Source organism: Populus alba, chromosome 14, assembly GCF_005239225.2.
Source record: "Populus alba chromosome 14, ASM523922v2, whole genome shotgun sequence".
Classification (NCBI taxonomy): Eukaryota; Viridiplantae; Streptophyta; class Magnoliopsida; order Malpighiales; family Salicaceae; genus Populus; species Populus alba.
This window is the reverse complement of record NC_133297.1, coordinates 6,082,639-6,197,532: the sequence shown is the minus strand read 5'-3', so window position 1 is coordinate 6,197,532 and position 114,894 is coordinate 6,082,639. Positions and strand designations below refer to the sequence as shown.

At 33.5% G+C, this 114,894-nt stretch overlaps 17 protein-coding genes and 1 non-coding gene across 24 annotated transcripts; 6 read left to right on the top strand and 12 right to left on the bottom strand.

Annotated features, from left to right (window-relative positions):
• Positions 1 to 1,333: 1,333 nt before the first annotated feature.
• Positions 1,334 to 1,885, top strand: LOC118041905 (BON1-associated protein 2). Its single transcript, XM_035049412.1, has one exon. It carries the CDS (start codon positions 1,334 to 1,336, stop codon positions 1,883 to 1,885), a length of 552 nt encoding a protein of 183 aa, XP_034905303.1.
• Positions 1,886 to 8,495: 6,610 nt separating this feature from the next.
• LOC118041441 (transcription factor TCP9) lies at positions 8,496 to 10,584 on the bottom strand. The gene has a single exon (XM_035048781.2). The coding sequence runs from the start codon at positions 10,414 to 10,416 to the stop codon at positions 9,412 to 9,414; it is 1,005 nt and encodes a 334-aa protein (XP_034904672.1). The 5' UTR covers positions 10,417 to 10,584; the 3' UTR covers positions 8,496 to 9,411.
• A 7,709-nt stretch (positions 10,585 to 18,293) lies between these two features.
• Positions 18,294 to 23,823, bottom strand: LOC118041505 (peroxisome biogenesis protein 16). Of its 4 annotated transcripts, XM_035048877.2 has the most exons (9): positions 21,282 to 21,407; positions 21,126 to 21,247; positions 20,505 to 20,562; positions 19,909 to 20,125; positions 19,528 to 19,814; positions 19,182 to 19,432; positions 18,963 to 19,030; positions 18,792 to 18,853; positions 18,294 to 18,671 (listed from the first exon to the last, which is right to left on the bottom strand). In XM_035048877.2, the coding sequence occupies exons 2-9, from the start codon at positions 21,192 to 21,194 to the stop codon at positions 18,610 to 18,612; spliced, it is 1,074 nt and encodes a 357-aa protein (XP_034904768.1). In that variant the 5' UTR covers positions 21,195 to 21,247; positions 21,282 to 21,407; the 3' UTR covers positions 18,294 to 18,609. The 4 variants fall into 4 exon arrangements, with proteins under 4 accessions (XP_034904768.1, XP_073260726.1, XP_073260727.1 ...); XM_073404625.1 differs by lacking the exons at positions 21,126 to 21,247; positions 21,282 to 21,407 and adding an exon at positions 23,461 to 23,823; XM_073404626.1 differs by having other exon boundaries at positions 21,126 to 21,441.
• A 657-nt stretch (positions 23,824 to 24,480) lies between these two features.
• LOC118041897 (ubiquitin-related modifier 1 homolog 2) lies at positions 24,481 to 25,577 on the top strand. The gene is made up of 4 exons (XM_035049404.2): positions 24,481 to 24,610; positions 24,729 to 24,804; positions 24,925 to 25,007; positions 25,193 to 25,577. The coding sequence occupies exons 1-4, from the start codon at positions 24,588 to 24,590 to the stop codon at positions 25,308 to 25,310; spliced, it is 300 nt and encodes a 99-aa protein (XP_034905295.1). The 5' UTR covers positions 24,481 to 24,587; the 3' UTR covers positions 25,311 to 25,577.
• Positions 25,578 to 26,394: 817 nt separating this feature from the next.
• TRNAL-AAG (transfer RNA leucine (anticodon AAG)) lies at positions 26,395 to 26,475 on the bottom strand. Its single transcript has one exon. It is a non-coding gene; the product is annotated as a tRNA-Leu (tRNA).
• A 926-nt stretch (positions 26,476 to 27,401) lies between these two features.
• LOC118041499 (ATPase GET3A) lies at positions 27,402 to 32,593 on the bottom strand. The gene is made up of 7 exons (XM_035048863.1): positions 32,209 to 32,593; positions 31,780 to 31,904; positions 30,948 to 31,098; positions 29,688 to 29,798; positions 28,710 to 28,848; positions 28,499 to 28,614; positions 27,402 to 28,135 (listed from the first exon to the last, which is right to left on the bottom strand). Exons 1-7 carry the CDS (start codon positions 32,464 to 32,466, stop codon positions 27,959 to 27,961), a joined length of 1,077 nt encoding a protein of 358 aa, XP_034904754.1. The 5' UTR covers positions 32,467 to 32,593; the 3' UTR covers positions 27,402 to 27,958.
• Positions 32,594 to 36,130: 3,537 nt separating this feature from the next.
• On the bottom strand, positions 36,131 to 42,615 carry LOC118041696 (SPX domain-containing membrane protein At4g22990). The gene is made up of 11 exons (XM_035049171.2): positions 42,403 to 42,615; positions 40,545 to 40,619; positions 40,308 to 40,428; positions 39,805 to 40,116; positions 39,561 to 39,665; positions 38,673 to 39,127; positions 38,032 to 38,330; positions 37,739 to 37,923; positions 37,374 to 37,564; positions 36,787 to 36,920; positions 36,131 to 36,573 (listed from the first exon to the last, which is right to left on the bottom strand). Exons 2-11 carry the CDS (start codon positions 40,595 to 40,597, stop codon positions 36,335 to 36,337), a joined length of 2,094 nt encoding a protein of 697 aa, XP_034905062.1. The 5' UTR covers positions 40,598 to 40,619; positions 42,403 to 42,615; the 3' UTR covers positions 36,131 to 36,334.
• Positions 42,616 to 48,632: 6,017 nt separating this feature from the next.
• LOC118041906 (uncharacterized) lies at positions 48,633 to 48,998 on the bottom strand. Its single transcript, XM_035049413.1, has one exon. The coding sequence runs from the start codon at positions 48,996 to 48,998 to the stop codon at positions 48,633 to 48,635; it is 366 nt and encodes a 121-aa protein (XP_034905304.1).
• A 2,334-nt stretch (positions 48,999 to 51,332) lies between these two features.
• LOC118041922 (zinc finger CCCH domain-containing protein 48) lies at positions 51,333 to 55,681 on the bottom strand. Its single transcript, XM_035049426.2, has 8 exons — positions 55,524 to 55,681; positions 54,195 to 54,954; positions 53,677 to 53,862; positions 53,492 to 53,593; positions 53,012 to 53,161; positions 52,502 to 52,681; positions 51,810 to 51,907; positions 51,333 to 51,716 (listed from the first exon to the last, which is right to left on the bottom strand). Exons 2-8 carry the CDS (start codon positions 54,951 to 54,953, stop codon positions 51,578 to 51,580), a joined length of 1,614 nt encoding a protein of 537 aa, XP_034905317.1. The 5' UTR covers position 54,954; positions 55,524 to 55,681; the 3' UTR covers positions 51,333 to 51,577.
• A 4,348-nt stretch (positions 55,682 to 60,029) lies between these two features.
• Positions 60,030 to 66,303, top strand: LOC118041925 (protein-lysine N-methyltransferase EFM1). Its single transcript, XM_035049427.2, has 16 exons — positions 60,030 to 60,179; positions 60,283 to 60,373; positions 60,927 to 61,101; positions 61,188 to 61,293; positions 61,733 to 61,815; positions 62,121 to 62,147; positions 62,277 to 62,446; positions 62,578 to 62,664; positions 62,817 to 62,897; positions 63,095 to 63,159; positions 64,019 to 64,075; positions 64,314 to 64,385; positions 64,552 to 64,800; positions 65,492 to 65,607; positions 65,709 to 65,804; positions 66,004 to 66,303. Exons 1-16 carry the CDS (start codon positions 60,111 to 60,113, stop codon positions 66,152 to 66,154), a joined length of 1,695 nt encoding a protein of 564 aa, XP_034905318.1. The 5' UTR covers positions 60,030 to 60,110; the 3' UTR covers positions 66,155 to 66,303.
• Positions 66,304 to 66,431: 128 nt separating this feature from the next.
• LOC118041907 (uncharacterized) lies at positions 66,432 to 67,560 on the bottom strand. The gene is made up of 2 exons (XM_073404241.1): positions 67,241 to 67,560; positions 66,432 to 67,152 (listed from the first exon to the last, which is right to left on the bottom strand). Exons 1-2 carry the CDS (start codon positions 67,446 to 67,448, stop codon positions 66,887 to 66,889), a joined length of 474 nt encoding a protein of 157 aa, XP_073260342.1. The 5' UTR covers positions 67,449 to 67,560; the 3' UTR covers positions 66,432 to 66,886.
• On the bottom strand, positions 66,468 to 66,803 carry LOC140954534 (uncharacterized). Its single transcript, XM_073404438.1, has one exon. The coding sequence runs from the start codon at positions 66,801 to 66,803 to the stop codon at positions 66,468 to 66,470; it is 336 nt and encodes a 111-aa protein (XP_073260539.1).
• A 748-nt stretch (positions 67,561 to 68,308) lies between the features above and the next one.
• On the bottom strand, positions 68,309 to 70,897 carry LOC118041926 (UDP-galactose/UDP-glucose transporter 4). The gene is made up of 7 exons (XM_035049428.2): positions 70,561 to 70,897; positions 70,304 to 70,332; positions 69,986 to 70,187; positions 69,348 to 69,590; positions 69,160 to 69,261; positions 68,920 to 69,027; positions 68,309 to 68,786 (listed from the first exon to the last, which is right to left on the bottom strand). The coding sequence occupies exons 1-7, from the start codon at positions 70,690 to 70,692 to the stop codon at positions 68,517 to 68,519; spliced, it is 1,086 nt and encodes a 361-aa protein (XP_034905319.1). The 5' UTR covers positions 70,693 to 70,897; the 3' UTR covers positions 68,309 to 68,516.
• Positions 70,898 to 77,335: 6,438 nt separating this feature from the next.
• On the bottom strand, positions 77,336 to 80,410 carry LOC118041927 (uncharacterized). The gene is made up of 3 exons (XM_035049429.2): positions 79,497 to 80,410; positions 78,340 to 78,451; positions 77,336 to 78,136 (listed from the first exon to the last, which is right to left on the bottom strand). The coding sequence occupies exons 1-3, from the start codon at positions 80,226 to 80,228 to the stop codon at positions 77,565 to 77,567; spliced, it is 1,416 nt and encodes a 471-aa protein (XP_034905320.1). The 5' UTR covers positions 80,229 to 80,410; the 3' UTR covers positions 77,336 to 77,564.
• A 4,964-nt stretch (positions 80,411 to 85,374) lies between these two features.
• Positions 85,375 to 92,587, top strand: LOC118041928 (flap endonuclease GEN-like 1). 2 transcript variants are annotated; one of them, XR_012167914.1, is made up of 10 exons: positions 85,375 to 85,758; positions 85,892 to 86,065; positions 86,262 to 86,432; positions 86,642 to 86,823; positions 86,938 to 87,184; positions 87,269 to 87,404; positions 87,749 to 88,224; positions 91,394 to 91,474; positions 92,186 to 92,338; positions 92,450 to 92,587. XR_012167914.1 is itself a non-coding variant. In XM_035049431.2 (8 exons), exons 1-8 carry the CDS (start codon positions 85,561 to 85,563, stop codon positions 89,215 to 89,217), a joined length of 1,848 nt encoding a protein of 615 aa, XP_034905322.1. In that variant the 5' UTR covers positions 85,377 to 85,560; the 3' UTR covers positions 89,218 to 89,366. The 2 variants fall into 2 exon arrangements, 1 of the variants encoding a protein (XP_034905322.1); XM_035049431.2 differs by lacking the exons at positions 91,394 to 91,474; positions 92,186 to 92,338; positions 92,450 to 92,587 and adding an exon at positions 88,954 to 89,366 and having other exon boundaries at positions 85,377 to 85,758.
• A 4,151-nt stretch (positions 92,588 to 96,738) lies between these two features.
• On the top strand, positions 96,739 to 100,220 carry LOC118041930 (ribosomal RNA small subunit methyltransferase, chloroplastic). Of its 2 annotated transcripts, XM_035049434.2 has the most exons (10): positions 96,746 to 97,073; positions 97,177 to 97,326; positions 97,427 to 97,483; positions 97,578 to 97,676; positions 97,783 to 97,878; positions 98,432 to 98,516; positions 99,019 to 99,071; positions 99,241 to 99,324; positions 99,551 to 99,661; positions 99,769 to 100,220. In XM_035049434.2, exons 1-10 carry the CDS (start codon positions 96,858 to 96,860, stop codon positions 99,832 to 99,834), a joined length of 1,017 nt encoding a protein of 338 aa, XP_034905325.1. In that variant the 5' UTR covers positions 96,746 to 96,857; the 3' UTR covers positions 99,835 to 100,220. The 2 variants fall into 2 exon arrangements, with proteins under 2 accessions (XP_034905326.1, XP_034905325.1); XM_035049435.2 differs by lacking the exon at positions 97,783 to 97,878 and having other exon boundaries at positions 96,739 to 97,073.
• Positions 100,221 to 100,574: 354 nt separating this feature from the next.
• LOC118041908 (uncharacterized) lies at positions 100,575 to 101,021 on the bottom strand. The gene has a single exon (XM_035049415.1). It carries the CDS (start codon positions 101,019 to 101,021, stop codon positions 100,575 to 100,577), a length of 447 nt encoding a protein of 148 aa, XP_034905306.1.
• Positions 101,022 to 106,402: 5,381 nt separating this feature from the next.
• LOC118041931 (RING-H2 finger protein ATL7) lies at positions 106,403 to 111,791 on the top strand. Of its 2 annotated transcripts, none has more exons than XM_035049437.2 (3): positions 106,403 to 106,839; positions 110,400 to 110,497; positions 111,268 to 111,791. In XM_035049437.2, exons 1-3 carry the CDS (start codon positions 106,777 to 106,779, stop codon positions 111,617 to 111,619), a joined length of 513 nt encoding a protein of 170 aa, XP_034905328.1. In that variant the 5' UTR covers positions 106,403 to 106,776; the 3' UTR covers positions 111,620 to 111,791. The 2 variants fall into 2 exon arrangements, with proteins under 2 accessions (XP_034905328.1, XP_034905327.1); XM_035049436.2 differs by lacking the exon at positions 106,403 to 106,839 and adding an exon at positions 109,037 to 109,835.
• The last annotated feature ends 3,103 nt before the right edge of the window (positions 111,792 to 114,894 follow it).

Here is a 114,894-nt window from a genome sequence, read left to right as displayed (position 1 = left end):
ACAATGAATCGTACTAGTTAAATTTCCATGACAAGTTCCTTAAGCAAGAGGTTAGGTTAAATTCATGATGGAATGATGTTTCGAGAATTCATCGATTAATTAGTTGATTGAAATTATTATTATTATTAATTACTACCTTTTCTTATCGAATTACTACGACAATTTCCCCCCTTACTTATCCTAAGGTGTCATTAAATTCATCCAGAAGGGATAAATTAAAATTAATTGCTTTCCTTGTCTATAAGCTTTGATTGTAAATAAAACCAAAAACAGTATTGAATGGAAATGTCAAAGAAATTGCATAGAAATTCTAGATATTAAATTAAAGGCAGTTTAAAAGCAATGCCAACCTAATATTCCAAAACAATCACTTCCACTTAAATGGAGGATTGACCTAAGAACAATGACTCAATCACTCATTTCACTAAAATTTTCTTTTACTCATAAATGAGAATTCTTCCAAGTCTACATAAAACCCTGATCATCTCACTTTAGATTTTTTAAAAAGAGAAATTTCTTTAGAGTAAAATTGTTGAATCCTGTGACTTCTAGTTATCTTATTTAATAGAAGTTGGAAATATAATTTGTTCATGGACAATCTATATATAACATATATTAAATCTCAAATTTCTTGATAAGCTCTAGGGATTTATCCTTTTTAATTATTTTTATTTTGGAGTTCCTAGGTTTTCTTTCTATATCGTTGCGCTACGTACCGTGTAAGATTTCTGAGATTTTTGTAAGTTGATAACACACAAATTAGTATTATTATTTGATTAAAAGTTAAATAAAATGCATAAATATTATTCTTAAACAAATCTTCTAATGCTCAGATAATTCTTTTATAATAAGAATTGATCGATATAAAATATATCAAATTAGAAAAACTGAGTGTTTTTTTTTTTAAAATATGTCAATATTACAATGTATTTTTTCTTGATGTATCAAAATCTCAACGTATATAATTAACAAATGTATCATTTTAAATATTATTTTTAAGCAAATTTTCTTTATAATTACTAACACCTTTTCTCTCTTTGATTTGTTCTGCACATATATACACACGTTAATAAAAATATTTAAAAAAAAAAAAACGCAACGCGGTCATTTTTTCATTATTTGTCATGATTTCTTTTCTTTTCTTTTTTTTTTTTTAAAAAAAGAGTAGATAAGAAGAAAGAACATGAAGTTTCCTCTAAGCGACCTCAACTTTTTCTCGGAACTACCTTAACATGCTATAAAGCAGTACAGCCGCCGAAGCCCTCGAGCTCAAATTTCTAGTTTCGTAATTTAATATCTCAAAACACAACAGCACAGGCGCAAGAAATTCTCTATGTCGCCTTTCAATCTGACGGAGACCTCGTCCTTCCACGCCCTAGAAATCACTGTGCTATCATGTGAAGACTTGCGTATTAATGGCAGATCGGTGAAGAAGAACACTTGTGTTGTTGCTCGAACGGACCCTCTAAACTTTCGCGAAACAACAACCGACACCGAAGGCGGAAGCTATCCTTCATGGAACCAAAAACTTGCTCTAGATATGTCAATAAGAGAAACCTGTATAACCCTAGAAGTGCATTGCAGGACTCTTTCTGTTGATAGAATTATTGGTTCAGCAAGAATGCCTGTGAGTGATTTCATGGGAGGGTATTTCCCAGAGGGTTATTTGAGCTTTTTGAGTTACAGATTGAAGGATCCAAAAGGATACGAGAACGGGATTATTAATGTTTCGGTGAGACTAAGGGCGCCGGAATACTTGGCCAGGAAGAAGAAGGTCATCTTGCCCGAACACAAGTGCTCGACCTCACAACCCGCGTTGGCATTGCCGGCAATCGATGGAAAGAATTATGACGGGGTTGACTGGGATTCCTGTTCGAAATACTAAATTTACGTAATTGTGATGAAGTTTATTATCATTTAGTAATTGTTTTCTTATATAATTAAGTTGGTTGTTAGTTTCAATTAATTATTTTGCGTGCGTGTCTAAGAAATTTGTCTGATATTTTCATAAACAAGAATCTGTCTTGATCTACGGGTATCAGAACGCTGTTGTTATTACTCTCTTCTTTTCAATCAGCTCCCAAATCTTTCCTCTCTATCGACATGTTTTTCTTCCTTTTGTTGTAAACTATATAGGTGGCAAGCATTAACTCGTAGCAGTTATACCAAACTTTTTCAAACGCTAAAAAAACAATATTCAAACAATAATAATTTAAATAAAATAAAATAAAATCCAACTCAAAATATGAAACCGAAAAAACATATTTAAAAAATAAAAAAGAAATTATAAAGATCAAAGTTTGATAACCTAATGTCAAAAATAAAAAAAAAATAAAAAAATTAAAAAAAATATGACACCAAAGTAAAAAAACTCGAGTCAATTCGAGATAACTTGACATACCACAACTTATGATATGAGATCGAGATAAAAAAAAAAATTTCAAAATGACCTCGTATAAAAAAAATCCAAGTTAAAAAAAAAAGGTAAAAAAAAAATTCCGAGCCAGCTCGAATTAACTTTACTAACTCGCTTTTGAAACAACCACACAGAAAGAAAAATGAAAAAAATAACAAGATTCAAGAGCAAATAATTGAATATAAATAATGAAATTTAAAAAAATAACATAAAAAAAGGTCATAAATGACAAGGCCCTTTGGAAAATTTTAATTTTTTTTCTTTTTTTATATATTTTAATATAATTATATTATTATTAAATACATTGGGTTGGGTTTGGGCCGGAACCAGTCAAGTGGGGTTGGGTCGACTACATTCCAACAAACCTAACTTCTCTCTTTTTTATGTTTTTTTTTTTTTTGGAATGGACCCTGCACAACCATGTAAGTTGGGCCTAAATGAGTCTAGCACATACCTTTAACTATTAGCAAAAGCCAACAATTACATGGTTCGAATTAATTAACGTCCTACATGTAAAATTATAAGGGAAGACCGACATGGAGATGGTTGGTGGTCATGCTAGGAGGTCCGGCGTGATGTTGGTGGTGGCAGTTGTAGCGAAGACACGATAGAGGAAGTGGGAGAAAGCTGACGAGGAGAGAAAAAAATGAAAACAAGGGAATAATTGATTTTTTTTCAAACTTTGGCTTCTTATTTTCTCCTCATTGCTTGGGATTCATCCCCATTTTCAGGGGGTGGAAGAGACACATTTTGTCTCTTTTATGGATAAATCTTGGCCTTTGATATAAATCGGAAGAATCCCAACTGTTAGCTCAAAATGGCACTTATAAACTGTCAAATTTGATGGTTAAAGGTTGTCTCAATTAGTTTTTGTGGGCCGGCACCACGACTGTTGTGATGTCAATTCAATCAGCCAGAAAGGATCATATCAAAGTGTAGTAAAATGTCAGACCATTATTTTCATGCAAGTTTTGCCAACTGTGGTATAGAGATAAAGCATTAAATGAAGCTGAAAAGTAGCCCACCGCGAACTCTTTTCAGGCACAATGAAGAAGTTGAACAGTAATCAAAACGGCGTTATTTTGATAAAGTTTAATTTAATTCTTTGATTTGTGATTTCTCTCAATTACACCCCTGATAACTTCAAAATTTAAATTTTATCCAATTTTGCCCCTGCCGAACTTCGATATCAACCCCAAATTGTAACGTATTTTCATATTAGTCCTTGGTTTTAGATTTATTCAAATTGGCCATTAAACTTTTATTTTTTTTTCAATTTCACTATTAATTTCAATCAATTAAAACTTAATAGTTCAGTGCCTTTTGCAAATTAGTTTTTAGCTGCAAATTTCTTAAATTTAGCCTTTAATTGACCCTACAATTTTTATTTTCTTGCAACTTTACGCATGATTTAAACCAATTAACTTGATAAAAATTAAAATTGATCCTCTAAAATTTTAATCTTCTCAATTAAATTCAAATTGGACTTCCAAACGTAATTTTTCACCAATTAAGGCCCAAATAAAATTAATTTTACTCATTTAAAGTATAATCAAGTCATTACAATACCTATTTAAATCTTTTAATTGGACCCAAACTAATTTTTTAACATAATTAGATTCTCAATTTGGTCTATGATTAAATCAAATTAGTCTAATAAAAATCTAATTATATCCCTCAACTTAATTTTCATGTAGATTCATTCAAAAATTATTTGATTTGGCCTTGAATCCACATCATTTCTCCTGTTTTGATACAAAGTGGTATGGTTAGGCTCTTAATTTGTAAAAAATTTCAGCTTGATTTTTCTATATATTTGGAATCCTCACCGGCATGCTTTTTACAAAATATTATTTTTTGCTATTATTATTTATTTTTTATTAAAAAGGGTAAAATTTAGAAAGTAATCCAAAAAAAAGTTATAACAATTGACCTGACTTTTGAATTTTGATATAAGTTAGTTTTTAACTTTTGATTCATCAAAGGTTATAAATGTATTGGTTATGACCAACTTTTGACTTCAATCAAAACCTTACAAAATCATGTCAAACTTTTTATTTAATAAAATTGGTTTTTTTTTTTCATTCTTGATCTCTTCTCGTAATTTTCTTATACGAGATAAAATAACTTTTTATTATCTTATATTATCAAGATAATGATCTATTAATATATTGCTGCTTTTTATAAAACACAAATAGAAAAATTTGTCATGGAAATAAAAGAACTACTGAAATTGCGTGAAATCTTAACAAGGGTTTATGCACAAAGATCAGGAGAACCCTTATGTCATGGGTTGTACACAAAAACATGGAAAGTAATGTTTTTATGTGAGCAGTTAATGCCCAAGTTTATGGAATTGTTGATCTTACAGTAATTGCATAAAAGATAACAGGAATTTAACACAAATCGTGATTTGAGATTTCTAAGCTTTTTAAATAAAGTAGCGGCTGTCCCCGGATTCACTGATGAAAGGCTTTAGATGAGATGGGTTTGAACGGGCTTTTTCACTTTTGATCAAAGAATTTTAATTCGTGCGTGCTATGTAATCTTAAAAAACTTTTTCTAGCTATTTTTACTAGATATACATTTAATTCAAATATCTCAACTCATTTTCTAAAAATATTTAAGAATGATTACAAAAAAATGTTTTTTTAATAAACTAGCTAAAGAACCATTCTTTTAAAAAATATTTAAGTATAATTATATAAAAAAATAAATTTAAATCAATACCTAGAGCAAAAATCATTTTTGATAAACTAGTTAATGGGCCCTTATTGCGTTGTTAGTAGGATTCAAATTAATCTCGATCTCAGTATAAAAAAGCATCAATATTATTGGTATGTTTTTTAATATCAAGAAACTTGTTAATTAAAGAATGAGATCACAGTGTTTGTGTTGAATACAATTAATTGAATATATATATATATATATATATATATATATATATATATATATATATATATATATATATATCCACAAATTTAAATAAAAAATCATGAATGTTAATTAAATGCTAAAGTGAAAAGTTAATTTCTATAGTAAAAAAAAAAGATAAAAACAAATGCAAATATTTTGCCATTATTGTCCTTTTCTTTTATATATTATTTTTATTTATCTTGGAGATTTAAAATGGCTGTTAAATACAAATGATTTCTTTTATTATAAATGCATAATACATATAGAATCAATAAATCTCAAATTCAAGAAGAAAAAAACAAGGTAAATTATAATAAGAAAAAAAGGGTCAGAGTTTTGGATTATAAAATTTGAATTGAAAACTTTTTTTACATGGAAACGCTATAAAAATAATTAGAACCTCTCTAAGCCAATTTTTAACCCCAAAATACCATTTAATCACTCTAAAATATGAAAAAACCTAATAGAGAGAGAAAAAAACTTTTCTAATATCACTTTCATTGAGTTCTCCTCTCCGAGATGAACTCGCTGACATAAAGATTAAGCTTGTTATGTCCATAATATGCTTGAATGAACTTCTTCTCCTTTTTCCTGAACATCCAAGGACTTCAACGTGACAAAAATAAATTGGGGACCGGAACATAAAAACCGGCGAGGAAAAATAAAATTGATCTATTTTAGTTTTTTTCTTACAATAACTAATAACTTATTTTAATTTTAATTGCTAATGTTAATTAATAATGAGCTCTCGTTACATTATGACGTGGCACATCGACTATTCCAATGTCATCACACTGAAACTTTAACGTGGGCCCCGTCCTTTGATGGGCCAGGAAAAGTAAGGACTCGAGGAAAGGGCGGTAGGCCACCCATTAATTATCCCTTTTTTTTATCTTTCCGTGAGCCTGGTCCACTTCCAAGCTTAAGGCCCCCACTGATTTAGGAGATCCGGTGGTGGCGCTGTCGTGGTGGTGAATGGGACCCATCGACCATACCCACGACGTCGTGATATTTTTAATGGTGACAAGCATGCCGGCATAAAAAACACAAGCAACCTCAACTCCCACGCTTCACAGCAAACGTGAATGAACCGTACCTAATTCTCCGCCATGTTTTGAGACGAGAGCTTTCAAACGTGGCTTTGGCCTCCGAGGTTTATTTAATTACCTGTTAATTAATTTTAAAGAGTTGATTCCGGAGTTGATTTTATTTAATACAGTTGAGTTTATAAATCAATCTCGGATCAAAATTAAATCATCATCTTTCTAACTCTTTTTTTTTTTTAATTTTTAAAAAGGTGAATTGGAACGAGAGGAAAAGCCCGCGCAACACTTGATGGCAGCCTATCTTTCAGGCGAATCGCGTTCACATCACGCCTGAACTGCGACCTGAAGGTGTATACGTGGACCACCTCCTCCGGGGTGTTCGGCTTTCCGATAGATAGAGAATAGGCCATTGACCATCGTAGTGTAGCCCACAATTGGTTACAGTCTTCACGGTTGTCCGAAGAGAAGGCCCATATAAGACATTTTAGCCTACAACATCTTGTCCCTCGTTTGCTATCCACCTATCAATCGAGGGCCCCGCCTTTCATGCTGTTTGTATTTAGGTTTGTTTTTAAAAATATATTTATTATTAATAATATTAAATAAATGTTTTTTTGTTTTTTTATTAATCTTGATGTATTGAAATTAAAAATTAAAAACAAATTTAAATATTTTTTTTTTAAATCATGTATCGTCGTACTAAACGCATGTTTTATGTTAATTACTCTCTTTTTGTCACCATGCTCTTGGATTGATTACCTGACAAGTATTAGCCAACGGTCGATATTATTCGAATTTTAGTAGAGAAGAGGATGAGCATATCACCGGACATTAGTTGGTTTTGTTTTAATTTTACATGGTAGTTGTGGGTTGGAGAGATTTTATAGCTCTAGTGAGTGATTTAATTATTTATTTTTCGAGTTTATTTTAAAAAATAAGATAAAACTCGTGATCTAAAAATAATAAAATATTTTCATCTAGGATTTTATTTATTTATTTATTTCAAATAAATTAAAAAATAACTAATAAAAATATTCTAGTGTGTAGTTTCTTAGTGCTGCATTGCCAGACATATTAGCTTTCTTACGATGGAGATTTGAAGCTCCAAGGACAATAGGTACAAGTAAATTCCGAAAAAACAGGATTCATTTGATTTTTTTTTTGTATTAATATAAATATTCAGGTTAATTTACATATAATTTAATTAAAAATAAAATCCGACGACGATGAGACCCGAACAAATTGGAACTTTATACACATCAACGCTGAATGCTCGTCAGAAAGAGAGGCTGTCTGAGTCACTAGAATCATAAGAAATAATAACTATAATTATTATTTTCTTCACAAATCCTAAATTCGGTCCCTTGAAAAATAAAATAAAACAAAATAAAGGGAGCTGATCCAAAAGCACAGTTAAAAATTGCCCCATCCACGAATCATGCTTGATTGTTTTCCACAAAAGAATCATTATCCAGGAAAAACCACTTTCCAAAGGGACCCTGTTTTCTCATTATCATGGGTGGACTTGTGGTGGGATCTGGGCTCCACCATTCCCATCATATTCAATGGTGTAGAGCAAGAACTCCCTGTGAAAATTATTGCAATTAACAAAGCCAATTTGGCACGGAAAAACAATGTGTACATGGATACATTTGCATTTTCACTTAAACAGTATAATAGTTGCGAGTTTATTTTTAATTTTATCATTTATTTATTTTTAAATAAAATCTATGTGTTTATTGTTATATATCTAGGTAGAAAATATATATTCTTTTTAAATTATTTAATACAATATAGTTAATGATTTAAATAGCGAGTTTAACTTGTTAAACTATGAAAAAAATTAATTTAATATGTTATCATCTAAATATTTTTTAAAAATATCTTGAATTAATCTTTAGTTTTTATATATATATTAATTTGATTTTTACGGAATTAATTAGTATTTTTTTAACAAGTTATCAAAGCCTCCAAGTAATAATTTTAACAAGTTAATTAAGATTAACACGTAACCGTGTCGAATCGATGTTCTTTGTTTATTTTATTTTTTTTGTCGTTTAAGTTTATTTTTTGCGTAAAAAAAAATTCGTCTGGTCCGCAAAATTTAAATAATGAGATATTGAAGACCACCTTGACTAATAATCAATTAGTGAGATAAAACTAACATGGTACAGGGTCCATTTACAATTGCTTGCAACCAAACTTCAACATTATAAACAAAAGGAGCATCAGATACCGTCATCAGATTCATCACCAGTCCAACCAGAACGAGGGGCCCAGTTAAAAATTAAAATAAAACCAAGGGCCCACGTGTCAGTACTAAAGGGAAGGACCCCACAGTTACAGATAATCAAGGCCACTTGTTGTCGTTCCAGTCAATCCCCACTCTCGATCGGACCACCGAACCACCCCGTAGTAGGGACAAGCGGCCGCTTTGCAAACAATGCAAGAAAAGAAACGGTCCCGTTCGGACCCCATTGCCTCTTCGGGACCCGCGCCCACGTCACATGATGAACCGATCATGATGTTCTAACGAAAACAAGTGCCCGTCTTTTTAGCATTGCACGGTCCACGGTGCCCAAGTCTTTTTTCCCTTTCCCTTCTCCACACGGCTGCTGAATCATCTTTTTGGTATTTTTTCCGTCAGAGCATTGGAAGCTTTCTTCCAAAAAAATAAGAAATTTATGGTAAAAAAAAAAAAACTACGTTTAGATTTTAACCCTAATAACTTACAAATACCACAAAAAATGTGGACCCCCTCTAGTCTCCTCTTATTTGCAAGTGGTTACTGTTGACCCACCATTAATGTGGACCCTATTCTCCGCCTGCTCTGACACTACTTTACACGTGCACAACTTTAAAACACCCTCACGTGAGCACGTGCTCTCACCCCCATCCACGAATTAACCCCCCCTTTTATTTTTTGAAGCTTAAGAAACACGTAATCCCGAGCTCGAGTAAACTTGTTAATGGCGGACGCCACAGAATGGATTAGAACCCAAAAAATCCACCAATGAAATCCTTCAATTTTCGTCATTGCTTTGAAGACCGAGACATGAACTGTAACTCTTGTTTGTCATAAATCTCTAAAGAGAAGTCTCTGAGCATATGAGGAGTGCTATTAGTAGTTGTACTTGTAGTCCGAATAGTATGAGCTGAGCTTGAACTCGGTGCCGTCATTGAAATACCCTTACCAGGTTTTGAACCAGAGACGGGCAGAGCCACGGCTATATTAGATTGCATGGACGACACGAAAGATGAAATTGGCCTGGGAGAAATATTTATGAGAGGGCTAGCTGCAGCTGGGAACGTAAATATCTGGGGCTGGTTAGACGGTCCTGGCATGGACGGTACCATGAAAAAAGCCCCTGGAACGACACTGTTTGATGGTATGGCCCACATGGGCACCAAACCCTGTGGTACTGCCGCGACTGGTTGTTGCGCCTGCGGCTGTGGCGGCTGTCGCGGTCGAGTCGTTATGGGAGCGAGAGAAGCTGATACCGATACGCTGTCGTTGACATCAACGTACTCGCTATTAGCGGGTCGTTTGCGCTTCTTCTTAGCGTTCGGTTCGTCAGGTTCGGCGCTGGAGCTAGTTGTTGTCGGGATTTTGAGGGTTCCATTAACAGACATGGCAATAGCAGGTACAGTTCCAGTTCCCGTAGCTGCAATTATTGCAGGCTCGGCATGTTCAAGCAACCACCTGATCGTTTCACCGTCTGATTTATGGCCTAATTCTCTGGTTAGTTGAAAGATCCGGGCAGCACATGTTGCGGGCATTCGGATCCTTCTGCCACGACCCTCCACCTTGGTGTGTCGGTCTTTGGTTGATGCTCGTTTTGGTGGGGTTGCTGTGGTTAGTGGCATGGGGATTGCTGCGAACGGCACGACTGCTAATGGTGGTGTGGGTGATCTGTCCTCCGTGCATGGCTCTTCCTTTGGTGCTGCCGACATGTCGTTGCAATTCTTCTTGTTTGTGGGGCCTCCTCGAATGTTTCGTAATTCTCCGCTGTTGATTCTAAGATCAGCGGTTGTCATGCTCTCATCGTCTCTGCCACAAGGAGAGGCCCGTCGCCGATGGAAAAAAGAGAAACCCAAAAACGAAAGAGAGAATTGAAGGGTCGATACAGAGGAGGGTTTGTAACTGGTAATAACAGGGTCGGGGAGCTAAGAAATGGGTTATATATAGGCATAGAAAGGCAGGTTTTATTGCATATTGATTTGTGAAAGGCCTAACATTTGATAGGGGAGATCTACGGTTACCTGCCAATCACCAAAAAGAGTTGGACGCAGTAGATGATGATACATGGTAGGTCCCATTTATAAAAGGATCGTGATGTTATCGGTTTATAAATTGGTTTGCGGTATAAATGTGATTCTGAAAAAAAATATATTTTTTTATAGTTTTAGATTAATATTTTTTAATTATTTTGTGTTAACAATAAAAAAATAAAAAATAATTTAAACCGCTCTTTCAATTTCAAGCATACTATTAATGAATTGGTGGGGTCAAACGTGGTGAGAAACGTCTCCAAGGAGGACAAACACCAAATCATATGACCCTTGGAAGCTTGTGGTACTTTTTGTGCTTTGAATTTTCTTTAGGGTTGCCATCTTCCAATTGGCTTCAAGTTTCCATCTTTCCTTTTTAATCCAAGGTGAAGGATTCTGCCCGTCTATGCTCCCTCATGGTTCTTCTTCATTGCCCATTCTCAAGAAAAGTTACCAAAATAGTTGAGTGGTGGATTGCTAGATCGATGCTGCTCTGCTCCCGAGTCCCAACCCAGTTTGAATTGCACAGGATCCTCGAAGCCCTTCATTATTCACAATGAAGATGCGAGCAAGCTAGTTGCCCACGAAATCAATCCATTTGAATTTTTATCAACACAGCCTACGGATTGGGCCTTACGTGCTGTGTGGATTTCTTTCTTTAACAGGTTGTTCGTAACATTCTGAATTTAATTAGTTGAATGTTAATAATTAAATTTTAAATAGAATTTAATTTTTAAAGATAGTATAAAAATAAACAAGAGACCATGCGGAAGCAGCAATGGTTACTGTACGTTATTATTTTTCCGAGAGGTGAGATATTATTTATTTTTCACTTACATTGTTTATTACTAATCAGCACATACTGAATTATTGATGAGCCAAAAAAGTACTCGGTAATGGTGAGTTTATGAAAATTTTCAATTAAATTGAAAGTTTTAATTATAATACACTGATGTAAAAATTAAAAATAATAATATTTAATTATTCATCGGTAAAAAAATCCCTAAATTAAAAGACTGGATCCCTAAAATTATAACATACTAGCACATTTCTCTTATTCTCTCTTCCTTTGCAGCCTTTTCTCTTCTCCTCCTAAATCATCATCTTGCTTTCTCTTCTCTCTCTTCTTCTATCCTCGATCCATTATCTTCTCTTCTTTTCTTTTCCACGAGCAGGTATTTCTTCTCTTCTTTTATCCTTCACAACGAGATCCTTTACCCATAAGTACTAGCCCAATGAAAAAATGACATTTCAATGTATGTTTTTTTCCCTTCACATTGACATTTTAATAATTTTTTAAAACTTTACTTCAATTAGTGAATGCAATTTCAAGTTTATAAACACTGAGCCTATCAAAACCATAACATCGACGATGAAATCATAGATTGGAATTAATTTATTTAAATGGAATTAGGTTTTCAAGCATCCCAAATGAAAATTGAGCTCAATATTTTATAGTATGTTGTTTTTAACCATTTTTTCTTAAGTTGTTATTTTTTTGTTGTTGATTATAAGCGACTCAGTGCTAAGATGGTCAAATTTCATCGATTGGTAAGAAAGATGAGATCATAAATGAGTAATGCATGTACCCTATCTTATTCACCCAATAGTCCAAGCGAAGACCCGCCTCCTTCTCCAATATCTTTATTGAAGATTAATTGTATTCGAACTTATAAATATTTGAATTTATAATAAATATTTGAATTTTAAATTAGTTTATTTTTAAAAAATTTATTTTCTATTTCTGTTTAGTAGATTTTTTTAACAAAATATATTTTTAAATCATTACCGACAAGGTTATCGACAAACATAGTTCATCCATATATTTTAAAGAGTTTTAAAAGAATCATTGCAAATGCTAGTATCACTATTTACTCACTAAATAAATAACAGGCGGTATATTTGATGGTTACATATCAAATTTATTGACAAAACATACCAATGAAAAAAAAAAAAAAACAATCGATGGAATAACATATGATTTTTCTGTGAGTGAGATGTTATATTCAACGATAGAAGTATCGACAAAATAAAGCGGCTAAAGTTTTTATTTTACGCACTTTGTTTGTTAGTAAATTTATTTATAAAATTATTATTGACAAGCTCACTAATAAACTATAAAGAGTCTTTTTAATTGACTATTTTTGTCCAAGATCATGTTGGCAAGTTTCGTGCTAATAGAAAATAAGTATAATTAAGAAATTCCATTTATAAATCAAAAAATTCTGACAATGACATACCTATTCCTTTTCTATCTCTCTTCTCAAGGGGATAGATAACATGTAAAACAAAACGAATTCAATTCACCAATAACATTTCGTTGCTTAAATTTTACCACGTAAACGACCATGGGCGGAGCCAGGGGAGGCTGGAAGTCCCTTGCATTTGTTTTTTTCCCTACCCCTCTTAAATAATTTAATATTTTAGAGCTAAAACCAATAAAATTTAAGTTTTAGCATTTTTTTTAGATTTTCTTTTTTTTTTAAAAAAAAAAAAAAAAAACAACGTGGCTTTGAACATGTGCAGGAAATAAGAGCTTTAGACCAGAACTTTTCTGGGTATGCAGGGTTGGCACCATGGACCCCCTCAAGGAGGGGTCTAGGCTCTTTTAATTAGATGCTGCCCCGCTTTAACTCGGAATCTAGCCTTTGCAATCTTGTTTGGTCCCGTCTCGGAGCTAAGAGATTTATTTCTCCTTTAATGATAATAATTAAAAGTTTTTTTCAATAAATCTATATATATATATATATATTAAACGAGATTAATTTTTTTAAGATAAGGTATATTCAAAAACAAATTCTTTTAGATATTAATAATAATAAGGTTTGAACTTTAAAGTATTAAAATAAAGAGAAAACAAATCTCTTTAATCACATCTACCTCGAGGATTTATGATCGGGAGTTGTTACGAGTTACAACGCGCGAAATAAATCCTCATTGGACCAGTAATATGGTGCCACGTTAGCTGGTTTGGTTTCTAAGAGCTCAAGACCCAAAATTCAACACGTGCTGCATTCATTCTACACCTATTTTTCAAACCTACCGTTACGTGTGAGAGATTTTATTTTATTTTGAGAACAATGCTGTTTTTATACCAATAAAACATTGTTTTTTAAATCACTTTCCATAAAATGTCAATCATTAGATTTTTAGATTTACTTCATTCAATAAATGGGATTTAAGAGAAAATTATTTTTAAAAATTTCCGAAGAACATTGAAATTTTCAATAATTTTAAACACTAAACTAGTTCGTCTGTTGATGATATACGCTAATAATTATTCAGTAATTTTTGACACAGACCAATTTCTAATGTCAGATCATGCTAACAGAAAACTTTTTAGTGATGTTTGAGAATGCCATGTATTTTTATTTAGAAATATATTTAATTTTTATTTATTTTTTTAATATTAAAGTAAAAAAATTAACTCAAACTTAAAAAGTTTGAACTTTTTTAAAAAATATAATTAAACTATTCTTTAAAAATATATAATTAAACTGTAATATCACAAGTGGTTCTCTAACATGGATTTTAAAGTTGATGACTGTTCCTCGCATCACTGCCGCATAATAAATTAGTTAGATACCACGAGAGCACAATGAGAATGAGCTGGCATGGTTAATGGTCTCCTAGCAAAAATAGGCGTTGCAAAGTGGGCCATGCCTACCCGTGGCCCCAGATAGTACAGCTAGTAGTTGAGGAGGATTTGAGATCATTCATTTAGGTAACGCCGATGGTTTCAGGGCCTGAAGCTGTGCATACAGTGGTGACACGGGCCACCGGTAAACAGTGAGTTAGGAGGGACTGATCAGGTGAGCTCAGTTCCAACGAGCTTCACAAGACTAAAATTTTAAAAAAACATGTTCTTGTGGGGACTCAGCGGCAAAGTCAGGGTACCCATCTTGTAATGTACGGCCTTCACTATTTGAGCGGGCCCCAGTATCCATCAGTCATCTGACGTTTCAGATTTCATCTGATCACCTTTTGAGGGACCCTACCACAAATAAGAGAAGAGCCCTCTACCTTGAAGGTGTGGATTCTTCGACAAGTGGACCCAAGCCCACCATGCAATGGTGGTGGACCAGTTGGATGGTGGGTGGAACCCACCATTTTCACCGGTCTAGACCATAATGAAGGAGAGCTCGCCGGTCACCAGGGGGAGGGGACCCACATGGCCTCATCTATTTGTGACGAGGGACCCCACTACCTTGAGGAGGCCACAATGGGGTTGGGGTATGGTCAAAGACCCACTTGCCCTTACTGGTCTTTGTTCTCTGTTCAGTTCAGGGGACCCCTACAATGGATGGATCCCTTGTCTGTGGTACATGAACCCCACTATAAAACTTTAACACCAGCACAAACTTTTGCCTGGTGCCCTACCACTACCAGCCAATGCCAATGCAACACGTCAGTAGATTAAAGTAAACTATCTTCTGGGTCCTTCTTGTGGGGGGAAATGCGGTTTGGACCACTTCAAAATTAAACACCTTCCATGTCTTGGAAATACGGTTTCATGTTATTTATAGTACTATACAATATTTTTTATCAGCTTTTTTTTATTTTATTTTTCTCTGTTCATCGTCAATTTAAGTGAGCCTCGTATCAATTTTGGTTGGTCTCTTTGTTTTGGCTTTTATTTATTTATTTATTATAGAAAACTTCACTTTAATCTTAACAATGATAATATATGGAATAAATCCATTCATAACATGCCATCATCTTAAAAAATAGACATGTACAGCGGTTCATCTTACTGGATTCTCATATGCTGTTCATTTCTACAATGCTTTCTTTTTTCAGATTTATTTGCTTGCAATTCATCCTTTCGAATTATATTAGCATAGTTTTATTTTCTTCTTGCATTCCATTACACATGCCAAGTGTCTGATATTATTTTGATGTTAAATTAAATATTGGTGTTGAGAAATAAGATTTTAGGTTGTAGTTTAGAAAAATAAAAGAACGAGGACAAGATAAATTCCCTTTTCATATCTATTGTTCAAAGACCATGGAAAAATCAAATTTGTTCTTAGAAGTTTCTATTTACATGTTATTTTACCCCTTTTATTTTAGTCCATTTTATTTTCATCAATTTATTTCTTGTCACGTTTCAATCCTTGAATGGTGAGAGAGAAAAATAATTACTGAAAAATATTAAAAAAAATATTCAACCGGTAGTATATCAATCACAAAAATATCGATCTTGATGTAATAAGTTCGTTTTGAGACGGATAGTTTAATAAATATTGTTTTGCCCTTCAAATATATTTGGAAAATCAAATCAGAATCCATAAATTATATTTTAATATATATATTAATTAATGATTTTTGTACTAATTAAATTGTTTTGTAAGCTTGCAAATGGCTTTATAAATGTTTTCATGATGACCTGGGGTGTTTTTAAATTAAAATAAGTTTAAATTTAGTTTTATTGGATCTAAAAACTCAAAATTTAAATTATAAAATGATGTAGTGCCTTTGCAAATAGACAATGCATTATCTATTATATCAAAAAACAATTAATGAATGACATGTTGTTCATCTACTTTTTTTTTTAAAAAAAACTAGACGAGCAAGCTATTTTCAGTCCTATCATGAAAAACTAAACCTTTTATTTTTTTTTTAAGTCTGACATGTGTACTTATCCTTTCAGGTCTAAAGATGTTTATTAATAACCCTTATTTAAAAAAAAAAAATTAAAATAAAATTATTTTAAAAAAACTATTATGCATTTATCCCATAGTTTTCAAAATGATTAAAGTTTTTTTTTTTATAATAATATTAACAATTACTTTATAAATAATTATAAATCAACCTTAAACTAGAATTTCTAAAAAACAAATGCTTCATTAATAATCGATAATAATAGAATATATATTTTATACATGTTGGTAAAAATATCAATTCATAATTGTTTTTCATTTCTCATTAAAACTGATTTTCGTTATTATAATAAGTTTTTATTTTAAAAAAATGCCATGTTTTCTTCCAAAAAAAAAACATGAATAAGGAAATAGCGTTTATTTACTCTTCAATTCAAGGCACTGGAATTTCTACAATTTTTTTTTTAAATGTTACTGTAAGAAAAAAAAACTATAGAAAAAAATTATTTTTTGCTAAACAATCGCCTTTCTCATTAGATAAGGACGATCACCTATTGCGCTGAAGTCACTATCTACAAACGACAACATTTTTCTCCTCAGCTTTTTCATCGAATGAGGGCCCGTTGTGAAAGTTTGAAATGCAATAAGATGGGCTGGGGGTGTTCAAGGGGGGTCGAAGAGTCACAAAGGCTCACATCAATGAAAGGAAGATTGGGATCGGAAGTTGGCTTCGTTGCCGGGAAAACAGAGTTGTTTATCATCATTCCGGCCAGGGGACGACGGACTACTCCTGGATTATAAGAATACTTCAAAGTACAACCATTGATTATGATAATGATTTCAGAGAAGAACTCGAGCTAGGATGCATTGCAGGAAAATCAAATATGGATGTTGAGGCACAGGTCATGTCCCGAAACTCCATGGCCAGTGGCCTCCCTGTGAAGAAGTTTCTGATTTCTGGCCCTTCATCCCCAATGAAAAAACAGGACCTGGGAAACATTCTAATCACAAATCCTGTATCAAACCACCGTGCGTACGAGGAATTTCAAATCAGAAATCATATGCTCGCTGCAGTTTCCGAATCCGATGGTTTCAGTAATCTCCTGTGAAAGTCTGTCATAGACTACTAGACCCAGACCTGCAGCTACTCTCGTCGCTTTGTATAGCCATAATTCCTAATTTGTATTAACTCATAGCAGTTGACTTTTATATTGTTTATTAAATATTTGTTGAAGAACACAACTCAAGGAATCTATTTTATCTTTTGACCTCAACATTTAAACGACTCAAGGTCCCAAGAAGACGTTTTGGTAATTCCCTTCTCTCGTCAGCTCCCAGAAAAAGTCTTAAACGGAACACCAAACCCCTAGAAACGGGCATTTAATTCGTTTAGAGGATGAAGATTACAGTCCACACCCCTGGACACAGGCATTTATTCGTTTAAAGGGTTTCAGGGATGAAGATTACAATCTTGAATAAGAACACTGGAGTGCAGGCTGAAAGGGCCTTTTTCAACCGAGGTCAGATGAGAATAAAAGCATCACAGAAGCAGACGCATATTGTTAAGACAATGTAAATAAGAGAACTACAAACAAGAATTGAAAACCCGTCACCACCGTTCTAAATATAACTTCCGAAACAGAGAACTGACTTGTTAATATTGTTTTTTTAAAAAAACATAACGACTAAGATATAACTCAATCTTAAGCATGAAAACCCGTCACCACCGTTCTTTCCCCACCGATTGGGTTGGTGTAAGTTGGGGAGTGTTATTACTTTTAACTTCATAGAAATGGCTTTAACAATAAACTAGGAAACTTGAACTTCCATTGTAAGACAGTAGATGACATAGATATCACGATCCGACCCTCCTTTTGGGTTGCAGAAGGAGTTTTCACCCAGTTATGGAGAATTAGACACTTCTACATGAGCAAATCAACAGATACTAGGAAAAGCAAGAATACTCGAAAGTGTAGTGGAGTGCATGGCCATGCTAAAGCATCAAATACCACACAGAATCATAGCTACTCTCACATAATCTGGAAAATAATTTTTTTTTTTTTTTTCCCATAGTGTATTTCAAACTTCATAAGGTAAGCAAAGCATTCGTTTGAGGATATAACAAAATTACATATCTTAAAAATTCACTGCTGATATTTTTTTTTACAAAATTTTGTTGAATTTTTTACGATACAGATGAAAGCAATGCAAGTTTGAGGCAGTCATCTGACACTTGTAACTGCATCCAGAGTAAAAACTATTGAGAAAACAAAGTAGGACAAATTCCTATTACTTTGGAAATAACTTCACCTAAAAATCATAAAAAATTTGGAAATCCAACTTCTTGCGCTGTCCATTATGATCCAGACATGTAGGTGTACCGAGTCTGAGCACCAGCAACAAGCTCAACAATTTTCGCTGAATGTTCATAAGATAATTGTATGAAAAACATGAATTTTCCAGAAACAAACTCAATCATCAAGGTGCAAACATTATGCAACAAAGAAGTAAAACTGAAAAGAAATAAACACCACGCACCTGTTAGAAGCCCAATGATGGGAACGGGTTCTAGTAGTTTTTCAGTGCTTTGAAGTCTTTGCCTGAAATGATTAACAAAAATAGTGTTGAATCTTAAATTACTTTATCTTGTGGAGATTGCCGCTACGAAACAGCAAAGCTTAGCAAGAAACTTAGGAAAGAAATCATTACCTGGTGTACTTGCTAAAGAATGGATCTCTCATAAGGTAAAGCGCCCACAACAATTTTCTTCTTTTCAACTGATTCAAACATAACATCAAAATCCCTTTAGCATCAAATCCATCAATTAATGAGTATTACATTCACAAAAAGAAATGAAAAATTAAGAGCGGACAGGATCATCCTGAAGAAGATGGACTGGAAAACAGTAAAATTCTGCAAAACTCTAACCTCATCCTGTTCAGAAGCGGTAAGATGATAATCCCTTGATTTAGTAACCTGTGTTAAAAAGCCTGCTCCTATAGTGTCTACAGCCAGAGAAAGAAACCAAGGAATCCACGACCGAATTCCATACTTTCGGATGAGCAACACATATATAAGGGGTCTTGTAATGAACAGTACCTCTCCCATGAGAAATAATGCCCCCTGAACACCTTTCTCAGATAAAATCATGGAAAGCGATGGCCTCTCAATCATTTGAGCTGTCAAGGTACAATTTCAAATATTACTTGAGTTGACTTGTAGATTCTATATTATTCATCTAGCCCCAAAACAAAATTATTAAGAATGATTATACGTGGAGGCTCCATGATAGCTTGCTTATGTTGAACCCCGTGCAACCACACTGGATCAGAACCCATCCTGGCATTTTCTCCAAACCTGCTCAGTGCACACAATGCCCTTCCTTCTAGATTCCATGGGTTCTGTCCATTAGAGCCACGGTGGGCTCCGTGCTTTTGGAAACCCCCACCATTATGCTGCGAGCTTGGGAAACCCAAATGCTTTTCAATATTTGGTGTCTCTCCTCCATGCAGAAGCATCTTATATCCACTATTCCGGAACAAAGCCAGCCTAACTAGCACCCTGAGTTACAGGAATCCAGAAATATCAACATGCCGGTACAATTCTAAAAGCCCAGCTGAATGAGATAAGAGTCAAATAATATAAAGCTGCTTACTTCGTAGCTTCTGTAACAGCAATGAAATTCCATTTCTTATCATCACCATAATAATGTTGAGCTGCAACCTCAACCAATGTTTCCAAATCTTTTATAGCAGATATGCACAACGAATATGGGAAGGAATTAGGCTTCACGGGATCAGCAAGCATCTGGTTTTGAGCTGTATCGATGATATGCTCGTTTATAGCAGTGACAATGCCCAAGATTGCAGTTACTGCAGATAATTTCTAAATGTCTCAATATAGCAGCATTTTTAACTTTTCAATGTAAATGAATACAAAAGGAAAGAAAAAGATAAAGGAGTCGTCATTTGGTTTGTGAGATGAAAAAAGACAAGGCTAAACAGAACTCAAATTTGGAGATTTTAACTGTTTACTTGTGGAGCCTGAGAAAGCAATAAAACTCCAAACTGAACCTAATACAGCTGCGTGAGTGTGAGTTGCTACTTCTCATTGGTTCAGGATGGGAGCAACAGAAAACATAAATCTTGACGTATAAAATTGTTTATAATTCCCACCATGTTCCAAGGTTACTTAATAAGGAAAAGCCAAGCTAACAAGAAATAGCCAAAAGTTACCAAAGTTTCACAAAACCTGCTTCTGGTCCTATCTCTGAGGCGGAAAACCGTTCAGGAAGAAGCCATGTCAATCCCTGTGCAAAATTTTTGAATACCCATATCAGAAAACAGTTTTCAAAAACATGCAGCGCATCCACAACAAATTCACCAGAAATTATCACATTTCTATGCCACTGCCAAGTACCGGTAATATCCAAACTATTAAAACAATCAATGAGGCTGAACAGTATTCTATGAAACAAAGACTCTTAACTGGAACAAGCTAAGACAAAAACCAAATTCATTACATAGATGAAACAAAAACCACCTCTGATATCTTAACATACTTCCTGTCCCTGATCAATTTTCTCTCATCAACGATGGATAATATAAACAATCTACGCAGCAAAATATGCAAGAATTTTCATAAAGCAAGGTCCTTTAATCAATTTTCTCCATGAAAATTATGATAACACTACTCAAAAGTCGCAACAAAATGCAATAACCTCAAATTCATATCCAAACACATCTCAAGACCAGTTTTTTTTCCCCAGGATTTTCTCGATGTCTAACCTAAGAGGTCATACAAAGAACCAAGAAGAAAACCCCCAAGCCAAGACAATCAAATTATGTAAATGAATAGAGAGATTAGGCTTACATTAGCAAGAGACTCCAATGAGTGAACATAATCTTTATTCCTTCTGACCCATTTCTTATAAGCCTCCATGGCTTCGAAACCTCTAAGAAAAATAAAATAGCACACAGAGAGACTCAGCTCTCCAACTAGTTGAATCTAAAAGTTAACAGTGCTCACTTGAATCTAACTCTCTGTCTAGTGATATAGGATCAGGCCCAGATGAAGAAATACAGAGAACAAGAAAACTCTTTCGAATAATTTCGATCTCAGGAGATGCGGATGCCACCAATAATACTCGTAGGCGTAGCAAATGTTTTTTTTTTTTTTTTTTAATTTATAGAAATAATATTTTTTTAATTTATAATAGTTGTATGTCAAAACAATTTAAAATAAAAAAAAATATTTTTAAAACGCAAAAGTAAACACCGCCTTCGAAGAAGGGCCGGTTGTTGTTAGAGGGAGAGACAAAAACGATAGGAAATGACTAATGAGGGTTTTGTTAATGTGTGATAATTTGTTTTGTTCAAAGCAGTTCTTTTTATCCTATCCGTTCATCCGGATAAGAGTTTGATGTGTCTAACCGTGTGATGTCAGAGTACGTGTTTTCGGGGGTTGCAGGTTAATATCAGTAGATGGATAGTTGGCCGTTGGATCACAATTTGTGTGGTGGAGATCTTGTATCGAAGGTGAAAGTTTCGTGTCCTTGTATCAAGATTCAAGAGTAGAAGGAGAGAAAATGGGGACTGGATAATGGACTGGGTTCCGCTGCCATACGCTAGTGCTCCGTGTGTTTGAGATTGTGATGTTCTCAAAGTTTAAAGTATTTTTTTTAAAATATATTAAAATAATTTTAAAATATAAAAAATTATTAAAATAATTAAAATTTTATAAAATATAATTTATACTACATTTTAAATCAGAGCAGTAGAAACAGCTAAGAGGCACGCACGTCTCATATATGCGAACGATTATATCCCTATTATTTTATTTTTGCTTTTTAAAAGTATTTTTTAAAAAAATTAATTTTTTTTATTTTTTTTATTTACTTCAAATTAATATGTTTTTAATGTTTTCAAATTATTTTAATGTGCTGATGTCAAAAATAATTTTTTTAAAATAAAAAAATATCATTGATATATATTTTAGTACTAAAAGTTATTTGAAAAACAACTATAACTACACTTCCATACAAGTTTCTCAGGCTTTAATAAATTTAGGACATTTTTTATAGTGTAGTTATTGTTGTTTTTTTAAAGTGTTTTTTATATTGAAATATATTAAAATAATATATTTTTTTATTTTTTAAAAATTATTTTTCAAATCAGCCTATCAAAACGATTCAAAATATATAAAAAAATATTTTTTAACAAAAATAAATTAATTTTTTATAAAATACCGTTTGTACCATTTTCAAAATAAAGTTTTAATGGTTCATCATTGTTAATGAAAAATTGCGTTTTTAAAATAGACTTTTGAAGAGTTGTGTCCTTTTCAAAAAGATGTGGCTTTTGATTTTAAAAATTAACCATTAACCATTACAATTGTTAAAGAGACAATTCTAACGAAGTTGTCAATTTAAGTAGAATAACAATTCTTGACAACTTTGGTTTTTCAAGAACTCCCATGTCTAAATTTTGTGCTTTTTACATAAAATAACACCAAAAATTTAATTAGCTATTTATTATCGGTTATGCTATGGATAATAAAAAATTAAATATGCTTGAAAAATAATATTATAATTACACTACTAGTAAAAAAAGTAGACAACAAATTATTTCAAAACTAGAAATTTTTTTTTTTTCAATTACATCTTCAATTCTATTTTTTTAACAGTAAATATTTTAACTTTTATACGTGGATTTTTATGCTAGAAACCAAATCATGAGAGTAAGAAGAACAACAATTATATCGAATATCATGTAGAAATATATCTGGTCAGGTAGAAATCACAGAATAAAAATTGTTAGGATGAAGCATAAAATAAGAAATATCAAAGTGCCATGTGCATACAAAATAATTTACGAGACAGAGACATCAACTTCAAATCCTACAAGCAGTAAGTTTTCTTTCATTTCCTGCGGGTCAATGCTTGACCTGAGAAGTCCGACCACCAGATTTCACCGGTGTTGGCCGAGTTTAACAGTATCCTCTGAATATCCAGTTCTAACTAGATCGGCTGGCTAATGGAGTCACTCGATTTTCCGGCGTACACCAGAGCCAAGTTTTTCCCTATTATCCCTATAGCGACTTTTAGCCCTTTTCTTTAATTTGAAAAAAACTAAAAAAACATATTCCCATATATTCTGGAAATTAATGAAATGAAAGGTGTTTGTGTGTATAGTTAACTGGCACTTACTTTAGCAGTAAATCGAAAGAAGCAGGTTTTAGCAGGTGCAGGCGTGGCGGTGCATAGCTCTTGCCACCGTCTCCAATACAAGCTGCAGCACCCTCCTGCCACTTCTTGGCTCTCCATCTGGGCTTCTAGCTGGCTTGCTTGAACATCTTCACGAGAGTGAGAAATTCCCATTTCTTCTTTCTTGATCCCGTCCTCTCCCTTGGATTCTTGCAGCAGCAGCTGGTCATGCATTTTGATTCTCTTGTTCAGTGCACAGTTAAGCTTGTTGCTGCCGCGATCTTGACCAAAACCAGTTCTACCTTACCTGTCCTAATTACTACCTTTAAATTCGAGGTTGTCCCTGTCAATTGAGGTAGCTCACTGTCCATTTACTTTGTAATAATTCGCATTTAAGCTAAACAACCACGGGCTGCGTATTTATTCAACATTGCTAAGCGATCTTATTAGCTATTTATTACTAGGGAAAATATTGGTTGGCATTATGTTAGGCAGTAAAAATAGAATAATAAATCTCTCAGTTTTTCTTTTTTATTAGAATATAAAAATTTACTTAAAAATTGTCTAATAAATATATTTATTTTATATCTCTGATTATATTATTCTTATTACACTACTAGTCGAATGTAACTTCAAAGATTTCCCCCCCACTTTTAATCACTTCAGTTTAGTTTGTTCCTGCTATTCAATTTTTAAATATTTTTTTTTATCTTCTAAAATATATTTTTAATATCAACACAGATATATATAAAAAATTAATTTTAAAAACAAACAAATGGTGTTCATTAATTAAACAATTTAAAGACAAGGTCATATTTAACAAAAGTTAAACTTCTTAGAAAACATTGAAGAACATGTAGAACATTAGCTTAGATGAGTTTTTATTGACAGAAATTAAGTTTATCAATCTCTTTAACTTAAATAATAAGCGTGAAATTAACTCAGTTTTATCATGTTTGAAAAACCTAGGACTCAAGGTAGTTGGGCCGAGGCCCATTAACTAGGTGGATTGGGTTAAAACAGCAAGGAAATAGCCAGCACAGCAGCAGCCTGTTTAATTTAAGAAAGAAATCTCTACTACTACGACGACCACTCCCTAGGGTTCTTGCAGAAAGATTCGTTGAAGAACCATGCAACTCACTCTTGAATTCGGGTATCTTTAAATTCTAATTTATATCCCCGAATTCTTTAGGTTTCTCTGATTGAATTTATTATTCCATAGTAAATCATGGTATAGATTTGAGTGAGTAATTTTGATTCGTGTGATGCAGTGGTGGGCTTGAGCTTCTCTGTGATTCAGTGAAGATTCATAATGTGGATGTTAGCCCTAATAATGAAGTAGACAAGGTGAATTATTATTAATTTTAATTTTATTTTATTTTAGAGAGGAATGAAATTGCAGTTGACAAGACAAAAAAGGTGGTGCTTACTCTACATCATCGTTTTTGGGATTTATGCCTTTTACAGTTAACTATGAAAGATTTACTTGTGTGGGTTCGTGCTAATCTGATCAAGGAGAGGCCAGAAATGTTCATGAAAGACGATTCTGTGTAAGTTTGAAGCTTTGCCTTTTACCTTTTTTTGTTGCTTGGTGAGCTTGTGCCTAATTTACCACTAAATGAGGCAAATGAAGGTTGGTTTAATTACAAGCATCGGAACTTGGCTCCATTTGCTGAAGACTTATTTGTATCGATTAGTTTCATCAATTAAGTTGAGACTGTGATTTGCTATGCAGGAGACCTGGAGTTTTAGTTCTTGTCAATGATTGTGACTGGGAACTTAGCGGTCAGCTCGATACGCCTTTGGAAGAGAAGGATGTGGTGGTTTTTATCTCTACCTTGCACGGTGGTTAGTATGTGGTTGGTTATAGTATCTTTTCAGATCATAAGTGATTGAAGCCATATCTGTGAAACTCAAAACTAAAGAACTAATGTGAAAGAAATTTAAGGTTTGGAAAGAAAGGGGAATGGGGATTTTAACTTCGTCCTCAACTTCTTACTTCTTATGCCCCAGTGGCAAAATGTATGTTCTGTTGATGTTGCTGTACTATTTTCATGATAAGTGACAGATAATGTGATTTACATGAAAGGAATGGAGGTTTTGTAGATATTTTAGAGCCACACCATTCAAGAAGCACTTTGAAAGATAAACCAGTCACTTTTATGTCCTTACCGGAGCATTTGCCGGAATATGTCACAGAGAAACTGTGGTATAACTTGTATATAGGTTCCTCGAGGCAACTTCACAGGACGGGTTCGCATTGCTAGTCCAAAGGCAACATTTTCCTTGATACGTCACAATCCCTTTGTTTTCCAAACCGTCCTCTGTCATTAGGTTACAACTGTTTTTTACTCACAATTTACCAGAAAGAAATTCTGCACTATCTGGGCATTGATCTGCTTTGATTGCTTGCTAACCACAACCCGTTGTATTGAAGTTAAACGATCTGTGATAAAAACTCTGCTTTCGATGCCCACACAACATGTACTGATGGAACAAGAGAAAGGAGTCTGTAACCTCTCAACACATTTTAAGAGTTAGGAAGGGGATGAAGGCACGAGGCCCTATTTTAGCCATCACAATGTTTTCAACTGGAATCATAATTTCTCACCAATTAAAAAAGTATGTTTAGGTGCTTTATTGTTTTTTATACAAAACTATATAAAAAAAAACGCAAATTCTTTAATTGTATTGAGATAAGTAGCTTTCCTAGTATCCATTTCCTGGGGTATGATTTAAAAAAAAGCTTACCAGATTGGCAATACACCTGAGACCTACACACAACATGGCGTGTTATCTGTAATCAGCAGTCAAGCGAAGGATGAAACTATCACTAAATCCACGACTCCATTCTCAGTGAGCTTGGCAGGCAAGCTTTTCTGCTCTAAAAAAGCAAGAGATTATGATGAGGGAAAACAACGAAGGAAAAAGAAGAAATGTTGAGAGTGGGATTTGAACCCACGCCCTTTCGGACCAGAACCTTAATCTGGCGCCTTAGACCAACTCGGCCATCTCAACACCTTTTGATGGAGTAGCTTCAGTGAAAAATGTTAAACAATACGCAATCTACTGGTTGATCTATCCAACATAATGACCTGGTCCTTCGACCAGGTTGCAGAATACCAAGCAAAATCCCTTAAATAATTAAAATAAATTTCTGGTTCGTGAAAAGTTTGATTTTATGTGGAGGAAAACACATCCCCATGATCCTTGTCCAGGCATTTTCTTACACGAAAATACACAATCAAGGCATAAGCTTCAAATTATTGAATATATGATTTGGATGGGTTCAGATCTTTTCATTTTTTTTAATATAAAGGACTAAAATTTTAAACTAATTAACTTGATTTTTTTTCTTTAATTATTTTTAATTTTTAATTTTATATTTAATTAATTTCTATAATCTATTTGTTTTTTATAAAATTATTCTGGTTTTATTATTTTTACAAGTTTGATTATTTAAACTAGGTTAACTCAAGTTGTTTTTTTTTTTAATTGATTTTTTTTTTAATTTTATTCTTCAACATTAAATTAATTGAGAATTGAATTTTATAATTTATTTTAATTTATTTTTTATGATAATTATAAGTATCCTAATTTTATGATCCGAGTAACAAATTTAACACTTTAATTCAGGTTTACTTGAATTGATCCAATATGTTTTCATATTTATATTTTTAAAAATATTATGATTTTTTTTAATCAAATTATATTTTAAATCGGTTATCTTGGTTATTTTTAAATTTATTAAATTAATCATGTTATATTAGATCAACCCACACAATTTATTTTTTTTTTTTTCCTGAAAAACGGATAGCACCACCTGAATGTTGTTTTTTTACGATAAAAAAATTTGATGGACCTAACCATGTAGGGCAAACTAATCCCACCATATTTCCATGCATCTCCTAACAATAGGAAAAGAAAGAAAGAAAAAACCTAACGAGGATGAATAGGCTCACCTGAAATACAAACCACACCTAGAGCTAATTAATGACAGTTTGGTCATCGGAGTATACAGCAGCAAATTTGGCATCTCATCCCTGAAACATAAGATCGAAAGAAGCGGAGCCACCCACCTTGGCACCTTCAACTCTCCCCCTTGTATGACCAGCCTAACAGGAAAAGTATGAAACCAAATTTACATTTTTGTTGTTTTATTTCATCAAGCTTGAAACTTTGAATTACACATTATTTTGGTGCGTAAGAAATGGGACACCTAAGATTTCTACCAAACTAGTCTGCGTTTTCCTTTTCTTCATTATCGTCCATCATTTTATCCCCAAGTAGCTCAGCAGATGCGACTAGCCAGGTTTCTTGAATTACAGTCACTGTAGTAAGGTAAGGGTACAAAAAAAAATAAGTTGATAAATCATTGATGTGCCCAGAACATCATACAGAGCTTCAATAAAGCGTTGACTCTCCTTCCCATCAGCCCAAAATGACCTGACTGGACGCGATCTAATTGACAACTCTTACAAAATGGCTGACCATGCGGAGTCTAAACCTTTTGCTTTCCTTTGCGATGTCTGTCTAGTTCTGCTTCAGTATCTTCCAACTGCAGCTTTAGGGTGGATATCCTTCGTTCTACATCTTCCACGGTACCTCTGCTGGTGGAAGGTTGATATGGTGATATGAAGTTTCTTGAAAAAGCTTTTAGAGATTCAACTCCAGTGACCTATTAAGTCAGATCTAGCTAATCAAATGGATGATTAACTTATAAAATATATTAAAAAAGTTATCACAGAGGCAAGAAGCCGAATGAAAGACAAAAAATTCACTCCTCCATCTCCAGAATACAAAAACTAAAACTAAAACAAATTGGATTAAATGGAAAATAAACTACTTTTGGGAAAAATTCGCATATTTGCTCATCCTAAAATATATAAAAGGTAATAAAAAAATATAGGAACACATAAGCTAACTTGCTTGCTTTAAAAACATGAAAAAAAAAAAAAAGGAGTTGCCAAGCAAGCTCTGCAAATTATGGAAAAAAGAAGTTCAATGGCAAGTCCTAAAGGTTATGGCATAAGTAGTTTACCTCTCGTGGCAACAATGGAAGTTTTGTAATGTTGAAGTCATCATACAACATATAGAACTGATCAAGGTACTTCTTTTGCATCCGCATTCTTGCTTTGAGTAATTTGGATTCGACATCTAGAATAAAAACACCAACCAAAAATGGTTAACTAGTATTTATCTAAGAAAGAATATGAAAAGCATAATGAGGTGGTAAGGGACGTTGATAACACCTTCTTCATCATAAAGGACTTGATTAATGATAACATTATGTGTATCAATCTCAACTTTGGCAAGCTCCTGAACCAGTCTCTCAGTTTCATAAAGGGAGAGGAACTCGGGAATGCAAACACAAACAAAGGTTGTCAAGTCCTGGAAGCAAGAAACACAAGTGCATAAAGTCGGATGAAAAAAAAGACAAAAGTGATAAAGAAACTGGAATGTCCAACAGGAAAACACAAATGCCATCTATATAGTGAAAATTTTCAGTGAGAATACAGCCCATCAAGAATTTTTGCAAGTCATAGCTTCTAGACTTGCAAATCTACAGTATCTTATGTCATCAGCATTAAAAGCAAGAGAAAACCAAACACCAGAAACAGGGGTGGAACTAGAAAATTTTAAATGGGGTACGATCATAAAAACTACAAGGTTGGAGAGCAACTATTTTATTTTTTGAGGGGTTGAATGCATAACTATTATGAAAATTTTAAAAATTTAAGGATCAAAATTAAAATATTTTAAACTTTTGGGGTGCCATGCCCCCCCCCCCCCCCCCCCCAAAGCATGCTGTAGTTCAGTCCCTGACAAGAATTATTCAATTAGATGGCCATGTTAAAGATAGTTATACGCTCTAACTATATGCAAGGCAGCCATGATGTGATACAGCAGACACTTAGTCTTCCATCCAATTTAACAGCACTACACTGCCATATGCCAATAATTACAATAATTCCAGACAACAAGGAGAGAGAATGACAGTAATGACAAGAACATCCTAAACCCAATAATTTTTTATTACCATTACTTCAGACACCTTCATTAAATATATACCAGAGCCCTAAAGCAATAATGAGTTAGTGGAAGTCTTTCAATCCTCTAAATAAAATCAGGTATAAATATACAATCAAACAAAAAACTCTGCAACTGAAACATAGCATAATTAACAATTAAATGTACACAAACACAATCACACAGATGGAAGATCTTACTGGGTCTTTGAATTGCTTATTGACTTTCTCAATCACATCTTTCATGCTTTCAAGCCTTCCCAAGATTGCTTCCTCGCCAAATTCGTCATCAAGGCCAAATAGACGAGTCATCTGCCATAAACAATTCCAAAACTTAGCAATTGTACATCATTGTATTTTTAATAATTAAAAGTGACAAGAGAATTAGTGATACAAAGGTGTGAAACTTAATGTCACTCAACTGCATGGGAAAGGGAAATCCTGTAATCAGAAGCTAAAATTTATTCTCAGACATCAATGGTCAAAATGGAAAGAGCAACACACTACACTTCTTCCAAATGACAAGTAGCTATAGTAACAGAAGACCGCTGACAGAATCACAAATTCTAAAGCAAGAGGAACTGTAAATCCTATTGTATCTTTTCTTCTTCTATCCTATTATATCTTTTCTTCTTCTTCTTCTTCTTCTTCCTAAACCTAGTATTTCTGGATTCAGCTCTTTAATCAAAAGCTTCAACATTCAAATACCAGGAAGAGAATAAGGGAGAAGAGGAAAGATTATAACCTACCACTGCCATCTGAGGCCATTCCTATAGCTGGCCCACCGATCATGGATGGTTCAGTATATTTTTGGTCGCACCATTCATGCCTAATGTATGAACAGTAACCAGGGGAAAGAAAGGACAGCAACGAACAGGAAATGAACATGCAGTCATGCACAGGCCAAAGGCTCAAATATTGAACTGGCACATTGGAGATTGAATGTTCATTCCACCACCCAACTCAAACATTACATAAAAGCTGAAGGGCACAGAAGCAATTATACTTTCATGCTATGGTGGCAGACAGGAAAGGAGCACTGAAAATAATCAATGCCCCGTGGATACAAAAACTGTAAAATAAGTAACAACTATGAAACCCAAACAACAAAGGATCATCATAAATTGCATAGATCAAAATTTTCCAAAATAGAACACGACACGTTACAGGGCACCATATTTTTATCTCCTAGCCATTAAGCTAAGGGAAACAGATGTTGGAAGGAAAGGAAACACAACACTTCAATTCTTAGAACATGCTAAACTAGGAATGTAAAAAAGCAGTTAAACTCGGCATCTGAACAGTTTGAAATAACTTATTACATATGCATCACCTGGCAAGAAAAGAGACAAATAAACTTAGTAAATAGCTGTTTCCACTTTCATATAGTCAAAGACAAACAAAAATTGTGACCTGCCACTTGAATTAAAAAGCTAATACTTATAACAACGAAAGAAATACCTGACTAATTAGGCCGCCAAATTTACTTTTCAAAGACATCACCTTTTGAAGCCCCTTCTCCAAAGTTGAAGGAAGTTGTAATAGCCGGAGTGTATGACCAGTTGGAGCTGTATCGAATACAATACAGGAATAACCCATTGTTTGTACCAGCCTGCGAAACAAATAAGTTGAGCAGCAAGCATTCGATTCTTGATAATTGAAAACATTAAGTTGATACTACTTTGTTAAGCAAAGGCTGCGGAGAGAGTAATCACCCTGTGTCACCCAGCAAACCCTTTGGCAAGGACCGGAATAATATATCAGTGTAGGTAAGGCAGAAAAATGCTCCGCATACAACAATGCAATGTATTCACTTACATTTTAAACAAAACTATAAGAAACTGAATTTTGTAAAAGACCATCTCAAGAACTTGCTCAAGACTTTCTGATCAAAGATTCAAATGATGGAAACAAATAAATAACACCGACAAACTGAAAATGTGCAGCAGAACTTGAATAACATGCAGGAAGCCTAATTTTTTAGAATGAGTACTCAACTCAACTATAACTTGCAGACAAATAAATTCACTTAAAGTTAACTCCTGAACAGTGTTTGTAATTGAAACAAAAGAACATTCCTGAAACTAATAACACCATAAATCTCATCTTTTTTCAGTTTTGCAAACTCTGAAGAAACCCCAGAACAATCCTCAATAAATAAAAAGAAAACAAGCATAAAATTCCCACCCCGAAAGTCAATCAAACATTAAGCCACAAGATCATAAGGATTACTGATCCAGTAATGCACCTCAACATTGCAAAATAGTCAAGACGATGGAAAAATAGTTCTTACTTCAACATCTCGGCGAAACTCATGGCCTCATCAATCCCAGGAATTGCATTCGAAAGCTCGGAAAACAAAGAATCCACTCCTTCGTTTCCTCCAATATCGTCGTTTTCAACATTAGGATCCACCTCCTGCAAAAAGCAGCATTGCCCAAACAATGCCACGATTAGATAACACAACATGAACAGCCAATATAACAACTTCCCAATTCAATTAACAAAATAAAAAATAAAAACTCAAAATCCAACCTCTTCAAAGACAGCTTCTTTAAAAATAAAAGAATCAACAAAAGCTCAATTTCTGAGCTCTTCAGAAACCAAACATCAAAAATTAAAAAAGAACTAAATTCATCAACTATTCATCTTCAAATCCAAAAAGAAAATAAAAATCCTTTCAAACCCCCAATAACGAAACCAAAAAAGATCCAAACTTTACCATAGCATATAGATTGCTGAACCCATTAACCAAAGTAGGAGTCTTTGTAAATCGTTGTTGAAACACATCACTAAGATTATGAGCTGGATCAGTAGATATGATTAAAACAGAAGATCTGACTTGAGCCAAGAGAATTGAAAGGATCGAACTGCATGTCGTTTTGCCTACACCACCTTTGCCTCCAACAAAAACCCACTTGAGTGTGTCTTGTTCTAGTATGTTCCTTACAGTTCCTTCTGGTATGTCTGCTGTTGACATGTTTTTACCGAGTTTTCGTTCTTTTTGGATGGATGTCTGTCCTTCGTTTGTTTTTGCTTCAGTTTTGGGTCTTCTTTTTTCTCTTTCTAAACAGACAACAAATCCAAGTAGTAGTACCGTACCGTTTAAGGATTAAATTTTACGCATATATATATGTGTGCATCATGGGCCTAGCCATGGTGTTTTCTCGGGCTATTACAAATGAGTTTTCCGATTACGATACGATTCCAAAGCACAAATACTTGGTAACAGTTAAGTATGAACAATGAATTACTTTTTTCCTGCATCACCAAGTATTTTTTTTTTAATCTAGTAAAAATCAGGTTATTTATGTTGAAATTAAAAGATTTATGAAAATTTTATTTTTTATAGTCTTATCCTTATCCTTGTAGTTAATGAAGGAACACACAAACTACATTATAACTGGAAATGGATATTAAAATTAAATTTGATAGTAGTTAAAGAAAATTTAAAGAAAGTACTTAAATATTAAAAATCTCAAAATTCAAAATGTTTAGAGAATAAGGTTGATGTTATTAGATAATTAACTAATTTTTTAGTTTAAATAATTTGATTTATTTTTTTCAGCTAAGTATTTAATAACTTGAAATAAAAACACAAAGATTTAATAATTGATAACATATAATATACTAAATAGTATCTGATAAGTCAAATAACCAGTAATTATAATAATAATAGATGATAAATGATAAATCAGTTGAGCTTATGTTAATAAAATAAATTTACTTACAATATAATACCATAGTTTGTTGCTAAATAATTCAATTAGCTTATTAAGCCTGTTTAACATATAAACATGATGATTCATCTGAATTTGATTCAGGTTAGGTTTTATATTGAATTGAGTAAAAATTAATTTAGTTAAATTCAATCAATTTCATGAATTAATTCAAGATTCGATCAACTTAATCAAAATTTGAATAGGACCTAACTTTTTTTTTCCCTAAAACAACATCATTTTAACATATATTTTTTTTAAATCTTGAAACAATACCATTTTAATTGAGTCACTCAACTCATGACTTAGACCTTGAACTGGGTTATAGATTAAGTTTTATAACTAAAAGATATTATTAACAAACAACTAAAAGGAGTGTTGCTTATATGTGTGTGTTTTCATTTTCTAATTTTATATTTTAAAAATTGATTTATGAAAGATTGAGTTTTATGATTTATTGTGGTTTGCTTTTTATATGAATTTTTTTAGTCTAATAACTTGTATTGCGAGTTTAACATGTTAAATCAAGATAATTTTCTTTAAATGATATAAAATTTTGATCCTAGCTCATTTAAGGAGGTCATTACTAAGTAATTTTGATTTTGTTTTTGAATAAAATTATAGCATTTTTTTTAACATCAGCAAGCTCTCTTTTTTTGTGTGATCTATATGATTTTTTTAAAAAAATTATTCGATTAGTTTCCTATGCATGTTTATTTTTATTATTTTGTAATTAAATAAAAAAATAAATTTCAAATAATAAAGTTATTAGACAATAAATTCATGACTTCAGTTATATATTTAATGAGTTAACTTAATTTGATCCGGATCAATACAAAATATTATTATTTCAATATTAAAATTAAAAAAACTAAAAAAGCATTGCATCCATTTTGTTAGGATTAAACAAGGTTTTGAATATGTCGCTAAGTCATATTTGGAAATTATCTGATTAATTAATTTATATAACCTCAACTCAAAGAATATTTAATTTGAAACTTGTGTTAGATAATAACTTAGAAAATGGGTTCTTCAAGTTGATCTAGTGGGCAGAATCAGGTTTGATAACATTATCGAAAACATTCCTTGCAACAACACACGAGTAATAATGTATTATTCTTATATTATTAATATATTTGCATCATAATTATATAAAAAATAATAATTTAAACTTGCTTTTGAGGGACACATTTTTTATTTTGATTTAAAAGCATTCAAAATTTGTTTGATTTTTGTCAGAACTGTTTTTTATTTTTATTTTTATTTTTATTAAGTAAAGGACATACAGGATGAAAAAACTTAATAGAGGAATTATACTAGCATATTATTTTATTTCAATAAAATAAATTATTGCTGTTGTTAAAAAAAATAATGGGATATAAATAAATGAGAATAATTGAACAACTCCCTGCAGTGACAAGATATTTTATATTTTAATTTGTATTTATTTTTCAGTTTTTCAATTTTTTTTCTTATTATTGTTAAAAAGAATTTATATTTATCTGCGCATATAATTATTGATTTTTTAAAAAAACACGTCTCAAATTTTCACCTCACAATTAAAATATTTCTTGATCAGAAAAAAATAACAACACTTGCAATTACATATTCTATTTTTTCTCTAAAAATTATGTTAATTCAACCTGCGGCAAAGTGAAAATTATCTTAATTCTCTAGAACATCGTTTGGAGGAAATGGAGTGCTTTTGGATTTGTAGCAGCACTGTTTAAGCAACCGCCAATCTGTGCTTTTACCATGTAAATACATGCGTTTTCCTCTCTGGGATTTTCGCCAGCCATTGCTGCCCTTTTTAAAAGCTGGTTCAATCAACAACTTCATAAGAAACATCTGCGCATCTTCTTCTCTCTTTTCCAGATGACATTTGCATCGTTGCTTTGTTGCAGGATCACTGACCTTGAACCCTTTAATCCATTGCTTAAAGATGTCTGCAACAAGATTGAACAAAACACTTGCAGAGAAAAATTAACTATCCCCTCTGCATTTTCACCCTTTTTTTACAGCAAACTTCGTGGCTTTGTTTGCCCTAACATTGTTGATCTTTAGACACCCTGACTTTCGCTCTTTTGCTTGACAATTGCCTCTACTCTTTGTACAAAAAAACCAATTTTTTCTTCCTTCAAAAACTAGCATAAAACTAAGATATAAAACGCTATTGCCTTCCTAACTTCTATTGACTTATCATAAAAATGCCAGATCCTCCCATGGTTACTTCTCCGGCATGACGTACGAATGTCCTCGAGAAGATCTGTTAGCAGCTTCCTTAAGGGTTCGAAAATGTTGTCCGGTTCAAGATAGTGATCGTCCAGGATCTTAGCTTCACTCCGCCAACAGTAACTCAGAGTTTGAAATTTCAAGCAGAGATTTAGCATTCAAAACTCTGATACATATTTGTCCCTGAAATTTCCATAGTATGGAGAGGAGGGGCTGAGATTTTCAACCTTAACTCTTCTCTCAATCCCAAAAAGTTTTCACTGTTTTTTTTCCGATTCCTATTATTAGAATCAATTCACTGATCCCACATTCCCACTAAAATCGTATAACTCTTAAGAATCCCAACAAAGGACCTACCTCTGATACACCACTGATCACATCATCATCCAACCGAGTATTTCCCATTGATAAACTCTTGGACGAGTCCAAGGAAATCACGCCAAATGGCTTAACAACACATCTTGATGTTTTCAATTTTGTGAGAGCTTTTTATCGATGTGTATGTGCTGTGGCAATGTGTAGTAACCACCCTCATATGTACTGACATCAGAATAACACAAATAGTCCATGCTAAAGAACTAGCTAGTGTTGGCAACTCTAAAATCCATAATTAATGCATGAATGGTGGATATTCTGTCATATTTGGAAACATTAGTTATTGACAGTTTGTGATGGAAATGAAGGGCTTAAATCTTAAGAAATCAAGTTGTAAAAGTAAAATGTTGAAAAATCACAGTTCTGTGCAGCTTGGTTCATAATATAATATGGATACCTCCACCAAGCATTGAATGCTCAGAGGCTTAAGAAACTATATCAAACTGCATTTGGCATTTGATTGTCAAGATAGTTCATATTATTATGTTGTGTTACATGTGCACATGAGAGAGTGGAAGAGAATCAGTAGAGAGAGTTGTAGGTGAAGCAGGTGGCAATAATGGAGGATAGACAGATGAAGAGTGAAGGAACCAGGGTGACATTCATGAGCCTATTCTCTCCCAGGTACCCAGACAAAGTTATTGTTCCATCTGCGATTACTCGAGCCAAGGTCCCAGCTTCTGTTGAAAGCAACCCTCCATTATATGTCCCACGAGAAAGCCTCGATGACATGACCCGAGATAGAAGTGATAAATTCACACCTGGACATCACCAAACAGTGGGATCTTGAGTCATTTGAAGCGAACTAAAGAAAGTGTTATCCAAATATAAAGTGGACAGATCAAGCATATGAAATATTAACATTTCAGAAGGAAAAAAAAACAGTCAACCGAAAGGACAGTGGTAGCTATCCTTTCCTCCCAACAAGAAGTACAGACAACATTCGATGTCTTTTACATTCTAGTTACAATTACCTTCAAGGACTTCAGCGGATACGAATGTGATAAGTGCTGCGCTGACATATTGAGGCACTGTATAAGGGATCAGTACTTGGAAGCTTAGGAGTATACCTATCAACACCATAATTTCAGATGCCAGCAGAACTTGCCTGCAACCAGGTTATCAAAATTATGAATCATATGTTAGCGCAAATAGAATGAATTTTGCAGGAAATCTTGCATCCTGTATCACCGACAGGCATGGTGCATTATCCTGTGACAGGATGACTTGAAATTATTATATTCACGTGTTCTCGTCTGTACATCACATATGATATTTTGAGTTTTTAGTAGAAAAAGAGGCAGACCGGAGCCAAAGCCAGTTCACATCATTAAACAGTCAGCTCTTGGATCTTTAATTGAATCAGTTCTATTCTAATTCTATACAATGCGAACGGTATATAGAGGATTGTCAGCAAAGAGTGAAGTATATGAATCAGTGCAAAATGTCTTATCTAACTCGATTTCTTTTATATTTTTTTTATCTTTTTTTTCTTTATACTGATGGAGTAGACAACACAAGATCATAAAGAGTGGACTTTTTCCACCTTTGAAGGGTTTACCTCTCTTCAAACATGTTGCTGATGTAGTTTCCAACAATCACATTCACAGGAAGCACTGTAAGCCCCAGGAAAGCGAGAAAAAATGCTACACTCGTGGTTGACCAGATAAAGTAATGTCCGGTGACGACACTTGATTCAGCAACTAAAATCTCCATTGCATATTTCAGCATAAAATAGATAAATAATTGAACCTGGCAAGTGATGGCAGGATTCACACAAATCTGAGACTTTCGATAATAAAGAATAGAAAACAATAATGCTACCTTAACTGTTATGATTATATTTCCTCCATAAACGTTACTAAAGGTTAGAATCATCGTTATGATCTCTTATGTTAATAGTAAAAAAAGACAAAGAAAAAGAACCTTCACAGATGGTGTAAGTAATCGATATGCTGACACAATTGAAGTGACAGGTTTATGGTTTTCATCATAATCTTCTTCACCATCATCGAATTCTTCGTCAACATTGTTATCTTGAAGCTTAGCTTCTGAATTCAAAAGCAATGGTTGGGTAAAATCAATTTTTACAGCCTCTTGTACTGGGAGCCCTGCAGTATAAAATATCAAGGTCTTAGCTGCATTCCTGAAGTGAGCATAAGATTTTAGACATTGAAAATGTTGGTAAGCTCCTAGAAAATTCAATTTTGATGACAAACCAGTGTAAGATTCCCGTGGAGAAAGCATGTTATTCTCCCGAGGAGGCTCTCTAAAAGAAACCCACAGCCACAGTAGATAGACAAGCCATGAAAGAGCCATCACCCAGCCAGGTAATGTGTCTTGGTTAAATGTAAGTTTGTATATCTTAAAATTGGTTTGAAATAAGCAAGCAAGAGCTGGACCGCAGGCCATTCCTAGTGCACTTGCACTGACAAAGCCTGCTGAAGCTTTCAGTCGCAATTTGAGCGGCACGCAATCACTGATGTAACGTCTGTTAACAGCTCTCGCCGAACCTAACCTGAAATGATGACCCCATCGCCTCATTGGTTAGATTAATAGATCGACAGAAATGAATCGTTTTGAATGTAACAAGCAGTGTGTGACTTTCCTTTACACCAACACTAAAAAACTGCTAAAAAGAGGAACTTGCAGTAATATTTCACATTCTGGTGTAGAAACTGTGTGATATAGAAGGCACTAAAGAATTAAAAATGTTGTTAGAAAGAAAATTTAATTTAAATAAAAACTTTTACATTACAATACCTGAACTGTTTGAATATGTTTATTGCTAAGTGCAACAGAGAAACTTGACCAATGTTCACTTGACTGCCTAAACAATGCAAGGTTCGAAATTACTCACCCACAGAAAAGTCGACCGATGAGAAGGACCGGTATGGAATTCAGGTCATAAGCCAGTGCGTACAAGGTGTTTCCCACAAGAAGAACGATGCTACTAAACACAAGTGGCCTCAGATATGACCTATTGGACCATGCACTGAAGTATACTGAAGAGAACACCTGCGCAACAGCCATCGACCCAATAATGACACCGCAAACAGTTGCTGCTGCTCCAAGGTGTAGGGAGTAGTTATCTGCTGTTGGGACGATGATATATGTGTTGACCATATATAGAAATGTATTCACCAAGTTCAAGAGAAGTGACATGAAATGATATCTCTGCTCAGCAAGATGGTCTTCAGATGGAGTTGGAGACTCGTCTTGAAAAATAAACGCATGCTTTCCCAAAAACTCTAGAAAATTTGTTGAGTTTGATAACCTGTTTACCGCTGCTTTAATAGAATCAATGACAGGATCCTGCAAAATTATCATAAATTCCAATTCAATATGTGCATATTACATTCTGAATCAATAACAAGACAGACTCTATAACATGCTTAATTGACATCTGAAATGCTGCAGTGATACAGGGAAACTCAGAAAGTCATGGCCAGCAACCAGGAGAAGATGAAAAATGTATTCGATGTCAAATCTGTTACCTTCTGATTAGGTGTTGATCATCTTCAAAGTCAAATAAATTACATTATACCTTAAGCAAGATGTGCTAAATTGTTTGGAGCTGAGCTAATTTCTCTTGATTGATATAAATCCTTTTGCCTCTCCACACCAAAAATTATCAGATGCCATTCAATAAAGTATGGTCATAAAGTCCCAGGAAAATAAAACATGGTGTTAAGAACGATTAAAAGAGAGCAATACTATTGCATTTAGTATGGATATGAGAGAAAACCGGGTGGGATAATGCAGGCTGATCATATATCGATATGTAGTTTCCCTCTTGATCTTGAAGATCTGCAAGATTGCGTGATATAGCTCCAACAACAGCCCCAACACCCTGCACATTCAACTATTCCATATCAAGCACCAAAAAAACACAAAGATGTACCTAACGTCGCAAGCAAAACAAATTTCCAGAGGAATTAATCGACTCAAGACTTGTTGATGGACTTTTTGATTTCATCTGGGCATCTCACCACATGCTTGAAGACCTGCCGCAGCTGAGAATAAGGATGGTTTGCTCGGGTTTTCACATAGTAATCAGTGAACCTATAGCCAAAGCGCTTATCAAATTTCTTCAGAATCTTTCGCAAACCAATAGCATTGATCTCAACAAAAAACAGAAGCCTTAAGAGATCCTGTCCTACTGCCCTGTAAGCTTCTCGTAGTTCAGATATTTTAGATCCATCTGACTGCTCCACAAGAGCGTCATGCTGTTCTCCAAGAATTGACAATCTGCTTGCTAGCAGTCCTTTTTGTTCCAGCATAAACATCACAATCTTCTCAATCTGAAATTGTCAGAAAGTAGGCAGAAACAAATGAAATTTAGCCTCAAACATTCTTAAGGGAATGATTGATAGCACTTGCAAATGAAAATCTGTCATCCTCAGCAATCATCCATGGATAAACTAATTCTAACTGAAATTCCTATGCGAGAAACGCTAGATACAATGTTAACACATAAAATCAGAGGAAAAACCTGATTATCAAGCATTATTGAGAAGTCCTTGAGAACATTTTGTTGATTGTCTGCTCCAACTTGAATTTGCTGTGAATATCTGTTGACTTTCTTCTTCAACAACTTATAATTGATATAGTATCTGAAGAATAGTTTTCAGATTGTAAGCTCAGTTATACTATTATAGTGACCTTAATAAGCAGCATGATAAATTTCAGAGCAAGTCAAAATTTTCTTCTTCAAATCATAAATGCATACCGTTGCCATTCTTCAATTTGGTTCTGTCTCAACTTCTTCCCAAATGCAACCATCTTTCAAGACAAAGTCAATGCACTGCAAATTAAACCACCAGCAACCCATAAAAAATAAGACAATAGAGCAATGTTCAATAATAATAATAATAATAATAAAACACTTAAACATAGGCATATATCATGATTATTTATTAATTTAACATGCCTTTATATATATAACATGCTCTTATATATATATATATATATATATATATATATATCAATTTAAACCCATTACTTACATATTATATATCTCTTAACTTGTTTGGGGAAATTAAAATAAATGGAGAGTTGAAACGAAGGGAAAGGAAATATGGAATTGAATTGGAAGAGTGGAGACATAATTAAATCAATAGAGAAAAAGGAGAGACTGCCTGCGTGTCAAGGAATGAAAGTGGCGCGAAATTTGTAATATCGTTGGGAGGAGCGGTTAGACAGACAAGGCACGTGATTTCCTTCCTTCAAATTATGGAAGGAAGTGATTCTTTTTTACACCTACTACTTCTTTTTTATTTTACACGCTTTCATTGGAGAGTTAAAGAATTTTTATCCTCAAAATACTAGCTAGTATTCTTTTTATAAAAAAATACTTTCAAGCAAAAGAAATGGAAGGAATTGCTAAGGAATACGCACGTTTTTTCGAGAGCTAGCATGCTCACAATGCAAAACCTAGTAATTTCCTTTTATATATATATATATATATATATATATATGGTGTTCGGATTAAATTTACGTGCAGCTCGACTAATTTCACGGAATTTAAAATTAACGACTATATAAGCTTCCAGTGGTCATTATATTAGCAACTACATAGCTAGAACTTGAGATCACATGAGAAGCAAATCCTTTAATTTTAAATTTTTATTATTGGACCATCTACTTTTATATTTTTATTTACTTATGTACATGTGTGTGGTTAAGAGAGGGAAACGGAAAAAAAAAGTAATTGTATTATTGAATGATATAAAAAATACTAATTAATTATGTGCATTAAGTATAACCCAAGTACAAATTATGTCTCTAACTGTACTGATCACTTGTCTATAGTCTGAGCATATATTTTCGATGCAAATTAGCAATAAAATTAGATTCCGCTTGATGAGGCTGGAAAAACTTCGATTTAGTTTTTTCATATATCAGATCACCACTAATTGAATTATATTTAATGTCATGCGAATTAATTAGTATTTTTCATATCCTTCATTAATGCAATTATTTTTTTCTCTTCTCCCTATACACACACAAACACATAGTAATATATTAAATATAATTTAATGAGTATTTATTTTTGCATTACAACTTGCTTTTTAATTATTTTATTTTGCTTAAAAAGACATCAAATTGATATTTTTAATTATTTTTAGATGGTTTTAACATACTAAAGTAAATAAATATACACACACACATTTTCAATTAAAAAACATTTTGAAAAGTTAATGCAACGAATGTAAACGTGACTGTTCCTATTCCTAGCAATCTCATTATCACAATATTATGAATTATAAACACGATCACATCATCAGGAGATGGTACTATTTTTGCGTTGTTGACTCGTATTGTAGTGCTACTTTTGTGTAAAAAGCACTAGATTTAATTAATTCAAATCGTTTTCATAAACGCATATGTGTGTGTATACATACGATTAAATAGAAAATTCACATTAAAGATCCAAAACTCCACAGTCTAGTACCCCTAAATAAGTGAAAATCTCTGGGTAAGTGGGGAATTCTATAGAAGCATGATTTCAAGGCATGTGAGACAATGAAAACGTAGAAAAGGTGCATGGACATGCATCAAAGCACTTAAAAGCAGCAAGAACTTACAGCCTGAGCAGTTGGAGGTGATGAAGAGTACTGCGGGATGTTCTCCGGCACCTGAAAACTGGATACCAAACCCTGTAGCCTTCCACCCGATTTGAAGCTCTTTCCGAAGGAGCAGGAGAGTGCACGAAGGAAAGAGTGAGTATGGCAATCGTGCCCTTACATGGGGTAATATATTGGCAGGCACGAACAAAAAAACAAAGAGAATAGGGCAAGCATTACCATGGCCACACAAGCTACAGGTGGCATATTATCATTTTGGCTTTTAGGGCAATGAACGGTCATAAAAGGCTTAAGAAAATAATTAATGCTCGAGCTATAATCATAATTAGTTACCTAATGACCATATGCAATAAAAGTTGACAAAAAATCACACTGCTTTTTGGAAAGTGTTGCTGCCTGTTTGGATAGTGTCAGCTAGCTATCACAGGTGCTCCTTTTACATTATGATCATCGCATATTCCTTGGTAAAGAAATAAACAGTGCCCTAAATTTGTCGCAAGGAATTGTCCCACAGACAGTTTAACCTGCCAAACGAGCGACACTTAATTTGCTAACAGACAAAAGGTTGGCCTGGCTTTGTATGATTGTGAGAGGTTGTAGTTTGTGCAACATAGACACTAATCTTCAGCTTGCATGTCTAATGGCACTCAAGATTCTGCACTAATTTGCTATGGACAGGAAGCATTAATGGCTCGTTTTGGTGTCTTCTCTTCCGGACATTCGCAAGTTTATTGTCCTGTTCATATGGTCCACAAAATACTGTTGAATATTCTACTTTAATTTGCCATGCATGGCCAGATGAATATACAACACTTATCTCTCTTGTTTGGGTTCATGGCACAGCTTACAGTACTCTTTTCAAAGAAGAAAAACATCCTCGAGAAGTGGGATGTTATCAAATATCTCAAAAATCCCAAGGTGGGGGAGGGAATGCCATATATGTGGTTGCTAGCTGCGATGAGGGTGGAAAATATTCTCTAAGAAATATTAATTAATAGTGTTTAATATGGGTTTATAAAATTGAATCCCAGAGATTTGATAGAATTGGTAACACTTGTAAGAAAATAATGTGTTGTGTAAGTTAGTAAAAGCATTTTATACAGGTGAAAAATGAATATTTTTTTTATTTAAATATTTTTTAAACCTTGTTTAAGTTTGATATTAAACTTGAACTTTTATTAGACTTATATTTAATTTTATGTTGTTTAGAGAGATGAAATTCAGAGAGATAAACTCTGGCTTTCCTTATATATATATTTTTTAAATTGTTTATATAGATTTTGTTAAGATAAATATTTTAAAAAATATTTAAATTATAATATATTTTATATAAATATCTTATAATAAAATATTTAATATAAATATCCTATTGGACTCAAGAATTGATATTATCATATAGTCTTTTGATGTATCATAACAATCTATAAAGATGTGCCCATAGTTAATTGAAGAGTGCTCATATAATACTCCTTGAAAAGAAAAACATCGTCGAGAAGTGGGGTGTCATCAAATAAAGTATAGACTACAGGGTAAGTGATAAAAAAGCAAGCTTCACAACCTAGATTAAAGATTGTAGGTTCTCTTTTCTTCTTCTTCTTTTTTTTTTTTTTTTAATTCAATCACATAAAAAATAATTTATTATTTACTTGATTAAATAGTTTTTGCTTTTTATATTGGGTGTTATAAATAATTGTATTTTAAATTTTAGTTTTATCAAAGCTAATGTAACTTGCTTTTTTATTTCTTTTATACGTAAAAATTTTTCTTATAATTATTTTAATCAAATACATAAATATTTTTTTTTAAATAACAACTAATTTTTTTTTAATTATTTTCTAAAACTATAATAGCAAAAATTAACATAATATTAAATACACAATTAAAAAACCCATTTATGTAAGGAATTAGTCTTAATATATGCTGGTACAAATATATTTTTATCAAATTTTTTCCCATAATCTTGATATACTGGTCCTAAAATATCTTTATCATTTTTTTTAAAGAAAAAATATAATAATTTTAAAACCTGTTAAGATAATTGAAGATTAAACTCCACAATCATTTTAATATTAGAGTGTATATTATATTAAAATAATATTTTTTATTTTTAATATAATACATTAAAATTATCATAAAATATAAAAAAATTAATTTAATAACTTTTAATACCAAACACACTTTTTAAAGTATATTTTAAGAGAGGCAATGTAAAGTAGTTAATAAAAGATAAAGTTAGTTTGTGGTCGTGGCGTGAAATATTTGGGTTGCAGATAGTAAAGGCCGATTGTCCCGTTTTGATGATGAGGCAAAAAGTCCATGTTCTCATTGGCACAGACTTTAAGTGCTCATAATTCGGTGAAGGGTCATGCATGCTGTCAACCTCAAGTACGGCATCATTCTAGAACGACCCTTTTTTTTCTATTTTTTTTTCTTTCTCATATTGAGATTAACTTGTATCTTAATTAATTATATAAATTTTAAAATTAATAATTATATAAATTTTTAGTAACTTTAAAGGGACTCAAACTTATAATAATTGAAAAGCAAATTTAAAACCTAACTAGTTAAGCTACCCTTCAAGGTTAGAATGACCTCTCTCTTATTTGAATATATAATAATAATCACTAGACGTATGACTCACGGGTCTATCAATTTTTTTTTAACATATAATATAAATATTTGTGCAATGGTCATTTTTATAAAGTAATAAAAAAAAATTCAATGCTCAAGTTATTAGCTTGACTAGATCCAATAAAATCAAGTAATGTAATATTGAGTAAAAAACACAATTTAAAATCCAAATAAATTAAAAGTTGAAGGATAATATTGAGTAAGACAACGATTTAAAAACCTTCGCAAAGAAAAAAATAACAATAATCAAAAGAATGCAGATGGAATCTAATAGGGAAAAAAACAATGAAGGGTGAAATTAGAAAAAAAAATCAAATCAAAAAATTATTTTAGATTCTATAAATAACAATTAAAAGACTTGAGAGCAAATCTGACAAAGCAAAAACTTGAAAAGGAATAAATTAAAATGAAACTTGAATTTCATAAATTATTTAAAATAAAGTAAACAATAACCAAAAGAACATGAGCTAAATAAAAGAGAGAGAGAGAACTTTAATAGCTTATCTGAAAAATTATAGGGCAAACACAAATATCAAGAAAGTGAGAGGAGAGAAATGAAAAGAAAAAAAAATGGTTGTTGGTGACAAATCAATGAACTTATCTATGCATGAGCCACTTTCTCATGGAGAAAACATTGAGACACATCGGAAACAACCCTAGAATGATAATTTTGGACTATAAATAAGCCATACTTGTAATGATAAAACGGCGGAGTTGCTAACCTTAGAAAATATAAAATTCTTGTTTTATTATTTCTTGACCTTTAAAATAGTTAAGTTTTAACATGATAAATTTATAGCGATTCTTGAATCGCAACCTACACAATGGGCTATCAAAGGCATTTTTATTAGACATCATCTTTATCATAAAGTCGAATCAACCTTGGCCCATGCCCATCTCTTTAACAAAAAAAAAAATCAGGCTTTTTTTTGTTTTTTTAGCCCTAGGTAAATAGTTTTTTCGTTGAAATATCTCTCTTAATCTTTCCCTGAACATTTTTCATAGGTTTGTTGCAGCAGTTCTCACAATTAGCTTAGATTCCTAGAATTTGTCATCCACAAATGAAGCATGTGGATGATTATTTTTGTTGAAGATGTGGTTTCAAATCAGTAATTTTGGAATGCCGCACAATGAAAACGACAAGCAATCAAATTCTCGACGAATTGTTGGTTCGATTTTTGGATGGAAGAGAAGAATGAAAGAGAAGGGTTTGGTTTTAAAAGATTATAAATAAAAGGAAGGAATGCAACTTCACTAATGGTTTCCTTGAGGTTTTTTTTCTCTTGAATATGTACGAGAATAAGAGTATAGTTAGCAACTTAGCATTAAATTACAAAACTACAAGGACATGGAAATTTAATATTAATAAATCCACAATCTAATTGTTAAGATTTAGGGTCCAGAGAGAATAAAATTACTTCTTTCTGTAATTTATGTATCATTTGTTTCTTGTCTTGAGGTCCACGGGTGTTTTGATTTTTATGTTTTGTTTATATAATTAAATGACTACATCTACATTGCTCTTAAAAAAAAAAAAACATGTTCACGTGTGTTTTTGTATTTTTATTATGGATTTTTTTGTTATAATCAATGTAAATAAGAGGAAATTTAGTCTTTTAACACACACACGTGTGTGAATATTAAAAAACAAAAAGTGATTATTATATGCAACACGCGTCACGAAGTGAGAAGTCTCAGTACTCTTCGGATAACATGTGTGGTGTCTCCTGATGGCCAAGCGTTGCTTCTCATGATAGTGTTGGAAGTGTCGCACCGTTCTCTTTTAGGTGGTCAAGTGTGTGTGCATGGCGGAGTAATGATTGGACTCTCATAGAATTTTTTTTTGTCCTTTCTTTTCTCTCTCGTCTCAGATTATATTTTTTTTTTAATTTTTTTTATAAAATTATCTTATTCTTATTCAATTTTTGTTTTGTTATTGAATAAGATCATTGAGACCTTTTAAGAATATTTAGAGGGTATATTTTTATAATATTGAATAAGTATTTATTTATTTTATTAGCCATTAATTGGCTTTTTTATTGTTGTTTATTTTTTAAATTATATTATTTAATTAACTGAGATTATTAAACTAATTTTAATTAATGACTTGAATCCCATATTTTTCCTGCTTTTTTAATGTTATTTAAAAAAAAAATTAACCCTATATATCTAGTTATTTCTATAACCACTCACCTTCATTTTATTTTAATTTGTACAAGCTACATCACATAAAGTTAATTGTCTTCACCCTCTGACCCTGTATTTTTTTCAGGACTTGCATCATTAGAAACAAAGACGACCACTAACCCGAGTCAAAGAAATTAAGATAACCCATTGGAGATGGAAAGTTTTACTGCCACCCTTTTTCTTTTTTCTTTTAATTTCCAGTCAGTTTCATGTGTCTGGAGGAACGTGACAGTGCACCCACCACCTCTCGAGTCCAAGCAGCATTCATGGATATCCTTAGTGACCAAAAACAAAGAAATAATTCTTGGAATTTGCTCATCATGCCATTTAATTCTTGGTGCAATGTCCTAATTGTGTCACTTTGCTTGTGATGCCAGCTTCCAATTTGACTATGAGGAACCAATTAGGGTGTTCATCTTCACGTGTGGGATTTCTATAAGAGGACGCAAAGTGCCTCAGCACACCTTAAATTAATGTTCCACATAATATATTATTATTAAAACCCTTTAAATTTCTGATATTTTATTATTAATTTTCTTGGTAGTGATGATTATGGAAGTCAGAACATACAGTACTTTCGTTTCTGGGCACTTCTAATCTTTAACGTTATCCATATATATTGTCTCTTGTCTATACCCAATTACCTACCATGGGCAATTATTCGAAAGAATACATTGAAATTGCCAGACAATGCACCAAATGGCCTCATTTTAGCCTCTTTTTTTATATAAAAAAATTAGGTTCAACACTATAGATACGATCCTAAATGATATTTAAGCTCTAGCTAGCCACTTGTTGTTATCTTACGTCTTCCATTTACATGATCTCTATTTTCTCATATTATTTTGTCAGGAACATCAACTTTAACGGATCAAATTGGAAAGCAAAACCCTGGCGGGTTCAGGTTTGCAGGCCAAAAAACAAAAGCAGCTGCATGTCTCTGCAACACTCTTTGTTTCTAATTACTTGTTATTGGACATGGCCATGGAGTTTCCTTCAACGCCGAACCACTTTTGTAGAGAGAATGTTCGTTGATCCGATTGATGACTAATACCTCCTCTTATTTTTGAGAATCGTGATTAACTCCTCGCCATTGCAACTAACAATAACAACCCTATGTTGAGCTTGGCAATTCAATTAAATGATAAAAACTCTCAAATCCCTTCTTGGTTCAATAAACTTAATTGTGGCTCTTCTTGATTGACGTGTACGTAAAACCTACAAACATTTACACATGAATCCTCAACAAAAACAAAATCGAAATCAAAATTAAGTAGTGGCTATTTTTCACGTGACAATATATAGATGTATATATCTGGTTCCGATAACTGAGAAGATTAACAGAAGGTAAGATTAAGAAAGAAGCTAAGAAGACTGAATAGTAATTAGTGTAAAACGATGATCAACAAGAACTAGAGCAATAATTTCCTAGACCTTGAAGGAGTAATCTTGATAACAAGACCAGGGAAAACATCATCGGGATCGTGAATATGAGGATTCTCCTCCACGATAAAAGGGTCGCCACACTTATCACTGATGGTGTGAAGGGTTTCTCCTTCCTTTACAACATAAATTTCATCGCACGGTCGGTCCAATACTTGATTGCCTTTAACAGCAACAGTATCATGGTGATGATCATCATCGTATGTGGGAGATGCTTCTCTCAAAGAAGTAAACAGTATTAGGGCAAGAAGGACTAGGGCACAATACCACGTAGCTGCATCAGCTACGGACGTCGTTGATGTAAACACAGGCTTGTTTGAGACCTTGAAAGCCATGAGAGGATTGAAGAGAGAGAGGTATGGAGAGAGAAGATATGGGGATCCTCGGGATTTTATAGAAAGATGGGAGGTTCGAGATATCGATGACGGGCCACGATTGAGGTGTGAGGAAGAGGGGTCAGTCAGTTTTGGCGGTTTTTTATGGAGGAGGTGGGTGTTGCAGGGGATTTGACAAAATGGTCACGATTGTGTTGCGTGATTCACCTTCTTGATGAGCCAAAGATTCGCCCCAAAAAGACTTCTTTATAGAAAACGACTTTTATGCTTGCATGATGTTTGATTTGGTTGGGTTTTCTAAAAAAACAAAACCCTAACCATCCCCTGACGAAGTGGATTATTGAGGGGTTAAATTATAATTATTATTTATTATAGTATAATTTTGGGGTTGGATTTACTTGCAAAACCAGACATTCCCAGACTCTACAGTCATTATTCTCTCCGGGAGCTGTGACTTGTGAATTTGCAAATTAACCGCTCCATGCAAGACAGGAACTTTTCAGCTTAAAACTCCACCGGAAATATCGTATCAGTTTGGCCTAATTAAGCTAGCATATCCCGTCAGCCTTCAAAAATGTTTTTTACCTCTTTCTTGTTTGGATAAATAAGGACATTAACGGAGGAGAAATACATTCTTTATTTGGATAAAAAAAATCAGTGGAAGTTAATAATTTTATACACTTGTAGTTAGAAAGCCAAGGGATTAAGTGATAAATAAAGTTGAAAAGAATTAAAAAGATAAAGTGGGGTTTTTTAAAAATTCAAAAAATAAATGAATTATTAGGTTAATATAATAATAATATATATAAAAAAAAACTATAAAGCAATTTTCCCTCGATATGAGGATGAGAATTTGAAGTTAAAAACCAACCTGCATTTCCTCTTTACTTCCTAAACAAGATAAAGATATCATTAATTAATCTCCATTCCATTCCCTCCATTCACTTCTTTCCCAATCAAAACTGTTTAAAAATGGAGGATAACTTCGGACAAAGAGCAAGAATTATAATCAAATCCAATCTATTGGCCCACCCTACATCGTCATGGGTCATATATTAAAATAAATTTATATCAAATATAATATTTTGACATTGTTATTAAATTTATATGATAATAAAATTTATAATTTAGATTACGAATTTAACTAAGTTCAAAAAATTTATTTTTATTATTTTATACTTAATTATATAATAATAAAATTATAAAATTATAAAATTAAGCATCAATCAAATATCAAAATGTTTATTTAAGACTGCAATAATCTCAAAAAAAAAATAAACTAAAATAAATTATGAATTTTAATTCAAAATCAATCAAATATTAAGTGATGAAATTAAAAAAAAAAAAAAACTTATTTTATTATTCATATAAATGCAAGCAGTTGATTTCACCTCAAATTTTTCTTTTAATGATTTTAGTATAGTGTTAGGTTATTATCCATGCAATAACATTGGCTTGGACAATATAAAAAGGGAATATAAAAATAGAAAATTTTTTGACATGTCATTAAATTTAATATAACAATTTAAATTTAAAAAGTTTAGACCTGATTTTTTACTTTCGAATTTAAAATTAAATGGTATGAATTATCTCGACTAGACTCAGTTTACTACAACCAATTGATTTTACCTAGAATCTCTTAATGTTTTTAGTACAGTATTAGGTTATTTTTCATGTTATCATTGTGGCTTAGACAAAATAATTTGGAATGTAAAAATTATATTCACATCTTAGAAAATTTTCTAGCATTGTTGCTAAACTTGATATAACAATTCAAACTTAAAAAATCATCACCAAATTTTTTGCTTAGTCCAAGTTTTAAATTAAATTATATTGAAATTACCCTAATATAACATAAAGTTAAAAAAAAAAAAAAAAAAAAAAAAAAAAAAAAAACTAGATTCATCCTAGACAATCCGTAACCTAGATTATGAGCATATAAAATTAATTTTTTAATTTTATTATATAATAAAAAATATAAAAATTGATTTACAATAAACTTAATACTACAAAAAATAATATTGATTAATAAAATTCAATAAAAATCTTATATGAAAATTGAAATAGAAAGAAATCAAGGGGCCAAGAAAAGCTCAGGAACCGCGTGCTTGGACAAATATTTTTATAAGAAATGGACCTTAAGAGGGGGCCAAAAAAAAAACCGACAAGCTATCTCTAGCATAAAATACCGATCCCCCAAAACTCGAATCCACAGCCTTTGGCTAATTAGAAACACATGTTAAACAATTGAACTACAAGGAAAAATGTTTTAATGCGATTAAAAGATATGCTAACCTGGTTTAAAGTTCAACAATATAGAAAGAGAGAAAGAAATGTGGCAATAAGAGAATTTCCATTGCTAGAGAGATAATTTCAAGATAATTAACCACACTTTGTTTTGAGTTCTACAATTACTTCCAGAACCCCACAATATGAATACAGTGATGGATTCTTATGTAGCTTTGGAAAGCTACAGAGAAGCTTTTCTATCAATCAATCACTTCAACCTCTATACAAAATCAGAGTTTGGGGCGACCAAATTTTACAGGTCAGGCAGCTATTGAAAAGATATACGCTCCTTATGAAGCCACTCTTTGTTCAGCCCATTTCCACACGTTCAGCAAACCAGTTCCATCGCCGGTGAAAAATAGGCCATCCGGACCTGCTTGAATTGTTCTGACTACTTGTTTTGAAAATATCCTGCCCCTCTCCCTAAACCTAGAATCAAGAAAGGACAGATACAGATATCATATAGGGTGCCAAAGATATAGAATATTCATAGACTGGAAGCGGCAAATGAAGCACACTTACGATGGTAGCTCATATAGGCGGACAGACTTGTCATTGCAAGAGCATAACAGAACTGGTTTGGTTGCTGCATCATTTACCCCGCAAAGGACAAGAGCACCCTGTAATAAGGCCATAAAAATCCCAAGCTAGTTCAGTAAAATTATAACATGAAAAAAACAATTAGAAACAAGCACCACCAACAAAGATGTGGACATGTTACGAGCTAGCACAGCAAGCAAGCATAGGTTATCAATCATACAAATGTGTTTGTTTAAGCCGCATTAACCTTACCTTCAGAGCCAGATTAATCATAGTGTCTTTGGATCATGTTTTGCAGGGTAGGTAATTTAGGGGGATGCCGGTATTGAGTCACAATCCAATCACACCTCAAATAAAGTTCACTTAGTTTGAATCGATTTGCATGACCGTATGAGTTAAAATTGATTTGTAGAAAGGACCTTTGAGATTATCTATTCAATCAACTTAGTTCATTACACGTATTCAAAATAAGATGTTACACGAACAAGGTGGACCATCTCACACAAGCATGCATGAAAACAGTGACATTAGAAACATGTTCAAATATGTCACAAGTGCTTCCAATTGAATTTTGGGACGCAGCCACCAGAGAATTTTGGTTTTTTTTTTTTTGTAAATAGAAAAACCAAGAGAGTGACAGCAGACTAAAAGAATTGCAGGAAAGATTAACTTACATGATACTCCTCATGTGTATAGATCACTTCGAAACGGCTCTCATCAGTAGCAAACCAGACTTTTACTGTTTGATCCAATGAACATGACAAGAGATGCTGATTCCAGCAAATAAGGGACATCACAGCATCAGCATGCCCATTCAGTGTATAAATACACTGTAAAGTATCAAGGTCCCACACCTAAAACAACCAAACAAACAAACATATAGTCTTCGTGCACATTAAGAGAAAAAATGAACAGAAATTAAAATGTGTGTAATTTCTAAGGAACCAGAGAATTATTAGCATCGAGATTACTCTAAATAATGGACCCTCAAACATTAACCCACTTCGGGTGAGATTGCTTGCAAAAAAGCAGAATAATTCACCGCATCATTTTAATTTTCAAATGATCCAATTACCATTTTTGTGTGTAAAGGATAGTCAATGAATAGCAATAAAAGCTATCTTCTGCACTAAATCAGTACTGGGTGTAAAATAAAAGGATAGAAAAATCATAATGATGCCTACCCTTATCGTACTGTCCGCAGAACCAGAGTATAGCCACTTGGCTCCAACAGCCAAACAAGTCACGGCACCTGTATGGCCCTCCAAAGATGTAGCCAATTGAAAAGGATTTTTGCTCTCTGTACTACCTTTCCAAGCCAAAATAACACCGTTCTGAAAAACAAGAAATTAAATAGAATTTATTTTACATACAAGATTCTACACTGGAAGCTGTACAGAAAAAAAAAAAAAAACAAAACTAACAGCCCATGTGTGTAACTAATTATGAAAGCACAGACCAAACAACTTGGACTATAATAGTGTTATCCCCTTACATTGAAGAACATAAAACAAGAACAACCAAACAGATAGCTGGTTGCTCTAGAATCAGCTTAAATGAATCAATGCCCTGGCAATCAAACATTAATTTGAGAAACAGCAGGCTGAGAGTGACAAAACATTGATCACTTTAACAAAATCCTAGATGGTGATCGCGCTAATTACCTGTGCCCCAGCAAAGAGCATATCACGAGCAGCTGTCATTGTATAAATTTGCCCAACCAGCTCATAAAGACTAAAGTCAGCTTCTGTCTGAATGTTCCATGCCTGCAAGAACATATACAGAGGCCTCTTCAGCTCAGAACCATAACCAACTAGCATGAATTACTCAAATTAAGGTATAAGCTAACCTTAACAACATTTGGCATGCCAACAAAAACCCATGAGCCTACACTGATCAAAGACCCAATAACATCACCGAGATTCATCACCCTGACAGATTGACCAGTACAGCAATCCCAAACACGTACTGTTCCATCAGTGCTGCCTGAATAAAGTTTATCAGATCCTGAAGGAAGCGCAATACCCGAGACAGCCTGACATGCAAAATAAAGTCGTATATAAACATCAGCCAACAAAAATATATAGCCTCTACCAGTTTAATGATGAGATTCAAAAGGACTGAAACAAAATAAATTCCCGAACGTAAGCTACAATATAACTTCCTTTTCACATTTAACAGCAATAAACACATTGTTTAGTCAAAATCTCAGGTAAATGGATTTGTGATAGTAACATAACTCTGCTTCAATGGAAACATTTTTGCATTAATGCATCAAGTACAATTTTTTCACACTCAAGTACTGGTGAGTATAAAACATAAAACAGAAAAACATCCCGAGAGTAAACAAGTTATCACAACAATTACCTCACTGTGCCCGCTGAGCTTTGCCAGCATCGAAAACCCTACCCCATGAAACCACGAGTGCAAGTACTGGCACCCGTTGCCTTCAACACAACTGTCTGACATCCACTGCTCACAAGCCTTTTGTTGGTCCTTCTGAGGAATTTCAACTTTGGGCACAGAACCTTCAGTAGTCGAAATCACTGTATCCTTTGGGCTATCCTCAATGAACTTCTGTACTCTTATCCTCTTTAGACCTTCTGCCTCAGTGACAGAAACATTGCAATTCAGAGCAATTTTATCTTCAGAATCACCGCTACCGGCAGATAAAACCAACGCATTTTTATGGTCGGGGCACTTGCTCAGTAGATCCTCAGCACCAGGACAGGAGATCTCCTGATTGTTTACACCTTCCAATCCATGGCTTCCAGTTTTCAAAATGGACCGATTCTTAGAAATATATAGGGGGGACTTCCTTGGCAAGTCCTCGTAATTAAAACTGAGTCTGCTCTTATTGCTTTTATCTTCTAGCGAACCACCTCTAGTATTTTCACCCAACGCATACTTTAGGCTCTTCTTCAGTTGGTCCTTTGAAGCTTGAGACTGCTTAAAATTTCTATGGTAAACATTCCGGGCTGGGAAATTTGCGTGCAGAAACCTACATGGATTTCTGTTACACTTCCCTTCTTTCCAAAAATGACAAACAGCATTATTTTTTGCAGATCCTCCACCTCGTCCTCGAACTCGTGTGTGATTACGAACAGTCAAGGTCTCAATCTCCATGCTATAGAATATAAACAGAACACAAATAAACAATACCGATCGAATCAGAATCTACACATGAATTAAAAAGCCAGTCTTTCACTATTGTCAGACCACGACCAAGACCACGATCACTGAAAAACCTAACCAGAACCGAAGAAAGCACAACAAAATCATCCCAAAATCCAACTTTTGAATCTGATTCCGGGGTTATTCCGTCCAGAATTGGCTGATTTCTCCACAAAACTAAAGCTAATGCAAAGTCCATGAAGATAATAAAAAAACCCTAAATCTTGAACTGCAATTACTTGATTCACCCTTGGTCATGCCGATCACAGAATAAATAATATCACCGATCTCGAGAATCCCTGATTGAAATAAAATCTCTAACCCTTAAAACACAATTACTATATCTGATTGCAGATCCAGAAGCGAGAGATAATAAAAACGAAAGGAAATCCAAAAATGAAACCCTAAAAATCGAGCAAGGACATTGATAATTGAAACAGGTCGTCGTCTTCGTCGACATCGTGGCGGTAAACGAGGCGATTGACCGAGCGATGGTAGCGACAGAGAGATACGAGGACGAACCTGATATAGTGAGAGAGAGCTTCTTTCTGACGTTCTTCTTCTTCTCTTAATTGGATAGGGTGATAGATCGAGCGATTCAAGGTTTTACAAGGATCGGCGGCAAGAAAGAACTAGGTTTTCTCCTTTTCTTTTAGTTTTTAGCACTTGTAAGAGTAAAGCCAGTGGCCAGGTGACTGGTTTTAAATAGGAAGAATTGGGGGTTGTTAATGTGTCTAGACTTGCACCTCCACTTTCGAGCCCAACGGATCACACTAATACTGGGCTTATGATTGGGTTAACAGGTCTCGGCACAAAACAGGGTGAAAGGTCCATCAGAATCACCGATCCGAAGCTTGATGAGCCCAACAATTTCAGGTCATTTAAAAACAAATATGGACTACAATTCATTATTTTTATTAAACTAAATTAATTTAATAATATAATAATAAAAAACAATATAAAAAAATAATATAATTCTTGTTATTTTCACAATAAATAAAAACTTATATAGAAAAAAATATTTAATCTCTAAATAAATCAAATGTTAAAAAATAAAACTGCAAAAATATAAACAAAAAAAAGATGATTTTTTGGACAACACTATGGTTAGATATTTTTTTATCCTTAAATAAATATTAAAATAAATGGAGATGATGACATGTTAGATGATAAATTTTTAAAAATAAATATAAAGTAATTCATTTAATTTAATTACAATTTGTTTTTTTTTTAAAAAAAGCTAAATCCAGCAAAAAATGAAATACAAAAAGGACCTTAAATATTTATAAAATTAGTGAAAAATCCTATATATATATATATATATATATATATATAGAGAGAGAGAGAGAGAGAGCCCAATATCCTATTAAATCAAATGTTTGAAAAACATGAGTTTAAAAAATGAGAGGGAAAAAAAAACAACATTTGAACTCAGGAAAATCTCTTAAATTTAGGTTACTCCCTCAAACTCGCAACCCATTAAATCTTGAATCCCAAGTCAATAAAAAAACTTGATCTAATATTGAAGTATGAAATAAATTAAAAGAGCCTGTTAAGGTTAAAAAATATCAATCAAGAGAATGAAAATAAAATTTGATGTATAAATATAATGAAGGGGGATGAAGATATAAAACCAAAAAAAAATCAATTCCAAAAACCATTCAAAATAAAATAAATTGCAATCAAAGAAATGAGAACCAAGTTTAAAATGAAAAAATAATAATAATGTAGGATAAAATTGAAAAACAAATTCAATTCATTAAATTAATTCAAATTAAAATAATAAAGACCAAATTCCATATGAAAAAAAAATAGATGGTTTGTTATGAAATGTTGCAAGGGGATGCATGGAAAACAATGATGAAAGAGAAAAAAAAGTCAATTGTCGCCAAACAACTAAGAATTAAGTAACACACATCACATGGAGAGATAGTCCCCTGCCATTGCAAATAAAAAAACATAAAGGAAGCCGGGTTTTACCCATTGTGAGCCACCATATGTGTCATCAAAAGTTAGCGAAGTGACTCACTCACTGACACATTCCAAGAATGTGCTAGCAATTTTTTATTTTTTTTATCATTTATTTATTAATCAAACTACTAAATCACCCATGAGACCAAACGATAATCACATAAAAAAAAAGAGTGAAAAATACCAACATGTTCCTAGAAGACAAGCATATGAATTTTTCATTCCAAGAAAGGTCGAGTAGTTACAATGTGCATGTCAAAAAGAAATTCTACAAAAGACCCTAGATCGATTTTTTTTTTAACCAAATAATTTAACTATTTAAAATATTATAAAATGTCAAAAAAAAACCTAAACCGAAGTTAAATTCTTTTTGTTTTTTGCTTTTAAGGATAACCAAGTAATTGAATTATGCAACAAAATTACTTATGTGAATTTTTTAATGGCAATCACATCAATTAACCATTGTAATCCTCGATAAATTAAGGCGAATATATATTGGTTTCTCCATGCTTCTTAGATTCTATTAATTACTCTCTCCTCTCAAATATGAGAACCACATAGATTTTTTATTTTTTAGATCTAGAAAGACCACATGGTCTCCAAGAAGCTCAATTGACCCAATTGGTATAATCTTCATGAAATATATTTAACCAACTATATTACTGGTTCCTGTTATGTTGCGGGTTAGATTAATTTTTAAAAAACATAAAACAATATTCAAATATTACTAATGTATTTTCCAATAAAAAAAATTAATCATGAGCTTGAAATATGATATATATTAGACGACATCCGATATCTTTTTAAAATATTGATATAGTGACATATTAGATGATACTGTTTTTTTAAATATTAAGAAATGACATATTGAATCAACCTATCAATTCTATGACACAGGTTATGACATTGTGATATATTTATAGAAAGAAATTTTTTTAAAAAGATGAATGTCAATTTTTAATAAATTTAAAATTGAAAGATGAAATTAAAAAATAAGTAAATTAAAAAGGACAAAAAAAACTATCCAAGTTAATTTGAGTTAATATGTCAAACCCACAACTTGAGCCATGAGATCTGGATAATCTCATAGAAAACAAATAAAAAAAATACAAAGCTCAATTCCCAAACAACCTAATATTTAAGGATGAAATTGAAAAAAAAAAGAAAAGAATAAGTTGTTGAAATGTGAAGTTGAAAAGTAATTAGTTAAAAAAATACCCAAAAAATGAATCGAGTCAACCTGTCAAACCCATAACCTAAATATCAAAATAACCCCATGTAAAGCAAATAAAAAAAAATTATGAAACTCGATTAAAAAAATATTCAATTAAAAAATAACTTAAAAAACAAACATAGTTAGTCTACTAAACTTATGATCCGAGATATGAGTTCAAGCTAACCTATAGAAAGCAAAAAAAAAAAAAAAAAATATTAATCTTAATTTTCAATTAACTCAGAGTTGAAGGATGAAATAAAAAAAAATCAATTAGAAAAAAATAGCCCAAAAAAATAACTTAAGTCAACTTCGACTAACCTATCAAACTCACAACTGGATCATATGTGTAAGACCCATGTTCTAGCCCAACGGACCCAAAGCCCAAAGTTCAACCTAAACCAAACCTAATTTTAAAGTGTCTAGCATATTAAGTAAAAAATAAAAGGAAAGCCTCGTGAACAAGTAAAGCATATCAATCAAAACTAAAAAAACAAAAACACTTAACAAAATTCATTTATTAACAAAAACTAAAAACTAAAAATAAGAAAATAACATTTAATATATATTTTTATATATTTATAAGTATAAAAACTATAACAAATACACACACACATGCGTGCATATATTAAACATAATAACATATGGTAATGAAATAAATGTCAGAGATTAGATGGTACCTGAAGATGATCAATGTAAGAGAATTAATCGCCACACATGTTAATGTTTTTCTCACCAGTTAGGTATACAGATACAATATGCATAAATGCTAATAATAAGAAGATATCGAAAACCAATCGTCCATATAACAAGGGATCTTGCAAGACCTTTTGAAGGTTTATAGTTAAAGGACTGGTTGAAATTTTAGTAAAACATATAAAAACTCCCAACTTATTAATGAAAAAACAATCATCAAATGACACATCTTGATCGACTTAATCTAAGAAAAATCTCATGCTCACTAAAAGATTCATTTGGACCATATAGATATGATGGATCAATATTTTTGTATTTTTACCCGAAATCTTTTTTATAAAAAAGTAACTAAGGATATTATAATGATCTAGTATCTCTGGGTTTAGTCAAGAGCTAAACTTAGATATATACAGAATTAAAAAGCTGTCAGATCTACAATCTTTGTAATCAGCCAAGCACTAAATCTAAACATATATGAGTTTGATGATTTACAATACCCATTAATTTCAGGCCAATTATTTAGCCCATGATCTTTTTTAATTATAAAGAATCTCAAGCATCATAATAACTTTGATAAATCTAAAATATTTCATCTTGATAAATTATAGATATGTTTTTTATATTCTAACCTCTTCTCTCCTCTTGTGGGATGAGATCCAATTTAGATTTTATTATCCAATATACCTTTGAATAAATTCCAACCTCATCAATTTCAAAACAATAATTTTACCGAGTCTTGTTTATTGTTTGTCAAGTTAAAAATTCTACTCGAAAAAAGAAGAAGCAAAATTACCTATACAAAAAGGTAGTATAGCATGATTTGAAAGATAAATATACATCGGAATTGGAGAAAATTTCTGTAATTGACCAACGAAACAATACCTAGTCCTATTTAACCTCTTACTATCAGAACATACAGCTCATACCTTAAACCCAACACGATTTGAGTTTTGAGTGAAAATTGCCTTGCCAAAGATTATATTTGATTCACAACATAACTAGCATCTTTGTTGACAAAAATTATCCTCATCCATGCACAATGCGAACAACAGGTCGCTCACTAGTCATGAACACTGACCTCCCAAGGGCAAAACGACACGTGTAGTCATAACGACACTCGTCTATTCAGCACGGCGTGCTCGTTTGCTTATATTCCATTCCATCGTTTTAAACCGCATAAACCTCGAGTTTTCTACTTCAACCAAAACCCCCCCTAAGCGAATCAAACAATGGCCAGTGAAGAAGAAGCAGCAGCAGCAGCAGCAGCAAAACTTGAAAGACTCCTTCAATGGCTCCAGGCACTTCAATACTCAAGCAACCCTCTTTCTTACTTTTTTGTTTCCGGTTTATATATATAACATGGCATTTCTCCTCGTGTTTGCCTTCTTTGTTTGAATTCAGGTTAACAAGGTTGAACTAAGAGGATGCAACATCAAATACTGTGGTCAAAATAAAGGGTTTGGTGTCTTTTCATCTAATGATGTCTCTGATGGTAATCAAAACCTTTTCATCAATATCTACATTCATATCTGTGCGTTATACGGACTGGTTGTTGATTGAAAAAGGTGGCTTTTTTTGTGAATAAACTCATTCCTTTTTCCTAGTAAAGTATCAGAAAATTAAGTAACTTTGGTTTTTTGTACTGGAGTGGAACGCTGAACAGTTCAGTATGCAGAAGTGAAAGAATTGGTTCTTTTTTATTTATTTTTTGTTGGGGGGGCTGGGGGTTAATAGCAATAGGTTTATACAAGAATGTAAATTGATAGAGTGAGGCTGGCATTGCTATTGGATATCATGATATCTTGAAATGTTACCGTATTCAGCAAAGTGGCAGTTAGCTGATATTTGCACTTGGCTGGAATTTTGGGCGTTATTGTCAGGCATATTAAGGAAATGAATTTTTGGTTGCTATGTGGAAAGAATACTAGTAAAATAAAGAATAAAGATTCGGTTCTTCTTTTTTATATTTATATAATTTTTTATTGTCATTGTGAAAATGTTCGAATTGAATGATTTTACTCGGAAACTTTCTTGGAAAAATTCAGGGGTTCTACTTGTTGTTCCACTAGATCTAGCAATAACTCCTATGAGAGTGTTACAAGATCCCCTTGTTGGACCTGAGTGTAGATCTATGTTTGAAGAAGGAGAAGTTGATGACAGGTTTTTGATGATTCTATTTCTAATGTTAGAGCGCCTTCGAAATAATTCATCTTGGAAACCGTATGCATCGATTACACTTGCTTATTTTTGGGGTAGATTTTTTTTTTCCAGGGTGGTTTGGGTTTATTCAGTTTACATTGTATTAGGTACCTTGACATGCTTCCCACGACCTTTGGAAATCCACTCTGGTTTACTGATGATGAGCTTTTGGAGTTGAAGGGGACAACACTATATCGGGCAACTGAATTACAGGTCACACATGTTTTTGCATGTCCTGTGTTACACTGATTGGATAGCTGGGTTATGTATGACACTGTATATAATGGTGTCAGTTCAAGAAGATAGGTTCTGTCAGGCTGTCACAACTTATAATTTCACCTACAATATCAAAGCATTTACTGCCACTTTGATGCTACTGATCTCCTCAACTTATTTCAAGATGATTATTATAATGATTCCTAAAGCATGCTGGTGCTTCCAATTATGTGGTGATTATTGGTTTATCTGAACACTTGATCTTACCTTTACTGTTAAACTAAATTACAAAACATTGTTTCTAATTCTAGGTGGTTTGATATTGGACTTTTGTGTAATTCATGGGATTGATATTTCATGTATATTTTGGTTTGAATGATTGTGCCTTGACCTTGACTCCATAGAACTTGATGAAAGACATACCTATATGTTGCAGAGAAAAAGGTTGTTGTCTTTGTATGAAGACAAAGTGAAGGGCTTGGTGCAGAAACTTCTAATTCTAGATGGGGATTTAGAAAGGTAAGCTCAGCTTCCAAATTGGCTTATTATTTTTTGTTTGTTGTTATTGGTACCGAAGTTTGAACCTTGGTTGAGTGATGGAAAATATAACACCCAACCACCAGAGCTAGGAGCTCTGGTTCCAAATTGGCAATTACTCAACTCTTCAGCAACATATAAAGGTATTTTCCTGGTTGAGCATAAGTGCATAACTGGGCTATCATCGGCATTTAGACACACAAATGTTAAACTTATACTCAACGTGAGTTAAGAATGACATCATTTTCTACAAAAAAATTGATATTTGTTATTGCTTCTTTTGCCAGTGAGGTGTGTTTTGAAGATTTCCTTTGGTAAGTATCTTCCAAATTACTTCATTTTGTTGGATATTTTGTATTATGCCTTGGCATTTCCTTGACATAAACCCACTCTTGTTCCTACCACTTTTGCTGGCTAATTTTGCACTCTTTCCATCATGCTAGGGCAAATTCAGTATTTTGGACACGTGCTTTGAACATTCCCCTTCCACGTTCTTATGTATTTCCACAAGTTCAAGAGGATCAGGACAGTCAGTCTTCACTTAGCATTGATTCCGGGGTTTCCCATAGTGATATTTCTGCTGGAGACTTGACTGACAGGAAGGATGAAGAAAGTATGGTTATTTTTTTCAGTTTTTAGTTCTCCATGATATCATTATCTCTCCTGATTAGCTACTTGAATCAAGGAATTGCTGGTGCATGTTCTTGTTCCTATCAAACTAAGCTAAGGCACTTCTTATATCAGGATCCAAGGTTCCTGGAGTTGATGGCCAATTCAATGAGACTGTCTGGGTGGAGGGCCTTGTTCCTGGCATTGATTTTTGCAACCATGGTATGCCAGTTGTTTAATAATTCCAATTATCTTTAACTCATTATTTTATTTGAGTTTACTTGAATAGAAATTAAATTTTGTTCCTTATTATCTGTCATAGTGAAGTGACATTCTATGTGTTATTTGTCATTTGGCTGAACATGACTGTTTAGATCTGAAGGCGGTGGCAACATGGGAGGTTGATGGAACAGGAATGACTACTGGAGTTCCTCACTCCATGTACCTTCTTTCTGGTAGTATTCTTAACGGTTCCAATAGGATTATTTGTATATCAGTGCCTAAGTCTTTTGTAAATTTAAAATCAAACATGAGTAGCTGATGGTCTGAACTTCATGAATTTAACTATGTCTGACTATAGAGATTTCTTGTTTTTCTCATGACATTTTTGCCTTGTTTTTTCATGACATTTTTGCCCATCTCACTCGGAAAGCTGAAAAAACTTCCTTCCAAATGGAGAAAGAAATTACCATCAGCTATGGCAACAAGGGAAATGAGGTACTTCCTTTTGGCACTCAGAGGACGTGCCAGCATCCCTTGTTCAAAACCCTTTTCCATTACAATACATTATAGGTATTTGTTAGTTGTGTTTTTCTCTTCCAACTCTTGACACCTCTTTATTATGTCAAGATGATTAGTTTGTTGAGATATTGCATTTAGCTATACTATATAGTGCCTGGGAGCATAATCTGGATTCATCTTTCTAAACTGGACGGGAAATGGTAATTATTGTGTCAAAACCTTTTTTAACTCAATGGGGACACTTCTTTTTAGCAAACATGTCTTTAGCAATTTAACTTCGCATTGTACATGACCTTGGCACAATCATTTAGCGTGGGAATGCTTTTGTAAACTCATCCGGGGAAACCTTCTTTTAACTGTTGATCTACTGCTTCACTCTAGTTTTGCTATTGCATCCTTTTAAGCACCATGCTTTATGTTGAGCTGCCTGGTATTATTTCTGTTTTCTTGCTTATCATTCATATGAGTTTTGTTTGATTACGAGCCATGCAAATCCTTTTTTAACATTATGGATGGGTATTGAATGAATTATGCTGACGATTTGAATCATATATAGTGTTTAAATTTTTCATCTCAGAAAAGTATTGTCTCCATGAATCCTTGTATTGGAAGTTAGTGTGCCTACATTTCTGCTTCTCTATGGTCCATAAATCAAAATATTCTTATTTGGAGCATTTTATCTTCCAGCTACCTGTCATTTGTCTAGATTTTCTTCTGCTCACAATACATGTTGCTCTTCTTAACTGGGGCGCATTTTTTGGAATGATGTTACACTACCATCTTTGAACCTTCAATTACCCATTTAAGTGACAGCAATTACTTTGCCTTGATGCAGGAGTTACTGTACCTTTATGGATTTGTCATTGATAATAATCCGGATGAATATCTTATGGTAATGCCACTTTTGTGAATTTTTGTTGCTTGTGCACTTTTTATTTGTGGCCAGCTGTCAATATGACTATATTTAAGCGCAGCTCAAGCAAAAGAATTAACTTGTGATATTTTTGGGTGTTCAAGTGGATTTTGCAACTCCGATGTTGTTCTGTTAGGACAATAATTTTTGCTAGATGTTGGCTGCATATTGTAATGAATGGATCAAGTCTGAGAACTTGCATGTGTAACGTATGCAGGTCCATTATCCTGTAGAGGCCATTCAGAATGCTCCCTTTTCTGACTCCAAAATGCAGCTTCTTGAAGCACAGGTCAGCATTTCTCGACCTTCTTTTTCTATCAATAGTGTTTCTGTGCTTTTATTCAAGTGAATTTGGAACTTTGGAAGTTATTTAACACATCCAGAGAGTTACATCTCCTGCTGTATCCCCTTACAAAATAAATTTGTGTTGCTGATAAAACGGGTTTCCATTGCAGAAAGCTGAAATGCGGTGTCTTTTACCTAAACGCTTGCTGGCTCATGGGTTTTTCCCAGCAGGCACAACAAGTAATGATGACAATGGTAAGGGAAAATCAGAGAAAATTTGCAGCTTCAGTTGGAGTGGTCAGCGCAGGATACCGTCCTACGCAAATAAGCTGGTCTTTCCTGAGGAATTTTTAACTACATTGAGGACCATAGCCATGCAGGAAGATGAGCTGTTTAAGGCTTCTTCATTTCTTGAAGAGGTGCGGGTTCTCTTCTCTTCAGAGACATCTTTTCTATTATTTGATGCTTTGTTTTTCAGCTCCTATGAGCAATTAATTTAAAATAGTTTTCAAATGATGCTGCTATTCCATCAACCATTGTAGTATAGTGAATGGGTTCTTTGAATCTCTGGTCTGAAGAAAGTATACTGTATTCAAGATTACTTGATTCAGGATTGTTTTTGGTTTCTTCTAATTAGCTGCATTCAATTTCAGATATACAGAAGAATCAGTAAATTGATGCATTCAATTTCAGATATACAGAAGAATCAGTAAATTGATGCTATCTTTTTCATTAAATATTAAAGATGTCATCCAACTAAGAAATGCTCTCTTTTTCACTAAACATTAAAGATGTCATCTAACTAAGAAATTATGGATCTATTAAAAAGGAGTAATTGAAGACGGGTTTTTAAATTTGCATGCTCTACCAGTTGGGCCTAAAAATGATCATCATTCGACCATCAAATGCTGCTGCTATTCCAGCAACCCTGCTGTCATAAATGAATATCTGTCGAAGAAAGTCTAATGTATTCAAGGTTACCTGGGACTATATGCTTGCTTGTTATTAGAGCTTTTATCATTTATGACAGGAGACAGAACATGTTTCTGTTAATTGGATTAAAAAATATGTCACGTTTTCATTGCTGAACCTTTTGCTTTTGCTTTAAAGCTTGTAGGGTCTGAAGGGGTGAGGCAACCAACGGATACAGAAGTTAGAACAGCAGTATGGGAGGCTTGTGGAGATTCTGGAGCCCTACAATTGCTTTTTGATCTTCTTCAAACTAAGTAACCACTGAAATCCATATAATTACATTCATAAAATATAATCTTGATGACTCGAGACTCAGATCTGTCATAACTCGTTAAATTTAATTTCTGTGTACAAGGGTGATGAATCTTGAAGAAAATTCTGGAACTGAAGACTGTGATACCGAGCTGCTTGAAAAGGCCCACGATGTGAAAAACATTGAACAGTGTGAAAGGTATGAGATTGATTAGGTTTACTAGGTGAACTGCTGCATTTGCTGATTTGTTTATTGCTTATGTATTCACTAAACTTTCCAAGTAGTTTCCCCTCCATGGCTCCATCACCTTGCTTGATATCTTGCATTTTTTAACTCCCAGTCATCATTTTCCATCGAGGAAATCATGCACATTTATGTTTCTTTTGCATTTCTGCAGCAAGGATACGGATGAATCAGGCCATTACAAATTCATGAGCAGAAACAGGTGGTCAAGTATAGTATATAGAAAAGGGCAAAAGCAACTCGCCAGATTATTCCTGAAGGAAGCAGAGCATGTCTTGCACTTGTCTTTGAGCGAAGGAGAGTGAGAGATGATTTTCTTTTACCAAAATTCGTGTTTTCACTTCTATATTTGGCCTAAGTTGGACAACAGTTTTGTTAACCATTCACATTGTCATCTCTCAATCATGTTTGATCATTATTTTTTCAAGAATAATAAAGCTGTTCATAGACCAAATCTACTTTATCTACTAGAAAGTCTACTGAAGCAAAATTCGTAATGGAAGTTTCATCTGAGAACCGTTCTTACAAACCATCAAAATCAGAACTTCCAAGTCTAGTTAGCTTCATTGCCCTTTTAACTTGGCAAAATGCTTGTCAGAACTAAAAACTCAAGCATTTTCAGTCAACTAGCCCAGCTACATTCCTTAGCGTCCACCCGATAGCATAAGCCGCAGCAGCAGCGAAGGCACCATTGCCAACGGTGATGAATACAGACAGCACATAATTTTGTCCAGCTATCTTTGCCTTCGCTATTCCAAGAACTGCCAAGGCTAAGATAGCCATGAAACAGGCACCAAAAAACTTCACCGTTTCATTGTTAGTAAAAGGGATTAGGACAACGAAAGAGAGGAGTGGTAAACAGCCAAACACAAGGAAGGCCACCAAGGTAATAAGACCATTCTTCCATGGCTTCTCCTCTTCATCTGGTGGTGTCATCCCTTTTTCCGCAGTCATTTTCTCATCTACTAGGATGTCTTTGTACTTCGCAAATATCTCCACCACCTAGTACCAAAATGGTAAACATAAGTACTCTCACTTCAACTTAATTTGTTTGTAGCCAAAACTGTACAAGGGAAAGACAAGGGTTGTACTGTGGCTGCATCATGAATGTCCATCCCAAGTTGTTGATACTTTCGGACCAGCTCCTGCCTCTGAGCCCTCCCATGGTTAGTGACATCCCATTCTGTCACTGCCCTCTCTTTGGCAGCCACATCCTTCTCAGTGCTGCTAGACACATAATCTCCTAACCCCATTGATATCCCATCTGCCACCAGGTTTGCAAATCCAAGCACCAACACATCCACTACAGGGAAACAGAATCATGATTAATAACTAATCAAATTTTAGATAAAAACAAGCATCATACATGCATACAAGATAATGTTAATTACCAGAGGAGCTATGAGTGGCAGAGATGGAAGAAATGAGAGAAAAGCAAGTGATAATGGCATCAAGTCCTGCATAGACAACACTCTTCACGTACTCTCCTTTCCATGGTTCTTTTGGTCTTCCTTCTTCTACTTGCCCACTTCTATTTCCTCCATCTTCTGCCCTTAGCAACCTTGCAGTAGCGTTTGTGCCTCCAGCATCGCCAGCCATTCTTTCAGTACTGCTGCTGCTACACAATATCAAGATTTTACTGTTTATGATGTGATGCTTTTTCACTGCTATATTAATGTGTTAGTGTCCAGATTTGATTGATGATTCTGTAAGAGTGAAGTTGAGAATGTAATAGAGATTAATGTATTAAAATAATATATATATTTTTTATTTTTTAAAATTTATTTTTAATATCAACATTTTAAAAATATTTTAAAAACATTAAAAATAAATTTTAAATAAAAAATTAAATATTAGCAAACTAGGTTTTGACTGCATTGCCATCGCCCCCGAAAAAGGCAAGAGTGTTCGTGTCACCTTGCATGTTTGTGCTTTGACACGTGGTGAAAAGGGAACATGTTATCCGTCAAAGCTCGAGATATTCAATGGCTTTTATTTATTAAGAACCAAAAGGACCTTTGAGTCTCTACGAAGGTGCAGATGTTGTCTGTAGCGTGCATCTCGTCATTGCACAAACAATTTGGTTTCTAAGGATTTTTTTTAATTAGCACAATAAAATAAAAATATTAATGAAATAATATATTTGAAAAAAAAAAACATGAAATAGCATAGTTTATATATGTTTTAAATAGAAAATAAGATATTTATAGTTTTTGTAATGATTTATCTGTGCCTTTTTAGTTTTTGTAATGATTAATAATAAAGGCATGAATTGAAATTTGGTGATTTTTTATTTTTATTTTTCTAAAGCTGTACAATATCAAAATATAAATGGAGAGAGAGAATTAAACTAATTCATCTTATTTTAATAAAAACTCCCCGATATTGCATAAAAACATTATATTATAATTATAAAGCATACTAAAATAACTCCAGAACACAGTAAATATTAAAATTGCTTTTACTCTGTAAAATGCTCTTAACTATGATTCGACATTTTTTTTCCTTACAATCTGTCCAGAAAAGAGAATGTTCAACTTATAAAAATGAAAATACAAATACTTTATGAAATGTTCAATGCTAACATTTTAATTTAACCGTCAGAATCTTACATAAACACTTAATTGGAAGGAAAAAAAACACAGCTTAAATAAAAGCTTTTTAATTCTACACCAATGGCCTTTTCTCTTCATCCTCTACAGCTTCAATTTCTAATTGAAATACTCTCTTCTCTTCATCATTTGCAGAAGGTTTCTCGATCTTAGCCTTTTTAGCAAACGAGGAGGAGCTCCTCTTGTAAGGATTTTTATCAGGCAAGAGTTTCAACGTGATCCCCATGGCTATAAGCAAAAGTCCAGTCCCGTGTTGCTCAGTCAATGGCTTTGTGAATATCAAGTATGATAGCAGCAGTGTTACTGCCTTTCTCGCGGTTGTCACCTGTGATAAAATTCAATCTTTTAGTCATAAAGAACTCAATAAAAACGGCAATGGCGCTGCATGTAAAACGGGAAACGTTTTTTCAAATCACGGTGATCTTTAAGACCAGAAAACGCTCGTGAGAGGAGTGTACCATTGCCGTGGTTGCGGCACCAAAAAGGGCAATGAGAGAAAGGACTGAGACTTGGCCGATGAACGTGGCCATGGCTTCAAAAACTAACACAACGTACACATATGGATGCTGCTTGATCAACAAAAACGACAATATTCTTACATTAGGGACCATGTGCACGTTTTTGTCGGGATAAAGAATGGTGAAGTGTACGTTAAGGTGGGGAAAGCAAGAGAACTGCTTGGTATGTCAATTATATACCTGCGAGCATGAACTCCATGCTTTGAATAGTTCTCCTGTCAAAACCATGGGAGGGATCAAGAAAGGCAAACCTACCACACTTGAGCAAAACAACATCTCCATCTGTGCATAGAAAGAAAGAAAAAACATGAATTCCTTGCCTTTTTCTTCACATTGAAACACAAGTAGGAAATCCTCATGCTCATCACCTGTGTTGTTTCAGGACTCAAGGTAAAGATGGCTTCTTGTAAGTTACCAAGAAAAGCATCCATGATCAGGGCACCAGATATCATCAAAACACCTATGATGCTGAAATTAGGTGAAGTTTTTGCATCTGCTAAAGTGAAAATGATCAGACCCGCAACTAAAAGTAGCGCAGATGCATATTCATGAGCTGGGTATTTGCGTCTCAGACCCGGTATAAATGCACCCATTACCATCACTGGAAGAACCTGCGGAACCAGAATATATAGACCACGAATATATCAGCCAACTTAATCGTTTTCTTGGCTTAATTTACTAATTCTAGTTGAAAACTCAAGTGGTTGATTATAGTAAAGACTCCTTGCAGTGATAATATGGGTCTCATGCATTTTGATTCGAAAACAAAAAAAAGCACCGATTTTCAGACTCCATTGACAACTAACCATTTATTTTAGTGGCCTACCTCATTTCTTTATCACAGACAGACAGGATCAAATTCTAAATACTCGTACAAAATGTTCATCTTCATTTAATTTGCTTTTGCAATTAAAGATCAGAGAGCTATTATTCTGCTGTTTTTGGCATTAACCAGTCTAATTAAGGATCACAGAAGTATTATTTTGTTGGCATGATTCAGTCCTACCTTGGTGGATTTAAACATGATCTGTGCAGGGTAATTAAGAAAAGCCAGAGACCCTTTGGTGAGTCCATGGGAACCCATGAGAACTGCAGAGAGCTTGACATACGTCTTCCATGGATTCACCATTTGCTTGGGAGTAAAGCCTTGGAGATAAATCAGGAAAACATACACAAAGCTTTGAACAAATGTAAAGTACCAGCCATAGCTGCAAGAATGGAAGATCATCCGTCATTTACAATCACAAAACTAACAAATAGTTCACAGATAAACATATCAAAAACATTGCCAAAGGAACACAGTACAAGAAAGGTAAAAGCCCACCTGAACTGAAGCCTGTTGTACACATATTCCTGAAATCGAGAAAAAAGAGTGAAAAAGAGCAATCTTTTAGTCCAATGAAATAGTTTTAACGAACCATAAGATTCAAACTTTAACCTCACTTTGGCTGCTCAGAAACAAAAGAAAGCAAAAAAAAAAAAAAAAAAAAAAGCTGGAATTCCAAGTTTGGTTTTCTTTTCTTTCCATCGACCTTCCCAGAAACCAAACAGAGTATAAATGCAATGAAACAGAGAAAGTACCTCACATATGCCGTTAACAAGATAGCCAAAGAAAAACCCAGAAGAGCAAATGAGGAATTGTTTCCATCTTGGTCTATCAGTCAAAGAAATTCCAAACAAAGACCGTTCTTGCTCTTCATTCTTCATTGCCATCTTTCTCTCTGTTACTTCTCGCTCGTTTTGAACTCAAGAAAAGCTATAACCAAACTAAGCAAAGACTTGAAAATGGAGCCTGTTCATCAACTTGACTGTACAAACATTTGCATGTCACCTTACCAGAACTACAAGGAAATGTAATGTGGTGTAAATGATCAAGGCTTAGCTTTTGCTATATATATATATATATATGGGGGGAGGAGATTTCCTTAAATTTCTCTTTACATTTTCCAGGAAAAGTTTTTACAGGGAGGAATTAGGGTGGTTATTATCTTATTGATATGTTTATCTTTGGATTAAAGGATTAATTGGATGTTATCATGGGTCCCATAACGATGCTTTAATTTTTGTTCGGTACCGTTCTGATTGATGGCGATTTTCTTGCAAGGATCACATGTTAATTATTGGTAGGTTCCATTGCCTAGGGAGAGAGCTTCCACAGTGGATATAAGAAGGGAATTGGATATGTGGTTGTGGTTTTAAAGTATTTTGATTTAAAAATATATTAAAATATTTTTTTTTTTAAATTAGTACATTCAAAGATATAAAAATATCAAAAAAATATTAATTTAAAGTAAATTAAAAAATAAAAAATAATATTTTTTTTAAAAAAACATTGTGAAAAAATAGCATTCACTCGTTTTTATACTTTATTTAAAATATTTTTTATGTTTATTATTTTTAATATTTATATGAACAATAGAAGCTTATGGATAGTAATTGACCAGACTGGGAAAAATAAAACATCGGTTCAATAGTAAAAACACAAGATGGTTCCGGTTTTTTGTTGGTTTAGGATCCAATCACACTCTCGTCAGCTTTAAAGACAAAAGTATAATCTGGCATTTTTGTGGTCTTTGAGGGCGACACCATGTCGTTTTCCTTTCTATCAAGGTCGGCATTGTAGCGATGTAGTTCAAAAATGTCCAAAACTCGAAGGTTTAAAATTCCAATTTATGAATTAACAAAACAAAATTATTATAACTAAACTCGTAAAATATTATTTATTATAATGATGTTTTTTGATTTTTTTTTAATTTTAGTTTTTAATTAGACTTTGTAATTTTTATTTATTTATTTTTTATAGGGTTATTTTAATTTTATAATATTGTCGTAGGTTTAAAAAGTTAACTTGAGCTGATGCAATTAATTTTTTTAGGTTTTCTTTTTAACTGAATATTTTTTAAAATAATTTCACCCTTCAACAACTTTTTTTTTTAATTTTTTTTCTTTAGTCTCAACATTCAATATTAGGTTATTTATAATTAAGTTTTGTAATTTTTTTATTATTTTTTTTATGGAATTACCATGATTTTATGGATTTTTTTCCTCGACTTCAACCTTAAATATTGGATCAGTTGGAAAACTATTTCAAATATAAATTTATTTTATATCTTCATTTATATCTCTTTATCCAAATATATTTTCTCTTCATTATTTTTATTTTTCAATGTCTCAATTTAATAATTAAGTTTTGATATAGTATCAATCAAATGCTATCTTATTATTGTAATTTATAAATGTTCTACTTTTTTATATTTACCCATATAAAATTTGAACTTTGAAGACGTAAAAGAATACACCACAGTGCTCAATAATGTTAAATTTTGGATTTACAATTTATAAGAACAAATTTTGACTTTCTATTCCCATCATAGACCGGATCATCCAGGAGAGAGAAATGTTCAAAAATACATTTTTAATAAGACAGATAATTCTTATTGTTTTTTTGACAGGATCAGATATTATTCTCTCTTTTATTCTCATGTTATCTATCTTGAATTATAAGTATTAGCTAGTTCTTGCTTGCTTATCATAATATTTTTTGGTTAAAATCACTAGTTTAACGAACTTATTCAATAAATATGGTTGTGATTATTTTTTAAAGTGTTTTTTTTTAAAAATATATTAAAATAATATTTTTTTATTTTTTCAAATTTATTTTTAATATCAGTGTATTAAAATAATCTAAAAACACTAAAAAATATTAATTTGAAGTGTAGAAAAATAAAAAATAATAATTTTAAAAAAAACTTTAAAAACATAAAAACAAAAAAAAAAAGACAGGAACAGTTAAAATACTTGATTGGTTCGCCGGAATGATCAACATACTGATTTAGGATAAAAGTTATTTTTTAAAATGTATTATATTATTTTATTTTTGATAAACATAATTTAAAAACATTCAAAAATTCAAAAAAAAAAAAAATACTGTTGAACTGCATCGTCACGAAACCGGTATACCAGGACTGCAAAAGCATCATGATCATAGCCTGAGGCTCTAATATATATGAGAGGGGCAACCTCTCTCAGCCAACCCTACCTCTCTCTTAAAAGTCAAATCTCGACCTTGAAACTATATATTATTTTAATTCAAGATCGTCAATAAATTATTTTAAGTATCTAATTATAGGAAATGATTAAGTGTCTTTATATACTTTATTTTATTATACTAGTGATTATTAATAAAATTAAAATTGAAAAGGGAGAATTTTGGCGTGTGAACCTTGAACAATATTCTGAAAATTTATGAGTTGTTTATTTAAGTGTTATCATATCTAGTTGCGGTTATTTTTTTAAATAATTTTTATTTATAAATATATTAAAATAAAATATTTTTTTATTTTTTAAAAAATTATTTTTGATATTAACACATCAAAACAATCTAAAAACATTTAAAAATATTAAATTAAAATAAAAAAATTAAAAATTCTTTCAAAAAAAAAACAGAAACGTAACTGAATTCACGAGCTGCATGCATATGATTAGTGCAGCTCGAAATACTCTAAGCGAGAGAGTCAGTCAGTAAACCATTGCTCTAACGTCTAAAAAAATTAAGCTGCAAAGCATGGAAGCGTTACACTGCTTGGAAAGTTGTAGTAAAGCGAAAGGTTCCTCTCCTTCAAAATGGAGTTAATTAAGGACCATTTATTAATTAGGTTACAAAATACATGCCATGCCATTAATTAACGCCAAGTCTTGCAGGTGACCAGATGGCGTTGGCTCAAGCCATGGGCCAAACGGCAGGGTCCCCATGGAGCTTTGACTGGTCCTACTTGGCTAATACGTTATCTGTATGGGTCAACATTCCATGGTTTCTTCAATGGTGGAAGCCGAATTAAAACGACTAGCTAGTTGCATTACGATACCCTAATGCTGTCCGTCCGATCTTGAGCTCATTGTTTTCTCTAACAAAAGACAAGATAAAGGGATGCTTTAAATTAATTCGTAGGGTTATCAAATTGAGAAGAAGCCATTGCTCTGGTTAAATTGACTGCCTCTTTTTTTTTTTTTTTTTTAATGATCTCTGTATTCTCATACATAAACTTTTTTAGAAGATACATTTTAACTCTTAAGACACACAAAAGGCAGGAAAATTAAAGCCCAGTGAGAGTCAATCATGCATAATATAAAAGAACCATGTGGGAAGGTTGCAAAACACACCAAACTCGCTATCTTCGGAGAGAAACAAAGGTGGGATCAAAGCAATTTGAAGCTATTTTAATTTTGTGGGATATATAGCTGTAAGCGAAAGAGGAGTTTCTGACCGCTAAGGATGCATCCAAATTACATGCAATTGTGTCGAGCACGGTGGGGAAAACCTCACATGTGCACCAAGGGAACTTTGAGTTTGATGTAAAGAAAAGCACGTGCCTGGCTAAATTGCAGGGCAAGCTTCTCCCATGGAGTATTTGACTTGATAATATTGCAGAGGACTGGGCTGGATCAATGGCGTTGCAACCTTGACTTGCATGGCTTGGGATGTGTGGGATGATGAACACATTAGGCAGAAATATCTGTTAATTTTTATTTTGGCAAAAACGACTTTTAATGCTTAAAGTCAGATTCTCATTAACAGGATTAAAAGAGACACTAATTAACACGCATCGCCCTTTCACTTGTATTGTTGTGCTGTGATCTTGGCTTCGCGTTTACACGATGAAACAAATGGTTACAAAATAATTGACTTGTATATTATATTCAAATTAATGTCAAGACCATGTGTTCAACTGTTTTTGTGTTTTTTTTGTTTTTAATTAATTTGAATTTAGATTCTTTAAAATTAATTAGTTTACTAAATTCTTAAATAATTTAAGAATATATTTAGATGTTATTTTATTATATACCATTAAATTTTGGTAGTTACACATTGATTATGTAAGCACGACTTTTACCGACAGTCTTACGAACGATTGATGTTTATAAAAAAACTTTTCGTCAATTATTTATGTTATGTTGGTAAGTTTGTCAGTAATATATTTAGTAATGGATTTATGAATAGTAAAAACGTGTCAAATAAAAAATATTTATCTACTTTATTTTGTCGATATATTCTTAGATCGATGAATATGACATATCACCAGGAAAAAAAACTATTTGTAATTTCATTAGTGATTTTTTAATATTACCAATGGAATTAAACCATGATGATTGGATAATGTTAGTGGGATTTCCAGTAATTCTTTTTTAACTTTCTAGAATATATTGGCAGACTTAAATTGTTGATAGGACCATCAATAATTTTATTAAAATATTTGAGTGCTCAGAACCGATTGCGAGCATTTAACAGTTGACACACTTCGGATCATTCGTAAGTCCTTGATCGTAGTGTTTGAGTTACTGTAAACCCGATTTCTATCGAGTTCCAGATGAGTTGAAAAATCATTTCCATATTGCTCCCCCAACTAGGTGTTATATGTTTCTTGAAAAATAATCAGTAAATTCACAAAAATAATAACTTAAGAAAAGAAATTGTTGAAATCCAACATACCATGAACTTTTGAATTTGATTATCCATGAGTTGTTGCATCTTTTTTCATCAGTCATCATTTCACATGTGTGTTTCCAAAGAATATCTAGTGATCTTGGTTCACCTTCAAGAACCATAGTCTGCAAGAGAAAACTGTTATTAGGTAAACATATTCATATAAAATAACAATTTCTTAAAACAAATGAAAGTGGTAAAAAAAAACCCTTACCATTTGCTTCCCATTCGAAATGAATGGAATGAATCTATCAATGTGTGTGATAATAGAACCATGAATATCCCGATTCTGGTTCTCCACATCGAATTGTGAACGTCGCACAAAACACTTGGACGTCACGTGCTGAATATATTTTTCCTATACAGCCTTTGAGACGTAAGGAGGTTTGAAATCCTTTTAAGTTGTCGCGTCTTTCCTGTGAAGTTCTTTTTCTTTAGCATATTTTTTTTTTTTTTTTTTAGTCCTGTATCAAAAATCACACAACCTATATGGTAGAAATGAATTATAGGTTAATAAATGAAAAATAAATTTTTAAAATTTAATTAAAAAATATTTATTTTGATTTTAATATTACATAGTTGCGCTATGATTTTTCCAAACTCTCATGACAACAATGTTGTTAGCTTTTTCTTAGTACAAATTTTTCTTGTACGTCAAATTTATATTAATAAACTAACTAAATTAACATAATAATAAAAAAAATTGTTTAAGCATATACTAACCTTGAACTTTCTGAACCATGCATCAATCATAGGTTTTCTTTCAAATTTTTTGAAAACTCGACTCCAGTTGGATCTATAACTCGAGTTATAGGTTTAAAAATTAAATTAGATTAACCTAGTATGATCAAAGATGTTATCATCATAAAAAATATTACTTCATATACATTAAATTTTGAGTTTATAATCAACATTTCACTTATAAATAAAAATTACATTTGCAACCTATGCATATTTTTTAAAAGTATAAAAAAAGTATTTAATACAACCCACTAGAAGCGTGAAACAATTACCCTAGTTCTTCTCACTATTCATGATTGTATTACTAGACTAACAACCCATTTGTTTTTACAGTTGAAAAACACTTTTTAAAAAAATTGATTTTGTTTTTCAAATTAATTTTTTATATATATTTTTAGATTATTTTGATATACTGATATAAAAATAAATTTTTTTAAAAAATAAAATATATATTTTATTTATTTTTAAATAAAAAAATATTTTAAAAATTAATCACAACTACAATATCAAATGCATTATAAGAATATTTTCAGTAATTGATAAACCATGTTAGCAAATAAATGGGTTCGGCTTGTTTTGGGCTCGAGCAACAACCACAGTATTGTTATCGGTATCGTATCATTTACTCTCTTTTATTTATTTATTTTGTATCTGTGAATGTTTGAATTGGGTTATGCTCACCACGACTCCCTTACTATTGAGATGGCCCATTAATGAAGAACCCTCCATTAACATCGACAGCCGACACTAGCTAAGAGGAAGAGTGGAATTTCAAAGCTCATACTAATACTCGTGGTTGGCATGCAATTCACTATTTTTCAAGTTTCTAAGACGCTTGGCATCCAAGTCCTCCTCCTAAAGGTCTCGGTTATGAGCCTTTTCCTTGTACAAAAAATCAAGCCGCGGTGGTTTCCGACCCCAGGTGGTGGTGAGGGTCTCTACACACTGTTATAAGACCCAGCTTGTCCAATGAATTAATTCCATAACCCGCTGATTTAAGCCGGCTTGGTCTGAATTAGTGAAAAAGCCTAATATTTTTTTATAGGAAAATGATATTGATTCAAACTTTTTATCAAAAAGAAAAGCTTTGATCGACTCAGAAAAAACTCAATACGATCTGCCTCGTAACTAATCTACAAGATAACAAAAGAAATTTGTGTATTTACAAAAGTATTAAACGTACATTGTTCTAACCTCTCGATCTTTGCTAAGAAAAACAAGTGCTAACACCACTGTCCCCCCCCCCCCCCCATTTCCTCCTACAAAGTTTCTATCATAGACTATGGCTAGAAAAACAACAAGACAATGGGCATGAGTTATGCCATTTATGGGATTATTTCAGTGCTGTTACTTGTAATAATCATTAGTAAGAGATGAGATCAAGCAATAGGTCATCAACCAAAAGATCAAGCACCCCATTCTCAGTTCCCAAAGCAAGCTCTTGTTGCTCTTCCTCAAACTTGCTCCACCTGCCTTCCCTGTCCATGTCTCTTACATAAACCTCCCTTTTATGCTCTAATTCCCATTGAACCCAGAAGCTGTCTTCCCCATTTATCCAAGCTTTTGCTTTTTTAAGCAATTCCACATCAATCCTCTGTTTGCTATTCTCATACGTTCTTGTGGCCAATTCATCTCTAAAGAAGTCGAATAGTAGGTCCATGTTGTCACTGCAACATTCTAGGCCAGTTTCTTTTACATGGTTCAATAGCTTCCATGCCCTTTCTTCGACTTCATGAATTTCTTCTTCTTCTTCTTCTTCTCCTTCAGAGTTCATGTTTGTCTCTCTAATTCCTTCAAGATCATCGTCGTCTTCCTCGTTGTCATCATCGTCTCCAGAGCTGATGTTTTCGTCTATTGACATCCAGTTGCCTAGGTTGTCCAATCTGGTTAGACTCTCAAACCTTCGGATATTTTCCATAATCTTTTCTCTAGTCCCTGCAATTAGAATTCATGAACGTGCATGTTAGAAACATTCTACCATCGTAGGAAAAAAACCATCAACACCAATTGATGAAGTCACACTTAATTTTTTCTTAATTTAATGAATCAGCACAGCCTCATTTAATTTGTGCTTCTTGCAGTGCTAAATAAAATGTGTATTATATATCCAGTAGGTACTATTCAAGACGGGAACATACTCTCCACAGTGGCAAGGCTTTGCTCAAAAGACGAGCTTGAAACTTCATCTTCTTCAAACTCGAACTCAGTTGCTGAAACAGCAGGACTGTGCAGTCGTTCCTCCTCATCCTCCTGTTGATTTGCATCAGTCCAAATCAGATCAATTTATCCAGTAAAACAAGGATAGAATATATCATAGACACATCACGGAGACACTGGAAACACATTTCCAAACATATAAATCTTAAGCACGTACAGTGAACATTTATCTAACTTAAACAATCACGCAACATTGTTTTTCCATACAGCCCAGGTGATTAGATAAGAGATTAATCAGTACATAATCTCATATCTTGCCAAGTCCATGTCCTGACAAGAAGCCATTAAACGTCCAGTCAACAGAATAGATTAAAGCAATCAGGCCGTGTTACATAGGACCAACGCATCTAGACCACAACTTTTAAAAGCATAATATTAAAAATATTTGTGGGTGCCCGACAATAGTGAAAGGCATTGGATGCATTAAGCATATCTTAGGATCCATTGCCCACATGTATATCATACATGTGAACCTACTGGTAAAATGTTCCAAGCAATTTTCCATATTGATAATGTTGATGAAATATTTTGATGCACCAGGATGTAAATCCTGCTCTATTTTTTCCCACCTATCCTAAGCCGATCTCTTAGACTTTATTTGAAAACACGGTGCAAATTGTATTTTTTAAAATTTTAATTATTTTTATTAAAATTTAATATAATTTATATATTTTATATCGTTTTAATGTAGTGATCTTAAAAATAATTTTTAAAATATAAAAAAAATTATTAATAAATATTTTAATATAAAAAATTATTTAAAAAATAATCACTATCCTACTTTAAAAAAAAAAATAAAGCCATTGTGCCCTTAAGGCCTTAACTATGTGATCTCATTGGACAAGGGGACAATGAGCATCTTCTCTTTTGTCCTGTGTGATCCTAACCCTAGATTACATCCACCTAGCTAAAAGCCAAACCAATGCCGTACAAGACAAACCAAGTCAACCACAAGTCACTAAAAGACAGATTGTCACCGCTGATAAAATAAAAGGTAGGACATCCAAGGATCCCTTAACAGCAGACACTCAATTTTTTTTTAAGATTCAACACGCTATATAATTATATATAATCTTACCTCGGGACCCACTTTTGTATTTGTTATTGTCTCCAAAGAATCCTCGCCGACGCATGGTGAATTTTTTTTGCCCACTTCTATCTCCTTTTCACCAGACTCATCAAAATTACCGTTCCAATGTGGTAAATAGTCGGAGGTAAAATCACTATCACACCAGCTTGACCCACTACGTGGAGTGGTCGAAGTGGACCCGGTTGTGGTCGTGATACAGTGATAGGGTGATGATGGCAAGTCAGATGGCAGAGATTTCTCTTCGACCATGTCGCGAAATGATCTCCACCGTATAATGTCTTTTACAGTGACTGTTATTTTGACTTCATTTTCCTTGTTTTGACTCTTCTTTTTTGACAGTTTCCGAGAGAGACTCCTCGGTAAAATTGAGGGGGGCTTAACGGCGGTGAAATGGATGTTCTTGACGGCGTTAATCACGGCTTGGAATGCTGAGATTGTTGTTGAGGCTGCTGCTTTCGAACGACTTCTAAGTAGCTTATAACTCGCAATCTTATTGCCAGAATTAGCAATGCGTTTTGGGTTACGAAGATCGATTTCGATAAGGGTTTTCATAGTGGAATCGCATGGTTTTCTTGAAAACGATCTGAACCCACTTGAGCAACATGAATTTGAATCATCATCTATGAGAAAATCTTTAAGCAGTTTAGGCCTGTGCTCTGTTGAAACATGGTTTCTTTGCTTGAAGTTTGTGCTTGAACATGAATTATAGAGAGAACCCATGTTTTGAAAAGCACAAGAGAACCAAAAGCAATGAGAAAGATAGACTACGGGGCTAGCTAGGTGGTGAGAACGAGTAGGGGGAGTTTAGCTAGAAATTAGAGTGAAGTGGAAATTGAGTAGTGGAGGGAGAGTGCTTATAGAGGGGAAAAAACAAGAAAGAGAGAGGTAACTTCGAGTTGGGGATCTCCAGGTAAGAAGCTCGTGCAAGTGAGTAAGCTCGTGTAATACTTTGATAAAAGAATGGATGAAAGTGACAAAAAAATGTAGAAGCGTGGATGCTTCTATTTTATGGGTTTTTTTTTTTTAAAAAAAAAAGAGAGGTATTAATTAAGGTATTTTTGGTGTGTTGTACTTGAGGTATGTCGTTTCCCGGGGGGTGATTTGACTGGATCAGACAAATCACTTTCGCAGTCAAGACATTGTTTGTAAATATAATAAAAATTATTTTTATTTAAAAGAATATTAAAAGAATATTTTTTTAATTTTTAAAAATTTATTTAATTTAAAATTTAAAATATCAAAATGTTTTAAAAGCACGGTCCAAACACCATAATTGTCAATATCGTATGTTTCATGTTCTCTTCTCTTGTGGCTTAGATCACACTAGATATATTGCTAGCGTTATATCGTAGGTCGAGCAAATTTATTTTACGTAAAAGAAGTGTTCCGCTAAAAAGAATTAAGTCTTGAGTTATTGATTCAAGTAGTAATTTAAAAAATAAAAAAAAAATGAATTATTTCAAAGTCTATTTAAATTATCAAACAACTTAATACTCATTTAATAAAAGGAAAACCCTAAAAGGTAAAAAAAAAAAAAACTTATAAAAAATAAACAAGACATCAGCTTAAAAATGGAGGGACTAAAAAAACTCAAACGAACCTCCTAAACTTGTTCCAGTAATAAAAACTTGCAACTTGTTAAATTCAATATCTGAGTTCGATTAAGAAACTTAACTATTAACCAATTTATTTTTAAAATATGAAATCATTAAAAAAATATATTGATAAAAAACCCTGCAAAAGCCACGACAAAAAAAACAACAACCAAGAGAATAAGGATGGAATTTGAGAGAAAAACACCTAATAGGAATGAAATTTGAGAAAAAAATTAATTAATTTCAAACAAAATAAATATAAATTAAAATAATGAGTATCTATTTTAAAAGATTAAAAAAATCAAAGAGAATGAAATTAAAAAATATCATAGAGGGCTAATCCAATAGAATCAAACTTAAAAATTAAAAATAAAAAACAAAAAAAAAGATTAAAAGGCTCAAAAAGAAAAACAAAACAAGAAAATTCGGACGAGCCTCCTTAACCTAATATAATCTCTATAACTTGCAATTTGTAAAATTATACACCTGAGTTCAATCAAGAAACTTAACTTTTAACAAATTTATTTTTGAAGGATAAAAACGCAGAAAAAAAAACTTGCAAGAGAAAAGAAACAACAACAAAAAGAATATGGATAAAATTTGACAGAAAAAACGAATGATGAAATTTGAAAAACTAAATTAAAAATGATACCAAGTAAAAAAAATTGTAATTAAAATAACGAGGACCAAAATTGAAACAGATGAAATTAAAAAACATATGTGATTTGATAGATTATTTACATATTAAAAAATAATATAATTGAAATAGAAAGAAAGAGCCCGTTTGACTCTGCGGCTGCGGCTGCGACTGCGTTTTATTGAAAACACAGTCAGCAGTCGTTTGGTAACAAAAAAACTTGATTTACTGTACATGGGACCCACACAAATTTTGCGTCAAAAACACAGTAAATAAAAAGCAAAAAAATTCATGCTTTTCATGCACTGTGCAGCTGATTGCACTGTTCATTGAACAGTGCAATTAGCGCGAACAGTGTACATGGTACACTGTTCACATTAAAAAATAATGCAGTGCAAGTGAATTGAACTGTTCACGTCACTTGCACTGTTCATCCAGTTGTTTTTTTTTTTTTTTTTTTTTGCAGTGTGTTAATTTTATTAAATTTTTTTTTTAAAAAAAAAAACTAGTTTAGAGTGAATTAAATTCATTCGCTCTGTGATGTGAACAATATTTTTTTTCTCGAAAAAGTAGTATAGAGTGAATTAAATTCACTCGCACTATAATATCAATTTTATATCTGATAATATTTTATCTAATTTTATTACACACTCAAAAAATTATGAAAATTGTAGTTCTTAACGGATGAATTTTGTACGTAATGAAATTATATATAGTTTAATGGAATAATAAAAAATATTTTATATAAAGTATTATTTATTCCATGATGTAATAAGAGTAATTAAATTTATAATATTTAAATTTAAAACCATCAATATTAATATATATTTCTTAAAATTATTTTATAACCTCAATTTTAAAAACATTCTTAACCAAACACATTAAACTACTTTTTATTCAACCCAATTTTAACTACAGTTTTAACCAAACACCTATTTTTTCAAACAAACCTCAATTAAAAGTACTATTTTATAAAACGACTTTTTTCAAACCACAACTACAACAGCTACCGCAATACCAAACACACTCAAAGTGTAGAGTGCTAACCCAATACAATCAAACCTCAAAACAAAACAAAGGATTAAAAAAAACATTAGTTTATAAAAAAGAAAGAAAAAAACCCAACAAGCCAAACGAACCTCTCATACCTGGAAAATTCAAGAGACATGTAAAGATCAAGATATTTAATCTCACAAAATATAATATTTACCCGGTTATGTTAGCTAAATTTTATTAATTAAAATAATTTTTTATTCCATCAAATGACAATAGAAATAGACACACATTAAATTAATTAAATAAAAAATATAATATAAGGCTACAAATATTATAAATATTATTTAAAAATAAAATATACCCATAAAAAAAAAGATAGATTGCTACAGTGAAATCCAATCGCAAAAAAAATGAAAAGAAAAGAATAAAAGGATGGGTTATTCCTGGCACTATCATCACCTCTAATCAACAATTTTTACATGCTTTAAGCATTTCAAATATTTTACCTTCCATGCACTGCTGGTCTTACCACGTGACTGAACTCGGAAAAGTGGCCAGATGAACTGGTGGTGGGTCTGTAGCAGCTGACATGGAAATTGGCACAGACGTACAAGGTTACTGCAGGAACTAGCAACAGTACCATGGCCTAGTTTGTAATGTTTTTCAGTACAAAACAGCCTTAAGACACGGGAAATCTCAAGATGGCAAGATTCTTTCAGATATGTGAATTGTCGATTTGCAGATATTGCCAGGCAAGAAGGATCCAGTGTAGTTAAATTGATTAATCGCAAGTGATGGAGTCTCTGTACTGAGTGTCGGCTCAGCCCCTGTTCATCCAGACATCCTCGTCAACCACCCATTTTCCTCCACATATCCTAGCCGGAGAAGGAGAGCCCAGCACGCATGCTTATTCCTGTGCTTACACTCTTGCTTGTCTCTGTCTTGTAAATTCTTTTAAGGGAAATGTGTGTACGGAAACTAGAAAGGCATGTATATAGCCAGCCGTCCGATGAACTAAATACATTTCCAATAAGATTTGAAGCATACCATCCATCTTCAATGCATTAGCTATAGATCCATCTATAGTTTCGAGTTGTTACCTTCACCAAGAACCCTTTTGATTTCTCTGCAAAGATGTAGTAAGAAAAGGAAGAAAGGGAAAGAAAGAGAACTGGACATGGAAGAACGCCGGTGAGGGATGATCCCTATCTCGAAATTGGGCCTAAACATCCGACACCCTTTACTTGGGCTGATTCTTTTTCAATTTAAGGTAACATTGGGCCTTAAAACCCAAGGGCGAGCCTGTTTCGCTCACATCTTAAACAAGTCCATGGATACAACAGGACACGTCCTCAATCCTGGGTTTGGTTATTGTGGAGATAAAAAAAACAGACTCGGTACAAATAAAAAAAATGTGTTTAGTTTAAAAAATAAAAATATAAAAATAAATTTGTGTTTGAAAGAATTTTGAAGTGAATTTATGTATTTTTAAAATAGAAGATATAAAGATAATATGTCTTTAAGGATAATATTTTTTTATTTTTAAAATATCATTATATAAAACTTAATTTTAAAATTGTTAAATTAAAATATGTAAAGATAAAAATAGTTATTGTCATCATTTTAAAATCTAACTTAAAGATCGATTCATGGCAGAGCCTGAGTCACTAGTTGAACCTCGGGTCATAGATCAGGTTAACTCGAGTCTACGTAAAAATAAAAATATTTATCATCAAAGTTTTAAAACTCTATTGGGGGATTGATCCCAATAAGCCTCAGGTCACAAATTAGATTGGCTTTTGAATGTTAATTCAAGTCAACATAATGACAAAAATAATTATTATTATAATTTTGAAACCTAACTCAGGGTTAACTCAGGGTAAGACCCGAGTCAAGTATTAGAAGATAAACCTGAGTTAACATAAAATAAAAGTGATTATTATTATAGTTTTAACACTTGACTTGGTGGTCAACTCGGGTCAAGGCCTGAATCGTGGATCAAGAGGATCACCTCAAGTTGACTTAAATCAATGTAAAGATACAAACTGTTATTATCATGATTTTTAAACCCGATTCAAGGCCCAATCGAGACAAAGCTAGGAAGGGCCAATAGGTAGACTCAAGTCAATGTATTGATAAAAATGATTTTTATTATAATTTTAAAACTCGAATATGGAGTCAACTTAAGGACTAGTTTTAAAACCCAACTCAAAGATTAACCAAGGCAAGGCTAGGAAAAGTCAACATAAGCAGACCCGAGTTAATGCATCGATAAAAACAATTTTTATTATAATTTTAAAATTTGAGTTTGGATTCAATTTGAGGACTGATTTTAAAACCCAACTTAAGAGTCGATCGAAACAAAGCTGAGAAAGGTTAAGATGAGCAAACCTAAGTCAATATACCAATACAAATAATTTTTATTGTAATTTTAAAAATCTAATTTTGGAGTTGACTTGAGGATGGTTCAAATAATTTCATTATTTTTTTTTTAAATTTAGAGCAGTGTAAACCCCATATTACCTGTTAAATCAATCATAATTTTACAATAAGAATTCTTATAATATTATTAATTTTTATGAAAATAATTTTTTTGGTTTCACAGGAATGTTTTAAGATATAACAATAACCAAACGCCCCGACCGAACATTGATACATAACGGCACAAACAAAAAAGTTGCTGAAACTACACCCTTTCTGTTTTCTCCTCTTCCTCCTCCAAAACATGCAACCTTAAGAAATGTGCACACATTGTCTATTCAACGAAACCAAACTCCCAATTTTAGTATTTTTTTGCAACTACTTACACTATTAGTTAATAATTATGGGTGTGGGAGGCAAATTCTGGGATTTACTGAAACCCTACGCACGACATGAAGGACCCGATTTCTTGAGAGAAAAGCGGGTCGCAGTGGATCTTTCTTATTGGATTGTCCAACATGAAACAGCTATCAAGGCAACCCATGTTCGAAAACCTCATCTTCGTCTCACTTTCTTCCGTACTATCAATCTCTTCTCCAAGGTTTGTGCTATTTTTAGAAACCCTTTTGAGTTTTTGAATGGAAGTTGGGAAAAAGCTGGAGACTTTAAAAGATATTTGTTTTTATTTGGCTGTAATGGGAGAAATTTTTTTTCTTTCTTTTTTATTTTTGCAGTTTGGAGCGCTTCCCGTATTTGTTGTTGATGGGACTCCGTCGCCATTGAAGTCTAAAGCAAGGATAGCGAGGTTTTTTCGGTTTTCGGGGGTCGATATTTCGGGTTTGCCAGTGGCTGAAGGTGTTTCGGCGGAGAGGAACAAGACTTTTCTCAAATGCGTTCAAGAGTGTGTGGTTAGTTGTTGTTAATTTATAAATGCATGCTGCTTTTATATTCATTAGTGAACTTGCATTTTTTGTGGTATTGTTTGGATATATTTGATTTTACTGCCCATTTTTTGTGGTATTGTTTGGATATATTTGGATTTGATTTTACGGCCACTTGGAGAATGTTAATTATTAATTGATTCCCTGAAATGTTTTTTTATAGGAACTGCTTGAACTGTTTGGGATGCCTGTTTTAAAGGCCAATGGTGAAGCTGAAGCACTGTGTGCTCAGTTAAATGCTGAAGGCCTTGTGGATGCTTGTATTACAGCTGATAGTGATGCTTTCCTTTTTGGGGCTAAGTGTGTGATAAAATGCGTTAAGCCTAATACCAAAGTAAGTTTTAGGTGTCCTGTACTTGGTTTTCTTATTATCCGTGAGTTTTAGGTAAATTTGGAAGTAGCTCAAATAATAATTTCTCAATTTCCTGCAATGCAGGGGTAGTTTTATAGATCCCTTTACTGTTCCGAATGCCATGGGAAATTGAAATTGCTTTCTTAAATGGCTCTTTACCAATTCTGAAACGTGACTGACATTGTGCGCAGGAACCATTTGAATGCTACCATATATCAGATGTTGAAGCTGGTCTCGGGTTGAAGAGGAGACACTTGATAGCCATTTCCCTTTTGGTTGGCAATGATCATGATCTTAATGGTGTGCAAGGGATTGGGCTTGAGAAGGCTCTTCGTTTTGTCCAAAGTTTCGGTGAAGATGAGATATTGAATCAGTTTGCTTCTATACCTGTCTCCAATTCAGTTGTTGTTGTTGTTGTTATTTACTCGAAAATAATGCTTACTGATAATGTGGTATTGAGCTGGGATCCAACTTGTGCTCTATGCAGGTTACATGAAATCAGCAAAGGGAACTCTCCTTCACTTCAAATTGTTTCAAAAGTTGTAGATGAAATAATGCTTTTTCCAGATGAAAGCCCGGCAAGGTCGAAAACTTCTCATTGCTCCTTCTGTGGGCATCCAGGCAGCAAAAGAGCACATTTCAAGTCATCTTGTGAATATTGTGGGACTAGTACCAGTCAGGGTTGCACAAGAAAGGCAGAGGGTTTTAAGTGTAATTGCTCCTCCTGTAATAAGGTGTATATTTACTGTTCTGTTGAGTTTTTTCTTTAGTTGTATTATGGATTGATCATACCATCATTAAAAGCGTTTGACTGGCAGGATCGAAAAGAAAAGGAGCAGCAAAAGCATGAAAATTGGCACATAAAAGTTTGCAACAAGATATCCATGGAGCCAAACTTTCCAAATGATGATATTATTCGAATGTATTTGTGCAACAAACATGGAAACTTTACTGGTATTGCAGCATGATGAGGATTGCATGTAATATAAATAAAGTTATATCAAGTTTTGTTAACTGAGATGATCTAGTCTAAACTATCTTGTGAGGTTTCTTTGTTCCATTTTGAGTTACTTTTTCAAAATTATATATATTCCGCCTTGGAACATTGCAGAAAGCTTTTTTTCCCCTTGGACTAGGGCTGGTGTTAGATGTAGGGGTAGGGTGGATATGCTCGTAGCTTCTTCGTACTTTTTGAAGCTTTGACTGTGAGCCAGTCTTCTGTCTTTAATTTTTTTGAAATGCACATCATTTTACTGTTTTCTGGTCCCCTATTAAGCTCGGAATTATTTCTTGTATAGCTGGCGATGGCTTGTGTTTATCATGGAGATGCCCAGACACTGAAATACTAGTTGATTTCTTGGATTTTCATCAGCATTGGGAACCATCTTATGTTCGACAGAGAATGCTTCCCATGTTGTCCACCATATATTTGAGAGAAATGGCTGCCAAGCCTGAGAAAACTATGTTGTATGGGCAGTATGTATTTGATTCAATTCAGCGTGTGAAAATAAGATATGGAAACCAATCTTATGTGATCAGGTGGAGAAAAGTGACAAGTACAGTAGGCAGTATTATCCGTACCAACTCTGTTGAAGAGTCTGACAAGCCTCAAGAAGAGATCGTTGAAATTGATGAATTCATTGATCATTTGGATGAGGATACTGCCCCCCAGATTCATATTGATGATGAGTGTTGCTTCCTGTTGACAGATGAAAATATGGAGCTTATTCGTGGTGCTTTTCCAGAAGAAGTTGAAAGATTTTGGCATGAGAAGGTATGATCTCCATTCCATTCTTCACGTTATCATTTTGTCAAATTGCTGTTATATATATATATATATATATATATATATATATAAAACTCATGGATATCCTATTTTCTTGTTTTCCTTTAAGCAAATTTGAATTAATAATATAGAAGCATCAAGCATGTGTCAAAATGTGCATAAATTAGATTCTTATATAGGAATCTCTAAGTACACGGAGTTGATGGCCTAAGGAGAGAAGCAAGAAGGGATTGGAGAATTGGTTTTATGTGCTCTTTGATCCTGGTTTCTGTTTTGTATGAGCTTAATAGCTTTTAAGAAATGGGACCATAGCCCATGCTTCATTAGGCCAAGATGCAGAATAGTGCAAATGGGAATGTCAAATGAACGAGTGACAAGATAAGAACTAGTTTATTTGGAGGTGATTGTATATATGAGAGGTTATGGGATACAAAAAGTAGAAAAAATTGAAGATGGGTTTTCTGTATGGATAAAGGATAGCAAAACAAGGATGTTAGTTTCAGTTGAAAAGTTAATGTGCTTAATGGTGGCCTGAGTTAATCAGGGGTGCTCAGTCCTTTTCTTCATGTTCTTTATGGTAAAACTTGAGGACTTTAGGTCGTTGAAGTTGTTTAGTTTGTTATCATGCTGCCTGTTTTACATGTATATAAGGATATTGGAAATGAGAGAGTCTATGGGCCTGCCAGATTATTTACTTTTGTGGTTGAAAATTGGCAGGAACTGAAAGCATCGAAAAGAAGAAAGGGTTCAGGCTTTAAAAATGAAGGGTCCAGTGAAAAGTCAGAATCACCAAAGTCAAAACGTGTCCAACTTAGATTAACAGAATTTTACCGCTCTGCTAAGGTAGCTGCAATTCATGCAAAACAAGAAGATCTAGCCAATAATTCTGAAAATCAAGAGGATGGGCCATCAAAAGGGAAGAACAAGGTTTCAAGTTCAAACCTTCCAAAGTCTGTGAGACGCCGCCTTCTGTTTGAGTAGGACATTTACAGACTTTAGATATGAAGATGTAAATAAACTTTTAGCTTCAGGACCATTATTGTGGATAAGTGGAGTTTTTTTTTTACGTGAAAGAAAAGTCTACTTTTTGGTGAATTGTAGAGAAGCCAGCCTTTTCTCTTTGTTGAAAATGCAGCCTTTTATTTTTGCAATCTGTTTATACAGGGTTGCTTTGGTTCACCTTCGCTGCTAAACAATTTTTAACAGTTTCACATTTTAACTACAGAGTAACCAATTCCAGGCTCTAAATATAATGTTTTACAGAAACAAATTGTTAAAATATGGGAAACATGAGTGTCAATTGGGTAATCAACCAATACTATATAATAGTGGCTGCTTCTCTCGGACCGAATCCATTCTTAGATCAGTATTTTCTTGAACACCACCTGCACTATCAAACACCTAATTTCCATGTTATCACGCATCAATTACTATAAATATCATATCGTACTCCTTATCTAGTGTTTGGTTGTTTCATTCACCCATACTCTCGTTGCCAAATACCTTCTGTATGCCCTTTAAGAAATTTCTTTTGTGGTGTTACTTGAAATATAGACAAACAAGAACCAGGATATCATGGAAGTGAATAGGACTCGCAACTGATTTCCAATGTATCTGAATTCTTCCAAAATTAGCATTTAAACTTGATTTGCTAATATTTTTTACGAAGCACGAGCTTGTTCAATCATAGTAGGAAATGAAATGAATGAAAAAATTGTTAATATAGGTTTTAATTAACACCTAATTCTTTTATCTCGACATTATATATACCGGCCTCAACTTGAATGTTAGAATCATCTTTAGGCGTGGTTTATATTTATTTTGCACTCAAGATGTTATAAAGCATTAGTTTTTAATTATCTTTTAGATAATTATTTAAAAATTTAATTTATGTTTACGGACATTTCAAACCGAGTATTCAATTGTTCAAACTTGTTCATAAAAAAATTTGCAAATTTTGGTTTGTTTGTATGATGAGTGTTTTATTAGATCGAACTCAAATCGAACTTGATAACTTTGGTCTGTTAGCATACAAGATATTGAATAAGCTTTTAAACACCCCTTTTTTATTCTGTCCCCTATATTGCGAAGCAAAGCATTGGTTATTATCCCAAAACCATTGAGTTGAACTCGTCTACGGGTGAGTACTGTCATTACATGCATAAAGGTCCCTTGTTTGGTACGAATTGGTGTTAGATTTCACAAGTGTATTTAGGTAACAACAGTAGTTAATTGGTCTCAGATTTCACAAGTGTATTTAGGTAACAATAGCAGTAAATTGGTCTCAGATTTCACAAGTGTATTTAGGTAACAATAGTAGTTTATTCAGTTAAGGTATATCTGTGCTTTATAAAATTTTATGCACAAGGGTTTTCTTATGTATTCAAATATGGAACATTGTGCACTAAGGAAACTCAACAAGTGACCTGGAGTTTTGGAGTTCTGTATATATGGAAGTCTTAGGGGGGTAATGGAAAGCTAATTAAACTGTGTTGACTAACATTGATTTTCAATTTCAGATAGTGTTGCCATTTTAGAATGCTATGCATATCTTCTCAAGTGATTGTCAAAATTTTTCCTTGACCTTTTTATTTGCTACTGATGAGCTTAAATTCCAGATACGCTTTAATTGTTTTCTTGAGTGAATTAATGAGGAGCTTTCTGATTTGGATTTGACAACGGAGCATTGTCGGGGGGATGCTTTTGGATAAGTATCTGAACTTGTGTGACACAAGTGATTTTGTCCGTCCATAATGTGGACTCCACATACCGTGAACGGACAGGATAATCTCACTAAAAACACAAAAAAACAAGCTCAATAAGATTCTGTCTTTGTGTAGCTACCATATGTGCTTGATCATTGGCTATGTATAGGCACCTCAAAATAAAAGCACAAGTATCTCTATCTGAGTATCTCTGTGTGTGCCTGTGAAATTACCTATCTCTCTCTCTCTTAAACTTGATTATTGGTTATATATAGGCACCTCAATAGAAGCACCCATCCTATATTTACAGCCCAAGCATCTCTTTCTGAGTCTCTCTGTGTGTGTCTGTCTAATCATCTCTTTCTCTCTCTGAAGTTTTGTTCCAAACATGACTAGTGAGCGGGTTCTCTCAGTTGAAGTTACAGAAAATAATGCTGGCTCATTTCCTATAGGTGTTCGAATCTTGGTTGTGGAAAGTGATCCCACATGCCTCAGAATTGTGTCAAAAATGCTTCAGGCATTTGGATATGAAGGTATGTACTGGAGATTAGTCAGTTCCTTTTATATCCATTTCTGTTAGAATCTTAAACTAATATCATTTTATTAGCACAAATAATCATTTTATCAGCACCCTTAAGCACTAGATATGATATTGATTTACCATGTCGTTATACTTGCCTTTAGCATTTAGGAATGCGGTGGGGGGATGGGATGCATCTCCTGGGCAGTGAAGGTTTTGGTTAACGCCGTGTTCTCAGCTGGGCCCTATGTTCAATATTAAGTATGCTCCGTAGTGAGTTGTACAAGATGAGAGAGAAAAAAAAGGGTTTGTTGTGTGGGGGGTGGGAGTGTCGGGGGTTGTTGTGGGTAATCCCTTTCTCAGATTCCGGGTAGAGTTTGTAACCCGTTATAATGACACGTTTCCTAACAACTTGATAGTTTTTGGATCCGTATTCCTGCTTCAGAAAAGACTATTAAGGGCAAAATCTGGAGTTTTTGGATCTGTATTCCTGCTTTGGAAAAGACTATTAAGAGCAAAAATCTGGTATTTTCTGTTTAAACTAACACGCTCCATTTGGTCTAAAAAAGTTAAACGAACCTTTACCTACTCCAGCCACATGGCTTATAGGTATTGAAGAGCGCTTAGCTTGTCTTCTTGCGATGGAATGGTCAAATTCTAGTATCAGATACTTTTTTTTTGATAAATCATATACTGAAATCTTGTTATACTGCTGTGCTTGTAGTCACAACTGCTACACGAGCCACTGATGCATTGCGCATTTTAAGGGAGAAAGAAGATGAAATTAACCTGATTTTGACAGAAACTCACTTGCCTGATATGGATCAATACGAGATCCTTGAGACTCTGGGAGAATTGTCTTCTTTACCCATTGTTGGTAAGTAGCCTCTTTGATTCAACCTCAGCAATCATTCTTATTCCTTCAGATGCTTGTTATTTAGTTAAAAAACTTTTAAGATTTGATTTTGGTTGTTTAATCCTATTGCAGTTTTTTCAGCTGATAACAATGAGAGCACCATGTTAGGCTGCCTGTATAAAGGGGCTGCACTTTATCTTATGAAGCCAATCATCAAGAACGATGTAAAAAACCTTTGGCAGTTAACATATAGAATGAAAATAAAGACAGTTGTATCTGGCAAAGGATCAAACAGCTTTCGTGGGGGGTCATTGGAGGAGAATGCTTCAAGTTTGACTGTAGGGAACCCATCAAGTACCATGGGGATGACTGATCAAAAGGGAAAAAGAAAGGAGCTAGAAGAGGCGGACAATGATGATGAAGATAATAACAATTTGACTGTTCCAAAGAAGCAAAAGCTTGTTTGGACTAATGAGCTGCATAACAGATTCTTGCAAGCTATCAGGATATTAGGCATTGATGGTAAAAGATTCTTGACAAGTTGCATAATAACTTTTTGATGTTGCTATCTTTTCTGTTTACGATATGGTCCATTATCCCTTAGATCTCATTATCAATGCAGGTGCCCATCCAAAGAAAATACTTCAGCACATGAATGTCCCAGGGCTAAAGAAAGAAAATGTTTCAAGCCATTTACAGGTTTGTTCTCTATAAAACTGTGAATGTGTCCATCTTATTGGTTGAGTACAAGGCATGTCTATGTTGTGAGTAATATTTGAAGCTTAATATTTCAAACATGAGTAATAATTGGCCCGAGGAAGCATATTTTTCATCTATTTTTCTGTGGGATATCTGCAAAACACAATAGTAATGTTGATTTTCTAGAATAATTGAACAATGTTATGTTGCCGTATACCTAGTCGTCCTTGTGCATTGCGGGATTAAGAAATGGCATCATTTGCTTCTTGCAACCACTAAAAAAAAAAAAAAAAAAAAAAAAACATCCCAAGGTGACTTTAAATTTTATGTTTTCAGAAATATCGTCTTTACTTGAAGCGGGAACAAGATGCAATGCAGAAGACCATGATTAGAGATTGGCATCCTTCATCAACTGTTAATCTACAAGGAGGGTTCTCCCAATACACAAACTCCCAATTCTTCATGACAGCATCTCAATCAGAATACGGAAACAATTTCCATAATAATCTCTGTAGTCCCATGTCTGTGCATACCCTTGGTTCTGTGCATTCTCATACAAATGTGAACTCAAACTATAATGGCATATTGATCCCTAACTGTGGGCAAGTGGCTTCACAAAGCAAACAGCTATACCCGTCTTACCCCAATTCCAATCATACTGAAATTATTACTACTACTGATGGGAACTTTTCAAGTTTTGGTCAGAAGGGAAATCATAGTGTGGAAGAACATCTCAATCAAGGAACCACTCTCTCCAATATCGGAACTCATGGCCCGACATTCCTGGGCAACTCTCAGCAGCAGGTTCAGTTTCCATTGCCACAGCTTCAACCACTGCCAGAGAAGGAAGATGAATCTGACATTCTCGATATTGCAACAGTGGAAGAGCTTGAGTTGTTGGTGATGGAAAAAGAGTTCCTTGAAGATCCTAATAATGATCTCTGGTAGGTTAATGATTTTTGTGTGCTGCTTTTCAATGCTTGCTTCATGCATTAAGTTACTGTAGGGTAATTAGAATTCTATTTGCTTGTATTTCTATTGTCACTTTTATTTTTCTACTTATAAACCATTTTTTAATGCTTACAACAAGGCTTTGAAGTGGCCCTCGACTCCAAAGTTGGCTTTGGTGCTTTATAACATGGAGAGCAAGATCCCTGAAAACTTTGAATCTGGTCACGGGTGACTGACACGCAGCAGACACCGGCGAAAGGGTTTCAATTGTTGGAGACTTTATCCAAGTTTGACTGTTTGCTGTGGCATTTAGTTTTACAGTTAATAGTCTGTTAAAATACTGTTATCTGGTTGCTTTTTCCTTGTTTGCAATCCTAATAAATTAATAACTCTGTTGTTATTTTGTTGCTCTTTTCCTGTTTGCAATGTCATAAACTAATCGCCCTGTCTGGCGAATTTTATTTTTTTAAATAACTGGATATTTGTAGCTTTTTTATGGTGTGGTTCAGAGAATGAAATGCTCCCTCTTTATGACAACTGGTGCTACTTCATGTTCCTAGAGTTCATAGAACAGAGGAGGATGATTGGATTTTTTTCACTCTATTCCTTTCAATGTAATTGTTAAATACTACATATTTTAAGAAAGAAATTTTCCAAGAAAAAAAAATGGAATCATGCCTGTTTCAATGGTTTCAAAACTCCCATGACACAAGGATTATTAAACACCACCTCAAATGATACACTGACAAAAAGGCCTGTGCCTGTGGAATTTCTCAAAGCGAAGTGGAGTGAAATCACTCCGCTCAAAAAACATGTGCCTGCCAGGACAATCAAATGCTGGATCAGCAATCTCAAAAGGATTACCATTTTGAGATTACAATTTATATGATTCGCAATTAATTGGCGTTGAAGCAAATTACATAACTTGTATGCATCGTGTCACAAATCATATATTAGAATAAATCCATCTTTTTTAGTTCAAATATTTCTTTTTTAGTAGAATCCAGATTGTATCAAATGTACATCGATTCTGTTGGATTAGCCTTGACAATTTTGTCCAGCATGGATAATATAATCTCCAGGCCCGTTAAACCAATGAAACCCCAAAACTTTCCTTGAGAGTTCAATATTCTGGTTGTGAATAATGATCACACATGCCACAGTATGCCACAGTATTGTGACTGGGATACTTCAAGAATGCAACATGCAAGTACGAAGGTAATACTTTTGTGATTCCTTGCTTTGTATTTGGTGCTATGATCATGAGTTCTTCGAGATAACAGTCTTTTCATTTTCTTTTCTTTCCCAGTTGTCCGTTATGAAAAGGCAGCGGATTCTCTAGGGTTCACTCAGAAGAGAAAAGGAAGACTTGACCTTGTGGTCACAGAAGTCCATGTCCCACAGGTGGACAGAGTTGAGCTTCTTAAGAACATTCAGCAATTCAGACTGCCTGTTATCTGTTAGTGTTTTTGCCACCAATTTATTTACCCTTCTTTGTTTCTCATTTCTTTTCAATCCGGTTTCTACCCCTTAGTTTCTTGCTTCATTTTTTTGTTTTTGTTTTCTTTCTTCTCTATTCTTTCAGACTTTGGCTCATGAAACACAGACTACAGATGGGAACTCATTTGATCACGGGAACATGGTACCAACTAATGAAAATCATGTCCCAATAATCTGGTCAAAATGAGATATCATATCAAGGTCCTGAAGTGGTGGCTAGCTATGTGCCAGAGGAATCTTCTTCATTGTCTGCTCCTCCTGTACAACAGCATGGATTACACATTTCGCACTCCTTTTTTTTCCTCGCACACACAAGATTATTACAGAACAGGCGAAGTATTCTATCACTAATAGCTCTGTTTATCACTAGTGTCGCATCAATTTCTCCTCCAATTACATACCAGCCATAGAAAAACTGATATTTTGATTCACCATTAACACATCAGTTGTTGCATAAATCACTTGGTTGGCCATTGAAAAGATTTCTCCTCCATGAAAAAATTACATTACTATACCAAATGTATAAATACACTTAGACTCACGAAATACAGGGGATTGAGATCCTGCCAGCCACAAAGCCACACACACCCTTCGTTTTTCTTTTTATATTTTCTCTTATTTTATATACGTACTGATTTAAATATTGGAGTGTACTTCATTCACGAAAAACTATTTTACAGAAACAGCTAAAATCAGGACTGTAACTCAACTGGGATGAATTTTTTCACAACTTAATTAGAAACAGAATTTAGTATCTGAATATATTCTATAATGTTGTTTTTCTTTGTGCCAAGTTTTCATGGGTAGAATAGTTTGGTTCGTGGGCATTTCAACCTTGAAAACATGGAATTGGTGGTGAACTTTACCTTGACTAATATTTTGGACATGAAAAGTTAATTAAACAGAAAAGTACTGACAACAAAATTCAAATCTGACAAGAGGCCACCAGTTAGTGTGCATTGATAATGCTTCGAAAAGATAAAGTGCTGAACATGGTTCTTTTTATTTATATATTTATTTATGGAGATTAATCATGCAAGAATTGCTGGATTTATAGGCGTAAAAAGTGGTTTATCCAATTATTTCAATAAAAAGGAGCAAAATTAGGGTCTCAGTGAGAGCTTGGGAGCATTAGGGTTAGTTAGAACACACAGAATAACACATATTTAATGTTGTCTCTAATTATTTCAATAAAAAAACTCGATTGAGGAAAGGTCCATGGATGGGGAGGCTCAAATGATAAAAGCGGTGTCTGAAGGACTCAATCGAGAAAATATATATACTTGGGTGACTAATATGAGGTTTGCCCGAGTCTCTGTTATCCACAGTCCACACAGCTAAAAGTTTTACCATTTGGAATTTGAAAAACAAAGAGAACGTAAAGAAGAAAATGAGATCAACTGCGACACCAAATCTCCTGCAATCTCTCCCGCCAATTTCGGTTTCTCCACGAACTCCTTCACTCTTGGCGCACAATAGCTTAACAAGCCCTCCAAAGCGAACACTAGAGGTAACGTGCGCTTCTAAAAGAAGTCCAGATGATTACCACGCGACTCTGAAAGCCCTCAATTCTAGAGATAGAAGACCGAGGAAATCACTAGGCCAGGTTTTACACATACCCATTTTGTTTTCATAACAAGATTGATTGTCTTCCTTGTGCTTTTTCACGGAGGCATTTTAACAAACACTTGGTTGGTGTAATGTTGCAGCATTATATGTTGAATGATGAGATTAACGAGCAACTTGTTGCTTCAGCTAATGTTGAAGAGGGTGATTTGGTTCTTGAAATTGGACCTGGGACTGGTTCTTTGACTAATGTTCTTATTGATGCTGGTGCAACTGTTCTTGCTATTGAGAAAGTAAGGTTAATTGGATTGTTTGTAGCTCCGCTTTTTTTTGTTATAAACTTAGTTGGTTATGAAAGTTATTATTATTTTTTTGAAAATTTGTAACATATAGGATGCTCATATGGCTGCTTTAGTGAGGGAAAGATTTGCCGATACAAATCGTTTCAAGGTGCATTTTGATTTTGATCATGACTAAATTATGTATTCTCTTATCGTGGGTTACTGTTAATAATGTTGTTTTGTTAATGGCCGGTACATTCTAGGTTTTGCAAGAGGACTTCATCAAGTGTCACATTCGATCCCACATGCTTTCGATGTTAGAGAGTATGGGATCTTTGAGTGAAAAACCGAGATATGCAAAAGTGAGACCTTGTTTGAGTAGATGCGTTTTAATGAACTGTGGAAAGATTTTTCTTTTCCTTAGTGAGGGATTGAGTTGTGTTGATGTATGTGTGCTTATCTGTGTAGGTGGTTGCTAATATACCATTTAATATAAGTACAGATGTAATCAAGCAACTGCTTCCAATGGGTGACATTTTCTCTGAAATCGTTCTTTTACTCCAGGTGAGGAAGTGTGAAATGCCACCTTCCTGATATTAATTTATTACCTGCCGAGTAACTACCTTCATTTTCACTCTAAGACTTGTGATCTAGTTATCCAATAGTCTAGACTTGATGTTTTCCTTGGCACTGAGCTTGAACCGTGTCATCCTTTCCTCTGTTTTCTGTTAAAATGCACGTGTAATTCGTTATCCGTGTTGTAATATGCTTAAAGGTGTAAAGAACTTTCTATGTTCAAGGGAAATGCAACTATGAAATATGAAATCCGGTTTTATTATTGGATAACTGTAAAGCGTAGGCACAAAAATGAGGCAAAGCTTGAATTTTGATGATGTTTAACAGGGAAATGTACCGAACCTTGGTACCAAGCAGTAAAATCCACATGTTTCTTTTTTAGAAAGGTGTCTGTGGTAAGGAGCTTGTTAATCAATGAACCATAAACTTTGATCTAGTTGATTGACAGATTAACGAGGTTGAAAAGTTTAAGCAGCTGACTGATTTATTTGGTACAAAACACTTTTGGCTTGTTGTCATTAGTATGACTGAATCGTTTCAGGATGAGACAGCTTTGCGTTTAGTGGAATCTTCTCTGCGAACTTCAGAATACCGGCCCATCAATATCTTTGTTAATTTTTATTCAGGTATCTCTGCAATATAAATCTGTTTTAACTCTTAACCGGTCATTGAGTGACTCTGGGTCTATGGTCCTTGCCTAGTTTGATGTGTACTGTTTTTGATCTGAGATTTTACATTCATAGCAACTACAAGCCTGCAAATAAAAGTTAATAGCTTTGAACAGCTGCCCCTCGACTTTTGCTGCCAGTATTTTTTTAATAGTCTTCAATCTGCAAATGTTTTTTTGCTAACGATACATGTTTTTCCACTCTTCTTCCTATTGCTTTTTTTTTTTTATTCATTTTGATTTTTTTTACTCTTCTTCTCAGTTGTTATGAATTGTCCAATAAATTTAAATGCAATCGGAAAGTTGATTCTTTTCCGTCTAATAATATAGGCTAAATGATGCATAAAACAACTTTATTTCTTTATATAGAGTTTATGTTTTTTCCACCAACTACATGATATTTTGCAGAAATATGCATTGTTTCCTTAGACTTATTTTTCAGTATGTGGTTCTGTTTCCAGATCCTGAATACAAATTTAAGGTCCCAAGGTCAAATTTTTTTCCTCAGCCCAAAGTAAGTAAACGGTTTTCATATGTGTTCAAATACATGTTTTGCAGAACTCTATGCCCAAAGGCAGTCTTATAAGTCATCAAGTGTTCCCTATGCTTGCATATTCAGAATAATGTACTACTTTAACTTTGTTCAAAGAATATAACAGAGCTGTCATGTAATCCTTTTGCAGGTTGATGCTGCTGTCGTTAGGTTTAAGCTCAAGCAAGCTGTGGACTATCCAGCAGTTTCCTCCACTAAAAGCTTCTTCTCAATGGTTGTTTCTTCTCTCAGCACAACTTCTTGTGTTTTAAAACTTCTAGCTCTTGTAAAGAATTGTAAAAGCACTGTGATTTTACTATTGGTTTTGGGAATGCTACCAGCCTACCTTATGTTTTACCTTTCTTCAAAGGCATGGCCACGGAGGAACTTAGACTAAACCTTTGACTGGCTTCCTGTCCAACTTGGGACATTTTTTTAATCAAGCCCGTTTTTGGATATAGGTGAATTCTGCATTTAATGGGAAACGTAAGATGCTGCGAAAATCACTTCAACACATATGCACGCCCGTTGAGATTGAAGAAGCTCTTCAAAATGTTGGTTGTCTAGCCACTGTAAGTGCTATTTAATGATGTATGGTTTACTTCTTTTCCATTTTCACCTTGATAATTACTTTTGACATGCCTAGACTAATCCTTCCAAATCTATTCATCATGTCCAGTCAAGACCGGAGGAGCTTACCTTGGATGATTTCGTTAATTTGCACAATTCTATTGTGAGAACATAGGGTTTTTGATGTTGGGAGAGAGTTAATGAAGACACCTGAGACAGGATTGCCGGACACCGTGTCATGCATCTTTGGAGTTGCAGCAAATCAATGTCATCAAACAGGATGAGGAACCTCAACGATAGAAACCACATTACGGGAATTTCAATATTAGGATCTTCCTGGTAGAAGATGAATTCAAGCGACTTTGGTTGGGATGCGGACGCAATTTGCAGTGTTTAAAGAGTGGAATCAGCATACTCAATTTGCTACCACATACAATTTCGGAAATCCCAGTGTATGATCTTGTTATATTATTAATGAAAAGGGGATTAACTGTGACATTGATTAGAATTCAGACTGTATATAAGAAAATTATTTAATGCAAAAAGATGTGATGGTCTTTACGAATTCGTGTTAGAAGAATAGAGGCTGAAAGCAATCTTTTGGAGAAGTGCTAAAAGACAAACTAAAATCATAGAATATGTCAAATCCCAGAATAGGGATAATAATAATATGAGAGTCATAATGTAATACATCATCTCATAAATCCAATTTCAATTGCATCATTTTGTGCCATGGCATTCTCAAAATAAAGTAAAAAGATGACAGATGAAAAATAAAATCTATTAAATTAGATGAAACCCAATCATTCATTCCAAAAACTCACTTTCATGTTTCATCATCAATAACGATACAAGCAAAATTCTCCTGCCCTGCCCTCTGTTTCCTCTGCTCTGTTCCTTCCCAATAATTAATTATCAGCCATGAAACTGGTAGATAAGATCCAAAGCCCTCAACCTAGTCCCATGAGGATCAAAACCCATAATCCCTCCCCCAAACCCATCATCGGACAACCTCCTCTCCTCAGCCACGGCCACCGTTGACGGGGAAAGAGGCCTTTTAGGCCTCTTATTCTTAATAAAACAATCTCTCATCCTCACCTCCACTTTATCAATAGACACCACCTTATTGGAATTCTCTTCATAATCATCATCATCACCAACTTGCATAGGCTCGTTCCCATTCTCATCAGCTCCAGTGGCCGACGAGAGCGAGTTCTCTTGTGGTGGTGGTGGTGGAAGAGGGAAAGAAGGAAGTTGGTTTTGGGAGAGGATGGAGGAGAGGTGGTGGTGGGCTTGGTGGAGAGAGGAGTAGATTTGGAGAAGGTGATTTGGGTCAGTTGTTGATGGGAGTTGTTTAGCCATTAGTGCTGCTTGCTCTAATGATAATATTAGGTCTGGTAATGGTGCTGGTGGTGGTGTGGTGTTCATGTTGTGTTGCCTCTCTTTCTCTCTTAGCAAAGATTTCTTTTTTCAGTTTGCTAAGGAGAAACACTGAACTGAGAGTGCAAAATCTCTTTGGATTTTGTTTCTGGGAATCTTTGTAAGTAGTGGAGGATGTCAGAATTCGAAAGTCAGTTCTTGAAGTTGTCCAAAACACCGGTTACAGTGTCTGGAAATATTTTTTTCCCTTTTGGATGGGGCTTGGCTTCCCACGACGATTTCTTGAATTTCACCTTGTTATATTGGTTCTCTCTTCTTCTTCTTTTTTCTTGTTAATTTAGAAAGCTAACAAAATATTTAGTATCTGGTGATATTCACCAATATCCTTGCTCATTACTTCCAAAATCGTTGCCTTTCAAATTTGATGATTAAAATAGTACGTACAGTTGTTTTAGTCGGTGTTATTGAACCCGGCCCGGCCCGACGGGTTGACCCGGGACCCGGTCGACCCGGTGGCTGGACCGGTCCGGGTTTAATAAAAGACCGACTGTGGCAACAACCCGGCCAAAGCCGGGCGACCCGGCTGGTCGACCCGACGAGACCCGGGTTTTTTTTTTTTTTTTTAAATGGGGGATAAAAAAAATTTTGGTTTAAATATTTCAACTTAAAATGATAACATAGTATCCTTTTTAATGTAGGGTTTGAAGCCCTTTCATATATATACTCTGTGTTCACATATAAAAAATTATATTTTTTTAATGTGTGATTTGAAACTCATTAGTATATATACTCTATGTTCCCAAGGAAAAAATCATGTTTTTTTCAATGTGGGATAAAAAACCTTTTGATTTAAATACTCCAACTTAAAGGGATAACATAGTATCTTTTCAATGTGGGATTTGAAGCACTTTAATATATATACTCTATGTTGACATGAAAAAAATTATATTTTTTCAATGTGAGATTTGAAACCCATTAGTATACATACTCTATGTTCCGAAGGAAAAAATCATGTTTTTTCAATGTGGGATAAAAAACCTTTTGGTTTAAATACTCTAACTTAAAGGGATAACATAGTATCTTTTCAATGTAGGATTTGAAGCCTTTTCATATATATACTCTATGTTCCCATGAAAAAAGTTATGTTTTTTCAATGTGGGATTTGAAACCCATTAGTATATATACTCTATGTTCCTAAAAAAAAAATCATATTTTTTCAATGTGGGATAAAAAACTTTTTTAGTTTAAATATTTCAACTTAAAAACTTAATATAATATCTTTTTAATGTGGGATAAAAAAAAACTTTTTAAAATATTTTTTAAACTTTATTATTTATAATATGTATAATCTATATTTACATAGAGTTTTTCTTATGAAATATTAAAAATTTAATTTTTTTTTAATTTTTTCCGGGTTAATCCGGGTTGACCCAGGTTGACCCATGAAACCCGAGACCCTGCCCCTTGGCCGAGTCAATCCCCGGGCCGGGTTTAATAACTATGGTTTTAGTTGACTTTTAATAATCTTTGATAGTTAATAAGTTTCCTTTTCACATTCTTATCTCTATTTCATAGGTATTAAACCCAGCCTGGAGATTGACCAGGCCAAAGAGCTGGGTCTCGGGTTTTATGGGTCAACCAGATTAACCTGGAAAAATTAAAAAAAATTAAAATTTTAATATTTCATATGAAAAAATCCATGTAAATATAGATTATACATATTATAAATAATGAAGTTTAAAATAATATTTTAAAAAGTATTTTATCCACATTAAAAAGCTATTATGTTAAGCTTTTAAGTTGAAGTATTTAAACTAAAAAAGTATTTTATCCCACATTGAAAAAACATAATCTTTTTCTTTGGAAACATAGAGTATATATACTAATGGGTTTCAAATCTCACATTGAAAAAACATAACTTTTTTCATGGAAACATAGAGCATATATATGAAAGGGCTTTAAATCCCATATTGAAAAGATACTATGTTATCCCTTTAAGTTGAAGTATTTAAACCAAAAGGTTTTTTATCCCACATTGAAAAAACATGATTTTTTTCTTGGGAACATAGAGTATATATACTAATGGGTTTTAAATCCCACATTGAAAAAATATAATTTTTTTCATGTGAACATAGAATATATATATGAAAGGGTTTCAAACCTCACATTGAAAAGATACTATGTTATCATTTTAAGTTGAAATATTTAAACCAAAATTTTTTTTATCCCACATTTAAAAAAAAAAAAAAAAAACCGGGTCTCGTCCGGGTTCGCCCGGGTCGCCCGGGTTGTTGCCACAGCCGGTCTTTTATTAAACCCGGACCAGTCCAGCTGCCGGGTCGACCCGCCGGGCCGGGTATAATAACAATACTATATTTAAATAAGTTATATATAAATAAATAAATAAATATCTAATAAATACATCTATTTTAATTAGAATAACTAAATCAAGAATATCATCGGAATCAATTTTCAGGTTTTGACCTGGGAAAAAACTACAACTCGTTTTTCATCACCAAACACGCAGATCTTTGAACCAGAAGAAAAACGAGCTGTTGTTTTTTCTTGCAAACATAGTTCAACATATATTTGCTTACAATGAAATGATTTTGCTATCTTTAGAAGCAAAAAATATATAATTTCAGTCTTGAGGTTTTTTTATCTTTTCAATATTATTTACATAGTAAAAATACACTCATACCTTTAGAAATAAAAAAACTTGCACATTAGGCTTTTTTATCTTTTTATTTTTTAAGAATAATGAAGTGATATAATTGCCCTTAAATTTTTTTTTTAAAAAAAACCCTCGAAGTCTGGTTTCAAGGGCGTTTTCATCTTTTTCTTATTGTTTGTTTATTTATTTTTAGGTTCTTTTAAAGGATATTTGATAATTTTCAAAGAATAAATATTATTTTTTAAAAAAATTGTTAATGCGTGTGGCAACACATACGAGGCTGTTCAATTAACAAAAGTCGCCATCTATGATGGCATTTGGAATTGGAGTGATGTATCGTTCACTTTGCGTTGGTGGAAAATATGTTCATGGAAGAGATGCTATAACATCCTAGAATCTTTCACAATCACACATGTGAAATTTAAGTAATTTTTTTTTAAAAAAAACACAACCACACCAACCGCATATGGATCTCATTCACGGATTTCTACACTTAAATCGCATGAAATGGTTCAAACTAGATAGTTTATATGTCCATGAACCTTAAAGCTTAACACCTCAAAAAATGGAGCTTCACAGCTTTATATTGACTTCATATTGACAGGAATTAATGTAGTATTTGGAACTAGATATGTATTACAGAGTGATGCTAATTTCTGGAATATATTTTTCTAGAACCCTTTGTGGAAAAATCCCAGAGCATGAATGAGAAGATCTCATTAATACATCCTATAGATTTAATGGTTGAAGTTTTTTGGGAAAAAATCTGTCGAGCAAGACTAAGCAATTATTCTTACATTAATAGAAACAAGTGTTTTGAGGGCATCTGCGAGGTAAATATAATTCATGAACTGCCCATCTTAGTTCTTATTTTGGATATTGTCTGTTTGAATGGTTTTGTCCTCATTTGTAATTTGATTACAATAATTTGGTTTATTAAATTTGGGATTGATAATTTTCAATATTTGCTCTATGCATCTGAAATATTCAGGAGATGGCAGAGATTAAAATGTTTAGCTGTTTGCATTAGTACCTTGGAAATGCTTCAGAAACATGTCGGATATTTTCTTGATAATGGTTCATTACATGAAAACAAAGATTCCGAGCAACCGACGATGCAGCTTCTTGATTTGGTGAATAGACTGCTCTAATGTCCATTTTTTAGGTACAGTAAGGGGATCCCTCAAGGCCAAAAAGCCAGAAACTGAACTCTCTAAGTCCATTTTAACAAGCTTTATGCTGCTTGAAATTATATTTCTTGTTCATATATGCACCCAATTCTTGCCTAAGAGTTCTGGTTTCCTCATCTTGTTCTTGCTGGACACACAAAACTGATCAGATGGCGTTTCTTTGTAGAGTTGTTTAAGATAGGTATTCGCTTTGGCAGGGTTATAAGCAAGACGCAAATTTGTTTTGTGTGGAGGGTTGAATAATGATGGTATGGTTTTTGGGATGAGAAACCAGGAATGAGAAATCCACCATGCCCGACGCCATCCATTTCTCCGATTGGTCGAGTCAACTAGTCATCTTCCACAGGTAGACTTCTGCATTTGTTTGCCAGAGACGGATATCACTTCCACTGCGAGAGGCTGTGCATACCGGCCTTCCTCATCTAAGATGGTGCGAATTCAAGCAACATCAGATCGCCCTGCCACCCGATAAAGCTGCTCTTTTTCCATGACCTTACAAAATTTATATTGAACAGTCCTATCTAGTGGGCTGGGTCAAATAAATTTATTATTTATATGTAACTTCTGAGATATTATATCAATTTTGATGATTTGATAGAATGATAGGCTTTTTTCTCATCTCTCTTCTTCCTACCTTCTCTTTTCACTGCTTTTAGTTATCTGCTTCTTTCTTTCTTTCTATGTTTTTAATACTCTTGTAGCTTATTATCCCGCATCAATTATGATTTTGATAAGTGAAGAACCTTGAATCTTCTTCTTTTTCTTTTCTTTTCCGAACAGGGATTATCATCTCTGTCCATTCGACAGAGATTTGATAATGCTTATAAGTAAATTACTTGCTTGACCATAACTTGCAACTGCAGAATGACGTGACTGACTAGCATTGTGGAGCTTATTGCATTCAAGCAAACATCATTATCATGTGGCGTTGAGTCTTCAGGGGATGGATCAAGTATTTATCCTTGATTATAAGAATGAATTTACGGAGATACTTAGAGAAGCATGGGGTGTTAGGCTTGTGACAGATCTTAACATTGTTTTCAGTGGTCATGATGTTGGTTTGTTCTCGAGGATGATGATAGGTGGAAACATTGCAAATTTGAATTTGCCAGAGAGAGATTGTTGGCTGTAAATCAACATCTGCCAAAGGTCAATGGGATCATCAAAACCCTCAAGGAAGAAGTTTCTTGGAAGAAGACGGGAATCGTCCCAGCGAAGAAAGTTTTTTTTCTCAACAATCATCATCAATTCCTCTTGCAAAGAGTCACTCTCATAATTTCAGCAATAAATTGAAAAATCATTTTAAGAAACTCACGTGCAATATAATTGGCAGCAAATCGAGAGATCATTTAAGAAATTCTCTCACAGTGAAGAAAAATTAAATCAACAATAATTCAATTAGAAATAATTTATAAAAAAGACTCACGCAACAAGAAAAATCAAATCAGCAATGATTCGAGAAGTCATCATTTTAAGAAAACCAATAAAAATCAAGCTAACAAACAATAACACAGCAAACACAGAGCCATGCCGCGACCAAACCGTAGACCTTAAATAAATCGATCAAACCGGTTCTAAAATTGTCCTCCCAATATTCCTTAGCAAAATATTCAACAACCAACCTTGTATCTCCTTCACAAGCTCCCCTAAAGTATCATACCCTGGGTATCACGCATCGGCATGGCTCAAGACCTTTAATATCCATAATAATATGTAAAAATTTATAAAATGGTCAGGATATATAAGAGAATCAAGACAGCACGCGATGGTTGAGGTCAAGTGGGAAAGAAGAAGGACTCACGCAGCCAAAAATTAAGATGGGTTAAAGGGGCCGGAGAAGCTTGTCGGTGTCGTGAGGGAGTGAAAGAGGCTGATGGTGACGAGGAAGGAGGAGGCTGGTCGAAAACTCAAAAATGATGGCGATGCCAATAGCCAGGTGAGAGAGAGGAACTCTTTTCTTCATTTTTTTTTTTTTGGGGGGGGTTGGGTATAATGTGTATTTATTCTATGCTGGGGATTTTTGGTAAAATATTATGGCTAATCATTATCTTTCATGAAGCGTGTATGTTGATGAATTTTTGGATTAGTTTCTTGGCTATCTAAAAGAAAGTTTTTGTGTATTAGTCTAAGTAACCATACTTGTTTAAGTATGAATAAGCATTAAGAATGCTTGATTATCTTCTAAGTTTCTGTGACGGATAACCAAAGCATCCTTTGAAAGCATAAAGAAAACTTAAAAAAAAATAAAAAAAAATCTAAGTTCAAATCTTTGGAACTGAACTATTATTATAACACTATCTAAATGGTGTGGGGAATTACCACACCTAAATCACTGTGGAGTACAATAGTAATTCACAATGCTTTTTTTTTTTTTTTTTTGTATTTTTTCATTTTTTTTTTCAACTTTCCCTTTTTTTTTTCCTTTTTTTTCTCTTTTTTTTTCTTGAAATTGCTTTCCTTTTTTTTTTTCCAACTTTGCTTTTTTTTTTTTTCTCTTTTTTTCCATTTAATTTTCTTTTAAAATGTTTTCTTTATTGATTTTACTTTTTAAATATTGAACTAATTAAAAATTCTGCTTTGTAATTTTTTTCCTTTAAAATATTGTGGATTGCTACGGTGTTTTTTCAATTAGTTTTTCTATTTTATTTTTTTATTTTTTCAAAATTATATTTGTTAAATTTTTTTATATTGAGCTGATTAATAATTTAGTTTTATAATTTTTTTTAAAAAAAAAACATTGTTGATTGCTACAGTGTTTCTCTGCATGGTTTTCTTTATTTTTGTTTTTGTTTTCTCCAAAATTATCTTTTTTTATTTTTATTTTTTTAATATTGAGCTGGTTAAAAATTACAGTTACAATATGTGAAGAAAGCACTGTAACTTTCCTTGCAAATTTCTGTGAATTACTACAGTGTTTTTTCTCATGTGATTTTTTTTCTGTTTTGTTATGTTTTTTTTTTTTCTAAAATTGTCTTTGTCAGTTTTATTTTTTAAATATTAAGCTGTTTAATAATTGCAATTACAAATAAATACAAGTTTTTCCTCACAAAACACTATGGATTGATATAATTTTTCCTTACATGGTTTTTTTCCAGTTTTTTTGTGTTTTTCTTTTTTGTAATATTTTTTTTAAAATTATCTTCATCGATTTTATTTTTTTTAATATCGAGTTGGTTAGAATTTAACTTTGTAATAAAGCTTAATCATGTGGGGAAAGCACTATAGCTTTCCTCACAAAACATTGTTGAAAATTACTATTAAAAGTCATTATAAATAATGTTAAATCATGTGGGGAAGCACTGTAGCTTTCATTACAAAACATCGTGAATTGCTACAGTGTTTCCAACATGATTTTTTTTTCCTTTTTTTGTGTTTTCTTTTAATATTTTTTTTTTCTAAAATTATCTTTGTTGATTTAATATTTTTTTAATATTGAGCCGATTAAGAATTTAGCTTTATAATTTTTTTTCTTTAAAACACTGTGAATTATTGCAGTGTTTTCCCATGTGATTTTTTTATTATTTTTTTCAAAATTATCTTTGTTTATTTTTTAAAAAATATTAAGTTGGTTAAGAATTATAATTACAATAAAGTTAAATCATATAGGGAAAGCGTTATAGTTTTTCTTACAAAACAATAAGGATTGCTACAGTATTTATCTAAATGGTTTTTTATTTTATTTTATTGGGGAAAGCACTGTAGTTTTCCTCATAAAACATTATCAATTGCTACAATGTTTTTTCTTATAGGTTTTTTTTCCTTCCAAAATTATCTTTGTTGGTTTTTTTTAATATTAAGTTGGTAGAAAATTTAGCTTTGTAATTTTTTTTGCTTTTTATTAACAGAAAAGCTAAATCATGTGGCGAAAGCAATGTATCTTTCCTCCCAAAACATTATGGATTGCTACAAATCATTTTGTTCAGTCTCTAAGTTTTGATCACCAACATAACTTTTTTTCCGTCATGAAATATTAGTTTTATCATATTTTTAGTTTTTATTACTTATCTAGCACTGATTCACAATTATAACACTATTAAATATATTTATTTTATAAGCATGCGGCAACGCGTGTCAATGCATCTCGTGCCTTATCTAAAAGAAGTAAATTCTGCATGGTAAAAATAAAACAAAAAACCTGGCAAAGAGATTCTCTTTACCTGGCAAAGAATCTCTCTATATCCACTTATTACCGTTGAAGGGCCCCATCTTGCCGCCAAAAATGACTACCATCTTCGATCACAACCGTCGGATATAAACGAAAAAACAAAACGAACAATGGGCCCATGGGACCCCACACCAGTGCAATTCCAAAGAGCAAGAAAACGATGTGTCTCCTCCTTCCCACAAGTCTTCTTCGCATCATCGCCATCCAGTCAGTGCCTCCTCTCCTCCTGAACTAGTCTTTTTTAATCGACTTTGAGTCCACTTTAAGCGATTAGGATCCCAGATGGGTAGTTTTTCCTTTTTCTGATTTGTTTTTCCATTTTGGCGTTAAATTATTCAACTCTTGCCATTTCTTGATGAATCCTTATCTGGGGTCATTGTTAATTGTTACTGTCTTTGTTTATTTTGTTTCTTGTCATCTTTTCTTTAGTATTTTTTAGCTTGCGGGTCTGTCTTACATTACTTGTTTTACTTTTCTTATCTCTTTGTTGATGACATTAATTGGTAAATTCTCAATCGTTGATTTAAAATTCTTGAATATATGGAGTTGTTTTAGTTTTGAGGAACTAGAGTTCCAAAAATCAAAACTTTAAGGTGGTGGAGTGAGAGATGTTTGATGCAGCTATGAATTTAATCACTACAGTTATTGGTTTTGGTATGAGTGCTACTTTTATTGTGTTTGTCTGTACAAGAATTTTATGTGGGAGGTTAAGAGGGGCCGAGTCCAGGCAAATGCTTGAAATTGAGTCCAGAGTCGATATTGAACAGGTAATTTTATTTCCTTGTAGCATCTTCTTGTTTGGTAAGAATTGCTCATCCGAAGATAGACATCAATGGGATTTGAGGCGATTACTGTTGTCTTTCTTTTGATTTTGTTAGGTTTTTTTTTTGATACATTGATTTTTGTATATGTATTAAATTGCTCTAAATAGCCTCTCTTCACATGGGGATTGGGATCAAAGGGTGGGCTGGCATTTTATGCAAGGCATAAGTTTTCGTGCATGGTTAATTATAACCATTCAATCACTCAAGTTTCTTCATATTTCTATGGATTTGATAGTAAAAATATTATGTCATGACTTGGATTAGTAAAAGAAAGAATTCTAAAGATGGGGTAACGCCAGTTTGGAGAATCCTCATTTGTTATCAATCTGAAGGAATAGTGAATTTCATCTATTTCCTCCCTGCAAACAGGGCCGTAGAATTAGGAAATTCAGAAGACACACAGATGAAACAGCACCTTGTGAATTAGTATATGCCTACTCTACTTTTCTAAAGTAAATCAAAACTCGAATGGAGTTTTGGATTTTTGACCTTGTATTTTTCTGGCAGCCAGAGCATGGGATTAGTGGCCTTGAACCAGTTCTAGTTGATGCAATCCCCACTTTACGGTTCACACGTGAGGCGTTCAGTTCTGCAGAAGATGCACAGTAAGTTTTGAAATCAATATAAAATGGTCTATGTTTGTAGAGTTTTTACTTTATTTTCCATAACAGGGAAAAAAATCCTTTTCTCCTGTTATTGATCAAGGAGCTTTTAGTTCTTTGTTAGCCTCGTAAGCGAATATGCCTTCCATTATATTTTTTTTTCCTTTTCTTTATTTTCTTTGATGAATGTGAGCTCTCATTAATCAAAATCAACTAAGCAAAGAATTTATACAAAGTCCATTATATTGTAGAAGTTCAATATTTGGTAAAACATGGTGTTCGAATCCGCGCGCAAGTTGTTTGCCCGTGGTTTTCATATTTAAGATGATAATCAACAGAATTGAGGCTTTCCACTCCCTTTTTCTTTCCTATTAGATTGAGATTCAACTATATTCAGCTTTTGGACTGGAGTACAAATAAAATGTTGCGGTCGTTGTTATCGAATTTAGTTCTGCTAGCCTATATTGATTGAAAATTTTAGATTATTATCGAAGCTGGTTTTGTGCTTTGAAACTGTCCACCAATAGAGCATTAAAGATAAAAAAAATCATTTATGTCTTTGAATACTATGTGTTCTCCCCCTGCCCTCTTTGCCTTCAGATTGAACTTCAATGGTTATGTGGTCATTGTTTTTGTTTCTGCTAATAGTTTTGTTTGCTTCTACTGAGTTCAGTCGAACATAAAATGAAAGTGAAGTCCTGATGCTCTTGACTTCAGTGTACCAACTGATATTCTATGCATTACGATGAGACTAAAGATTGCTTCTTCAACAGGTGTTCGATATGTTTAGGGGAATACCAAGAAAAGGAAGTGTTGAGGATCATGCCCAAATGTGGTCACAACTTTCACCTCTCTTGCATCGACGAATGGCTAAGAAAACACTCTACATGCCCAGTCTGTCGGTTCCAAATACAAGACTCTTTCAAAGCAAAGCACATGAGACAGGCTGCAATTAGTATGGTCCAATCAGTTGACAGTCCTGATACTCCAAGTGAACATTCTAGGCAATGGCTGCTACCCAGCTATCAGCATCAAGCGGGGAACCACAGCAATCAAAGGCATCCTGACCCTGTTCCTGGAAACTCAGAAATTACTCCTGGAGAACCCCAAACAAGCCATTCGTGAACCAAAGAAATTGGTGCTTTCAAGACATTAATTTATACCTTTATTCTTCTGAGCTCTGCTTGCATGTGTGCTTTAAGCCAACTTTTACACTTCGAGGCATTGGATCACATGGCGGAGTAGGTTTATACAACTTGAGATATTGTATATTTCATTTGTACATAGCACTTCTTCATTCCTTTGCAGTAGAGTTACTCATAGACTCAAGTCCAATTCATTGTGATAGAATTTCAATAATCTTGAAGTTCAAAAAAGAAACCTGAACCATCCTTAGCATTTAAGAACACCATATATATATATATATATATATATATATATATATATATGACACGGATGACTTCATAAACCTGCAATTTTCTAGTGGATCTTCTCTCCAACCTTTTGGCTTGATTTAGTGCAAGCTCTGGGTCCCTGAACCATCCTCAGTTAATGGTTTGACTCCAAATGTTAAAATGTTGTATTTGCTATTTATTTAAAATATCCATAAAACAAATATGTAGATCCAGGAACTTTCATTGGATAAGCATCCTCGTAGGATTTATAGGCACAAAGATTCTTTATTGAAACATCGAAACCGGCTCCAATCACTTGCAGTTATAGGCACAAAGATCCCTCACTGTCTGATTAGCAGAAACCAAGGGGAACTATTGATTAATGCAAAAGCAACCACTTTTCACTGTGCGATAACAGAGGATGTTCTTCTCTTCCCCTTCCATGTCAAAGAAGATATCTATCAGCTGGAACATTACCTCAATCCAATTTGAGATGTTGTACAATCTCTTCAATCGTAGCATAAATCTCTTCAATCGTAGCATAAATCTCTTCACAAGGCTTAACTCAACAATGCCTTCAAAGTAAAATCATTGCCCATCACATTTTCTTTCTTCATTATGATGCAAGTAAAATACATGACAATCTACAAGCATCACAATCTGTGTGAGAACATATCGGATTCTAGTTCCAAGCTGTTGCGTTGCCAAATAAAAAGCTCCATATTGAGCGAACCTGTCAACCTGATCTGTGTAAAGCACAGCAAGACAGTCAAATGTCAATATAATATATGTTACTATCAATTAGGACATGAACGCATTTGTCCTGTTCTAATCTAGAGATGGATATACGTACTTGCCCTGGTCTAAAGGCTCCCGACCAAGTATCAACTGCAAGCATTCTTGCAAGCATCAAAACACCCATCAGGCTGTATTCTGTCGAACTGCATTTTCAAAATAGAATGGATAGAAAGATTCCGAGAAACCTCAATGTTAAGGAATACAGACATCATGATGGTCCACGACAAGGCATATCTTCTTCACGTCCAACTAAGAAACTCTTCTGCTGGCACCGAGGCTTGTAGCCCAGCGGTCCTGGCAAGGGTTTCCTTGCCTCTGCATCCTGGGTTCAGCCTTAGCTTGCACGGCTGTCATTCCCGCGGTGCCTTACCTGTCTACTAGGCTTGCAGGATGTTCAGTAAGTTCGGGGATTAGTCGTGGTGCGCGTAAGCTAACCCGGACACCCCGGGTTATTAAAAAAAGAGAAGAAACTCTTCTGCTGATTTCACATCACCCCATTTGCACATACAAAATTAATTTCTTTACCCCTTTGAAATATTATACCAAGTTGCTTTAAATAACCTAAGATGATTTCCAGGTTCCAAATTCCCATTTCGTACAGGCCAAATTAAGCCTGCAAATAATCCATTTTCTTGTCAATTGTTGGAGTACGTGGCTCATGAGTGTGGAAAGCTGAAGTAGAAAACTAGGGAGGAAGATCAAATACCTCAGGTCAGATAATAGTAGTGAGTATATAAAATTACAGTTCACGAAGTTGTGTGGGTAGTATAAGATCATGATACATTTCACAGTATACAAGATACCATACCAGAACGGTGTAATGGAAAGGATGAACAGAACTAGCTGAAAATGATTCTATAAAATGTTGAGAATTTACAATTATTATTAAAACCATATTGATAGGAAGATCAGCTTGTTATTCAAATGTCCTTAAATTGGGAGTACACGGCATGTTACTGTATGATTGGCCGTTTGGAACCATGGATAGTTTCGAGATTATAGTATCTATATTGTATTATATATTATATTAAGGAGCTGCTGATTAGCGTGTAAACCAGTGATAACCTGAAGATTAATTCAACATAATGATGAAACCCAAGACGTTGACTTGGTCACTTAGTTGGAATCATCGAGCCCCGTAATGAAGAAAGAAAACAGATTCACTTACAAACCAGCATAAAAGCTATGGACTAGGCGTTAGAATTGTGGAGTGAGCCGGCTAGCAGGGAGACATGCCATTTTTGAACCATAGGATTCCTTAGGTTAATCATAACCTTGCAGGAGTGGCTCACTAACCCTCGTGCAAATCACGATCAACCCAAGTAACGTCATTGGCCCATTTAGCCAACTGGGTGGAACCATTTTGTAATTATTGCAAATGAATTCTAACTTGTCTCGTGGCAAAAATCCAATCACAAGGTGAAAACTTCTCCCCTTCCACAGTAGCAGCAATGGAGGTTTTGGGAATCTATAGCCACCCCTTCAGATGACGATGACCATAGCCCCAATCCAAGGGTCACACGTTAGTCATCGAGGACAAAAACTTCTGCTTCCAGAATAACCCCCCATGGCAATAAGAAAATTATCAGGTGATGTTAAGAGTGGTACAAGTTGGTGAGGATGAGTGGGATAAAAACAGTAGAGAAGACAAAAGTACGAAGGTATGGAATGGAACCCGCTAATCATTCTATTTCCAGGTGCTAAATTCCAACGGTATTTTAATTAAAAAACTAACTATCCGGCCGGATTCTTAAAATGGAGGATCCAACGTTCCAAATCGCTTCTTAATTTACAAGCTGACAAATTAGACCGCCTTTTCTCTGTCAACTTCCCTCTGTATCTTTTACTACATCATCAAGCCAGTTAGTTGGCTCGGCTTCTTAATGGGGTGCGTTTGTTTAGCCTTGGTTTTTAAGTTTGTGATCTAAAAAAATACAGTTACTAAACTGCATTTTGTACTATAAAATTTACTAAAAATTTAAGTTTGAAAATATAGTTTTTTATGGATCAGTTTTTGCATGTTTTTTTAACTAAGTTTTATAAAATTTTATTTATTTTTGCGTTTCAAAAGCATTTTTTTTAAAATTTTGAAATTTTTTTATTTTTTTCTTTGCTTCAAATTAAATTTTATTTTATATTTTCATATCATTTTGATGCGTTGATATCAAAAAATAATTTTTAAAAAATTTAAAAATATATTTTGATGTA

Excerpts from the sequence above, each read along its gene's own strand:
- LOC118041499 (XM_035048863.1), bottom strand. The coding sequence starts at position 32,466 with ATGTCAACAGCAGACATACCAGAAGGAACTGTAAGGAACATACTAGAA. Across the intron at positions 29,799-30,947 it reads TTGGCGGCCTAATTAGTCAG|ATGACTCGTCTATTTGGCCT; the intron begins GTATTTCTTTCG and ends TGTTTATGGCAG. Across the intron at positions 28,136-28,498 it reads TTCCATTGTTGCCACGAGAG|GTCACTGGAGTTGAATCTCT; the intron begins GTAAACTACTTA and ends CTGACTTAATAG.
- LOC118041928 (XM_035049431.2), top strand. The coding sequence starts at position 85,561 with ATGGGTGTGGGAGGCAAATTCTGGGATTTACTGAAACCCTACGCACGA. Across the intron at positions 86,433-86,641 it reads GCGTTAAGCCTAATACCAAA|GAACCATTTGAATGCTACCA; the intron begins GTAAGTTTTAGG and ends CATTGTGCGCAG. Across the intron at positions 87,185-87,268 it reads ATTGCTCCTCCTGTAATAAG|GATCGAAAAGAAAAGGAGCA; the intron begins GTGTATATTTAC and ends TTTGACTGGCAG.
- LOC118041908 (XM_035049415.1), bottom strand. The coding sequence starts at position 101,021 with ATGGCTAAACAACTCCCATCAACAACTGACCCAAATCACCTTCTCCAA.
- LOC118041927 (XM_035049429.2), bottom strand. The coding sequence starts at position 80,228 with ATGGGTTCTCTCTATAATTCATGTTCAAGCACAAACTTCAAGCAAAGA. Across the intron at positions 78,452-79,496 it reads ATACAAAAGTGGGTCCCGAG|GAGGATGAGGAGGAACGACT; the intron begins GTAAGATTATAT and ends GCAAATCAACAG. Across the intron at positions 78,137-78,339 it reads AAGCCTTGCCACTGTGGAGA|GGACTAGAGAAAAGATTATG; the intron begins GTATGTTCCCGT and ends TTCTAATTGCAG.
- LOC118041906 (XM_035049413.1), bottom strand. The coding sequence starts at position 48,998 with ATGGCTTTCAAGGTCTCAAACAAGCCTGTGTTTACATCAACGACGTCC.
- LOC118041931 (XM_035049436.2), top strand. The coding sequence starts at position 109,677 with ATGTTTGATGCAGCTATGAATTTAATCACTACAGTTATTGGTTTTGGT. Across the intron at positions 109,836-110,399 it reads CCAGAGTCGATATTGAACAG|CCAGAGCATGGGATTAGTGG; the intron begins GTAATTTTATTT and ends TTTTTCTGGCAG. Across the intron at positions 110,498-111,267 it reads AGTTCTGCAGAAGATGCACA|GTGTTCGATATGTTTAGGGG; the intron begins GTAAGTTTTGAA and ends CTTCTTCAACAG.
- LOC118041926 (XM_035049428.2), bottom strand. The coding sequence starts at position 70,692 with ATGGCAATGAAGAATGAAGAGCAAGAACGGTCTTTGTTTGGAATTTCT. Across the intron at positions 70,188-70,303 it reads TACAACAGGCTTCAGTTCAG|CTATGGCTGGTACTTTACAT; the intron begins GTGGGCTTTTAC and ends CCATTCTTGCAG. Across the intron at positions 69,262-69,347 it reads TGAGTCCTGAAACAACACAG|ATGGAGATGTTGTTTTGCTC; the intron begins GTGATGAGCATG and ends TTCTATGCACAG.
- LOC118041696 (XM_035049171.2), bottom strand. The coding sequence starts at position 40,597 with ATGGTTGCATTTGGGAAGAAGTTGAGACAGAACCAAATTGAAGAATGG. Across the intron at positions 40,429-40,544 it reads CAAATTGAAGAATGGCAACG|ATACTATATCAATTATAAGT; the intron begins GTATGCATTTAT and ends ACTATTCTTCAG. Across the intron at positions 38,331-38,672 it reads ATCGGTCGACTTTTCTGTGG|GTTAGGTTCGGCGAGAGCTG; the intron begins GTGAGTAATTTC and ends TCATCATTTCAG.
- LOC140954534 (XM_073404438.1), bottom strand. The coding sequence starts at position 66,803 with ATGACTGCGGAAAAAGGGATGACACCACCAGATGAAGAGGAGAAGCCA.
- LOC118041922 (XM_035049426.2), bottom strand. The coding sequence starts at position 54,953 with ATGGAGATTGAGACCTTGACTGTTCGTAATCACACACGAGTTCGAGGA. Across the intron at positions 53,863-54,194 it reads AGCTCAGCGGGCACAGTGAG|GCTGTCTCGGGTATTGCGCT; the intron begins GTAATTGTTGTG and ends TTTGCATGTCAG. Across the intron at positions 53,162-53,491 it reads TGCTCTTTGCTGGGGCACAG|AACGGTGTTATTTTGGCTTG; the intron begins GTAATTAGCGCG and ends CTTGTTTTTCAG.
- LOC118041505 (XM_073404625.1), bottom strand. The coding sequence starts at position 23,691 with ATGCATGACCAGCTGCTGCTGCAAGAATCCAAGGGAGAGGACGGGATC. Across the intron at positions 20,563-23,460 it reads TCTTTCGATTTACTGCTAAA|GGATTGACATGGCTTCTTCC; the intron begins GTAAGTGCCAGT and ends AATTTTGCACAG. Across the intron at positions 19,031-19,181 it reads CCGCTTCTGAACAGGATGAG|TTGAAAAGAAGAAAATTGTT; the intron begins GTTAGAGTTTTG and ends TGTTTGAATCAG.
- LOC118041930 (XM_035049434.2), top strand. The coding sequence starts at position 96,858 with ATGAGATCAACTGCGACACCAAATCTCCTGCAATCTCTCCCGCCAATT. Across the intron at positions 97,074-97,176 it reads CGAGGAAATCACTAGGCCAG|CATTATATGTTGAATGATGA; the intron begins GTTTTACACATA and ends GTAATGTTGCAG. Across the intron at positions 97,327-97,426 it reads CTGTTCTTGCTATTGAGAAA|GATGCTCATATGGCTGCTTT; the intron begins GTAAGGTTAATT and ends TGTAACATATAG.
- LOC118041897 (XM_035049404.2), top strand. The coding sequence starts at position 24,588 with ATGCAACTCACTCTTGAATTCGG. Across the intron at positions 24,611-24,728 it reads CAACTCACTCTTGAATTCGG|TGGTGGGCTTGAGCTTCTCT; the intron begins GTATCTTTAAAT and ends CGTGTGATGCAG. Across the intron at positions 24,805-24,924 it reads CTAATAATGAAGTAGACAAG|TTAACTATGAAAGATTTACT; the intron begins GTGAATTATTAT and ends TGCCTTTTACAG.
- LOC118041905 (XM_035049412.1), top strand. The coding sequence starts at position 1,334 with ATGTCGCCTTTCAATCTGACGGAGACCTCGTCCTTCCACGCCCTAGAA.
- LOC118041441 (XM_035048781.2), bottom strand. The coding sequence starts at position 10,416 with ATGACAACCGCTGATCTTAGAATCAACAGCGGAGAATTACGAAACATT.
- LOC118041925 (XM_035049427.2), top strand. The coding sequence starts at position 60,111 with ATGGCCAGTGAAGAAGAAGCAGCAGCAGCAGCAGCAGCAAAACTTGAA. Across the intron at positions 64,386-64,551 it reads TGCAGCTTCTTGAAGCACAG|AAAGCTGAAATGCGGTGTCT; the intron begins GTCAGCATTTCT and ends TTTCCATTGCAG. Across the intron at positions 65,608-65,708 it reads TTTGATCTTCTTCAAACTAA|GGTGATGAATCTTGAAGAAA; the intron begins GTAACCACTGAA and ends TCTGTGTACAAG.
- LOC118041907 (XM_073404241.1), bottom strand. The coding sequence starts at position 67,448 with ATGGCTGGCGATGCTGGAGGCACAAACGCTACTGCAAGGTTGCTAAGG. Across the intron at positions 67,153-67,240 it reads TGCCACTCATAGCTCCTCTG|TGGATGTGTTGGTGCTTGGA; the intron begins GTAATTAACATT and ends GTTTCCCTGTAG.